Here is a 102,690-nt window from a genome sequence, read left to right as displayed (position 1 = left end):
TTTCTTACTGGGGTCTCTCTCAGGTATTCTCTTAATATCTGCAGTATTTTGCAGGCAACACTGGGTCCACAGTAGCAGTAATTAAAACAAAACCCAGAGCAGTCATTAGGCTTTATTCACTGCAGAAATACACGGGGGAATTTGAAATCGCCAAATCATGCCCATTACTGCAAGGATACATTTGGTCTGTCTGTCATCTATTAAAATGCATGGCTGTGTGTGCCTGGCAAGCTCTTCAAAGTTGTTCTTTTGATCTTTACAAAGATAAAACTAATATTTTGTAGGTATATGAGAACGTTAGTTACCAGACTAGTTGTAAACCACTTAACTTTTGAAACTGGTGCCATTTCCTATTTTTATTTCTAGAACTCAATACTCAGTCACTTGAGGACTTCTCTTACAAACTCTCTATATGAAGTACCAGCAGTGCTTTGGCCAAGACAGTTGGCCTTGCGCTTGACCAGTCTGCAGATGGTGCTGGTCATGCAGACAAAGGACTGCTCAGACAAGAGGAACAAGGACAAGGTCAGACAGAAGGCTACCAAGGAGCCTTTTTCTCATTCCTCAAGTCAGCTCTTCAGGAAGAAGAACACTGCCCTGGTTAGGCTTCAGGCTCCAGGTAAACAGCATATGAGGTTCTTGCAACTAAAACCAAACCTGCAGCTTACTGAGATTTAGTCATGGAAGTAATTCAGGGGGATGCACCAGGCTTATATTACACTAAGAAAACTAATAAATAAGAGTTAACAGATACTTCGTATCTCATTTTTCATCTCATTAATCTCAGCATCTCAAGGATTTTGAGGCATTTCTATAAGCTATTATTTGGTCCTCAACAAACTGTGTGACAAATTTTAGTCTTCTAACTGATAAATTATTAAAAACCTTTCAAGTGAACAGATAGGTTCCTGTCTTATAAAAAACTCTTGATCAACCAGTGACTGCACAGGGCATCTATAAAAGGCACAAATGTATCTCTCTTTAATGACATTGCAGGCTGAGGGGTTTCAAAAGCTGATCATTGCTGTAAGGTCATGAAGTTCAGCTATTGCAAGGCAAACCCATAACCTCGCCTGTGAACCTTGCTCAGAAGGTAGAAATACTTACAGACAAGAAAAAATTGTGTCACCATGAGTTCAGCCCCTGCAGGCTGTCTATCCCTGGCACCTCCATCAGGTCTTTGTGTCCCAGGTTTCTGCTTGCTGTCAGGAGCATCCCACCCCATAAGCCACGGATGGCTCAGGCCAGGCCACACAGAGCCACGACTTTCAAGGCTGCAACTGAAAGTGTAAGCAAACCCTGCAAGCCGGGAGAGAGGGAGACCAGCTGCACTTGCTGTGATGTAGCGGTGGGGAAAGTGATAACAAAGTGCCAGGAGAAAATTGCTCAGCAGCATCTGTACTCACCAGAGTGGTGACGTGGGAAAACTGAACAACTGAGCCTTGATTAAGCAGAAGATAGCTGTGGTCTGATCTCTCGCAGCCCTGGAAAATACATGCCAAGGACACACAGATGGCAAAAGCCGGAACTCGATACTCAAAGTCATTTGGTGAGTGCATGAGCAGAACACTGCTAATGGTGGGAGCCGAAAGGCACTCACAGTATGTGACCGACATCCTTAGCCAAGAGGAAGGTTAGAAATGCAAGCTGTGATTTAGGAGAGGCTTTCATCAACAGAAGCAGGACTGGCCTCTCCTGTGGTTAACAGCTGCTTGCTGCCCACAGAGAGACTCATCAACCTGCAAGCAGCTATGGAAAGAGCTGAAGAGCTCCAGAAACCATCTACGCCACAAACCATGGGTTGCGTGGGTGATAAGCAGAGGAGGCAACTGAGGGGGAGCAAGGCCTTCCCACGCTGCTCTGGAAACAGGGCAGCAATGAGGTTATTTTCCATTACCTCACTAGGGCCACGTGCCCCATGCTGGAGGTCCACACACTGTTAGGAGACGGACTGGAGGAAGAGCAAACTAGCGTGCGTGCAAGCGGCTGGAGGAACGCTGCTGAGATGCTGCCTTTCTCACACGAGCACTGCTGAGCTGAAAGCAGCAAGCTCCCATGACCACAGCGCCTCACAGGTCTGAGGAGACTGGTGGGAAGGTTACAGCATTTTCTACCATTTCTACAAGGTTCCCTTATCAGCTTCAACATCTGGTTTGCACTCTTCAGCATTTCTTATGCTGCCCTGCAAAACACCTTTCATCTAGCAAGGCTGCATCAAGCTAACAAAGTGAAACATTTCTCTCCCTAAATCAGAACCAGCAATTGTAGCAGGTTCTCATAGGGCATTGATGGCCAAGTGCTTTGCTCTGGCACCTCAGCCTTGTGTGAGAAGGAGGTTATTGCAAGTTTCCAGACAACCTCGTGCCACAGCACCCACTGACCCCCAGCCCAGCAAAGATGACCTGTTTACCACGTCGCTGTCTCAGAGCCAGAGCAGGTCCAGCACGCAGCCTCCCCCACATCTGTGCTAATGGAGACGTGCAAAAGCATTAGCTTCCCTTCACAAACTGTACCTTCAGTCAAAATTAAAACCAAATAAATGGCTCCCAGCAAACCAAGCGTTTTGCCAGTGCAGTTGAAGAAATGATGTCTGGCTGGGCCTGTCACCCCACCAGTTCAGCAACCATACCCTAGAGCACGGCAGGGAAGGTCAGGGTATGAACCATCACCTCTTAGAAATCACTGCACGGGAGCTGGCCTTACTGAAGAGGACGAGGGCTTTTTGGTCACTCACAGAGATGACGTGCTCCTTCCAAGAGATAGATATGTACAGACTTGGTTGCAAGCCAAGGCTGGCTGCTGGTGGCTTAGCTGACAGTGATTAAATAGCTGGTTTATGTTAGATGAGGAGCTTGTCCACACCAGCTAGAGAAGTTCATCTGGAAGCGGTATGCACACTGGGGAGGCCCCTTGTTCCAGGCCTGAGCGTTCCCTGCTTGACAGGTTGCTGGTAAACACAAAAAACTCCAGCAAGGTGTGTGGGGTCACATGGAAACACCAAACCACCATCACCTCTAAATAAGGCTGCTGGAAGTTCCCACATGCAACCAGGGGGAGAAGCCAGGAATGGCCACCCTTCAGAGTAGCCCCAGAGTTAGAAAATATTTCAGAGGTCACACTGCTGCTGCTGAAGAAGGCAGCAAGAAATGAAATACAGCAGAGGTCATGCAAAAAGCAAGTCACATAGTGTGCAACCCACAGTGACAAAAGAGGCATTTTTGTCAGGGAGGCACAGACAGATGGCTTTTGCAGGGAAACCCACTCCAGAGATGGAGATGCAGTAATATTCAGCTTTCAGCAGCAGGGGAGCACCCGTGCCCATCTATTAGTGATGAGCTACAGAGGCAGGTGTGAGCTCCCAGGACCTCAGCTGCAACACTGCCATGTAGGACTGGGACAATAAATCCTCCCCCTGCTCCGCTCTTGTCACCCACCTTGTAGAGCTGGGACAATAAATCATCCCCCCTGCTCCACTCTTGTCACTCACTCACAATGGGGTACAGCACAGGTCGCCCACTGCCTCCTACTGTTCCATGACTCCCAGCTCAGGGAGACAGTCTTCACGCAGAGCCTCCTCCAGTGCAGGACTGGGCAACTGTCCCAGCCAACACCAGGAACCTCCTTCTCCAGCTGGGTCACCTACATCTGCCAGCCTCCTACCTGTCAGACAGGCAGGTTGAGCGTTGCATTGCCACTGGGATGGAGGATGGACATGGCAGCACAGCAGTCCTGGGGATAAAGTGACCCTTAGCCCACCTGACGGTGCTGCAAAACAGATGCTAAACCCTGCCCTGAGCTAATTCCCCCCCAGAAGTGAACAGGCAGACTGAATGACAAGATGGGGCAGAGGAATCAAAGGTACAACTAAAACATGCCTGTGGTGATGGGGAGATGCCACCGTGCACCTTTTCCACAAATTGCTGAAAGCAAAGCAAGCGTGCAGAGAGGATGAAGATGATGGTGGTGACTCAATGACTAAGAAAAATAAACAATGGGTACTCACTGAAACTGGAAGAAAAGAAAGCAAACACTGAAAGTGACAACTAACCTACAATCACAAAGACTGGCCAAGAGCTCACCTGGAAGGATGGTGGTGGCAGCTTTGCAGGAACCTGTGGTGCTTCCAAGGCTACAGCTTCCCAGGTGACACAGGCACTTCCCCCAAGGCAGAGAGAAGCTGGATGCTGGAACCAGCCCCACTGCAGGTGGTGAGCACCTCCCCTGCTTCCTTCACTTCAGCAGATTAAGGTAAAGTTCTCTTTAATGAGCTCATTTGCCCTCTGGCAATGAGATCTCAGCTGCCCTAAGAGCTTTCAGATTCACTTCTTCAAGCTGGTTGTTGCCTTCAAGTGGCAGCAAGTCCTGCATGGCCAGGTCCAGCTACAGAAGCTGTATGACAGACTCACCAATTGCCACCAGGCTATCACAAAGCCACATGAACAAGCAATAACCATGCTCTCCAGGTGAGCCTGCCTTCAGGGACTTGTAGTGTGCTTTTAACCCCACACAGTATTTGCAGCTTGGTCTGGCCAGTCCGATGCTCCTAAGCAGTTCAAACTGGGCTTCCAGGGCAGATGGCAGCAGCCAGGCTGCTGGGCAGTACAAATCTCTCCTTGCAGAAGTAAGTTCAACAATGTACCAGCCCCACTTAAACAACAAAGAGGGTCCCAGCAAAGCACTGTCTTCTACTACCAAGCAGCTGCATTGGATGCTCCTCTTCTCTTAGCTCTCCAGCTTATGGTGGGGGGCTTGCTGCAGCCTGGTGAGGCTACAGCACCTGAGCACCCCTACAGTAGATCCTGGCCTTCTACAAATGCTATCTGTGCCTCATAGTACCTATAAACACTCACAAAACATGCCAGTATTCCCTGGATCCAGGATAGAAATTATGGACAACCCAGGCAGGCTTGGCCAAGATGTCCTGTGTGTTCAGCGATTACTTGATATCCCCCCTTCCTAATACACATCTAAGAAGCCACAAACCCACTGGGAGCAGTGGTCAGGTGGTGGCTGTCACTTCTTGTGGGCCTCCTTTCAAGAAAACACTGAATGTCCTGAGTTTAAGTAGTGTTTGCATTGAGATAGAAATCAACACTGAAAGGTAGAAACCACTCATGATTTCCCTCCCCCATAGCAAGCCCTACTAGTGAACTGTGCAAGATATTTTGTTTTTATTTTGGTATTTTTTGTTTTTTCTCTTTACAGTCTTAAGCATGTCCTGGGTTAACTAAGAATTCTTTTGCTGAAGTTCTCAAAATGGTACCCATTTCAGAGAGACCAGTGACACTCCATATACCGCTATAAGGAACTCCTGGCACAAGGCAAGAAATTAGGAATTATTTAGCTCTTTCAAGCAACTTCTCCAGATTCACTCCAGTAGAATTAAAGTAATTTTGGTTGAAATAAATTTGTAGTGGAATTACTTATTTCACCTTCCCCTTCACTGTAGGATGAATGATTTTTAACTGAGCTCAAATCCACTTGAATGCAGTGGATTGCTAATTAAGCTACAGATGTCTCCTGATGGTTGCAATTATTTCTGGTAACTTTAATAAGCTTACTACATTCCATAATTATTGTTTTGAAAAGTTATATGAAATACTTTGCCTAATACTACATAGCTCATAGGGGAATTAATTCTTGATCTGTTCAGGTTTGATTAAAGAGAATTATTGTTTTCTTTCTCAGCAATATTTCTCAAGTTTTTTGTAGCTTATTGCCCTGGCCTTTTGCTGGCACTTTAACAAGTCTGACCAACATTATCACAGAAGTTTTGTTTTCCAAACATTTCTAATTTTTTTTTTTTCTCTCGCTGAACCCTCCAGTGTCTTTGCTTGGTTCATTTAATGTTTTATTTCTCTCTTTTTCCGTGATCTCTGGAACATACACATTAGTTACAACTGGGACTCAGTGTCCATCAGAACTCTGGCTTTTTGTTGTTGTTACAGTTTGTTGCAGTTATAAGAAAAGCATCTCCTTTCACTGGTACTTGAGGAGAAACTTCACTTCAGTGCACAGAACATACAGATCTCCTTAAAACAATTAACAGAATTAGCAGAACGAGCTGGGTAAGCACAGCTTTGCACATTCCTGTCTTCTCTCCTGCGCCTTTACACATCCAAAATTCAATGAACATGCTATACAACAAGCAACATTATCCAGGGAATAAAGAACTAAATTGCATTTCAAACCAAATGACTGCTTTTTTCCCCCTCCGTATTTTTTATGTATGCACTCCCACTCTACTCCTGAAGTCTCCTGCCATAGGCAAGAGGTGCACAGAGAGCATGTCAGTGGTTACGACTACTTCTTATGGCTTAGTGCTGATTTCAGGAGCATCAAAGTTCATATGAACATGAGAACTTTGCTTCAGAATCACAAGCAATTAGAATTAAACTCCAGAGTCAAACAGATCCTCCCCTGGCGAGACACATCATGGAAAACAGCCAAAGACTCCGGGTGCTAGTTCCTGATCAAGCCTTTTTAACACTGTGGTTTTGAAAAAGCATTCAGTGAACATCCCATTATTCTGACACGACAGCCAAAGGAAGGCCCATGAGCACCTTCTGTGTGAGCAGTTAGAGCAGGCAAATGTAGCAGCTTGTTTCTATCCCACCCAGTTGCTACCTCTTTCTGAGCACGGGAAAGCATAGCTGGCAGGGTAACTTTCAACAAAGCTTTCTTTGCAGGACCTGTTGATTTATGAAACAAACTTTTTGCAGAAACATGCTGTTCCTAGTGGAACATTTCAAGACCTGGGATGGCATTTCTGGCTGAAGCCAGCAAGTCAGACCAGCTAGTCCAATAGCTCAGCTATGTGGTGAGACTGGCAGGGCCAGAATTTAGGTCTGGGATCTCAGGCTGCCAAGCAGCCTTGCATGCAGCCTGTCAGCTATTTTGCAGTGCCTGTCCCGCTCTGCCTTCAAATAAAAACAAACATTGTCAAACAGAGTTCTTGTCTTCCAGTCAGTCAAGTTCAAAGGGCAAGGAGAAAGAAATTAAAGTAGCAAAAAGTAAGGAACTTGGTGAAGTTCAAAGAATCTTTGAAATGGCGACTGGACACTGGTGGTCTCTAGCTTGGCTTCCCACAAAGAGCAGGACTGTTACCACCACTGCTGCAGGTCACATGTGGCTTCATGCAGCCGCATCATTAACACTTCTGAGCACAAGAGATCTGTTCACACCTTGGGACAACCCAATCTCCTGCAACCTGAACCTCCCACGTGGCAACCTGTGACCCCCGCAATTTGCCATAATGCCTGCAGCCACCACACAAGCTTTGTGCTCTCCTTCAAGCAGCTGCACAAGGCTGCTACTGGATCTCCCTTTACTATCTCCAAGCTTAACAAGTCCCCTTGTCAAGGCCATCTCTGAATCCAAGTGATGCTTTCCCCTTTTTCTGTCACCTAAGAGTGAACATGCTCAGACATACTCTATCTACCATGCCAGAACAAAGGGGTCTATGGGAATGATCAGCCACAACAGCTTGCACAATTCAGCCCCAAACTGGGTGGCAGCACCTCGCTAGCTGCCTTTCCCACTGCAAAGATTCAGTCTGATAACATGAGCTAACACAATGCTGCTCTGTTTTGGAGAGCGGTGTGAACTCCGTTCTCAAATACTTGTTCCAGTTCAAGCTTTGGCATTTTAAACAAGGGCAACTAAATGCACTGAAAATGCTCTTGCAACATGAAGGCTAAAATATAAACACAAAATGTCAGGAGTCACTTGCAAAAAAGGCTCCTGGAAGAAATGCCCACTCACCCACACTGCACAAGCATAACATCGTCACATGAAAGCTTGCATTTTGAAGCCAGATCAACAAGCCACAATTCAGCCTTTTTTATATTGCCAGAAGTTTACACCCACAAATAACTATGTGAGCAGTAGAAATGGCACCACTTGGAAAATCTGATCTACGTCAACAGGTAGGTCTCCAGTGTTACTGTTTAGTACACATGCCATTACCTACAGGCGCGTACCTTGAAATGCAAAACCACTCCTAGTTTATACCACAGAATGTAAACATCAGAAGAAACGTGCAGTACAGGTTCATGGATGCTTTTAAGAATTTAATACTGTCTTTATCCTTGAAAAAAACTGAGTTTTAAATTTGTAGCCTTCACCTGACAATAACAGTGCTCTGAATAGACTGGTTTTTTAAAATGCACTGAATGCTCAGACTTCAGTAAAAAAAATTTATTTTCAATATAAAAGTGCCAAAATATCCACCAACATTGTAATCTATTCAACAACCAGCTTACTCTAGTAATCAAAACTGCAAGCATCTTTATTCAGATTTTTAAATCCAATTTCTTTCACACGTTTCCACAGTAACCCGAGTCCCTCGAAAGTGGGAAATTTGCATTTCGATTGGCTGCTGAGGTCCATATGTCCAAGTTCATGTAGGCACGGAAGGGGTTAAACCTCGGGTAGTATTCCTGCTTACACATAACTGCCTGATTCTCCACATGAGTCGAGTGTGGGGTTGTGGCACTGACGGGGCAGCAGCTTTCATAAACATCACTCTGAGGCGCCCAGATGGAACCAAAAAGTCCAGACATCGGAGACAAGCTTCGGGTGCTTGAGAGGTAGGGCTGTAGGGCAAGATAAAAATATCATGAGGAACTGCAGGATGGACCATTTGCCAAAGAAAACATGGAAATGTAGAACTAAAAGGGAGGAAGCAGCATTTGTGCAGAAAACTTATAAAAACACACAAGTAGAAAACTGAATACAAGTTTATAGAGCAATATGGCTGCTGAAAATAGTACAGCAGCATTAGTGTGTTCGTGTGCACGCGCAAAGGCACTTGGCTAAATGAAGCCATATGAGCTTCTCCCTGCATGGGATCAATATTACTGTAACAGGAACACAATATTCCATTTGGGTCAGGCTGTTAAGAAAAATTAGGGAAAAATGGAAGACATGTGAAGAGCACCATGAATGTATTGAAAGAGAAGGACGCTTAAGAAACGACAAAACAAGGTTGGTATGTTGGTACTGAAAGACTATGCACTCTGCCGGGAGAAGAGGGGGATATTCAGCATGGAAAAGAGACTGTAATTGGGAGCTAGGGAATTTAGTTAGAAAATTTCGAAAGCTTATAAAGAACCTCCTGGAGGGTGAGATGTGTTAGTCTGTGAGGAAGTCTCTCTGAGAAGGTCATGGAAGTCTTGGGACTTTTAAAACTGAATGAAACACTGAAATGTATTGTGGGGGAAAGCTTGCCAGGGAAATGAACTGGATTATCTAATGTATTTTCCAATATCTACCTTCTGTGTTTCCTGGCATTCCTGAATAAAATATGAAATAAAGCCACATTTATTTTAGGAAACAGGCTTCTACCAGTTTTGCCACTTTTCAACACAGCAGAAATTTCACTTTTGCAGTTGGAAATAATTCTTGCTTTATTTCATTAGTTTCATTCAAAATAATTCTATTGTAAATTTAAAAAAAAATTCTAAAAGAGATTTTGAAATACGAGCAGAAAAGAAGGTGGTTACAATTAAAGACCACCTTGAACTGAAGTCAGTACACCGCACTACAGGATGACAAAACATGGCTACAAAACATGTAACAGGTCAAACTCAGCATTCAGAAATCTGCACAAATCCAGCTTAAATCACTTGGATTTCCTAGCAAAAAAACCCTGTCAAAGTCACTGAGAGCAGCTATCCATTCAGCTCTACAATTTCCACATCTCTTTGGGTTTTGCTGTTAGCACTTTTTGTGTTTTACCCTCATCTGGAAAGGTTGATTTTGATGGTAAAAAGTCTCAGTAGGCTATGCAAGTCCAAAATGTTTTTCCATACGTAAGATGATTTTAGTCAATTTTCAGGCAAAAGGCTGTGTCTTAAAATTTCACGGATGAGGTCAAGTAACAACCTTGACCAACAACTGGGAAAAAGCCATGCTACCAATCCCAGGATAAAATACATACATCAAGCTACTTACAGGATTCATTAAGAACACGGAAACAACAGGTAGAGGAAATGCCAGAATGCACTGGGAAGGCATTTTAGAGGCACATGAAAGCAGTGCCTCGCAGTGACAACACTCACTGTGGAGTTGATGTAACTAGCAGGCTCCCAGGTAGGTGGCATGTTGGGAGGTGCATTCCAGGTAGAAGGACAGCTCTGGTCAATGAAGGCTGTATTCTGCACTGCTGCAGTACCTGGGAAGCCACTGGGGTAGTTCATGTTTTCTGCAGTTCATAAGAGCAGGAAGACAATGTAAGGCTTTTGCACTATAAACGCTACTAACATTTCTGTGGAGGAACATTCAATCTTTGTGGAGGGATCCAGGCTGGAGCTGACCCAAGCCTTCAGTGACTTCAGGCACCTTCAGGGCAGCACAGCAGCAAAGTGTAACAATTTCTGTTAACAAGATTACCAACTCAATATTAGGGACTCACTAACAAATTGCTATCAGGAGGGCAGGATAAAGACTTGGCAATCTCTCTACTGGAGAACAGAGTCTTTATTAGCCACAGAACACGCATGGCAGAGCCTACCGAGGCTTCACTGCCAACATGCCTCAGCTCTGAGCACCCAAGGGATCACCGTGCTGCCTGTGATACTGTAGCCTGACCTTTAATTATTGCTTAGGTAATGCTAAAGAATTCTCAGTTACTGCCAGTGTGCTTCCCAAGCCAAGAAACTCTAGCCTGAAAAGGTAATTGGTCACAAGAGGCCTTCTGTTTCACACGCTGGAAGGCAGAAGCATGCCAGAGGGGAAACAAAGAGAACTGTGCAAAAAGATTTGTGTAATACTGTGGTCATGAGCATTTCTCTCTATTCCCTCTCAGACAGAGTCCTGTACACTGGCTTTTCAGGCTTAATAACACCATATGAAGACAAGTCTTCTCATTCACCACATGCAGACATTATTTACTGCTACAGAGCATCCAGTCAGCTGGAAACTGTAAAGTCCACTTAAGCAATGAACGCCCAGATGTTTACAGACCAGCTTAGTGTTTTCTTCTACAAAAGGTGAGAAAAAAAAACCTCACTCAGTGATAATTCATAAGCTTTATTTAATCTTACCTTCTGGGAAAGCACCATATTCATTCATCTCTAGTGGACAGTACATGCTGGAACACTGGCTGTCACAAGCTGCATTCCAGTCAATGAAGCTGTTGTAATAAAAAAAAAAAAATCTGCTGTCAGAAACAATTTGCAGAACTTCTGAAAATTATTTAGAAATACTTATTTAATGTAAAGCTGCTGGATGCAAAATGCCTGTAACTGACGATGAGGCTTTTCACATTCCACTCCCTATTTGTGCGAGTATCTACTCTGTGCCACTACCTCATAACAGTGTTTCTTTCACTGAGCTTTTTCCTCTGGTAAGATGAACAACCTGGAATGACAGCTATCCCAACTGGGTTCAAATTCTTCCTCTCTAAAAAGAAAGCAATTGTACTTCTTTCCCACAACCATGGAAATTGTAGATATAAAGTGAAATAATGTGATTTGAAATAGAAGAAAATGTAATGCATTCTCAAGCATTTGAATGGAGATTTCTACTTTCCCTACCACACGTGCTGAAGTGCTGTTTATATTTTACACTTTAATCTGTAGGGATTAAACTTGTTTTAATTAATAGAATTTCAGAATTTCAAGAAAACTTTTCAAGGGCAATCCTTTAAGGTGTGTCAGAAGTTAATCAAGTCCTGCTATGCTGAGCACTTGCAGAAGTCCAAATCTGGACCCAACCCAGACAAGGTAGGCATGTAAAAGGATCTCACATCAAATTGTGTTAATTCCGTTTTACTGTTCAGGCAAGAAGTTATCATAAGTTATCACTACTACATAAGAATATGATTACATTAATTTTTGCACATGAAGTCTAAATTGAGACGGGTACATGAAAGCAAAGTAGCATAATACAGAATTTGTTTCAAATCAGCATGTATTTCACCTGACTTAAGAGCAGGACAGACCACTGGCCATTGCTCCTAATCATTAGGGCTACAGTTTTTTGAAAAAGTTAGAATGGAGATTAGCAGGCTGGCTGGAATCACGAGGCCATCACTTGGGGATGTCTGCATTATCACTCTGTCATTTCAGATGACAGGATATGACCTGAAAAACTGGCTGTATTTCACTACTATGTGGTGGCAGAGTAGTACTTCTCACTAGTTTGTGGTGTATCTTTCATTGCTATTTGTGCTGTGGAAAGTCTGAATTACCAGAGTTACGCAAGCTCACTGCTACAGGAAGATCAACCCAAATCTACACAGAACCTCAAACAGACCAACTTTTATCCCCACACCACCTTCCAAGTGGACTATTTGCATTTATTTAACAACGTCTGTTTGTGCCATTTAACATGAGTACACACTGCATAACCCAACCCATGATATACAGAAGCTATATGTTCAGCAAGAGGAAAACAAATCTAAAAGCTAGGCCCTCTGCCTGGTCATGCAAAAGAAAAGGGAGAAATTAAAAGCTTTCTAAAAAGTATTTAATTACATTTGAAAGAAGTTCTGGAGTATCTACATACAAGCAGGAACACCAGTGATTTTTTCTTAGCAAAATTAATCATGATATACCAATGGAAGAGCATAAACAACCAGAACTAAGATTGAAGTGACAGCAAGAATTTTACTTTAACTATTACCTACCTTACAAATATTATAAGAAGTGCAGTCCTCTGCATCACAGAAACCTGAACAAAGCGTCATCCATACTGTTTACATAAAACATAACTTACCTGTTGTGGACAGAGGGCGTTTCTTGGATCATGCATGGTATATTATTCTCAAGGTTGTAGTTTAAACTATTTGTCAGGCAGACTGGCGGGGCAGGCCACAAGTCTCCTGTTGGATAAAGACCTAAAAAGGGAAAAGGGAGTGAAATGCAGAACAAGAAGGAGGCTTCACAAGCTCTGAATATTAGAATGACACTTTATTATCAGATCCACAATAAGGACTGTATGCTAGATAAAAGTCCAGAGTTACTAAACAATGCTTTTTTTTTTTTTTTTTCCCATGAATTTTCATCTTTAAACAAATCTTGATATATACAAAAAAACCTGAACTGAGAAGCTGGAATTCAACAAAAAGGGCAAGAAATTCCTATAGAGAGTAGGAAGTCCTAAAGTCATCAGCTTCTAACACCACACAGCAGGACAGATGGCAGGGATGTGATGGCCACCAGCATCTCCCTCACCCCCACCATCAGTCAGTAATCATCTCTGAATTCCAACTGCACAGGAACAGAGTTGGGTTTTTAACAGACTAGAGCCAAGCATATCCAGCCAGTATGTGAACCTGTTATGGTTCTATTTAGTCCCTAGGGCAAATAACCATTGTGCCACTCTCTATGGACTGAGTGCTCTGACTGCCCACAGATACTTGGTTCATATCAATTCTGTTAGAACAGGGAGCTGGAGAAAGGAAAAATTGTAAATTAGCTGTCTCTGTAAGACAACAGTTGCAAAGTTAGCTCTATTTCACAGGACAGATATAATGAATATTGCTACCATGGAAAAAGTTTAATCAGCATTTTCATCCTACCAGCAACAGGTTAAACCAGCAACAGAAGGGACAGTCATAAACAGGCAGTTCTGCTGCCCGAAGAACCATGTATCTAAACCAGCTTTCAAACTCCACCTCACCATGTAGACCTGTTCCTTTCATGAATCCCACTCAACAAGTTAATATTACTTCCCTTTGAGATAAAACCAATGAAAACTCAAAGAGTTTTAACAGCTTAACCCAACCTCAACTGTTACCACTTGAAAGAGATCAAGTCCCAGCTGTGGAAATGTAGAGAGAAAAATGGTTTTATTTTATTTGATGCCAAGCTTCATTTTAACACAGAAACCAATGCTCTTAAATCTCCCAACTGCATTAATTTTGGACATAGATCTATGCAAGGCAAGAGGATGAAAAAACAAAGAATATCTAAAACATGAGTTGAAAGCTAAATGCTGTCTTCACACAGAGAAGAGACAGCAAAAAATGTCAAGGCTATAAACTTTCATTTGGTAACTTGGTTCATAACTTGTTTAGAAGTCAAGTTCTAATAACAATATGTCTATCAAGTTGGTGCATACAAGTGTTATTAGCAACATCACTGAAACTGCTCGATAAAGTGTGCAAAAAACAGCTTCAGTTATTAACTGACCTTTATTTTTGTCAGGATCTGCAGCTATGTCACTGAAACTGGGACATAAGGTTTCAGGATACTGGGGGATACTGTTCATGTCTCTGCTAAATGAAAAGAAAATTTCATTTCTTAAGTCTAGGCACTACTTTGTTTCATAAACCAAAGTCTTTCAAAGGAAATACAGAAATGTAAAAAAATATTCTAATCAACATCATAGTTGCAATTGCTCTCCCACTCTGTTTCCTGATTTTTCTTATTCTCAATTACCCCTGTGCAATTTTTAACAGCATTTTTTCCCAATTAAAAGTCAGCCACTTTTCACTCATACAAATTTAATAATACATCTTTGTTACCCCACTTTTATGATCCAAGTATCAATCTACAAACTAATTCAACAGCTCTTCTTTAAAACTGGAAAACAAGCTATAGTCTGTGAAGATGACTAGGATCTCTCAATGTTTCAATGCTCCAAGCAACTCTCAGACAACTTTACACTTGTGTGCATGAAGACACAGAGGCATATGTGAACATAAATTTCATATTTGTAAAATCCCACCAGAGAAGTTAGTCAGTATGTGTGGAAAGGGAACATTTTCAAGCACCAGAATCCCAGAGGAAAAGGATTAAATTATTTCTGCTAGTAAGAACAGAGTCATGAATGAGAAGTAAAGTGAGGACTCACAGTAATAAAAATTGTAGATGCTATCTCTACTACAGTAAAGAGGTAGAAAAGAATCTGGGGGAGGAGGGGGAAATCACGTTTCATGCAATGTATCCTAGGAGAACATTATTTATTATTTCCATTAAAAGAATAACATCAACTTGAAAGTCTCACTCCCACTTTTTAAAAAAAAAAACATTATTACTTTAATATAAGTGCTAATGGAAACGTAGTAAGTTGCTAAGATCCTGAAGAAATGAGAGGGGGAAAAAACAATATCCTTTCCCCCCAGTTCTACCTTACATTTGGAAGAATTTAACATATTTCCCCAGCATAATCCATTTTGCATGTCTTTTCACCTACTGAAGAAGATTCTTCCTCTTCAGATCAGAAAGTGCACTTAGATGATCACAAAAAATGCCAAGAAAACAGGTAGGTATAATTTATCAAAATGAGAAAAGATTTCAAGTTGGTGGTGTTTCTTTAATGTCTTACAGGTGTAGATTCAAATTTTTTACCTGGTATTGCAGATGTTATGAGACAGATTTAAAGTGATAGGAGTTTCAGATGGAAAATCATTTTGTGAAATATTCTCTCCTAAAGAAAAGAATGGGTGTGAAAATCAAAGAACCTAAAAAAGAAGTATGCACAGAATACACATACACACAAATAGACACATCAATAGTGTCAACCAAGTTTTCTCTTAGACTGGAGTATCACTAACTGCATGTATTCCAAAGCTTCCTTCCTTCCTTCCAAAGCTATCTACCTCCTCACGGTATTAAATGTATTTTACGACTTCAAAGTGATTACCAGACTCTTGATGGAGAGAGGTTCCTTGTTACTACTAAGTTAATTTTGAATTCGAAACAACTTATTTTCTTCTTTTTTTCAAGAGGCATTACAATTCGAACAGAAAATTCATGTGCACAGAATCATCTATTAGATCACAGGTCCAGATACATCACATACTATATATATTTTCAGATACATCACACAGTATATATATTTTGGTAATGCGAAGTTTTATACATACACAAACACACATGTAAGTAGATGCACATTTTAAAATTATTCTGAACAGCTTTTTTCAGTTACTCAAAGCTGGTTTTACTTGTATCACTTCAGCACTTTCTTCAAAACACATCAATCTGGATAGTGATGGAGGTGACAGGGTTTAGGCTTTCAACTATTTTAATGATACTTAGGCATTCAAAAAACTGCAGCAATGAACCACAGTTCCCATTTCTCATATATTCAATAGGCTCAGGTCTCCTGGCTACTTAAGCCTTAAATACTGCCATCCAATCCCAGCATCCTCAGATCTGAACTGCCTCACACACTCCTTATTTGTGCACTCTTAAATAACTCTAACAAAAAGACTGGATTTTTATTAGAATAATGTGATGTAACATGAATTCAAAGGAAGAAGTTTGCTTTGACTAGGGACCCTCAGTTCTTTCATCTTTGTGCAGCTTCCTCAGAGCAGTCTGACACTTGGTCTGTAGCCCTGACAGCTCATCTCCATCCCCACAAAACTTCTGGGTTTTTTTCAAGACCCAATTTAAATCTCTCCTGGTGTTTCTGGGAGGTGCTCTCACCTATAAGTTACATGACCCAAGCCACGGTACCCCTTTCTATTCAGAAGGAAGGCTGAAACTCTGCCCTCTATGGTGTAGAGATTGTATTTGCAGAACTTACTGGATGGAAGAAAATGCCTGGCAGTAATCATGGGCTTTTTATCTCCATCCGAACTGCTGGTACTGCTCCAGCTACCCCAGCTCCCACGACTGGCACGAACGCTTCCCGATGAACTTCCACAATCTGAACTTGAATCAGAACAAAACTTATCCAAACACTTCTTTCTGGATCGTTGGTAAAAGTTTTCTAAAGAAGTTGAAAAAATAACACAAAGCACTTAAGGAAGTCTTTCAGCTGAATATTCAGTGAAGGTTCACCTAAAACATGAATTTACATGGATACTCCGAATTTCTTGACAACAGGAGAGAAAATAATATTTACTGGTAGCTTCAAGGTAAATGTTGCAGCCCCTACCACGAACTTAGAACCTACACAACATCCCCAGTGCAACGAATGCAAGCCAGGGTACAGTGCAGTTAAAGGCAATAGTTTGAAACAGGAAGGCCATACTGCTCTTTGAAACCTGTAGTTAATATATTAAACATATACTGGATGTAGAAACACACATGCTAAAAGCAATAGCAAATGTTGCAAGTAATGAATTAATAAACGATAGATTCTCCTTTCTATTAAACTCATCAGAGAGGCAAAGGACAATCCTATAAACATCGATACCTTCTTCAGCCCTCCTCTTCCCAAAAGTCAGGAGGAACAACTCATTAAAATCAGAAAGGCAGGAAGCAGGTACCCAAGCTAATGGTGTTTTTTAGAAATGACCTGTCTATTCCAAAGGTGGCCTTCATACTACAGCTGCTTCAATTAACAGTGGCTTTAATTGGAACACACAAGCAGACTGTCAGTCCCTCACTGTGGACTGATGTATTATGGCTTCAGACTGATTAATGTTCTCATTTGCAACACCAACCAACCCCACAGAGAAAGCATGCAGAGCTCTTCAGAAGTGTGCAGGTATTATTTCAGGCTCTGCATCCTGCCAATTCTGCCGTCTTTGCATCAGGGCTTGCAAGAGACAGAAGCACGAGTCTCTCAAGGAAGGAATACAGCTCTACAGCCACAAAAAACACTTTAAATTTCTTCCCCCACTTAAAAAAATGAAGATTGCATACCTGTTTCTCCCTGTATTGACAAGCTCCCAGATTTTTGGTCTGCTTTACAGTTTTCCCCATTACCCTGAGGACACCAGGCTCTTATTCCAATATTCGCTCTCAGATCCGACCTTTCAAATTCACTGCACAAGTGCTTCAACTCGCTCTGCTCAGGGACCCTAAGACAACCACACCCAAAGAAATGTTGCATTTTACATGTCAGCAGCATCCTTCCTTCTCAGGCATTAAACACTTCAACTCACACGGCAATCAAGGCAGGATGGGGGACAAGGAATAGGTTTAGGAGTCTTACTCCCCAACTTTACAGAAAACTAGGAAGCCTTTTCCAAAGTGCAATAGCCCACTACACAGACTACTAACTTCTCAGGGGGAGAAGCAAAACAATGTGTGTATGTCTAACTCCATTCTCTAATGCACTTGCAGAAGGCAATCAGATGTTACGGTGAGAAGCAGTCTAGCACTGTATGAAGACCTAGATACACAGAAAAATGTGCTCTACGCCTATTTCATTGGCATAATTCTAACTAGAATAAAACCATCATCTGAAGTATTATAAAGCTTTTGCTAGTAAAACTGAACTATGTGGATCCAATATCATAATCAGAGAGTATTAAGTGAAAAGGAATAAAATCCAGCTCTCAAGTTTCTACAGGAAGGAAATTGTAACATCTTAATTGAGAAAATAACTCCTGAATCCACTCAAGGAAGAAACACCAAATTTTGGAATCCAAAATTCCATTTTTTTTATCCTTCTTACCCACAAAGGTGTGCACGCTGCAAAGAAGTGCTGACTTCCTACATAACGAATAGTAATTTGTTTATAATGAGTTATAACAGCCCCTTCAGATTTACAATCTCCCTGTTAAGTCCACTGACCTCAACAGAGCCACTTGCAATAATAAGTAAGTCTGGTAAGGCTTTTTAGGATCGTGACCTTAATTCAAAGGTCTGGGGAAGGCAAAGGACGAGGATTTTCTCCTCGTGTTTCCATTCCAGCAGCAGTTTATAACTGGTATTTTTTAACACAATCCAAATAATTTAAATTTTAAAACTATGAAAAAATAACTGAGAGTGGTTTACAGCTAACTTTAGAAATGCATTTAAATGAACCTCAGGGAGAAAAAAACTCCTAACTTCCCAAGGTGTTCTCTCAGAGCCTCATGCTGCTCTGATCTTTTCAATCATTACAGCCAAAAGGCAAGCCACTGTTGCTTTTGTGCACGTTTCTCTCTCTCTCTTTCAAAACTACTAAAAGACAACATTCCTGCTACTCAATATAGCAGATAATTCTCCCAAAGGTGGCATAATTTCAACTATTTTGTTTTCCTTTTTTCACTAAAGAGAATGCACAACTGGATTTTATCCACACAATACACAATGGAAAGGAAGCCAATCATCCAGCCTTCAGAGACAGCAAACTCCAGGCTATAAAAGTGACCACTGCTCTGCAGAATGAAGTGTGTCTATATACATGCAGATTTACATATATACTTAATACTGCACATTCCTAAAAATAAAGGCTCAGGCCAGGATTAAAATGTGTTTACTTAAATAGATAAAGCAAACCTGCCTAATGTACTATGCAAAACCTGTGGAAACAGTACAGCAACTCTGGATTTCTTCATGATTTAGTGAGACAATACATACCTTGTAGATATATTAACATTCTTCTTCTTATTTTTTCTAGATGTTCTATTTCTATTCCAATTCATATTTGGTACATTTCCTTCCTTCTTCTCCTGAGGTTTCTTCTTCCTATAGGCATCTTCTTGCTAAAGGTAAAAATATGAGCTGAGACAATACATACATTATAAAATGACGTTACCTCAGTAAATGAACTCCATTGGATTTTTCTAGCTAAATTTCTCTGGACAAAACTACATGACCCAAATGCATAGTTACTTTATGATTTAGTGCTTTTCCACAGCACATCCTCTATCCAGCACCATCAATCTGACCAGCCTTTCCAAGACCCTGTCCTTCAAGACATCAACAGATGATGAGGGAGAAATTTCTGAATTCCCAGTGTTAGCATTTTCCCCCTCTCAGCATCTAGCTCTGACTTCCAGGGAAATAAAAAAATAGGGGGAGAAAAAGGAAAGCAGTCAATAAAATTCCCAATGTGCTAAAACCAAAAAACATCTGCCAGATTTATGATCAATTTGTGTGCAAGTTCAGCAGCAATAAATCCTCCCTTTCCTCAGCAGCTGGAGGGGTGGGGGAAAGCATTCATTTGAATTACAACTGAGGAAATTATGGGGTAAGTTAACCAACAAATAAAAGTAATTTTTAAAAATTCAAGTAACAAACAGAGCACCATCAGAGTCAAACAGAAAGTAGTTTGTAACAACAAAACAGTCCCCAAAACAAGACTAGACCCTGTCTCTTCTGATACATATTCCTTGAGCATGATAAGCAATTACTCCTTACACCCTTTCTCCACGGGATTCCCATCCATTAAACAGGACACAAAATCCAAATGTTTTGGTTTACCTATTACCTGATGAAGCTCCAAGTGTTTTATGCTGCCTGTAGCGAAAGGTACAGTCTGCTGTGTTTACTGTGCTCAGAAACCAGAGGTGAAGAATGACCCTTCTCAGCAGCTTCCCAATCTGTTATGGGGTTTCTGCCTGCTGTTTTCTCAAATGTAAATTTCCAATGCAAAGCCCTGTATTTGGAGATCAGGTCTGCAAATGAAGGCTGATATTCCCATGACAGCTGGCATTAGATTCCAGTAAGTATGTGTCTGCTCTGACAATAACAAAGAATTTCTCTGGCTGTGATATGGCAAACATCATGATATAAGGGGTGTTCCAATTTTTACCCAAATCTGTTCATCCATCTATAAAGCAGCATTAATATGCAATGAATTTGAGACAGCATGTCTTCATACTGCCTCATTCATCTGATTTACAATGCTGCAGATCTGTGACTGGATGTATTAGTCCCTACATATACACCTGTATGTGTATATATATAAAAATAACAAAATTTTCATGTCAAATTTGAAAAGGGGAAAGATCACAATACAAACCTCAGAAGAACTAATCTCCTCCTTTGCACAGCATGGAGTCTCTTCCTTAGGTCCTTTATTTATCTTTTTCTCCATGGAGGGTTTTAGGTTGATCTGCTTCTTTAAAGTCTCACAGTTTTCTGTTTCATTCCTGAGAGGCACTTGCTGGGTATTCCCTACAATTAAACAGTATCGTCAGTTTGCTTGGGATGAGAATGGCTCCCAATCATAACCACAATACCCTCTACCTTTCTTTAAAAATAGACTTGTGCTGCTTTCCAAAACACTGGAAGACTAACCTCTAGGCTGATAATGCTGAAAATTTCTAAATCAAAAGCTAATGCTGTATATAAAAACTCTTACAGCAGTAGCAAAAAGTAGCGCTGTATTGATTCATGCTCATGAGCACAGCACTCCTAGCACATGCATAAATCACCCAAGTCCTGGTCATCTCCATCTGAATTTGAGCTGTTGGTCTATAAGATAGAATCTGAAGACAAAGAATACTGTGTAAAAAAACAAAGAAGAAAAAACCCTACAAGCTTGGTGGGGAGACAACTTTTCAAAAATGGGTAGATCAAAAAAAGCACAGCCTTTATTTGTGGGTTTTACATCTCTGAAGTACCCTCACATTCCCTGTGAAGACAAACGGAAGTCATCCTTTCTTGAGGATGGGTTCCACATTAAAAGTTCATTTTCTTGAGAGGCTTGTGAGGAAGAAGAGGAAGAACTATTCTTCTGTAACAAAAGCCAAGAAAGGAAGAAAATGAGAGGAAGCCTGCCTCAACAACTAGCAGAGTTGCCCAGTCGAGCCACAGTCCTTCACCTGGACCCTCTGGACAGGACAGAATTAACTTCAGCTGTGATCAGTTCCAGATATCTCAGATATTTGCAATGCATCCACAGTGATCTGCTACCAAGACTCTTAGCAGCTCTTAGTGAGAAATGTTGTTGCTTATTGCATTGAACTGGTCTTCTCAAATACGAAAGGCACACCCAAACATTTTTACAGTTTCCTGCCTACCAACCAATTACAGCATGTCAGCTCTAAGCCAGCTAAACCTCTCCCCTCTGGAGCTGCCAGTCACAGTGACTGTAAAAGCAGCCCATGTGAATGAAATACCAGGGGAGACACCAAGCAAGGGACGCTGCCAGTGCTCTCCAGCATACCTGATTCAAGTACCTGAGGTCTTGAAGACTCCCTGTTTGCAGAAAAAGAGGTCTGTAACTATAATCAAGCTACAAACACTGCAACATGGTACGTTTTAGACTTCATTTATCCCACCAAACTTCTTGAAACACAGACTTCATTTATCCCACCAAACTTCTTGAAACACAGAAACACTCCCATCCTTGACAGTGCAGAAAACCACAACTGCTAATAGACAACACAACAGATTACCACTAAATGCAAGTTCCTGTCAGGACTCCTGAAACACTCTCTCAAGATGAGTATTTTGTCAATGAAAGTATGTCTTGTATCTCCCCACTAGTTTACATGTAGCCTTAATTTCCACAGCTTGTACTCAAAGTTACTTCCCAGTGCACATAAATACAGTTAAGACATAATTACTGATTTTTTTTTCTTCAAGCTGATTTTCTAATTCAAAGCAAAGAATAGATAACACTCTGCTGTTCAGGAGCACATGGAGAATTTCAAAGTACTTTGTACATATGAGTGAAATTATCCTGCCTACCCCTGAGATGGCACAGATGTACCCACCATATCTCACAGGTAGCAACAAAACAGGAAGCAACCAGCAAGACCAGAGTAACAACTACACCCACAGCAGGGCCCAAAATCCCCCAGTGATGGCTCACTCACTCAATAAACTCTGCCACAGCTACAGCAAATGCCAGTCTTCAGCATGCGATTATTTTGCTAAGTGCCTAAGTAAAGCCAAGCTTCCAGAGGCCACATTCTCCTACCCTACTCTCGGGCTGCACTTAAAATCCTGAATTGTGAAGGTACAACTTCCCAGGCAGCTTAGTACCACAGTTAAAACAAACAAACAAACAAACTCCAAGATAAAAAATATAGCTATGCAGTTAGTAAAAGAAATGTTGCTGCAGACTCCTAAAAAAAAGCTTCACAATATTTTGATGTCAGCTTTTGTTGTTTCAGGTGTTTTTTTCAAAGGAATTCTGAATATCCAGTACTGAATGTGCTTGCTTGGCGACTCTAAAAATCAGGCATCAGATTTTCAGTGGACCTGAAAATCGCAGACTGGGATGTTTCTGAATATTTGACAAGGGCAATTTGTGATTTGTAAGCAGATCTATGACATCAATTATTTTAACCATTAAAATGCTACAGCACAAGTTTGAAATCTGTAAACCAAGGCAAATTTATGATTTATGAAACAACTTCTAATGCAAGCTATTTCCTTAGGAATGTAAACAGATAAATCATGATGAACACATTAGAAATACCACAACTCCTTGTGCTACACAAAAGACAAAATCCTGATCACAGTGAACACAGAAGATTTCACCCAGTAATTTCAACTGACAGAAACTGAAAAAAAAAAAAATTACCACTACTTTTCCTAGAATTTTCTTGCAGTTCTGGCTGTTGCTGAGATGAATTTCTGGACAAGTGACTTTCAGGTAGTTTCTTGGACAACTTTACAGGACAGAACTCCTGTTCTTTGAGCTCAGTTACATTTTCTGAAGTTTTAAGGTTAGTTTCCTTAGGAAACATACATGTTTGAAGATCTTCCTTCAGATCACACTCTGAAGAAGTATTTTTAATGAGAACTGTATTCTTCAGTGCACTTTCTTCTTTACCCAGAAAGTTTTCTGGAAGAGTAAAATTCTTGTTAACATTTATGCCATTTGCATATTTTAGAGTTACCCAGTTCTCACTGACAACATCAGTGCAAATGTCCTCTTTTGGTGCTGAGATTTGGTTCTCTGCAATCTGATTTTGTTTCTCATCAGTAGTTGCAATGGAACTGCCAGCTACTGTGTTTGGCTTCTGCTTACTGTAGTAAACTGAACATTTGTGTTTCTTCTGAGAGTGGCTGTAGGTCGCAGGACTCCTCTTGGCTGCATTCTGACTTCGACTGGAAGAAGCACCTACAGCCAGGAAGCCCTTCCCTTTACCTTTATCTGAGGAACTATAAGAATCCATAAATGTCTTGCAGCTTCCTCTGGAGAAAGAAAAAAAAAAAAAGTATTTGAGATTTGTTTTTATCTATTAAGCTATCATGAATTGTTTTATGGGATATTTATGTAAGAAAGAAAGGGGGACATATTCACAAGCTGTGAAACTGCATAAAGTCTTCAATTCATCATACCAGCTAAGCACATTCTTATTTCAGTGGGAGTTGAGCAAGACTAAGTATGTGCCCAGAATTCAAAAACACTTAAAATGCTTCAGTAAGTGCCTATATGACCACCCAAGGAGGTCAGACTTGAGGACCACAGAAGTATTTTCCATTCTTTCCATGGCTGCAGCACATGGCATATCCTTTACTTCTATCCCAACCATTTTTACCCTGTGTACTACTGACAATATACATTATGAATAGACTCTTGAGTTCCTCAATTTCTATTTTGTGGAGGTGAATATATACCACAACACTGAAAGCTCTCTAAAGAGGTTGCCTGGAACACTCCTCTAAACCAGCTCACAGCAATATCAAAATACAAACAGAAAGCATCACTCGAGATAAACAGTACAAGAAAAGGCAATTCAGAAGAAAGAAGTATTTTTACTTGTAGGAATCCGAGCTGATTATGTCAACAGAGTTGCTGTTCTGCTGCGGTGAAGAACTAGGATTTGGCCTCTGTCTTGATTTCATAAACTCTCCTAGAATATACTGGGCTTGCTGGAAGGCTATCAGAATCACTCCAAGCAGGGACAAACTGCCAAAGAAAATACAAGATACTGGTGTCTACAATTTTCAGGTGTATTCAGTAAAACAGTTAAAAAACTTATAACAATATGCACTTTTCAAATATTTTGTTATTAAATTCTAAGACAATAGATGGAAAACTCAAAATACAGTTTAAAATAAATATTAATTGTAACAGTCTTTCATTTTTCTTCTTTACTTACAGGTCTTGCTAGTTTTTCTCTCAACAAAAAAAGCTTTACAAGGAAAAAAAAAGCCATTCCAATGGATTCTAAAGCTAATACTTGAAGATCAGTTAGAAGTAAGCCTCACTACGACACAATGGCAATGTATCATAGTATGATAGTTACGTCTTCTGACTACCTTCTATTCATTCATTATAGGTATGTCATTATTTTGATACTTATTTAATATTATCTCTTTCTTTTCCTAAAGAAAATGCTGGCGTAATATGGGCTACAAATGCCACCGGACTTCTGAACTAAAACTGAAGCTGCAATATATCCTCTCTTTCTCTCTGGTGTATTAATTGCACCAAATATAAAATGATCAGAACAAAAACCTTTGTAATTCTTCAAGCCACCTTCTTAACCATGCAGTAAGAATTCTGTCAGCAGGAAAAAAGAATGAGAATCTCCTGATTATTCAGATCCCTGTGGTGTTTCTGTTGCATCTAGAACTGTGTAACATGGTTATTGTTGCTTCCTTTGTGCTCTGACTATTTTCAGTGTCAAAGCGACAATGGAAGCAGAACCAGTGTGCATCAGGATCTCAGTTAGGTGTGCACCAGCACATACACGTATCACCATGACATTCACATGCACTGCTTGTTAGTACTGAATGTAGGAATTAAGGGCTCATGTGGTGGAAGCACTGGACATCATCTGTGACAAACAAAATGTTCAGTTCACACTACAAAGTATGAAAGGTTAGTAAAGGAAGACAAAAAAAGAATATGCAGAAGAGCAGAGCCCTTAATTGTTGTCTCATAAGTCATGTGTGAGCAGTGAGTCAGCTAACATAAGCCAAATTACGTCTCTGGGGTAGCCTGTTTAGCAGTGTGCCTAGCAGAAGATTAACAACAATCATGAATATTTTTTAACAAGTGAAAGAAGGAAAGAAGCAGAAGGAAAAGCAGGTCTTCACCTGGTTGTCTGAAACTTTATAAATAAAATGCATTTTAATTTTCCAAAAATAATTAATCTACCAGTTCACTCAATTCTATTTGTGACATTGTTAGATATGCGTCTCTACTGCAGGGGTAGAAAGTCTCTAGCAAGGAGTGTATCCACTGTGGGGGTACCCTAGCTCTTTCTCCTTTGCAGACTTAACATGGAAGTTCATGAGGAGTAGTAGCAAGAAATGTTTGACAACTCCATCACCAGCTACTGGATCATACTTAAGTTGTCACAGCCAGCTGCCAGGGCTCTCAGGAGACAGATGCAGTGAAAAATTTAGGTGCTATCAACACTATAAATCTACCACAAGCCAAAGGTGTTCGCTGGTCTTTCACTGGTGTGTCCCTTTCAAACTGGTGCAGGGGCCCTGAAAGCATTACCTTACAAAGAGGACAGTGAGCCTCCAGAAGGACTCCTCCCAGCTTGGTCCTGGCACCACATCTGCACACAGTGGCAAGAGATGGTGAGGAAGAGTCACATTGAGCGTGAAGTGGAACTCCAAATCAGCAGCAGTCACCAGCGTAAGCTCCCTAATTACCCATGAAGACGTAAAGTCAGGAGTGAATCTGTCAGGAAAAGCAGACAGAGCAGGTGTTATTTTTCCATTGCTGGGCTGAATTTCATTTTCTGAAGTGACACTGGTACCAAAAAAACCCAAACTAACTTCTGATTTAATAAGAAAAAAAGAAAAAGACAAATAAATAGTGACCACCATATGCGTAGACTACACAGATGGCAGTAGCACCTAACAGAGGTAAGACTTGGAGGTCATCTTCAAGCAGTAAAAGTTGTTTTTATTGTGACTCTTCACAACAGTCGTTGCTGTGACTCATTTTCTCAAGGGGGTGCACACTATCAACCCACATTAAACAAAACCACAGTTTACCAAAAGGACAGCTGTCAAGCGCACAGACAGCACTACTTCAGAAAGGGCCAGGTACTACAGTAAGTCAAGAATCATGGAATCACAGAATCCTAGGGGTTGGAAGGGACCTCGAAAGATCATCTAGTCCAACCCCCCTGCCAGAGCAGGATCACCTAGAGCACATCACACAGGAACGTGTCCAGGCGGGTTTTGAATGTCTCCAGTGAAGAAGACTTCACAACCTCTCTGGGCAGCCTGTTCCAGTGCTCTGTCACTCTCACAGTAAAGAAGGTTTTTCTGATGTTTACATGGAACCTCCTGTGCTCCAGTTTGCACCCACTGCCCCTTGTCCTATCACTGGACATCACTGAAAAAAGCCTGGCTCCATCCTCCTGACACTTGCCCTTAACATATTTGTAAACATTGATGAGGTCACCGCTCAGTCTCCTCTTCTCCAAGCTAAAGAGACCCAGCTCCCTCAGCCTTTCCTCATAAGGGAGATGTTCCACTCCATCATCTCTGTGGCTCTGTGCTGGACTCTTTCAAGCAGTTCCCTGTCCTTCCTGAACGGAGGGGCTGAGAACTGGACACAATATTCCAGATGCAGCCTCACCAAGGCAGAATAGAGGGGGAGGAGAACCTCCCTTGATCTACTAAGAAGAAGGCTGGAAAGATATGGAAAGCAGATGACACTGGATTTATCTCTTCTTCCACTTATTTCCCTGACCCATGCCATTATTCTATTTGACTGCCATGGGTACTGCTAGAAGATATGAATTAATTGCCTTTCTATTTAGTAGGGTGATACTTGTTGTATATGAAACCACAGTTACTGTAATACTAATATTAACTCTACGCTTAAATCATGACTTTCACTCAACAGGATTTTAAAAAGAATCAATTTTAGGCTCAGTGCAATGTTAGGAGAACATGACTAGATTCTGGTCAGGCTACTGGAACAAGCTAGAGAACAACAAACAAATTTTTAAAAAGCCAGTGGCAAAGCATTTTGTACTCTTGTACTGTGACAAATCTTTTTTTTTAATTTATTACTTCATAATGCTTTGGTAAAAGCATGCATGATGCTTTTTAAAAACACCAAAGTCTTATAAAGAAACATTGTTACATTCTGAATTTTTTAATATTACCCTTACTGAAAAAGGGAAATGCTTAGGCAATTTATATTCAAAGCTCACCAAATTTTGTGTGTGAGTGCACTACTGGAGTGTCTGTTACTGAAATTAATTATTTCAAATTTTCACTTAGGTTAATTTGTCAGCAAAATTGTCAGTGCTTACACAATGCTGATCTCTCGTGATGAGTTCTGAGCCAGGAAAAATTCCTGACAGTCTAACACTTCAAATCCATATCCTTGGCAACTGTAACCATTGATTTTCATTGATGAAATTGTTATAGGAAGAGGCCCAATATTCTCCACTTTGAAGTTCTTCGTAATGGACAGAATTTGCTTGCTGTCTTTCAGTTCTTAAAAGAAAAAAAAAAAAAGAATAATTATTTTACAGTGCTTAAAATATTTTCTTATGTTTATAAATAAACTGCCTTTTTTACTTTCAATGTAATAAAAAATTCAGATGTGACCAACATTTTAATACAAACTGTTTTTCAGTAGTGTATTTCTAGAATTTGTAACTATCCTCAGTCAGTGTTTTGAGAAAACAGAATCTACAGCTCTCATGACCAACCTCTTCAGCTTTTCTATTTCAACGTTCCATTTAGTTACCATTACTGTACTGCATCAGTACCACTATGGAGTAACACAGCCAGCTACAGAATCAGAGACCTGTTTCTTCTTACTCACGTTGTCTGCAGTCCATCAGTGTAGCTTCTGGCACCTTGAATCGAAGAGATCCTCCTGCACCAGGTAATCTTCCCCCTACTTTAAGCAGTTCTTTGGCTCCAAAACCTTCTACGTTGACCACATCCAGAACAGTCAAGTTGTTTCTGCCATAATATTAAAAAAAGATCAAGCAATCAGCCACTAAAACATAAATGAAGTTTGCAAATCATGGCTTTGCTATCTAGGTGCCAAACCAAGACAACAGTGTTTCAGTAACAGAATCACTGGTCACACCTGGATAGGTTTTCCCTAAATACGGACAGGATCACTCTGGAACCAGACATCAGTGAATTTCACGTAGTGAAGGAACAAGCTTCCTTCAGTGCTACTCAGTAAAAATGGTTGGTTCTTCCAAAAACTCTTTTCCTGCAGATACAACCAATGCACATCAGACCCCCTGGATACTTAAATCCTGTAATTACAGAGTTAAGTTGAAAACAGCCAAGCCACCCAATGTGTTGCTCTCTTAACTCCAAATTGCCTCAGTATACTCATATGCATTTTAGAAACCACTGATATATATATATACACACATGCATTTTATAAACAACCACATATCAAGAAAAAATGGCTCTCTTTTTTAATGACTAAGACATAAGGCACAAAGACCCTTTAAGCACTTTTTATTAAACTGGAGGTGTTCTGACTTTCAAATTCTGACCATTTGTCTTTGTTTCAAGATTGGGCAAATTCATTTTCTCACTGATTTGTTTGAGTCTCACTTACAAATGAAACTTGGCTTACCTGATCAAAATAAGGGAAGCTACTCTTTTGTAGTCAACTGGTGTAAAAATTACACCAACTTTTCTGGTTTCCAGTGGCTGTAAACTTAACCAAAGCAGCTCAGAACTGCATTTCTTGTTGTTGAGATCCTCTTGATGTGCATTCTGTTAAACAACAATTCACTTTTTATTCCCAGAAAACATGTGTGTTTAAATATCTCAATAAAGAAAGCACTACATCTTTACTTAGCACCACATAAAATATTTTTGGCAAGGTAAAATAACTGCTAACTAACTTTTTATACAAAAGTATTGCAATTTGACAACATAAAACATCAGATAAGGTTGTTTATTTGAGCAAAAGTTCATATTACTGCATTTACTATGATGAGGAATGTATTACTTCATTTTTTAAAACAGCTTTTATTTGCTCAGATGGAAAAGAAATTACATAGTGTCTTCCATATTCAAGGAATCCTGAAACACTTCACAACACAATGAGAACTGACAGTATACTGCTTGCACAGGGAAATGTGGCAAGCATTATACCCTCAGCATAAGACTTGCAACTTAAGTGAGAAAGAGACTGCTGGCATAGATGTTGATCATTTGAGTCACTGGAAACCAGCCAAACTGAATTCTCTACTATATTAACTGAAGACCAGAACTACCAGAAGTTCACAGAGTCTGGAAATAATGTAAATTTTTTGTTGTTTTTTTCAGTAATGCTGTTTTTTCTTTTTCCCATTAAAAAAAAAAAGAAAATAGCCCTAAAATTTTATATTCCAGAACTTGAGGTCTCCTCATAGAAAGGGGTGATAAGACACCTACAGCACTCAAAACAACCATACATATTGCAAAATGGGTTCTGGCTTGGTTGTTTTTCACTTCACAGCTGATACACTAATGGCTTTTCTGACCAATTCCAGTCCAAAATGTTTTTATTCTTAGTCTATTTTATGAAAAAAAGTTCATGAAAACGTTTCAGAACATGCACTTAAAAGTCAGTATTTATTAAAAATAAACCATATATGGCATTTGCAAACTTCACACTGTCATTGCCTGCAAAGATAAATACACACTCAAATGTGAGCCTCACAATTCCTTACACACGTACAGAAAAGTGACTCAGAAAACGATGGCAAATTAAAAAACGCAAATATTAACAACCAGTGATTTGGATAACAAGCCAAGTTCCGTCTCTGAAGTGCTGAATACCTATTTAACCATACATGTTCCCCCTAGCTCTGAAAAACAGGTATCACACACAGTGATGTAAAGATGTACCCCTATTTTTCCATTTGCTCAAGGGTTTGATGTATGGGACTGGGGAAACTCAGTCCCACCCATGTACCAGTGCAACTACCTTCTCTTTTTCAGCATGTGCCTACAGGCTAGGACTTATGAACTGCTGTCTCCTGTCTTTTACAACAACTCTTACAACTGTTGCCAGGAAGGAAAGGTCAGCTTTGATTAGTGTAGCAAACACAGTCTTTTCTTTTTATAAGGTACTAATCTTTCATTAAGGTCTTAAAGTATATATGCAGAAACATTAAAGATGTGGCTGCGGTATGCCCAAAAAGCAAGGAAAATGTCAATTCCAGGCTTTTGCACAAACTAGAAGCCTAAGAAGGAATTATCTGGATTCCCTGAGCAGTACTCCGGTCATCAGAATATGCCAACATCCCTGATACAGCATCTTCTCTACTTCTGTCAGCTGTGACACAACACCTCAGAGTATAACCATATGAAACAGTCAAGCATAATTACAATTTAAAAATGAGACAACAGGAACTGACAGAGTCATGATATTCCAACCTGAAACTGGGAGTTGCAATGAGACTGAGGTGAAGTGTAGAAATCCAGCCTTCTCCTCTCTTTAACTATTGGACAGTATTTTCCTTTACTAAAAGGATTATCAGCTAGGTTCTGACATCACTGACTCAAAAGTTTGACACTTCAGGGTCAACCTGGGGCAAAATGTAAGTCCCAAAACAGCATGCAAATGGTGGCCTCTTCCAACAGGTAAGGTACATGCATGAATGCACACCCGCCCTCCCCATAGCTGTTTTCAAAACAGACTCGAACTCTGAAAAAAATAACTGCAAAGATACAAGCATTACAGAGAAACAAGAAAAGACTATTAAATTGCTTTAAATAGAACTTGGGAACAACTCAGATGTGGTATAGCTAGAAAAAAAAAAATATCTTTTTCTCATGTGTCAGATCACTTCTTCTATCAAAATTAGCCATCTTACCCTCTGAGAACATTCATCCATGAGCCTGAATTCTGTGGTTGTGAAATTAATAGCTTGTGCATTTATACCAAACCTAAATAAACCAAAACAGAAAATTAAGCACTTCAAAACTAGTCTGTCAGAAGTACATTTACTTGTTTTTCACATGCTGGCATTTATTCTTAAAGAATACATTTAGAACTGCATTTTGGCAGATGTGAAATACGGTGGAAATGTGGGTCTGCATTTTAACAGAATATACTACGAACCAGTTTTATGTGGATTCCACATATTTAGAAAACAGATTAATGTCTGGGTATTTTAGATCTCTCAGCATACAATACTGCAGAAAGATCACAACCAGGAAACAAAATTTCTAAGCCACACAAACACAAATGCCCCAAAGCTTTTTCTGCTCATGTAACTGTTAAGAAATAATAATTATCCAATCTCACTAATTTACTCAAATATCCCTCTTTCTGCTCATGATTTGCTTGGGACAAATTCAATTTTTCTTTCACATACTTTGCAAATCAAACTCACTTACAGCAGTTGATTATTTGCCTGAGAGTAAATTATAGGAATTTGACATTAAGCTGTTAGAAACAGACATAAGAAAACCAATAGGTAAAATTTAGATAATAGAGAAATCAACCTCCAGCCACCAAGTTGGAAATTCATTTGTCACAACTTTTTTGTTGGAAATGCATTTGTCACAACTTTTTTGTTGGAAATTACATTCAGTATGCAATCAGGTTATTAAGGTGCATATATACATGCACATATATATGCAGATACACATATATATATGTAAAAAGAATTAGGTTAAAGAAGCAATTACACAGGGATTTGGACCCCAAATAAGCATGCTACACTTAAACACATAAATAGTTCCACTGGCTCAAATTGAGCAAATAGTCCTACCAGCTACACAGCTTTTTCAAAGCTAAGTGTGACAGTCAGGGCTTATTTTGGTGAACTTCAGCCCACCTAACCTCTGTTAATCTAATTATTATCTAGATTTCTCATTAGATCTTCTAAGTTCTGAAACGTGTCCCCGTTCAAAACAATGTAGAAACGTTTGCTTAACTGGCTCTAAACATTTACAGTGGGGATTCTTGGCTCTGGACCTGGATTTTTCTTCCTGACTCCTGTTTTGTCTTCTTCAGCCAGGGCTTTCACCTAAGAAAAAGCTAAGAAGAAAACTCTTTTCTGGTGGGAAGGTTCAGTGACCTTTCTCCTCACTGATCAGTCTACAAACTCTCTATACATCTCAACCAGTCTTGTAGGGAGATGCACATCACCAGTTCTGCAAGTTCCTCTGCTCACCTGGGCAGCTTACAAAAGGCTGCACTAAGCCTCGGATCTTAAAAGAAGACTGATTATAGTTGATGGCTGGCAGACCTAAACTTGCTGAAAACATACTCAGTTTTGTTTTATCCATGATCAGGCACATCATGGCACGCATACGTCATACAGCTGCTCAGAATATTATTCTATCTTTCAAAATTTGTTAGAACATCGTCCCCACCTAAGCTCCACCTTGAAAAATTAAACCAAACAATAAGAAACAATCATAAGGCATGGCAAACAGATAATTTAAAAGGGAAAACAGTATCCTGAGATAGTTAAACTCATTACCATTTCTTGAGTAGACTCAGTGAAGCTTGGGGATCAGGATAATAAGAAAGAGGCAGAAGCTGCAATGTAACTGGGAAGGATGAAGGGTTTCTTAGTATGAAATATTTTACCTAAATAGTTTGCAGGGGAAAAGAACAAGTTAAAAATTACATACATAAGAAATGGAAGGTAAAATAATTCAGCATTGGTAATATGATCTGCATTTTCAAGGGACTTGAAACCCGGCTTCTGCCCAAATGCAATATAATCCTATGTGCACAAACTGCAGGGAACATGCCACCACAATGTCATCTGCAAAAACAGCTACGAGTTCACATAGAACCACATGTTCAAAGATACAGACTTCCCTCATCCTCAAACTCCCCTTTCATTTGGATTTTTATTTATGCTGGCAGACATGAACATAGCTCTTCCACAGAAGATGGTGAAATTAGTGTGGTACCACCCTTTCTTACAGAAGTCTGACCGCAAGCAGGTCATATGCTTTACTACGACAACTGACAATAAAATAGCACAAAAGGAGTATTATGATAATTCATAATATGTGCACAGGAAAACTATCTCCATATGACTGGCCCAGTCTAGGTTGGTAGTGACCTAAATCTGACAACAAAGAAATAAACAACCATCAGTGTGACTGGAAGACACACTGCTCTGCTGATCTCTCCAGTGTTGTGTCTTGCTCATGTTTTACACACTTCTGTTACACCAGGCAGTGGCATGAGGAAGGCCTTCTCGTAACCACATGCATCAGTAATGACAGTACATTCTACCCCTAGTCCCTCATTCAATTATTTTACCAGAAGCATGTAGCTTTTACAATGATGCAAGGTAAGCTTTACCAACCACGAATAATTGTTACTTAAGATCTACACTGATTTACTCCTCTTCTTGTATTAAAACATTAAAACTGGGTAGCTAGAGAACTTAAAGATCCAAAGGGATACAAATCTGGTGTCTTAAATTAGACTTCAGAACACTTGATCTACAAGCAGTAGGAAAATGCCAAGCATCACCAAATATTAACTGCAGACTTTTTTAAACAAGCTAAACATAGGTGAACTCAGAAAAGTGTAACAACAGCTATCCTCACCATACTACTTTTAACTGCTGTGGCACTGAAGTTGAGCGTAAGGGCAGGCTCTGTAGTCAACCGTGGCAAGTAAAAGGCAAAGGACTTCTCTTCTGGCTTCTTTTGGCGAATAAAGTGAGCCGATCCTAAAATACTTCTCCTGCTTTATTGACAAAATAAGAAAGCTTTGTTAATTTTACTCTCTTTGTTCTTTCAAAGAAAGAACAAAAAAAATGTGATTCTTTGTCAGGACCTATAATCACATCAGCTAACCTTTCCTTGAAAATGTGCTTCACAAAATAAAGCCCACAAAGCTGTAACCTAGTAGTAGAGTCAGTGTAACTTATATGTATCCCTTGGGTCTCCACTTTTCCCCCTGCAACACAACTGTGGTTTTCACAGCTATACTTCCTTATTCTGGAAAGGAGCTGATGTCATTGATGCATCATCTCTACAAGAATTGCTCAGTCACAGTGACCTCTTCCTTCCCAATGTCCCCAGTATGCAGTATCCATGAGGCCCAGGACTAAAAATCTTAAAAGCTGTTCAAAAACTCTGATACTGAAAATACTGCTACCAGTTGACAAAGGACTCCTGCAAGTCCATAAATGATCTGGTAAAACATTCTTTGACTGCTTTCACACCAGGTAGCTGTGGCAGGGTTGTTACAGTCAGAATATTATTTACTTTTTAAAGTTTGGGCATCTAAATGTTTACTTATGGCTGGTAGTGTCTTGAAATGGAATCTGGGGGTGTCTGGAGTGCTCTGAAACTCCAGGTGCTTCAAGATAACTGAAGTGCAGTAAGATCAAAAATGTTTGTTCTAATTAAGAATACTTCAGAACGGAAATATTATTTCTTACAACACTGTACTGGCTTGAATTAAGAACCTCAACAGATTCCATACAGACCTGCAGGCTTCCCCACGTCTTATTTTTTGCCATCTTTCATAAAGTTCACTTGCAAGCTCAGAATCCACATCCCAGGCAGAACGGTCCAGAGAGAGACTCTTCTGCCAAAGCAGATTTGCTAAAAAGGTAACAGATTTTTCATATTTTACATTTGCTCCGTCTGTCAATCTACTTCTGAACACAAGTAATCAGTATCTGCAAACGGTCTTCTGGACACAAAAATACAAAAGGTAACCCACTTTTCAAAGAAAGCATCTGTGAGGCCATACATATTATTGTTAATATCTGATTTGCTTAAAGAAATACATCTGTAAAAACATGGTAATTCCATGCACCAACAAGTGTACGTATATTACACAGGCTTTGTATGCTCTTGTAAGTTCTCTTTACTGTTGCTATTTCTAATGGATGCCATTGAAAAGTCATTTGTTTATCAATAGTCTTTACACAGAACTCTACACTGATGCCAATAAAATATCAAGATCATATACTATTCTCTGTACAGTGGTACAAAATTATAGTATCACAGCAGGAAGTAAAAAAAAATCCACAGTTTGGCAGAACTGGTGCTTTCATTTTAGCTTCTCTTTTCAAGGTGCTGATAATTTTCTCAAATTCTTCTTAAGGTAAAATTGCAAGGCTTTACATCAGTGTAAAGATTAATGCCTTTTAAAAACTTAAGACTCATACTGGTTCAAGCATTTTCACACAGCAGAAAGGAGCTAGAAAAGCAAGGATTTTTCTTTTGAAAGAAAACAAAAATGGATAATTTTCAAAGTACATATACTTAAGTTTACAATCCTTAGTGTTTAAAGTAACCAACTGATCTAGTGGGAGGTGTCACTGCCCATGCAGGGGGGTTGGAACTAGATTATCTTTAAGGCACCTTCCAACTCAAACCATTCTATGATTTTCTACGAAATTGTGATTGATAATGACTGGAATAATCAGGGTACATGTTCTTTAGGTCAGTATTATCAGGTTTGTGCATCAAACTTTTCTATTTAACATATACATATATTAGAAAGCAGAATACCTGTATGTAAAGATCTGATTATGTGTATTATTAGAACGGAAAGCAACTAAGCAATAAGGACTCGCTTGTATCCACAATATTCCTTTATATAGTTTTTTTAAAACCTAACAAAACAAAATAAAAAACCAGACACTTCTGAGATGTACCTAAGTGTGCATGTGTATCACTAATTCTTCTAGCCATGTGTTTCCACATGTTACCTCAATTCTCCTTTTTACATTTTATGGACTACTGTTGCCTTCTTTGTAGCCTCACCTGAGAATACATTTTAAGCAAACTTCATCACATTCAGGAGAGCAGTCATTTAAACATTTAAAGCTTATGGTACACAGCTGCCTACTGAAATTCCTTACTAAGACGACATAAAAAATATATATACTGAGCCAACTTTCATCAGGTTTATCATTCTTCAGGCAGTATCATGTGCACACAATACTTAACACTGTATTTTGGTAAGTGCCAGCCAGGTTCTTAAAACTGCTCCCAGTATTGCAGTATCTGGAAATAGATTTCTCAGTTCCAGAGAGAATGAGACTGCTTCCTTCTTATTTACAATACAGTGTTAAGGATGCTGTTTTATAAGCCTCATAAAAGGTCTTTTGCAGAAATCTATGAAATCATTGTTGTGAGAAACAGATAGAAGAGAAGGCCTTCAAATTTAAGTCTGGCTAAAGGCAGGATTTTGGTCAACATTTGTTTTTTTTGTTTGTTTTTTCATCAGAGTTCCCAGGATTTGGACCCAGATTATGCACTTTTAATCATTCTGAGCTAGTTGACAGCTTTATCATTCTACCTCATCTTCCCTGAAGAATGTGCGTATGAAGAAATCAAGGAGCAGTACACCACCTATGAGAACGTATCAGAGAGTCATAAAAGTTAAGTCTAAAAAATGTTTCAAGGCATAGCAAGAGTTTAGCATGTCCTATGGAATTAAGAGGTCTCAAATACTGCACTGTGAACTCAGTACAGGTTACTCAAAGCCATTTGTATACTCCCAGAAAAGTGGCTGTTTTTAAAAAACATAAACCTAAGTACTTGTATGAAAAATCTCAATATTCTCATTACAACTCCTGCTGCATAAAACAAATTTTTTACAATAAAACTATCATTAAATGCCAAAAAAAACCAAACAAACAAAAAAACAAACAAACAAGACAAGCCCACCTGAATCAGACTTTCCCAAGTAACACTGAAGATCACAGTGAGCACTTGCTTCAAAATTAAGATCTCCCTCCTGAAAAAAAAAAGCTACAGTTGACTATATGACAAAACAACAGGACAAATTTCAGTTTCTCAGTGCATAATTTGGACAAATCTAAGAAGAGAATTCAGGCTGCCTAGAGAACTGTAATTCCATCTCCATTCAGCTCTGGGGGCTTAACTTCTCAAGCTACAGAATGGTTTCACAAAGTGGTCTGGTATTGAGTTTTTATTTCAAGACTAAAGGACTGCTCAGTTTGATTTGTAGTGTAAAACAGTAATTCAACACAACTGTGTTGAGTTGTACCTTGGACACAGCAGAATATATCTGCAGAGGTATTTCAAACATTACTCCCACATTTGTGGCCAAACAAATACTAGAAAGCACATTTGTTACAGTGTCTTCCACACTGAGCTTCAAAGAAAATACATTCCAGCAGCCTGGAGGTAGAGTCAAAGGTTCGGCAAAGTTCAGAATCTAGAAAAAATCAAACAACAGCTGGATTAAAATTGGTACAGTATTTTTGGTGCAAGCAGTACTTTGAAGAATGTAAACTTTCTCTTTCCTTGTGATTTTGGTGTTATTACACACACATATGTGCCCATACAGTGCACTTATGTAAATCTCCTATGTAAATATACAAAGAGACAACTAGATGCCCACATCAGATTTGTCTGGTTTGAATCAAGCAATTGCATGAGTAAATTACTGGCTTCGCTTTCTAGACTTCAAAGCTCATCTATGTACTAAAGACTTCCATTATCATGTATGAAGAAATGCTGAAACCTACAGAGCACAAACACACATGCAACAATTCTGAACAATCATCTATAATTTGATGCATCTGTAACTGCAACTCAAATGAAAGAACAATTGCTAATGAAACAACCAAAAACTACCCAGACAGCGCATCATGCCTATTGAGAGAGCCTATTGAGGCTCTTCAGGGCCTAGTAGTTACAGGCATACATATACCTATGTTTTAAACTGATTTCAACCAGCTTTGAGAACACCAAGTTCTTCAAAAGAATCCATTTTGTATGTCAAAGGACCATATCCTTAAATCAAAGACAAAATGCCGTAAGAAGCAGAAATAAAGCTTACCTTTAAAATGTTCTTTATTTCTCTGGCTATGAAGACTTCATTCAGTTCAATGCTGAAGTCAAAATTGTTTGTAAACCATATGGACCAAAATCCCGAAGTATTACTATGTGGTTCTATATGAAACAATGCTGCAGAAGGATCTACATCATAATACCTGTAAGTAAACACAAGACAAAAATAAATACATCTGCAATTGTCTTTGAGCACACATAAATGGTCCACACAAGAAAAGATAACTAGTATTCTTGCATAATGAGGCTCTTTTAAGATTTTAAGGAGAAAGAACAAAATTATTTCCTCTGCAATACTTATATAAAGATCAGAGTAAAAATTGGCAAGAATAATGTAAAAGACATAGGCAGGTAATCAGGCTATCCTTTTGCTATACTGCAGTGCAGCATTGCCTGCTTCATTGTGATATGTGTGTGTAATTTGGAAGAAATTGGCAAAAGACAACTGAAGAAAAGACTTCACATTTTTTCTATAATTATCCTGCTTCTGCACTGGATTAACAAGGATAGAAATTTTATCACAGTCTCTAAGCAACATTTATACAATATCAGCTGCTAAGGTGTATCTTTTACTGGCTCCTGAAATTCTTCCTGGATAAAACAGAGAACCGTTGCTTGAAATGTCACATCTGTTTTCACAAATGTCACAGCAACAATAGGAAGAAGCTTCTTCACCACTGTCCTCATAATTTTTCAGCGATAAAGCAAGCTAACTTCATCTCTTAAAGTAGGGCACAAAATTCTTCTTAGAATACGAGTGAATGCTAACAAATAAATGAAAATCCACTGTCAACCTACCCTTCCATCACAGGACAGGAATGACAGGCTCTTAGTGTTGTAGTGCTCTCCAACAAATTCTTCTTCTTCTTAGCATAAGGACTTGCACTGTCACAGGATGCAGCTGGGCAAAGAACAGACATACAGAAGAACACATCAGGCAGAATGAAAGCACATCCACAAAGATTTTCATGTGATGATCTGCAAGAACACTACAAAGGGGGACATTTGCTAGTCCGGTTCTCACACAGGTGAACAAAGCATCTAATGGCTTGTATTCAAATTTTCAGAGGTTCCAAACCTTCCTTTAAGACGAATATATGAATGCCACACACTTAAAAAAAACACATGCACAAGGCTGCAAAGAGCAACCTGACCATTTTAACCACTTGTCACTGGCACAGCATTCTTGCTTATTATCAGTGCACATTGCCTCCTTTTAATAAATTAAACAACTGTTCTGAAAAAAACACTTAACATCAAGTCCCTTCTTTCTTCTTATTTGCCCCTTTTTTTCATAGGAAAAACAAGTCCCAGTGTCATTATGAAAGCAGCCTGCTTCAAAAACGTTTGAGGTCTATACACTGCAGTCTAGTGGTCAGAATAGCAAACAGGCTGGAGTCATGAACGGTTAAATCTTTGCTCCTCCACAAACATGCCTGGTCTCAGGCAGCTTCTTCAGTGATCCTGCCAAGAAATATCATAGAAAATGACCACCCAAGCACAAGAGGCTTTTCAAAAACATACTGGAAACAGAAAAATAACCACAAATTATAAAAGAATGCTGAAAGAGTATATTGAATAATTATGCTTACTGTAAAATCAGCTAACTCTTTAGCAAATGTTTTCTTCCCCTTTTTGAAATATGTGTAGCTTAGAGCTTTCAACTGGCATTCAGAGGAAGCATATATACACCAAAATGGTGGAAACAATTTAGCAGAAAGAATTCATCCTCTGTCTCAAAGAAATCCAGACAAGTTGATTTTGACATCTTTCAGGGTCTCTATCTGCTGGAAAAAAGCTACCTGTTTATAATCAAATCCTTTTAAATCATGTTATCTATAAGTATACATATCCTGTACCTTTACAAGAAATAGAAGCAACTTTTGTAAAGTTAGTAGGTGATGAAGATAGAAGTACTGGCTCAAACTCCACAGGTGGTTTGTCATTTTGTGACAACTGCCGTATTTCCTGCATGAAGACAAGACACAATGATCCTTGTAGCAGTACTACCATTATCATTGTAGCTCCTATATTAGCGTACCTTCCTTTCCAGTTTGCAAGCCAAATCTGCCATTTTCTCACATCTTTTAGATCAACCCATGGATTTTTTTTCAACTTAACAGCTCTTTTGTCTTAAAAAAACCCCATCAGTGAACTGCAACTTACAATCTACAAGATCTATTACATGTTTGGGCACTTTTTACAAATACAGAAGCATGACATTTGCCACCAGCAAAACCTATTAGAGAGTCAGTGGATTGGTTAATTCCCCAATCAAATTCAACATCCTAAAATACAACTTCCTGAAGCCCATGATTACCTGTATATGCACAAGGCCATTTCCAGAATGCATGATGTACACATCTATCGAGGAATCACCTGTCCAACAGAATGAACACTGAGGTAAGCTCCCCAAGGATGAAAGCACTCTTGTTTTGTCAGATACTTACATGAGAAGCAATCCCAATTTCAACATTAAAATCTCTGTGTGACAGCTACTCTTGTAAAAAGTAAGAACTGTTCACAACTTCAGATGGCAATCATTTCATAAAGGAGAAATCTGCTTAACAAGATATTTGGCCACAAACATGAAGGCTTGTATCAACAGTGAATCTTCTGTTATTATCTCCTAAATCCAGGACAGAGCACAACTGCCCCCTTTCCTACAGGCAGAGAGACAGGAGGCACAGCTGAAGGAATGAGGGATGGCTGATGTTCCTGTAACTTTCTACGTCTAAGGGCCAACCTATCAATAGTACAAGAGAGTCCAATAAGAACTGTTCTGTATATGCACATAGCTATGCAAGATCCTGGCTCACCTGATTTGAACAACAAGCATTCTCAAGGGTCAATGAGAAGCTGGTTTTAGTGCTTAACACCTTTTGAGTTTAAAACAGGAATGGTCTTATCACCTGGTAAGGTAGTAACCTATTGAACAGATCAAAAGGAGATGGGCGTAACTCAGCTGTCACCTGTCAGTAAGCCACATTAGGCAACCACCCTTTGTCACTGGCAAAGCTATGTTCCCTTCCACAGGGCACTACAAAATTGCAGAAGACTAAAAGAAGAGCAGCAGGAGAGAACATGACTATTACACCAGGGTGGCCATCACACTTCCATGAAGGAAGATTACCTGAGTTCTTGTCCTTGCTTATACCTGAATTACACCAGCAGATGCCAGCTGACATGTAAGGACATTCTCCCAATTCACCAAGCACAATTTCTGATAGAGTGTGCTTTCCTCAGCTGCTTGAATCACAGAATGGTAGGGGTTAGAATGGACCTCTGGAGATTGTCTAGTCCAAACCCCCAGTCAGAGCAGGTTCACCCAGAGCAGGCTGCGCAGGATGGCATCCAGGTGGGTTTTGAATGTCTCCAGAGACAGAGCCTCTGCAATTCCTCTGCACAGCCTGTTCCAGTGCTCTGTTACCCTCTCAGTAAATAAGGTTTCCCTTATGTTTAGGTTAAACCTCTTGTCTTTCAGCTTGTGCCCACTGCCCCTTGTCCTGCTTACTGTTGCTCTCTCTCCAGTTTTTATTGCTTCTGGAGTCATGTAGTAACTCAGCTCCTCCACATATCAAACCAGCAGGCAGGAGAGTATTCCCTCTTCTCATCAGCAAGATTACAGGTGCCAGCTTCCAAAAGAGGGTTCAAGATGTTGATTCTGAATCAGCAGATGCTCCACTTACCCACGGATGTTTAAAGCACACACTCCTCTTCAGTCTTTCCAGCTGACTAGCTCCCCCATGCAGACCTTGCCTACCTTCTGCCCCACTCTAGGTGTTAACAAAAGCTCTAACACAGCATCATATTCCCTTTTGTTAGATCTTTCCTTCAAGACCATGTGTCTCATTTAATTATAAAAATAAAGGCAAAGAAGCACCGCAGTTTGATATGGTAAAGCCACCACTGGTACTGATGAAGCAAGACATGGAACTTGCCACCGACTGGAAGTCCAAAAGGCTTATATGACCAATGCCTAATACAGTGAGGACTTTTAATTACATTGTATTGAGTAGTAAACAGCCTTAAAAGCATACTTCTAATACTTCAGCCATCAACAGTGTTAAAAGCAAAGCACCCTTCACACAAGGGATGTGAACAGTTCTCGACCAGCATCAAAATAAATGTATGAATACAACCCAGCATAAAGCACTGGCATCTCACCAGGAGGGAATCTAGCTTTACAGTAGGTATATTTCAGTTTCATCTCTGTGTAAATATATCACAGAACGGGCATGAGTGGAACAGTATATATTGTTTTGTGACTAGATCTTTAATGGAACTTCTCAAAAGACAAAAATATCTTTCTTTTTTTTATTAAAATGTACAAAAATTATTATTTTTATCTGGATTCTTAAGCAGTTCCTTCTTCTCAATCAGAAAGTAACACTGGCAAAAATTTCTAAAAAAAGCTATTCAAACAGACTCAAAGCTCTGTAAGTAATTAAAAACCTCCTCGATTTAGAGGATTTGTTCACCTGATAAATGTAGCATAAAGAAACTGCAAAAGTTAATTGTTTTGCCTGTGGAATTCTATCTGTATTACCTCACTACCCTACTTCCCACAACACCCACTATCCCCAGTAGTGTAGAAACTATTCTGCCTTCATAGTCCTATTTAATTAATCACAAACCAAAAAAGTAGTTTTAGAAATTGAAGGACCATGTCATCTATCCATACTATTCAAACAGATGCATAAGGATGGGTGAAGAATGAAACATGTACTTTACAATTGTTACCTTTATAAAGACGACTGTACTTACAGTAAGTCTGCCCCAAAAGAAGTGACTGACAAGCTGTGTTTAACTAAACTGATTTCTCTTCCCTTACTTGCAAAATTTAGCCGTTACTGAATTTTATTAAATTTAGCACATCAATTTACAACTTATGTATAAAACCAGGTTCTATGACAATTTAGGACTTACCTGAGGTCTTCGTTTTTTCCATTGCTACATAAACTACAAGAAGATTCTCCAGTAAGTATTGCCTGTGCTCCACAACATCTTGTTGGGCATTTTCCATTCTTACCATTAAGCTCATTTCTAGCAGCACTGGGTCATCAGACATAAAACAGCAACTCTGGAGCAAGACAAGGGAATACGGTGTGGGTGGTGGTCAAGGGAATGGAAAGAAATCATTACAGCAAGTTATCGAGAAGTTAATAAAAGGTATTATCTAGCAGGCAAGGTTTCCAGCACCAGAGTGCTGGCAAAACAGGAGTAAGTAGGGCTTCTGCTAAAATCTCTGCAGAAACCAAAGATAGTGCACATAAGACAGCACAGCAGAAACAAAGACAAAAAACAACTAAAAAGGACACTGAATCTTGAAAGAATGCAAATTTATAAGCTCTCTTTGTCAGTCTCACCTCAGGGACTGCAAAACAGTATCCTTTGTTAAAACCTCTGCCTTCAATAAAATGTGCCATAAACAGACTGATGCATGTGTCTTAACGGTGTCTTAGGAAGACAGTTCATGTTCACTGGTGTTTTTATAGTTAATTTTTCCAAATTCTGTGTTTTTTGTCTCCATTTCTCACTTAATTTATTTTAAAAAAAACAAACATACGTGTACAATTCTTAATAGAAAACACTGTTGTCTGGCTAGAATACTTCAGATAAATACAAAGAGGATCTTGTTTCCTTCTTTAAGTAGTGGCTGCTGTTAAGACAGCTGAGTCTTAGCAAATACAAAGACATAATTTAGCAAAAAACTGAAGCCAATAAAGCAAAACAAAACTAGACAATCAACAGTGAGTAACATAAATGTGTTCTGCATCACACCATGAAGGTGGCTAAGCTCATGCTCCAATGCCCTACCAAGAGGACTAATTTGTTCAAGAGGAGAAGAAAACTTCCACCCCTGGCACACAAAGTGCTCCCATGAAGCAGCCACAAAATACCTTCAGTAATTTGAATTGTCACAAGGAGGAGGAACAGCAGGAGTGGGGAAGCATCCCTGGGAATAGGATACCGGTCCACCACTTGCACAGCATCAAAGAAACCCTCAGCACATGGAATGGCTGCCAGGAGCAGGAGAGGAGGCTGTTGTAGAGACTGGAGCAGGAAGGTGGTGTGCCCTTGGGAAGCTCACAGCAGGCAGCTGAACTACAAGCCACCGCAAACACTGAGGTGCACCTCAAGCCTAACCTTCTTCACCAATGCTATGCAAGAATCCAACGTGGGAATAAAAGAGCACAAGATCACTGTGACACCTAACGTACAGAAAAACAGCTATGGAGTCTGGGCCTTGAGACACTCCATGGAAGAAGGGTTCTGCAGACCAGAGGGTGGACCTATGTATCTGACACAACAAAATATCCCATCAAGTAATGTCACCGTTGTGAACCAACACCCGCTGACTGCATAAGGATGTTTGAGGAGAAAGGGAAAGATGAGATTCAGATGGTGCTGCTGAGGAGAAGACCTACTGTCCTGAGCATTCAGAGCTTTTGGAGGAGGCTGTTTGACTAACAAGCTTGCCCCACCTCAGCTCTGCCCAGTGTCAAGGCCACCATCAAAGCCTCCTGAAAACACAGCCCAGACAGCCTGGTCTTCAGCCTCTCAGCTCAGTGACCTTTTGTCAGTGTGAACAAGAAACCTGTAAAACCTTTCTGGAAAAAGGAAATTTACAGGAATCTAACTACTTTTGTGCCCCACATAAGCAATACAACATTTACACATTAAAAGACTTAACCTGCTGAATTGGTTTTGGGGGGGTTTGGTGTCTTTTTCCATCTCCCCCTCTCTTAAAGGTTATAATGTGCTCTGTGTGACAATTTATACCACAGGATACAGTTGAATAAAAGCATAGGTAAAAGCACAGTTCCCTTTTAAACTGAAACATTAGAAATTGTATTGTTGCTAAAACTTCTAGAGCTCTGGAAAATGCCCCTCTAAATTTGGGTTAAAATTAAAAAGCTTAAATAGAAATAAAATCTTAATAAAACATACCTTAACTTGCTGATATGCATCGTTAGATAAACTGCATTCAAGGTGAACGTGTAAGAGACTGGCATTCATAGTTTCTGCCTGTAAGAAAGAAAAGTGAAGAAAACATAAAGCATATTGCTTCAAAAGATTTCATCACGTAAATTCAACTCACACACCACTATTTATAAAGGCAACAGGACTGTTGCTGCATATGCATGACACAGCAATGTAAGGAAATTTCTAAAAATAAATGCAATTACTTTAAACAGTAGGCCAGAAACCAATCTCCAACTCTCAGGAACTCCATCAATATCTATTTACTTATCAAACTATTATTGTACAGGATTATTAAATATTTATACAGCATCAACATGAAAAACCCCTATAAGTTTTAATATGTCAATAAACTGTATGCAACAGAGCCCTTTTGTATAATATAAAAGCTTATTTCCTTGTTTTCTGTATATTTTCTTTGCTGATTGGGTATTGCAATACAGTTGCTGGGCCAAGAACATAATGCTTCTTGTACCAGATCTGGCATGTAGGCTTCATTTCAAAATGGACAGACAGAAAATACTTGTTTCACCTTTGTATTGATTGAAAAGGAGAAAAAAAAGACACATTGATTCTGCCAGCTTATAAAGCACTCATCAATCTAACGGGGCAACAGTGCTGACAAAGCCAACATAGCTCATAAAAGCTATCTGGAAATCTGGACTGCTAAATTACGTGCACAAACTCATAAGCCAGTATATCTTGAATCTAAATTAAAAAAAATAAAAATTCAGAATGACAGACCTGTCACTCTATCAGTGCCTTAGTTATAGCAAAACTACCTGGTGATCTTGAGATTGATGTGGAACCCCTTCCAATTGCTTTTGAGATACTGAATTAAGTATCTGAGTGGGGTATCTGCAGGTGTTGATGCAACTGACTTTTAAGAATTCCAGCAATTTGATACTGAAAAGTGAAACTGTGAAGAAATATTTCAGAAGTATCCAAATCATAGTGCATGTCTCCCTGGGTCATGCAAAAGGAGCAGAGTGCATCTGAGCAGAGAGTAGATTTACCACATACGTGGCATTTCATGAGGTCAAATTTTACAAAAGCACAGCCAGAAGGAAGTCCATGCACAATGTGCATTCCTGATTCAACAGGATTTCATACCAGAATGACCGGGGCTTCACACAAGAGGGCGATGTAACCTCTTCTAAGGTGGCTAGCAGCACCCAAACCCTGCTTCCAATGCAGCTCTGTAAGGGACACAAAAACCTGCCACCTCCTTTCTTTTTTACAAATGCTTTTGTCCTCATCAAATTTTGAGAAAGAAAATTAGCAACATTTAATTACAAAACATGCACCATTTAGTAATCTCTCACGGCCATGACTGATGGTGGACTTCTAATGAGGCAGTAAGATCATAACAAGAGAAACTTTGAGGGTAATTTTTCTGGTTTATCTTGATGCTTAGACTTCCCTTCTAAGCGGTTCTTGAGAGAAAATTACCACGTTCATGGGACTAAATAAGGAGTTGTTAGCCTTTATTCAATGTCATTGTAGTTTAAAATACTTTTAAGACATTATGCCTCTATTAAAAAAAAAAATAATAAAAATCAGCCAAATCATATTTTTCCTTTTTTTTTTTTTTTTTTTTAATTCTTGACCTGGCATAGGTCTACATTGGAAACTCCTGTCACCTTCAAATGGAAGCTGCTAATGTAACATGCAGAGAGAGGGAAAACTGTTTACTTCATATTAATCTGTTTTTTATGGGAATTTATTTTTTTTCTCTTTGTGAAGCTATCGTCAGAAAAGGAAGAGGGTTTTCATTTATCTAAGGCAGACAACAGATGCATAACTGCCACACCCACTAACTTACAACACGGGTAGGGCGGCTGTGTTAACCATACACAGAAGATAAAGCATCTGAGAAGGAAACACTGGCAGAAGTAGTCTCCACAAAGACAAACCCAGGACCACATTTTCCAGCACTTCCTTTACACTGTAAATTCACTGCCTATGAATCAGAGCAGGGAGTTGAGCTATGCAGTGTACGTTTGCACCAGAGGCAAACTGAAAAGGAGAGGTGCACGGCACAAGGGAAAAGGTTAGAAAGAGCGCTGGAAAGCAGTACAACTCCACTGCCACTTCATCACCTGGTGCCTCTATCTTGTATTAGATATGTTTGGATATATATCTGCACATACACACACACACTCAGCACCCACAAATCCTACATGAACTGAACAGAGAAGTCTGATAGAAGGATGCAAATTAAATTCTTACCAGTTTTGGTAAGCTCTTTCCTTTAAATTTTAAAGAAACAGAGCTTCTTTCAAAAAAAAAAATTTAAAAACCTGAGCCATCTGATCTGCAAAGAGCCTCACTCTTCTGGTGAAGATCTAGGATTCTTGCTGGGAGATAGTATAGTAGGCAATCATTAGGAAATAATTCATCCATCAGAAGCGACAGAGTATCAAGAACAGCCCAACAGCCACCAGGCAACTACAGAGGCCCAGGTCACTTTTAGTGGAATAACTCCCTGTTCTGCCTTAGATGCCCTGTCAATCAGACACAGCTCTATACAAGATTTTCAAAGACATATTCTTGCATCATTATCAGGACTGTAGAGTTCAAACTACTTCCTGGAGTTTGGCTACAACATAATTTTAATAAGAACAAACATCGAACAAGTCCTCTCTTCTCCCTGCAGGTTGATACTCCAAAGTTTCTGTTCTGGACCGGCCCTGGCCCTAAAGAGCTGTGAAGAGCTAATTCCACTCTGAATGGTGTTAATAAGCTGTCCCTGTAATAATGATTCAGCAAAGTTTCATCATTTTTTTGCAGGCAGTTATCAGCATGGCACACCAAGAAAACTCTGCTGTCCTCCTCCCTTCCTTCTCCACACTCAAGCACCAGACTTGGATACATTTGCTTCTCTGATCCTCTGTCCATTGTCACAAAGCACAGCTTAAGGAACCTTGGGTTCCTGCCAGTACTTGCAGTTATTTCCCATGTCATTGGTTCATAAACTGCAAACCCCTCTAGGTCAGCAAAGTGATGCCTGTCTCTCCTACGATAAAACATCACACCCTGAAGGTATCTCCTAACATTTCCACTGCATTTGTACAGTGTTTTTAACACGAATCAGTGATGTAACTGCCCTCTTAGTGCCATCCAAATATTAAACAATGCCAAAAAACAAGCAACTGGAGCAAAGGCTACATCCAGAAGGTGGATAAACAAAGATGACCTATACGGGCCCCACCATCAGTTACAGCTTAGTGGTAACTAGCCACTGCTGAATGACCACATGGACACACTATGAATTCAGAGTGTCGGACACAGCTCTCCTCTCCTGACGAGTGAGCCACGAACCCAGAAGTCCTAGGATCCTGGACCACAGTCAGAGCATGCTGATCCTGAACCCTTCAAAAGCTGAAACTTAGAAAAGAGTAACAGAAAGAGGGTAAAATTCAACAGTAGAAAAAGCAACTTTGTATTTTTATTTTCTTATTAATTACTAGAGTTTCTGCTAAAAAAAAAAAAATCAACTCGGAGAATGACGGAGAAAAAAGAAAGACCTGAGTACCTTTGTCTATTAAAGGATTAAAAAAAAAAACATGGCAAAACAAATGGAAGTTCAATTTTCCACAAAATAAAAATGCAAACAGAAATACTACTAAATACTATGGTAGAGGCAAAATTTCATCCATATCCCTATGTACAATTCTGGCTATTCACCTTCAAAATACATTTCTACAAACTGTAGAAGCTGCAGAAGAGGACTGTCAATATGATTAAGAAATGGACAGCCCATCACTGAAGAAGATACTACAGAGCATGGACTGCTTAGCTTGGCAAAGCAAAAGCTGAGAGATGTGATGCCACCTACAAGAGATTCTGGCTGTAAGCATCAGAAACAGGAGGAGTTATATAAACTAAATGCATATCTTAACAAAAAAATATAAACTGGCCACAAAATATTTGAAAGTCAGGTGTAGGTTTTGAACCATCCAAGGAGCAAGAACAAGTATCTGGGGTTATGGTAACAATGCCTGCCAGCAATTCTGAGACATCGTTTCACCAAGCACATGATGGGAGTAAATGGCATTACCTTTCTGGCCCTGGTGATCCAGGATGTTAGTATTACTTAACAGCTTAAAACCAACCACCTTTTAAACAGGAGGTAACAGGCAAGAAATAGAAACATACCTTGCAGCACTTGGAAAGCTTTCTCTCAGGTTTCCAAGCAGTATCAGTAGACTTAAAAGTAAGGATACCTTTAGCATATTGCACTAGACACTGTAGCTCAAGGTTACAATTCATTCATCCCAAGATAACTAGGGATGCATAAATGAGGCTTACGCTAATCTTCACATACGCTAGTATTTTACTTCAGTTAAAAATAAACTGAGGAAAGTAAATGTGCACAATTCAGTATTACTGGTTTGTTTTAAATGTTTTTTTCACTACAAAACTCTATTGCAAGTTTAATAGTTATGCATACTTAAATTTGCACATGTGTAGTCACTCAATCAAACCTTATAGACCTCTCTTCCTTCCACAGCTTCTAAGCCTAAAATCAAAACTGGACAAGACAGTATCATACCAATTTTTATGGGATCTGGATCAGAGTATTAGTAAGGTGAATTCAAGGAGGCACTTGGGGAGACAGCTATTGGTAGAGCAATATTATTCTAAAAGGAACCCAAACTCAAGCCATAAGCTCCTCTTCAGTATTTAGATCTTGTCTTCCACCTTTAACAGCTGAGGAGCCCATTCCACTGCTGCAGCATTTCTGTCTAAACTGGTGACATTCAGTGAACGGAAGAACAATTAATCAATGATAGGCTGGCACAGGAAAATGACACCCAATACTAGGAGAACTGAGTCAACACTCTCTCACAACTCATGTCCTGCAATAAGACTTGTGCCAGGTGGCACCATGCCGCACTGCCAAATATGACGTCAAGATCGTATTCTAGAGAAATGAAGCACAGGAAAATGTTCCTCACTCTACAGTAAGGAAAATTTCAAATGCTCCCCAAAACTTCTCTACTCAGGAATTCAGACAGAACTGCCAAGCACTAGAGTGTGCATCCAAGCTTCAGACAGTACCTGACAGCAACTAGCTAGATGTGAAGATGCAGAGAGACATGTCATGAACAGCATCCAAAAAGCCCTTCTCAGTTCTACCCCAAGCACCCAAATTACAAAACCTGAAGATTTTTGATTGCTTCACAAGAGTCTGTGTACATCCACAAGCAAGCATACATGTGTGATTACAGGAAAGTGACTGGTTCAGAGAAATGAAACGAAAAGAAGAAATTGTGCATTATCTCTGGGTAGAGGTAGGACTGACCTAACATGCACGCAGCACAGTGAAAAATATTATCTGATTTGAGAATGTTTCTCAGGTCAAACAGAAGACATCACAAAGGCAATTAATGCAGCCTACATCTACATAAAAGATTAAATTATGTTATGTGTGAAGATACACTAATATGTTTTTGAATAAATCTCTGTAGAATACAGGAGGAAATTTCAAAGATCAATGTTTCCCATTAGTTATTTACTTGAAAGGTTCTACATGGCCTGAAGACCATGAAAATATCTGCAACTGCAACCGAACGACACATTGTTAAAGCTTCTTTCAACAGAAATTGTTATGCCTTGTAAATCCACCTCGCTGTATTCTCTGTAACTCCCTGCTTTAGTCAAGCTGAGCTAAGCAAAGCTGGTATGTTCAGCAGTGATGTAGGCAGGAGGGGATACTCCAACCTGACTCCAAGCTCTCATTCTCACCCACACAGCACACCATGCCTTTTAACTCTGGCAAACAGCTGGTGCAGCCTGGCTGTGGGGAAGGAGTCTGAAGTAAAATGCAGAACAAACCAAAGCTGCCCTCCTCCCAACTTTATAATACAAAGTTTCTATTTTTTAGGACAGATCAATTCTCCAGTTTAGTTCAGAGCAAGGCCTCACAAGTAAGTTTTCTTAGCAGAACTGAGCAGACAGCACACCACAGGACCATGAACCAGAACAAGCAGGAATAGTTTAAATGTCAAAGACTGTCAGAAAACCAGAACACCAGCTCATCACAGTAGCCCTGTATTTTGCAACCTCTCTCCTGCAGTCACTGGTACTTTTTGTTAACGCTCCCTGCATCCCAACAACCTGGGAACAAAAACCTCTTATGTGTAAGAAGATTTATATTTCATCTCCATTTAAAATGTATCCTGTACCAGTGTGTGTGATGCCTGGATGTTTCGAATGTGTGGAAGCAGTAAGTAGGCATTTGCTAGCTGCACTTTAGGTTCTTCTGGAGAAGATGTCAGAGTTCCTGTTCCAAAAACCTGGTGTTAAAAAAAAAAAAAGGTCATTACATCAACATGTAATATTTCAGTTGTCACAGTAACATAAAAAACCTATTTTGCTAATAATAACAATCTTCGCAAAAAACAGAATGGTTTTTCAAATTAAATTTATTTTTAAAAGAAAATATACAGATATAAAGTTCCAATGTAGAGAGTAACTATACACATAAATAGCACTTTAGCATCTTCGCTCATTCAGGCACTATTACAAAAACAAAACACAAAGCACTCATCAGCAAAGCATCAGGCTATCTCAGTAAGAAAGTAGCTAAACTCTCTTACTGTTTTTCAGGCAATTACAGTACACATATCACCATTTGGCAGTGCAGAAATTTCTGGAAAAACTTTTGTTACTAGCTCAATTGCATATTTAATTAAATGGCTTTGCCTTAAGAATTGAGTAAAATAATTTTTGTTCATTTCATTTTTAAAGTCTGCAGTTTTCACAGCACTAGATGATTTGCAAGTTGAATGTTTTACTGCATTCATACTCTGTTCCACCAAGATTAGTTTATGACAATGAGATGCAGGATAATGGGGGGGTGGGGGTGTGGGTGGAAATCATTAGAGGTTAAGAAAAATGCCTTCGGGTTTTTTTATAGAAAAAACCTCTTTTTTAATAAAGAGGATAAAACAATGCATTCTATGTTCACTGAAAATCTCTGACTATCATTAGAAAACATCAGTTCAAAGCAAATATGCTTTTTTATTTTTAAATGGAGGCATTTGAACATGAGCCAGCAGTGTGCCCAGGTGGCCAAGAAGGACAACAGCATCCTGGCCTGTACCAGGAATAGCGTGGCAAGCAGAAGTAGGGAAGTGATCATGCCCCTGTAGTCAGGACTGGTGAGGCTGCACGTCGAGTACTGTGTGCAGTTCTGGGCTCCTCACTGTAAGAAGGACATTGAGGTGCTGGAGCATGTCCAGAGGAGAGCTACCAAACTGGTGAAGGGTCTAGATAACAAGTCATATGAGGAGCAGCTGAGATAACTGGGGATGTTTAGTTTGGAGCAGAGGAGGCTGAGGGGAGACCTCACTGCCCTCTACAACTACCTGAAAGGTTGTTGGCCTCTTCTCCCAAGTAAGTAATGAGAGGACCAGAGGAAATGGCCTGAAGTTGCAGCAGGGGAGGTTTAGATTAGATATTAGGAAGAATTTCTATACTGAAGGACTAAGTGGTCAGACACTGGAATAGCCTGCCCAGGGAGGTGGCTGAGTCACCATCCTTGGAGGTATTCAAAAAACATGTAGATGTGGCACTTCAGGGCATGCTCTAGTGGCCAAGGTTAGGGGCTTTGTGGGGTTCTTTTTGTAGAGTGTGTATGGTTGTTTGTTAGTTTTTTTGTTTGGGTTTTTTGTGTGCTGATGGTTGGACTTGGTGATCACAGACATCCTTTCCAGCCACAGAAATTCTGTGATTTACAAAATACATTTCACTATTATGGCACCTCTCCTCCATTTCGGTGGAATATTCTGCACATACTCTTGCATAAATGCATTAGAAACATCAAAAATATGTCAAGGCTTTTTGGGATCTCAAAAGCACTATAGCTGTGCAACAAACACTCAAGTTATGCCCAATTTTGAAACTCTTAAACTTAATGCAAGCTGAAATCATGGGCAACTACTCCCTCTTTCTCAGGTGGCTGGCAAAACTGTCCATGAAAACCAGTCCGTAACTGATTTTAGCAGCAGTCCAACAGGATACTTGACTGATTTTTTTATGATACTAACAACTGCTTCCCTGAAACTTGTTAATAAAGGGCCCTGGCTGAGCAATAAATCAAGGGTTCAGAAGTGACCCCACAAAGAGAGATGCCAGAAGGAAAAGGTCAGCTACCCTACAATGGACTCTTCCTTCATCCTTGATGAAATGTTCCTGCCAAATGTGGCATTATCTCTAGTAAGTATTAGATAAATGCAACATTTGTATTAAAAACCATGTATTTCAATTGAACTTACTTATTCTTCCATTTAAGGAGCTTTGTTTTCCAGCATAGTATCAAAGTATGGGAATGGACAGTTGGATAGCTGATTAAAGCTGGCATTGTTTTCAAAGCACTAAATTCTGAGTTAGATTTTTTAAAAAATAATAAAAGGCATTAACTTGGAGTGTATAATGCCCCTTATAAAAACAAAAGGCTTGAGACTTGTCTGAATTCGCTAGCTAATCAGACAACAGACAGCATTGATGCATGACCATTACTTCACTTCCATGTTTTACAGGCCTCAAACTATCACCCTGCACTACATCCCCAATGTGTTTACATAAAATGCTGCAGAGTAGCTGAAAACCACCAAAGTATCTCCTATATTGGTTTTTCGTGACACATGTGTTCCAGCACAGTGCAGTCTCGACTGCAGTATTATATGAAACTGGCCAGGAGTGACAGGACCAAGTACACACATAAAAATGCAGTCGTAATTTTAACCATATACCTGTATGAGGGATCATGAGACTCACAAGATCTGGTAAAAGGGGTGAATTGTAAACATTTCTCCAACTGATTTGTATCAGGAATGTAATGAGCTTTTAAAGTGTCCAAGTTCAAAATGAATGAAACTCACTTTTTAAAACACAAGTAAATGCAAGCTAAAAATAAGAATATTTACCTGATATGAAAGTACTCCATGAGATGAGGTATTTATAAATAATGAGCTTTCAATACTGCCTTCTTCTGTTGGCAGGAAGAGTACTCTGAAAGAAATTTTTCCCATCGCTGGAATCACCTGCAGACACCACAAAGAAGCTTGCTTGCTCTGTGCCAGTGATCATGACACCCACCATTCAGTCACAGCCCAAGAGACATTTGCACATGCACATCCCTATCTGTACATCCCACTCAGCAGAACCTCAGCCCTGAGAAGTTTCATCTGTCCACATCTCTTGACTCTTACAACAGAGAAGAACCGAGACCACACAGCAACTTGCTATATGGTGGCTGGAGTTTCTCAGCTAGATCAGGCCTGATCAGGCAAGACTCTTTTTTGCACAAGAAGTTAATCATGCAGCCTCTGCGTGCACAAAAATGCTTCCCTGCATATAGATCCCTACTGCAAAGCAAATTAATGCCCACTGTGATAGATAGTCAAGTGAGCCAAAGCTGAACTTGTGCAACACAATTACTAACCAAATAGGTCCAACTGAAGGAACAACGACATTTATGTCTGCACAGTAGTACCCATTCAGCCATAATAAAAACACTGATCAGATGAAAGCATAAAATAACCACTTTGCACATCAGCAGAGGATGAAATCTGGGCTTCATCAAACATGAGACCACAGCAATTCATTCTTAACATGCGTTATATTGTTATGCATAATTTTTTTTTAATTGGATTTAAAATAACGGTCTTAGATCATAAGGCAATTATGCTCTTAATTGCAGTACAAAATGCATAAAACATTTAACTGCAAGGGATTTTTAGAGGAATATGCAAGACCACTCAAAAGACTGAAAATTCAAGGCTGTAAAATACCCACATGCCTGTGGATTACTGTATAACGCTGCACAGAGTAGAATGAGATTTAAACAGCCTCTTTAACACTGAAAAATTCTTCTCTGTTACTGTAAAACACATTTCCTACTGCAGATTTGGATGTCTCTGTCTTCTCCCTTACCAATCTAAGTAGAGGTGAGCATAAAAAAAAAAAGCTAGTAAAACAGAAAAAAAGTTAGCAGTCCGAAAAAAAAGCACAGAGAAAAAACAGAATGAAAAGCTTAGGCCAAAGGCAGCACGAAGGCTTGGCACTTGGCCATTACATAGTTTCCAAAAGTACATCAACACTCACCCGGCTATGAGCAGGAGACGCATGAAACTGTCTAGTAGCTGTAAACACTGAATTCACTACAACTTCTCTATCTCTACTAGGGTTGTAGGCATGCAGCATTTTAGCTCTGGGTAGCCCCAGTAATCTAAAGGCGGGGGGGGAAAGAGAAAGAAAATATTCACTTTATAAACACAGGCACTGCACAAAAAGCAACAAACACAAATCACTCTAAAACACAATGATATGCAACAATTTCCCCATTGTAACTATTCTTTGGAAACATGCCAAACAAATTTTGCCTTTTATTATTCAAAGACAAGTAAGTAACACTGCAATGTGAGAGGTGAAAAATTAATTTGAGTCACAGGAAGAAAAGAAACAAACAAAAAAACAACCTTACCAGGCACAAAATTTTTAATAAAAAAGTTTAAACAACCAAAGCCTTATTTTGTCAGAGAAAGCAACAATTATTTTAAGGCTTTTGCTTTTGCTTTAGCTAACACATCCTATGCCCCAGCATTTTACATATTCATTCTGTGCATCCTCTGAAACACTCCTTTAAATCACAAGGACCATGTTTCTTTTCAGCTACTGATAGACCAAAGGCTGCTTGTAATTTAGGGACAATTTTTAGTTTTCTTGAATGAGATATTTAAAAAAAAATAATAAAACAAATGCAAAAAAACAACTACCACCACCAAGATCAGTATTCTACCACTGCCTTTTGCCTAGGACCTTCTGGGTTTTATTTTCAGAAGTTGAAGGAAGCAACAGACTCGCACTCCACTAGGAAGGCAATTTTTCAAGAAATTAACAACCACTAAGAAGAAATTATTTGACATCTATGTTAAATCAACTGAAATGTACCCCAAATGTGTTACAGTTCCCTTTTCCTACTTCCCAGAACTATATTGATTTTCATTTACAAAGCTTTGCAAGGCAAGAAACAATTTAAACTCTGTGGCAATAACTTAATGTCTTTTTTTTTCAGAGGATGGCATGATCTCAGCTAATGCTCTTTACTCAAATGTAGCCCAAAAGAGTTGTTCCTCCCAGGTTCATTATCAATCAAAGTAACAATAATGTAAAATACTCACTGCATTCCAAAATGCAGAACTGATGGGTGAAAATGTAAGGCCTTCCCATTTGGAGGCATCTTTGCTGAGAAGCTGAAAAAAAGGGAAAAGAAGCCACAATTAATATTTAGCGGGCATCATGTGACACACTGCAGGGAATGAAGGTATGTTCCAGGCTCTGACTCCTTTTATTTTAAACACACACTATTTCCAAATCTCCTCACACATTCTTGCTGCTGTAAGACTGACCTTTTAAAAACGTTTCCATATAACAGTACATGCTGGCAAGTTCATGCCAATAACAGTGCAGTTTGAGAAGTATCCTATTTTAGATGCAATTCTGGCTTCGACAACCTCTCCTCCTTGCACATGTCCCCACAGTCATGCTGGTACACCTGCTTACGGGGCTGTGCAGCGAACTACAGAGGGAAAGCAACTTAAAGAGTCCTGGGGAATGAAAACTACGTCAGCAAGGAGCAGATCCCCAGTCTCATCGATTCAACATTCACACAAGCACTGGTACGAGCACACCTGAGAGATGCAGAGGAGTAAACAACAGCTTGGGCAGAAGCTGATATCAAAAGAAGTGCTTGCCTAGCTGTGGCTTTACTGAGAAAGCCAACTCCTTTCTTATATGCAAAAAAGAGTAAGAAATAATGTGAAATACATTATGAAAAAGGTTTCCTTTGCCCTAGGAAAATTCACAACGAAGTTCTCATCAGCTCTAGTACATTTTTAGCTTATTTCAACATGAGTCAATACCCTACAACACAGACAGAAATCCCATGATAGCTTCATCAGTTTCTCATTTAAAACTTGCCTTCCACAAGTCCCAGCAACCACAGTGGTAAAGAACAAGCCCAGCACTTGTTCATGAAATCTACATACCCAGCTATGCTGTTTAAACCTTCCCCAGAAGCAGTCTGCATTTTTCATAGCCAGAACCAGTTTCATCTTTACTGGATGATGCTATTAAGAATCCTAGCAAAGTTGAGTCCGAGAAGGGAGGGACAGACTGTGATCTCATTAAGTTATCCAGCTGCTTTGCATAATATGTGGTAGTATAGTTAATTGATCCCCAATTTAAAAATGTAGCTCTGTAACATTACAGTTTTAATATATTAAAGTACCTACATAATTATGTTGTTATATTCCAAACCAATAGAGACATCATAATTTATTACCAGTCAGGTAAAATCAGGTTTATCATTATGAAAATCCACAACTTTCATGAAAACGTTTCTCACACGAGGGAGCAAACTCCCTTGCTGCTACAGCAGGAGGACTGCAATATATTCACTTGCATTTCTGGGAAGTTGCTAGAAAATAACAAAAGAACAGATGATGCAGAACTACAAAGTCTGGGTGAATGACAGCCTCCTTCCAACTACCTTGTCTCTCTCTGCCCCAGCTAACTCTTACTCCATTCCTAGAACCACTGCAGCAACCAGTACTTTCTTTGCCTTCCAACCTCAAAGACAAAATGCCGTTGTAAATACACACAAATTAAAATTACTACGACAATAAAAGCCTCGGACATTTGGGAAAAGGTACACTTCTTAAGGGTCCTCAGATCCTTTTTCTTACATGCACGCACAGAGCAAAATAAAAGTTAAGCCAGGAGCTTACACACTATAGCATCACCCTGAAGCCTTAGGTTTCTCTCATTTTGCAGGTACTGCTGAAATATCTTTTCTCACTTAGAAAAAACTTTTGCTGAGAAGTGCAAAGACGCTGAGTGGATGTAGGAGACTGTATTTCATTTGGTTTGGGTGAACAAGGCCAAGCTAAAGCAACAGTTCTTAAAAATGCTTTGTATCACTGTTCAGAGAACAACCACAGCCAAGCCCCTACTAGTCAGAAAACTGTTCTGTCGTTAGAACAGCAGCAGCAGCAGCAGGGATCCCAGGGCTGCCATCCCACTCCTTCTGGAGAAGGCAGCCTGGACCTGCAATGGCTGAAGCTCAGCCTGCAGGCTGATCTGACTCCTGAGCACACAAGTGACTTCAGAGCATCCCTGCACACTGCTCCTCAGCAGTCCCAGAACAAGACATCCAGCTTCTGCTCTCCACCCCACAAAAGCTGCTGAATTGCTCCAAGCCCCAGCCTGGCCCCAAAAGCAGAACAGCCACATTCCTACAGCGTTGCACTCATAACTGTGCTTGGTAGCAAGCTCCAGGGCATCTGCACCACTTTATCAGCAGCCCCCAAAGCAGGGCCAAAAAATTACTCGAGAGCTGACTTTATTCAACAGCAGGACCAATGGAAAGAGAAATCCATCACTGTTTTGCGTTTCTTTTCCCCCAAGGGAGAAGACCACAGGCTGAAATACCAGGAATGGGCAGGGGATCATTCTGCCCGCCCACTGCACCTGAAGATGCATTTTAAAGCCTGTCACTATAGAGAAAGAGGGACAGGCCCATCTACATTAGAGGTGTACTCCTCCAGTGTGTTACCACGAGTCTTTTAGGGCCAGCTGGAAGTTGGCAGAACACCCTTCTGCATCCCTGCACTCCAGACACAATTCAGCACGTTCAGATCTCTGCAGGGGATCTGACACGGCAATTTATTAAGACAGTTAAGAGTTCAAGTCACTTACTAGAACAAAACATTTACTTTCTGCATTTATTTATTTAGGAACCTCAGCTCACTAATAGATTCACCTCAAATTATGCAAAAAAACCTATCTTTTGGCTGCAGACGACATGCTCAAAAAGTACACAGGTCATTTCATGAGCATGTTACAGGCCTGAGAAAGACACACAAATAACAGCCTAGGAATGGAAGTCTTGAAACAACAAACGTGGAGAAACAGCCCTTTTCTTAACAGGAAAAGCCCAATTTTCAGCTACTCTTTAATTGCTTTTAAAATCAGCTAACATCACATGAAGTGTGCTACCTAACAAAGCTGGACTCCACACTCAAAGGCATCTCCCCATTTTTTCAGGCAGACCAGCCAAACACTCTGACTTCTGAATGACAAATTTTAATTCACCAGGTCAGTTACAGCATTTCAGGGGACGCTTTTAAGTACAAGCCAACAGAACCAGAGAGAAACAGGAGAAAGAAATAGAAAAAGGGTAGGGAATTCCTGGCAGATATTTTGAACACTTAGTAGTAATTGCCTTTGTATCAAAATAACAGTTTAAGCAGCCCCAGTATCACTTGCCAGCCCAACAATTCAATGCTCTTCTTCGTCTTCATACTCACAAAATATTCAAAGTGCTGACCCTGTGAACCATCCATGACCAGAAAGAAAAAGTAAGAACAGCTGAAACACTCTGGAGGTGTAGGGAAGGCTCCACACAGTCACCTAGAGGAGGGGGGAGATGTGGGGCAGGAGCTGGGGGGAAGAAGAGGGTGAGCCCAAGAGACCCGCAGCCTCAGCACGCTCCAGCTCATCACCCTGATTCACAGAAAACACCCAGCAGAGAGGGACAAAGCCTGAGCGTGCACACAATTCCCAACACTAGGGATGCCTGCTGAGGAGAAAGGTGGATGGAGAGCAGACAAAAAGGGGCTGGAGGAGAAAGTGAGGAAGAAGCATGACACCATGGGGAGGAGCAGGATGGAGGAATGCAAGAACCCCCAATCACCTGTGCAAGCAGAGAAATGTGTCACTCTAAGACAGTAGTAGGGTTTGGGTTTTTTTTGTTGTTTTAAAAGGAGCAAGATCTGTATGATCTTAAGCCACCATATGCCCTCCACTGAAAAGCCACGGAGGTGCTTATCTGTAGGGAAAAGGGCATCACAGGAACATTGAGATGTTCCAGCCTTTTACAATATTTCCGGCTGCAGAAAAGAATATTTTGGTGTCTTGCTGATGGGGGACTAACAAAGTGAGACGCTAATACAGGGATGCTCACTAAACACATGCCGAGTGCGCTATTAAATACACAGCTGAAATTGTTTTGCCCTTTTTCAGTTCTGGTACACTTTGATGTAATTAGTAACAACAAGTAAACAACCAGATCAGTATGATTTTTATGTATTTATTTACAGCCCCAAAGCCAAGTATTTATATACAGCATTCATTATACACAAATATTTGTTCCAAATAAGCAAAGACTCCCAAAAAGTCTCCCCCAAAGTGCAACAGAATGGAATCTTTCTTCGTAACAGTATTATTCATACTTCATAAGCCAAAATCACATGAAAGCTATTTCTCCTAAAAATCCAATCAGAAGGCTAAATAAATCTACTCCGAATACATTGTGTTGGTGGTTTTTGGTTTTGTTGTCCTTTTTTTTTAAGATAAAACTTAAAAACTGAGTTAATTAATCTAATTTTATATATAAAACACTCAGCAATCTGCAGAATAAACTGTATCTAAGCAGAAGTGAAATTTCCTGCGAGGAAGTTCACCCTAGTGTCCCTTTTTCTTCTGTTAGCTCCTCCAAGTCTTCCTTGTATCCACATTTCTCTAATTGATTACTCTATCTTAGGATGCACGTTATCTGATGATTCAGACAGTAATGTTTGTAGTTGAGAATAAATGTAATTGTTACTTCATGCCCTTCATCCTTTTTGTGCCCTTTGTTCACAGCAGATGAAGAAAAAGCAAGTCAGGGGAAGGTATTTTATTGTTGGGTCTTTTTCTTTATGGTTGCCGGGTTTTCTTGGAAGCAGCAGGCAAAAAGGAATGGATTCTTAACATGCAAGAGGCCCTTTTCCAGTGGATCTGCTTAGGCAGTACTGTTTTATTTTTCAGTATATTGATAAAAGTAAGATTTTACTTAAGTCTGGCACTTTGGCACTTCATATGTTCAGTGCAGGAATATAAATTAAACCACAGGATGAGGTTTAGAGATACAAAAGCATGTATTTATTGTATAGGAAAGCATAATTTATATGTAAACTGAAAGAGAGAAATGAAACTCTAAAACTCTCATTTACTGACTAATTTTAGATTAATTACTCTAGACTACACTTCATAAACAAGAAGTAGACTAAGAGGATGAGATTCATACTTGTGGAAACAACCAAACACAAATACTTTTAATAGCTCCGATTACAGCTGATGCAAATAAATTATTTTGACAAACGAAAACAGTTAATTAAGAGGAAATTGACATAGAAACAGCAGCTGAAACAAAGTCTTCCACAGAGCTGATAGAAACCTCTGTTTTGTCACCTCCCCTAGTTTCTCTCTTCTCTTAACCTCCCATTTACCAAAGGCAGCAAAAGCACCAAGCTGTAGAGATAGAAAGGTTGGACTACAGCTCCTGAGAGACACACAGCAGCTTTGAGAGAGATGATAAAATTGTTTGGAAATACAAAACTAAAACAGGAGTATTTTTAAGGTTTTTGGGGGTTTTTTTGTAACCAAATTTAACTTCTTTCCTAGTGGCAGCAAGAGTCCTCAGAAATCAGGAAGTTCACCATGCAACAACCTTACACAGCTCACAGGCAAGCAATACATGCTGTGTAGGACTGTGGCATCCTGACAGGCACGGCTCCTGCGCAGCAGCTCCCTGTGGACTCAGCCCTGCCACTCTTGCCACCTCAGCTCTGGAGACTTTCAGAACTTCTCCTGAAGCCCAATACCAACCTAAGGCTCAGGTCATAAACACACGAACCACTCAGGCTATAGATTTTATTTTATTTTTTTAAAGAAGAAAATGTCTAGTAAGTAAAAGAACAAAAACATTAATTTTAAACACTGGAAATCTAGAAGGCAAAAAACTCCAGTATTTTTAGCACTGCATTGTTCAGGGAAGAGGAGGAGGTCTGACTCACTGCTCCTGAATGCTTAGGATTGGCAACCCATTGCTAAGAATTCACTTACATGCTTTAGCAGGGAGCTATGCTGCTTCTGGAAGAATGGTGGTCAGCTTTTTATCCTCTGAACTGTGTACATCAGGGACCAAATCCCAGACTGGGGAAATCAGGAAGGGCCAAAACTGTGTCACCCACCAAATGACATGTGTGTGCTTGCCTGTTATTTTGCATGCTTTGGCTACAAGAAAATAGGAGAGGGGAGCTAAACCAAAATAAACCAGTGAAATGGAAAAATCCGCAATAATGTTTATACCAACCTTTCAAATAATAGTCACCTAAGCCAACAGTGCTTCAGTTCCATTTATTACAAAACTACAACAAAATCGCAATGATCAAACTCACAGTATCTCACAGTTGTAACACTTTAAAAGTTGCATTTCTCAACGGGATGTAACTGGAAGGACACAGATAAAAAACATGGCTTTTCTCCCTACCCTCACACCCAAACAGTCTCCTTGAAAAATGTCCAAAGAAGTTAAATGCAGACCACGATAAAATTTAGAATAAGTCTCATGAAGAAGAATAAGACTCAAGAAGAAATACAGCAGAGAAGATAAGCAGTAAGGCACGAAGCACTACAAAGAGCAGCCTGGTGAAAAGACAAGGCTTTCTTCTCTAGATGTGCCTGTGGTTTGTATTCTAGCAGCAGCAGCACAATAAAGTGTGTTTAACAACAGGACAGAACTATTCCCTCCCATAAATCAGTCCTCAACTTCTGAAATAACTGAAGTCTGCACTAAATTAAGAAATTAATTCAGAATGACTTGAGTTAATTTGAAATTGTTTCCTGAAACCTCTTCTTTTGAAATCCTATAGCCACCGAGATTTCAAGCAACAACCAGCGCTCTCTAGAGATGGTCCAGAGGGACCCTGTATTTTTTTAGGCATCTTGGGACAGTCTGCTTGAGCGGGGGTGGAGGGAAGCAGAAATTTTAAATACCAAATGGTATAGAAACCCCTAGAAAACTCCAAGCACAGACCTGGCAGAAAAATAAATGGGTTATCAGTGAATTGGGTGTGCAAATCAGGCACCAATGTGCCTACGCTGACACTTGCAAACACAAAAAGAGAGTCTTGTTTCAGCTAGGCTGAGAAATATCCAAGTTGTTTTAGATGAGTGTATGAGGCCTGTTAGTTCAAAATGCACATAAAATATTTTCCTCTGAAGCATCTCTACCACTGCCAGCAAATCCCAAATACCCTGGCAAGCAGAATATCCACCTTCATTTTCCTTATTGCATTGTATAATTTAACAACTGCAATATTTCAAAAGATGATCTCTAAAACCTTAATAACTATTCTGAAATAAAACCTTTAGTTTGCCTTTTTCTTAAGCTTCTTTGCAATTTAACATTTTTAAAGAAGTCAACAATCTTCTGTTAAACTGTTAAAATTACAGAAACTATAAAGTTTAGTCTTTTTTTTAGTTCTTCCCAAAATAAACTTGCCTAATACAAACACACACTTTGGGCTCCACCAGGAGTCTTGGCATGCTTGCTGTTTCATCTTAAATAACCAGGGTCCTGGGCTTCTGGGGTTATGAGAAAATACTGCATTTCATGTCTTTTTAAAGAATTCTTCTAGCCCACGAGTATGTGAAATAAAAACACAAATCCCAAAGGCAGACAAAGCAGCTCATTTTCCTTTTTAAATCTTAACTTTTTAGCCAAATTCACTTTTTTTTTTTGAGTAATTTGCTTACCCTGTAGTTGCCAGATCCTACTAAAAACAAACAGCAACAAAAAAACCCAAAACAAACCAAAACACCAATCACCTTTATTTAAACTGCCTGAATAACCCAGGCCTGGTCTTCAAAAACTGATGCTAAGATCACAAATAATTTCTGAGATGTGAACTTTTGCCTATCTTAAACAAAAAGTATTATGAAAGGCAGTCAAATCTGAAAGCACTGTGGCTTCCATTTATTATACGTGGCTGATTTTTTGAAGAATGCTGCTAAACTCTCACAATTCAAAATCACTTTAAGAAGAGCGATTAAACTCCCCACCTCTGAAAAATCACTCTGTTTCTCCAAGCTCCTGCCCTGAGTCTCTAAACTGAAAATGAAACATTTTCAAGCGGAGATGTACTGCTCATAGCCTTACTCACACACTTTGAAAACATGAACCCTAAAGAAAGATTGCATGGAGAAGTACCTAGAGGAACAGCTTCCACGGTGTCAGCATGCTGCATTCCCCAGCTAAAAGCAAAGCACGCAGTGAAAGCCTTTATGCTGAAACACCATGAAATTTAAATGACTGTTCCCTACCCATAGTTTTCAAAGCATTTTACTGAAAGCAGTCACATTTCACAGCATGGCCCTGTGAAAGAGGTAGGATAAAACAATGTTAAGAAAGGCAGAAGACAGACCACAAATCCACCTGCCTTTTATCTAAGGAAAACACACATTTTTTACTTACTAGGTATTATTCTGTCCTTGCAATAGCAAAACCATGTCAGAAGATTTTAGTGGCAAGAACTATTTTTAAGCATAGACCTGTACTATCAGAACTAGGAATCTAACAAAGGAAGAGACAGGTATTCCAGAAGAAACAAATACCTATTATATCACACCTGCCTTAACCAAATTAATTCCCTTGAAAATAACAATTAACTTGTTTTCTGTTACTGCACTGTGTCTATGGGAAAATGAGCAACAGAGAAGGAAGAGATCCCAGTGAACACAGACTTCGCTCACCTTTTTAATGTATCAATTACAATTCTGTATTTACTGCTTAAAATAAATCATTTCATCAAGCACACAGTTTTACTCAAACAATCTCCACAAGCTGAAGCGCAAAGGGTATATTTCTGTCTATTCAGCAGCAACTCTCCTTCAAGTGTTTCACTTTCACATGCCAGGGAAATGTATTTTATTAGTTCTCTAGCTGGGGGGATATGGCTCCTGCCCTGAGAGCAGGGGGCCCACGGACAGGAAGCACAGTATGGCTGCAAAGCTCACGGCAATAGGAAGTTACATTCTTGTCAAGTATCATTGCACCCAACCATTTCCTTTTTTTATTTACAGCCGCAGCCAAAAATTTCCGTCTTGACAGAAACCATTTCAAGTCAGAACAGTTCAGCAAAATGCATGAGAGAGCTCTATAGTTGCTGATAAACTTGACCTGTTTAATAATTAAGAGTGATAATCTTCCTACAGCAATTAAGTGTGATAATCTTCCTACAGAAGCTGTCTTTTGCTGCTTCTGCATTAATCCAAGCCTTTTAGCTTCTTTTTATAATGAAAGAGTACAGGCTTGTTGTAGGACAGCTAAGGGACACATTTGTCTGATCTTGGACCTACAGGAAACCTTTACACTGAAGTTGTTACGTACTAAACATTCCCTCCTCTTTATCCCCTGAAAAAAATAATAACTTAAAAAAAACCTAAGCAAATACAAGAAAACTCAGACATAGGACCTTAAAAGGTACCACCTGCTCTGAAAAAAAAATTAAAAAGTCAACAAATTCACATCTTCTGAAGCTGTAAAATCCAAGTTTGACAACAGTGGAAAACATCAGCCTGAACTTTGCACTTCTGTTTTGTGAATTTCAGCCCAAACCATTACAAACAAACTATAATCTTTGAGCATCAACCTTTAAGCACAGCATTTTCCTGCTATCATCCAATACTATGCCTTGTTTAAACCAACATATGAAGACAGACAACCAAAATGGGTTCAACATGGAAAATCATACAAGTTACCTACACAGTATTTTATCAAATAGCTTCAAATGCTACTACTGTAGAAAACCAAACACTACATACAGTATTTAGAAGCATTAGGCAGTAAATTAGTTTACAAACTGGCAAGACATCAGGGAAGTAACAGAGCACTGGAACAGGCTGCCCAGAGAGGTTGTGGAGTCCCGTTCTCTGGAGACTTTCAATACCCATCTGGACATGTCCCTGCTCTGGCAGGGGGGTTAGACTAGATGATCTTCAGAGGTCTCATCCAACCCTGACCACTCTGTTAAATTCCTCTCAAAAACTTAGATACATGCACTTTTTTTCAAAATCCTTTTATCAAACATTTGCTTGAGTAACATATCAAGACCAGCTTTCTCAGTGCTATGTTTCAGTTTTATACGGAGACGAACTATTGCTGCTATTGATTGCCAACCTTATTAAAAACTTAATTCTCTTCTGTAACAGATGAAACTTCATACAAGATTTCTGAAACATGTGCAAGCAATGCAGAATTTAAACTACAGATGCTAGCTTTCTAAGAATACCTAATTTTTCCTGTTATTGAATAGCATTTTCACAAGCCGTATTTATATGACTGAGAAAATACGATGCAAAGAGAAATATAAAGACAAGGATCAGGGCTACACTTTTCTTAAAGGTACTTCGAGCATGGTGCCACAGGGTGCATTTTTATCTTCATCTATACACTTCAACAGTCCAATCATATATACCTACTCTGAAAGTCAAGTTTTTCTTCTCCAACTCCCCATACAAAATTCCAGTTATACTTTCAAGTACAAGCCCTCCCGCAAGCAAAATAAGATCAGGGGAATCATCCACAGCAACAGAGCACTCCCACTTTCTCATCTAAAGCCAGTAAACCCTTTAGATGGCAGGGCAACATGCAGACAGCCTGCTGAATTCCCCTGGCTGCTCCTTTTGAAAATAGCAGCTTGCTGCACTCGCCTGTCTTGTGTCACTTGGCACTCCAAGTTGTGGTATGCAAAAGGAAAAGACAGCCCCATGATTTAGTGCTATTAATAAAAGGAAGCACTATCCCAGTGTATTTGTGACCTACTACTTAGTACTACCATGTATTTATACTTTCTTAGATTATCTCGTTAAAGAAAGCATAGATATGAAAAAATTTATACCAAAAAAAAAATCACTGGCAAAAATTCAAACATTCTGGCATTAACAGGATTAGTAGTTACAATGCTTATTGCAGAAATTACCAGGTCCTTACAAAACATCTGGGATCTGTTGAAGCCAATGCACAGCACATGCTCTGAGCCAATTCTTCTGACGTACAAAATGCTGCAACCTGCTATTAAACAAAGCAGAACCATATGAAACACACCATGTTTCACAGGTTTATTAACAAAATGTGTACCACCAAAAAAACCTCAGGTATGTTACGGTTGGCACATTAACCTCTGGAGCTCTGATTTCCAGCAAGGGGCATCTTGAGCCAACAAGTTCACATTCTTTTCCTTCAGGAGGATAGCTGGTAGAAGGAGGAAGAGGAGAAAAATGAGCTGAAAATAACAGAAGTCATCTTTTGTTTGTTTTGTATGGCTTAAAAAAAGTACTTGCAATCAAGCACTATATTAAGACTCCACCTCCTCTAGATTCTTGCATTTCCTCCTTTATTTCAAAGCTATGATGTTAAGTGGAGTTGACTGAGTTGAAATTTTCACCTGTGAAACTAAAGGCAAGGAATCAGTAACTCTCTTTGTTTTTTTAACAAGCCTCAAAGCAGAGACATGCTTCCACTGCAAGAAAATAAGTGCTCTGCTTCTGCATGCTCCATTCATTAATCTATTTGACACTATGTTTCTCCAGCTGCCCATGATAGGAGAAGATCCTTCTATGGGCCAAAGACGTCTCTGCAGCACAAAGACATGTTTAACCAAGCTCGGCCATACATATGTCTCTTGCCGCTCCCTCCTCTGCAAGATAGCAACCAAATAAACAGGTCCTGCAGGACAGGTGTGGAGCACTTTGCCCCTTCTTACAGGTGCATTCAAAAGTATGGACATGTGGCATCTAAGTGCATTCAACCTCTGAACAGACTTTGTCGTGTCACTCAACAGCAGTCCTTTACACTACAAAAAGCAGCAACAAGACGTGGCTTTTAGCAGTATGGCAAAAAAATTAGAGGTAATAAGGAAGCGAGGGGTGCTGTCCCAAACCAAGGTGAGCAGTAGGTAACACATGGATTTCCAGCTACCACAAGATCACATTTTGTTACCTCATCTTACCCTTCCACAGCCTGTAAAATTTCAGCAGACAGGAAAAATAACCAGAGGTGCATATCTTCAAACCAAGAGCCATTGTCCCAAGTGCAGTGCACCCCAGCAGGACCTAACCACTTCCAAGCCAGACCTCACAACAAAGCTATGACACGACATGAGGGAGCTTGCAGTTCTCCAAATCCCAAACGAGCTTCTTCAGTTTGGGAACAGAAGCAAAGGTCTTAATCTTATAATCCAGAATTGAATGCTCTTTATGGCTGTGCACTGCCCTCCCCTCCCTGCACAGCAAACATTTCAGTAATTATTCCAAGAACAAACCATCCACAAAAATGCAGCCCACCACTTCAGTGCCTAAAAAGCATTAACAATTGTATTTATTTACAAGGAGAAAAAAAATTCCAAGCAAGACTAAAAGCGTGGGGACTGGGGCAGGGGTGTGTGTTTGTTTTAAAGTGACTACTCACATCTGCGGGATAAACCACGTTATCCCAGCAACAGTGGGAACACTAACAAAGGCCAGAAATGCCCCCTTTTTAAAAGGCCAGTTTAAACGCTGCAGAAACTGGGTCAGGAACAGGCCATAGAAATACCTAAGCAGGCATCAGACACCTCCTGGGTTGTAGGCAGCAGGCTTGTGGAAAAGGCCTCGAATAAAAGACAGAACACAACACGCCAAGACAGAAATCAGACAATAGCTATTGAGAAAGGCAGTTAATAGCAACAAAGCGTGTAAAGCACGGGTCAAGGAGTCGGTCAAGTACAGGCCCTTCAACTCCCTACCCTCCTCCAGTTGCCAGCAATCCAGATTTAGACACAAACCAGTGATGCACATGGCACACACAGCACTAGCGGGCAGACACAAAAACTAAGCAGGAACATCAAATTCATAAAACGATAAGGAACTACAAAACTTTATTCTACAATATTACATGGCTGCTGACTTCCTGAGGGCAGTGCTGTGCTCCACGTTGTTCCAGTCTTGATTTAAAAAACAGTAATTACACAATTTATGCTTACATATGGTTAGCATATACACAATCTCTGTGTTTGGGTCTCTACTGTTTATATGCTTATTTACGTATTTGCTGTGGAGACCTTAATTTTAAAATGCCAACCTGCAACTTCAGTCAACAGGACAACGTAATTCAGCATAACAAAAAAAATTAATATGGGCAAACTGTAAGTGGTGACCTTCAACATCACTAGTGAGGTCTGGCTTGCTGACAGCTTTGTACCCTGTGTAATAGCTGACATTAAATGAGTGTGTGGCAGGACAGTTGCAGGCTTCTGCCAGCTGGAGTGGGGAGACTTGATTCTGTTTTACCCAGACTCTTAAGACCATTTTACATCAGCAGAGGTGGTGGTTATACAAGTTTCAAGAAGTTATGAATCAGTCACTCCCTCCTTTCATTTCACTTCCCCTTTGCTATTGTGTACCTTTCCTTTCATCATTAGATTGCAATCTGCTGTTGTCCCTTATCAGTGTTGTCTATCACTAGAAAGAAGCCCTACCTCCCTTCCTACCAGTATCTTTGTTTACTTTGCACTTTTTTTAGAGGCTTTTTTTTTTCCCCCTCCACAATCTTTAGTAAGTTTTTTCCTCTTGTTACCACCTCTCTGGCAATTACACCCCATATTTCCCCTCCTACCCAAGTCTAGCCCAGACAGGTTCAGCATCGCATCTGAGCAGTTTCCGGCACCATGTTAGACAAGATGTCTCACCAGAATCGTATGTGACTCGCTGGCTGCCCAGCCGCTCTCTCCCCAGCCAGGCAACCGTGGATGGCAGTGTCCTGTTTTTGGTGGGGTTTTGCATTAATCAACATGCTGCTCTGAGCTTCAGTAAGAGCTGGCAGGCTGAAGATGAGTGCCCTAGGCACTGAAGCAGAGAGGGGGCATACGAAGCAGCTCTCCTAGGGATGCAACCACTCACAAAGAAAGGTCTGGGTGGCTGCACCAGTGTCCTTTGCTGAAGCAGCAGAAAGTCCTGTGGTACCCAAGGTGCACACTGCCAGCCACGGCTTCTGCCCCACAATGACACAGATCAAGGCCAGGCATCTGAAGTCTCTGAACACGTACAAAAACTTGAGCAGAGACCGCAGGCCCGGCTCACTGTGCAAGTCAGAAATGCTGGAGGGTTGAAAAAATTACTGCTGCTTCACCTGCTGCCTTGCCCTCTGCCACAAGGGAAAGCTGCAAGCAACAGGGGAAACCACAGAGGTAAGAGAGCTTGGGGTGGGGAACATGAGCTACTCCTTCACCCTGAGCTCCAAAATTAGGAAACCCGTCATTCCCTCTCCATCTGCTGCTCCGGAGCGTGATTCAAAGCAGCTAAATTATATTCCTTGACTGTCCCCTGGTGAAACCTCTTTCTCTTGCTGCAGTAGAAGCTGGAGGTGATCAGTCTTCCAACATCTAAAGATCTGTCCTGAAATTGCTCCTCCACCACCACCCACGTGCCCAGGGAGGAAGCTTCCCCACAGATGAGACCACATACGGGTGGCTGGAGATGGATGCTGCCTTCCACTGAGGGCCAGCTCCAAGTCCTGAGGCGGGTAAATCTTGCCTGGCTGCTGTCCTTACAGCTCTCCCGTTGCTCTGAAATATTTTTTTTAGCCTGATCGGTGCAATCTGACCACTGCCATTGTCAGGCAAGATGTCTCTAGTTAGTGTCTATGTTGACCTCCTTTTAAGCAACAGATGGGCAACACACCAATGCTATGATGTTGCTGTAAGCACATGGGATACTGCACAATTCTCTAACTGCAGGGCAATAATACTGCAAAATAGTCTTACACTACTCATTTCCCCACTTAGTCACTACTTTGCTGCCACCTCCTTCTTCTTAGATGCATGGCCCCTCAGGCTCTGGCTCCCCACTAAAAAGCAGTACTGGGCTGCTGCTGCATCCACTGGGCTTGAAGCATCCTCTCCAGAGAGAGCTGTGCTGAGACAAGGGTCTGATGAGCCCAGAGGGAATGAAAATGGGAAAAAACAGCACTCAGTGCAACCTTGTGGTGTAGTTTGCTGCGAGACAAACACCACTTGGTACCCAGCCAGACAGTGGGCACATAATGAGGGGCAAGAAAATCTCCCGTCCTCTTCCCACATCCCACTGCCTCTCCACCCAGAGGTTTAATATCAAGACACTGGTGTAACCATTATGCTGGGCAGTAGTTGTTAATAGTGATAATATCACCGCTCCAAAAGGCTCAGGATTTGTGGCTAGTGCACAGCACAGGAGCCAACCTGCTACTGCATTATTTCAGCCAGGCACTGGTGCCTGATGCCCAGAGAGTACCAAAACCACAGGTATTGAGCCCTGTGGGTAATGACAGCCACTTGCCAATAACTTTGGTAGAGTCCTAAGGTAAAAACACAAACCTTTTATATTTTAGACACTTCTGATAATCTGTGTTAGACTGTTCTAGTTTTCAAGTAGAGAGAACACAACTTCACAAAGTAATTTCTGCATTAACTCCCAAAATTTCAACCTGATCTTTCAGGATGAAATCTAGTATCTACAACTCTGAAATTTCATTCGATGTACATCTTCATACTCTGAGCAGTGCCTTAGTAGCAGCAATCACAAAAGGGTAATTACTTTAAATTTAAAATTTACAGCCTTTATTTTCTACCAAACATAACCAACTTCTTTTTTTTAATGACTGACTGCAATTTAGCAAAGAAAATAAAACTAACGTATTGTCAAATAATTCAGTAAAATTCAACTGGTTTTGCTTTTTTATCCTACAACTCTCTCAGGATTCAGCTCTGTCATGCAACAACTGTGAACACTACAATATACGTGAAGATGTGTACCCACGGACCCCATCTGGTTGTAAAACACCCAGCCTGCAACAGACGAGTAATTAACAGCTTTTACATATTCCCACCAAGAAAAGCCTTGAGAACATGGTGCACTTTGCTCTGGCGCTCTGACACATAGCATCGAGGAGGTCAGAGCGCCTTAAAAAACAGCACATGCGCATTTCCAATTGCTTGTGGAAATGGGACCTCTCATGCAAGTGCATTACGGTGATGGAGTTAAAAGGCAGCACAATATTCAGGAACCTCAAGACCTTGGAAACCATACAAAGGATCCTCCTCGCAAGTAATACGAAAACAAGCATGCATCTGTTTTTTCTCTCTCCAGTGCTAAACACATCACACTGAGAATGCTGGCTCAGAGTCAAAGAAGTCTCCAAAGTCCGTCTTCGTTCCAAATGTATTCCCAATGGCAGCAAAACAGACTGCTCTGACAAATGTGGACTCATGTCCTACATGCCAGGAGATGCCATTCAAGCACATACACATGTATTCATACGGCCCGATTTCAGTTTGATACATGACTGCTGAAACCATTTCTGTCCTCACTGATAAGAAAAAAATACCTACAGCTGAAGGGCTGCAAAGAGTTGCCTGATGCCACCTGATGCCCATGGAGGAACTCTTTAGACGTGCTCACAGGAGAACGAGCACCAGCAGGAAACTAGGTGGCCTTTTTTGTTTGGCTTAATTTTTTTTAACCAGAAATCACAGAAATAAATGAAGAAGCTCCACAGGAAAGGTCAAGACCTCATTATGCCGACAAACTTAAGAAACATTAAGTATTAACGTTTGGATCCACTGCTTGCCAAACACTGTTAGGTCTGTAAGTGTGCAGAAACTGATGGCAGCACTTGCAGTGGCTCAAAGTCCATCTCTAGAACTTCTGTGAGTCTGTAACAATCTGATTTTGGTTCCTCTCTCCAAGATCTGCAAAAGCTTTTCAAGCATGTAACCATCACACAAGTAACTAGGAGAAACCCTCCAGTAAATCAGCAGGTGAGACAGGGCTCTAAGAACATGACAGCACTCAGGGGGCACAGAGAAGAACCAAGAATGGTAAAATGAGAGATTACTAACTTCCCACTAAATCAGGTATCAGCATTCACACATGACTTAAAAAAGCTGGGAAATTCCCACTCAGAACATAAATATATATGTGCTACCAACAAGGCAGACAGTAGCAGAAACTAAGATAAGCAGATTACAAACCGGTCATTTATCTCTTTATCTACTTTGTAAATCTGAGACTGCCTATTTAATTCAAAGATAACTTTTTTTTTCTTGAGACAGAGATGCAGAGTTACATGACAATGGAATTATGCTTTAGTCCCTCAAAGAAGACAACCAGGTCACAGAGAGAAAGATTAAAACGATTAACACTAATTTTAAAAAGTGGAAAGCAATATATAATGGTTTATATATGCAAAAGGTATATCAGAACAATTTTGACTTAAGGTCTCTTTATCTCACTCATATATATTACTCAGGTTTCTGGAAGTCCCAGGCATTTGGAAGTGTGTCAAATTATCATCATATTGATACACAAGCATCTCCAAAGGCCAGACCAGTTTCAAATATTCAGACTGCAAAGGAACTGAGGTCTTCTATAATGCAAGCTCAGCTATGTTACTGCATCACCATCTCATCATCCAAAAGAACAGTTTACAGGCTTAAGGAAAACTGAGTTTTCTGCACTTCTTACGTTTCCTTAAGGGGCATGTTCTTGTGAACAAACATTTTAACAAAACTTTTTCTTGCTCAGAAAACCCAGCTTCTAAATGAAACGCAACAAAACCATGAACCAGAAAAAACACAGCCCACACTTTAACAGCACTGAACATGATACTCTATCTTAACTTTCTCCTTTTTACTCCCAAGTTCTTATGGCTTCTTCACATGCCTTCACAAAGTTTTGAAGTAAAAGTTGGCTTTTATCAAGCAGTAACACAAAGCATTACTTTGCACTTCAAGTTTCCTAATCTTGACATCTGTGGAGTTCTGGTATCCAGGTGGGTAAGATGGTAAAAATCACTGACTACAGCTCACTAGGTCCTGCAACAGAATCTTGAAGCAGAGAAGAGGCTATGATGAGAAGTTCACCAAAAGCAGGAACAGAGGGATACTTCTCACTCTCCCCTTGGAAAATATTTTTCCCCCTCTCTTTCCTTTTCCTCATAATTTCTCATAATTCCTCATAATCCTTTTTTACAGTGATTGTTTTTGATTGAAGAATTCCTGTGTTTAAAATTTACATAAAGTCCAGTTGTTTGTTCTACAGAAAGCAAAGTCTGTTTTGTACACATAAAAAACACCAAGTTGTTCTTGTCTAATTATCTTTCCACTGCACTTTCTATAAGTTACCAAGACACACGTAATAATGCAGCTTTATTTGCACACCACTTTGGGGGCAGGAGGTGGAAAGGATGATAAGGTGACAATTAACACAGCCAGCTTTGCCCTCTATCTTCCTTATCTCGAGTGGCAGTCTGAATGTAACAGAATGGTGGACCCCTGAGAGGACAAGCAGACACCTAAATTATTCATACTGGCCACGTGTTTCTCCTAGGTGATTAGCTTATTTGATTAAAGCAAACTCTTCTACAAATACAGCAAATATTTGCAGTGAGTATTCAGAACTCTGCAAAAGAGTTAATATAGACTGTCATCACATTCAAGTACCATATTTGATACACTTTCCCTCTCCCTGAAGTGGACAGGATTATTTTGCCCTGATGAAAAAGGGAGTTGGTCATTCTGCAATAACCACCACAAAGAGAAAGTCTTCCCAAAGCAGCTACTGATTTATATGGATTAAAAAAATCACATTTAAGGCAATGTAACTAAGATACAGTTTTAAAACTTAGGCTTGAATGTATAACCAAGACTGAACTGAAAATGGTACAGATGAGCTATTTGCTTTGTTTTCCTGCTCATGTTTTTACTTATGTTAATATGGCAAATGCCAAAAATACTGAAAAGGCGTGTTCACCTCCTTGCCTTCAAGTCATGCACCCAGGGCCACTGCCAGGAGTGCACCTCTCTCAAAAGACATTTGCTAGTCAAAAAAACATGAGGCATTACAGGCAAGGTTTGGATCACCTTTGAGTCTCTACAAAGATGAGAGGCAGGCAAAAGCAGTACCTAGAATGCTTTATTGCATGGCATCAGATAGATTTCAGCTAACTATACTCGGCTTACACAAATCAAGCCAGCATGCTGGGATTGATGATTCTGAAGTGGACTGTCTGCAAATTCCTGAAAGTGAGCGAGCTGTTGGTTTGGTGGGGTTTTTTTCTATTTTTCACAATTTGCCAATCTGCAATAGCAGTAAAACTATGAAGCTAGATGCTTATATGGTACCAATTTTCAGATTGCTGACAGTGGTCTACTGTTCCAGATTTCTATAATTCAACTGTGTAAAATTAAAATTACTGCAAATTAAGCAATCTTAAGGTCAACTAAGAAGCAGCTATTAGGGAAGTGAAAATAATTTATTAATAATAAATTTTTAGATATAAAGCTAAATCTTTTGTGGCCCACTGCCCATTACCCAGAAGGATTAGCCTGAGATTAACACACATCTGAAATTCATTATTAGTGTATTAAAATGGAAAATGTAAGAAGAGAGCTCCTATTCTGAACTACTTGTATTAAAGCAGCAGCATGTATGGGCTAAGGGTACACTAAATTTGCAATGACTAGGACAAGGACAAACACACCACAGCTGTTTGCTTTTGCTTTTCCTTTTATTTTTTTTCCTCTTCTCTCAACATACAAAATGTGTCCTAACATCCCCTTTTTCAAAACAAGGCAGGTGAAGTTTAACAAGCAAAATGCAATGTTCCAGAGCAGACTTGCAGAGTGCTTGCAGCATGCAGCTGCTTGGGATTGAGATCTGACCCCATGTATTTGCCGAATGACTATTCAACAGTTTATGCAACTACGAGATCCATCCCTGCTCCTGCAGTTTTGCAGCCAGTACTGAAACAAACACAGACTGGGAAATAAGGCACCGTGCATGCCCTGATCCCACCTGCTCAGATCAGGATCATCCTAATGCTGAAGATAATGCATGATGGGTGGACTCTGTCCCAAAGTACATACAGTGCAAGGTTTCACCACAAGCCTGAAAAAAAATTAAAACCATGCACAGCAAGTGATATGTGTGTGTGTGTGCACACTTGCCTTCAATTTTTCACAGTGGTAGGCTGCGTGATTCACCATGCCATCCACCCAAAACCCACCAGCTGCCTCCAAGGCTACCATCACACCAACACAAACATTTCACCCTTCTCCTACCCAACGGCCACTGTTTTGATAAGGCATTACTCTCAACATAAAATAAGATGCTTTCCCTCTCAGCCCCAGACTTTTTGGGACTAACCTGCTCATCTATCTAACAGCGAGCAGAGCAGTAGATTTGGATGAGCTCCTCGCCAGCTCCTCCTGCACTGCAGTAGATAAGGGAGGAGAGTCAGCCTTGGCATGAGTACCACCACACACCCCAACAGCAGGCAGAAGAAGAGAGGGGACAGAAGGACCAAGGAAACAGCAGGAAGATGCCACGAAGTCCAGACCAATGCCACACCAAGATATGGGCAGGTCTCCCTGGGAGGAAGCAACAGGGATGCTGCCATGCAGGTGAGTTGGCTGCCACACACTGCTCCGGTGTTGCGTCTGGCATCCATCCAGCACAGCTGGAGGAAGAGGCCAAGGGAGCGCTTTCCTGAACACTTTCAGCTGATGCCACCACAGAAAGAAACAGGGAAACCAAACAGAGAATGATCACAGGTAAATATTAACCTTGCAAAAATAAAACAAAGATGCTTTTAATCCACAGGAGTTTTCTAATGTAACTTGTAGGGCTGCACATGGCAGGGCACAGCACCAGAGCAAGAGAGAGGGCAGGACAGCCTCTTTTGCAGCATAGAAACTACAATTGTTTCAGGCACAGCCTGGAAGGAAACTAAAAAGAAAGAAGACATGCCATAAAAAGGTACTCAAGATACCTGCAGAAGGGACAAAAAGCCCAAAAGGTGGGAAAAGAAAATGAAGAAATTAACAGAAGAGAGCCAGAGGATACCCAAACAAAAAGCACAGTCTATTTATCTGTTTAAAACAGGTCATTACATGTGAGAAAGTTTACTCCAGTAGCACATATCCAGAAATACAGCCTCTTCACATACTGCCTGTGCAAACAATCACCTCACAGCCCCAGCTGGGAGGAGACCGTCACTCCCTGCTATTTTTACCAACACTTTACTGGGGTAAAGACAGCCTGTGTGGCTTTTCAGCACAGCATGAGCCACATGGAAGAACAAGTGCCAATTCTCAGTTACAAAACCAAGACTGTCTTCACTTCTCAAACTGTCACCCATGGATGACAAAGTCCATTTTAGGTTAGCGTACAAGCAGACACTCATATCATAGTCACTGATCTGACCATGGGCACCTTCCAGCCCAAGACAGCTCACAACAGCAAGGGAAATATATACTGTGGAGAATGGCCCATCTACATATACATACCAGCAGGGCTTTTTCAGTGCAAGCAGACAAGATTTTGATGATAAGTGGCACTGCAACAGCACATCAAGGAGTAATTAAATCTGGCCATGTATCACTTTTTAAATATTTTAATAATTTTAATATCACTTTTTAAATATTTTGGTTACAGTCAATTAGGACTTACACTGAGGACTGAAGTTTGACAGCTCCTTCCAAAAGGCAGCAGAACTGCCTGATTTGCTGTTAACTCTAGGTCCTAGAAAGCGACAGTGTTAGCTCTGTAGTCTGGTATGAAACTCAGTAGAGCTGGCCTAGGCCACTGCTCTCATTTCAGAAATGTCTGAAAGCAACTAAGAAACAAATAAATAAATGGAGACTTGATTTGTGCTGTCACACAGCACTGGCATGCAACATCTCAGGAAGAAAATAAAACAAGTTTTTAACTTCCTGGATCAATATTTTGGAAGAAGCAAACCACGTTGAGGTACAGGTGTCTGTTACAGCATTTCATACAAAGTTCAGAGAGGCAAAGTTCATCAGTGAATGAATCACAACACATAAAGCAGATAAAAGATTAAAGCAGCAAGAGTTCAGCCTGCCACCCTGGCTGTGCCTGGCAGAAGTGTAAGGAAGAAGAGAAAGAGCAATGCTGGTAGTTCCTTCCCTCTATTTCTTCATCTCTAAGAGATCCCAAAACTCTGCTGACCTTCTAGCAGTTTTCTCAGTAAGCTTTTTTATATTCTAGCTTCACATTATCCTCTGTGTTCCCTGCATACTTTTCCTTTGGGATTTTCACCCAAGCATAAGAGGTAGGTGTGTGCATCTCATTTCCCCTCCTTTACTTCTAAGGATTAAAAAACATAAATCTCATTTCTTTAGGCACCTAGTAAAACTTAAAATTAGTAGTCCCTCAGTGATTGGTGAAATTGTAAGCAGGATACAACAGCAGTGACTTATCAATTAAAAACAAAAGTTAACCAACATCAAAGCACTTTTTGATGCAACCCAGTAAAAATACCCATTCTGTGCTCACTGTAGAAATGTGTTACTTTATTCGAGTGCACTAAGGGTGACTAAAAAGATTTTCTTAAAAAAAATGCAGCTTTTTTATTTTTTAATACACAGAGACATTTCTGCTTCTTTTGTAAAAAAAGCAAAACTATTAAAAACTTAATGAAAGCAACTTTTGCTATTACAAGTTAGGACCAAGCATAAACCCCAGGAAAGTTTTCATTATATTTTTCAAATACTTTTTTGAGGTTAAATTAAATGACAATCTAAACTATTAGTGGTACTTGATGCAACTTTGGTTGAAAATACTGTTTCAGGGTAGTTCGCCTTTGAAACAGTTCAAGCACTCACTGACAGTCTTAAAACTCTTTGTCAGCTTTTCATTTTGAAACACTTTCTCAACGAATACTCAGTTTCAATAAAGATGTTTAAAAAATAAACACAACATAAAACAATGTGGTTTTTTAATATTCAAACATTTATTCTGGCACAAAACCAATTTTTATTCTTTTCAGTATGAAAAAGCAGAAGGGAAAAAAAAAAAATCAACCCTGCTGATCCTAACCTATTTTCCTGGCCTAACCACCATCCAAGCTGATTATCTGGTACACAAGGGTACCACCAGTTCCACGCCATTGCTTTCCAAGAACTGGACTGTCAGAAATTATGTAACTAAGACCACAGGCTTCTTTGAAGGATGAGTCATCTCTGAAGCATCCTAACAGTCCATCCACAAAGCCAGACGGAACCTGTGCCTCTTGACTGGAGATGAGATGAAGTTGTGGCCAGTGAGAAATTGCCACATACAACCTTGTAACACAAAGCAGGCTCATTCTCTCCAGCCACTCTGGAGTCTTCCTGAAACAGATGTTATAACTACACCTCTTAAGTACACACTAAACCCCCAAGTAATTTTGCAGTCTGTACACTTTAACTGCTTTGTTGTCTCTCAGACAACTACTAAGCTGCTCCCTTGCTACCTTTACCTTTCAATTTCTCTTCTACATCTGGAGCACTCTCAGAGACACAGCAAAAATCACAGGATTAGAAGTAAATCCCACTTGGCAATCAGGAGAGGTCAAAGTGCCAGGCACCAGCTGTCATTCCCAGAGCTGCACTATCACTCTAGCAGGGACCCACTGGGAGCTGATACCATCTACTGCCCCAAGCAGCTCCAGTCCACAGGGTCAAATGCTCTCCTAGTGATCAAAGGCAAAGGTTCAGTGGAAATGCTTGAGTGAGCTAACTGCATCACACATAAATTATGCTAACAGCTGATACCTATCTACTCAGAGCAAAATATGCCCTAACTCTCACAGGTAAAGGCTGGAAAATGTCTTCTTACTTGTTAATTACATACAATACTCTTGGTATCATATGGCCTTCCTTTCTTATGGATTACTAATGTACGCAACATAATACAAGCACACGCTCCACATCTTGAGTACAGCAGTTTACTCTGGTCCATATGTTCTTTAACGTGTCAGCTGAGAAAATGGATCCTCTAAGGCCTTCTCCAGAAGTCCTCAAAACCAAGGATTAAGAATGTCATACATACAATTATTTTTTTTTTGTTCTTTTGGTAGTTCTTGAAGTGGAAAGCGAAAAAAAATGTATAGCACCACTTATGCACATCCTACCAGCACTGTCCCCTTTATCTGTGCTCGACTTCAACATTTGACTCAATTCTGCTGCTTTAGCGAAAGAGTAATGAAAAAGCAAGCACCTAAATCTTAAAAATTTGCTACATCCCACCATCCTTGTGCATTTGACACAAAACCATCAAACCAAGAAGCTCACCCCAATGGAAGATCCTGTGATGCACGTGCACAGGAAGTCACTTCACAGACTGTTAATACCTTTTTTTTTTTTTAAAGTAGGTTAGCAAGATCCCAAAAGAGCCCATTAACCTAGAATTAAAAACTGAATAAAACAATGTTTTGGGAAGACACCGTATCCTTTATGCCTCAAAATGATGAACTCTCTCTACTTCCTTCAGCTCTGGGGAAAATTTTGAATTCTCTATAAAACTCCTGTTCATACCACTGCTTTAAGGTGCTTTGCTTCTAGGGGCTTCATATCAAGTTTCAGTAGCTTTAGTTTAAGGGCACACTGGCACACAATGAGATTGAGACATTGCAAGCTCTCAGGTTTTGCTGCTACAGGAAAAGGAAATCCCCATGATTTCACCATATAGTAAAATAAGCCAAGGCAATGAAAGTTAGTATGGAAAGAAACTAACAAATTCTAGTCTCTCTCACACACCTTTGTTAGATCCTCTTCATAAAGTCTACATTATAACATTCCTTCAGAATACAGAGCACACAGATCGGTGTTTACATATGGTAGTAAACCAAAACAGTTTAAAAGATGCACACAAAGCAGCATCTGTTTAGGCAAGTTTCCTGAAGCATTTCAGTATGACAATAGAAGGATGTTTCCATCCATGCAAGTGAAGCTTATAAACTATACTTTCAGAAAACAAGCTCATTTTTGGAAATGAGTAATTACCAGAAAAATCTTCAATGACTTGAATGAAGAAAAAAAAAAAAAAGCCAAAACACTTTTTCCTATTTCCTATCCAAGTCTAAAGAACTACAATTTTTTCAATAATACTATTATTTCCATAGTAGCCAGCTACACCATACACCTCCAGAGAAAAATAAGCAGGTGAAGATTTTATTTCTCTAAACAGTATCTCTCTGCCTACTAACAAATATCTCAGAAACCACCTTGAGACTGCTGTTTTCTGACAACTTCTCAATAAAGACAGCATGCTTAGGCATGCAGTGAAAAATTTGCATCAAAATCATAGTAGTCCCCAGCTGAAAAATCAGACTTCTGTATTTGTGCAGGGAAATTGCTGGCTTTCAATAGCTTACCCCTCTTTTCACAAGGTAAGGAAGAAAAAAAATCCCCTACACAGGTAGGAGTTGGGGAACACAGGTAAGCACAAACCAGTAGCATCAGCTATCAGAGGCAGCAGTAACTCTCCAATCCAGTTTCTAGACCATCTTTGTCATTTCCAAGGAGATGAGGCACAGGAGCCCTAACATGATGCTGGGATCAGACAAGAAGGCTCCCAATAGGGCAGGAAGATGGGGAAAAGCTGTGTGAAGAAGCACTGCAGTGCAGGACTGACCCATCATAACCATCCCCTTTGTCACCCTCAGGCCCTTCTGCCAGCTCACAGCAGGGCTTGTGTTTCATCAGATCCATTTGCTCTCAAACCCAAGCTAAGGGCAAAGACAGAAGATAAATGAGAAAAGCGTTTCTGGCTAACTGCAGCCATCAGAGCACAGTGGCATTACACGCGTTTAAGTCTTGTGATCTTTCTGGCTGGCATGGCACTGAAAGCTGTGCCCACATTAACACATACCAAAGGAAGGAAGTGTTTCACTGGTAGATGTCCAAGCATTTTACTCTGGACGCTCAGAGGAAACAAAATGTGTATTTTAAAAATAATCTGTAATACTATTTACCCAACCCTTCTAAATAGAGGAGGCCTAATATTAACAGAAACAGCGGGGTTGAGGCTACAATCTTAAAAGCTTTATTATTTATCTGATTTCAAGAAGTAAGGCAGGATATTTATTGTGCCGCAGCAAGACATGAATAAACCTTTGGCTTTAAATCTTCTCTACCTCCCTCCCCGCCTTGGTGCACATTAACACTCCAAAAAAAACTTACATTTGCAAATTTCGGAATGGAAAACTGTCCTCTTGCTTAAAAAAATAAATTTAAAAATACACAATAAAGCAGAATTACTAAACACAACTTTTTGTGTAAAAGCAATTAAAAGCAAACACAGCTTACAGATAGAATACAGAGAAAGAGATGCAACAGGGCATTTCAGTCTTGCACTGTTTTCTAGTTTTACTAATAAATTAACATTGAGAAAATTGTAAGCCACAAGTAATGAAAATGTATTTAACATACAGCAGAAAAAAGTAATTTTTAGTAGCCTGCCCAATTACATTTCAGTGTTTCCTAAAGCAAAAAACCAGCATGAGCTTCAATACTCCTGTTTTCATTTGGGTTTTGCTTACCTTTGCTCCTGTGGATGCTCTTCCACATCCTCCTCTGAATCAGCCTGACAAACAGAGAAAATACTACGTAAGAATCTCAGAATTTTAGCAGAGTGCACTGGACGTGTGTACCATTTTTAACCCCTCCAAAGATGAAAGCTCAGTTGGATTGCTTGCAAAAAACCTCAAATCTAAAATTCCCACAGCTTTTTTTTCCCATAGTCCTTTATAATTCAAGTAAGGTGGATTCTGGCCATCCCATTTGAGGTTTCAGCGCATTTTGCCAAGATAAATGGTGGCTTAACACGGCCACTCCATTATTGTTTTCAAAATGTTGACTGACCCACAGTCAGACTCACAACCCCCTTTTTACAAATATATCCATACAAAATTCTGCTCACACATACAATTTCAACCTAAAACCATCAACTGTCCTCAAACTATAGGAAGACTATTTCCTCCACCTTCAGATTATCTGTCCCATCAGAAAATTTCATAGCTAGTACCTAAGGAAATAGGATGCAGAATGCCTTGAAATTCAGATCATGTGGTAACGCCAAAGGCAAGGTACCACATTCCAAAAGGGATGGCAAGATCCCAAACCCAGACCATTATAAGTGACCAGCAGCACGTATAAAAATCGGAGAGCAAAGAAGCTTTAAACACAACAGCTTAGCTCAGTTGCTGGGCTAAGGTAATTTTCGAGACATGCAGTTAACTGAACTCTGCCAGCTTGCAGTTCACAACTAACCACTTTGAGCTGTCTACAGAAATGAACTCAAGCACTGGTTCAATGAGCTCCCTGCAGGAAATCCATTTAAAACAAGCAGGTAGCTGCTCTGAACCAGCCAAGATCTCCAGGAGAGTTTTACGTACAACTCAAAATAGAGCATTGTGCAGCCACACAACCCACACTGATGAAACCAGGGACAATTTTAGGGAGATTAACATTTTTCAGGAAGAGGTCACAGCTATCCTTGCCAGGAACAGCTGGTAAGTTTTCCTAGCTACTGCTTCGGCAGGTGATGGTTCCACAAGGCATGAGTTACAGACCTTAGCAATGAAAAGGTAGAAAGAAAAAAAAAAAAACAAACCACACACAAAAAATACCTTTAATAATTAAAAGAGCGCACCTTCCACTACCCCTCCTACACATTTCCCATGTGAGTGCATCATGGAACAGGCCCCAAGTTGCCAGCTTTCACTCTAGCTCCTACTTTCATTATTTACTGGAAATAAAAAATAAATTATAAAAAAAATCACCTGCACCAACACTGAATCTCTTTCTACAGGCTTCAGATGCTTAAGCAGACCAGGCAGCCCTACTCATCTACTGAATGGTACAGACAGCACGCTTTCTGAAGACCTCAGCCTCACGAAGGGGGAAAAAATTACAACCACACTAAGGCAGCAAATATGGCTAATATCAACAATTAACATTATTATAGATAAAATAATGATGTTATGGCTAATATTATTACAGGTCTTGCCAAAATGTATCTAAATGTAGATGTATCTAAAATTCAGTATTTTGCTACTAGCAGCTCATCCAACAGAAGCAGCACAGCCTTCACCACAGCATAACCAAATCTGTAACAGGACTGACAGGGAAATACAAATTAATTTGAGGACCTGACAATCTTCCTGTATGCCTGCCCTTGAAGGGAGGTTGAAGACACAATGATAATTGACCAGGTTCAGCAGCATATCACATGGTTCTTCAACACATACGTACCTACTGAGAGGTCTTAGCACCTGGCCCTCATGAAGACCTGGCATCTCCTCTACTGACTGAGCTAAGCCTTACTGTTGCACTTTACCAGTAGGGCACAATACAAACCCATCATCTGTTTTCCAGCTTCTCCAAGATCTTTTTGTACTGCCAGAACCTCAGTATGATACCAAGCAGATTTACAGGACTCCTCATCCACCTCCTTCACAAACAGCTTCTTTGCCACAACAGGCTGGCAAGCTATCCTCATTTTAAATGGCTTAATTCCTCCTTTAAATGGCTTAACGTTTGCCAGGCATCTGAAACCTGGGACTGTGTCACTGTACAGTGCTCACTGTTAACACTAGCTATCTTACCACTTCATAAAAATAAAACCTCACTCATGCAAGAAAAAATAAAATTAAAAATCGCACTTGATTCTGAGCATGCACACAGAGCTCCATGTCCAGCTTTCTATCTACTCTCCTCTGTATGCCACAGGCTACATGTATCCTAAACTGAGGATCTAAAAAAAAAAAAAAAAAAAAAAAAAAAAAAAAAGCTTTCTAGCTTTCTTAAAATACTATATTGCCAGTCAAGTACTATGGGGAATGGGAGGAAGGGAATTATTCCTGAAGCCAAAATGCAGGTCCCAGCCCAGCAGGAAAAAAAATCCCCTGATTCATCCTGAACACAGGCAGGTGCTTATCTTGTGCTAGAAAGCCCCTGAAAGCACCCCTCATGTCACACAAGTCCCAAGAGCCTGGGCTGACAGTTTCTGCATAATCTGCATGGCCAACCAGCCCCAAATCCTATCACTGTCATCCAGAAGCTCAGCTGGGAGGTTGGAGGAGTCTTTTAACAGCTCAAGGAGGAACACAATTCCCACCCCAAATCTGTCTTCGGCTTTCACACAAATTGTGTGCCTTCAGACAAACCCTGCTTTGAAGTAGATGACTCCATACATTCAACTTGTGCATGGCTGATGGGATGCACCTCTGCTAATGACACACTGCAGTGCCACGTATATTGGATACATAAGATCAAGGTCTTCATCAGCTTTCGAAACCAGCAGAACAATTAACCTTACTAACCCCTGAGCTGCACCAAAGAACAGGAACTGAAGATGAGTCACTACTACATAGGGGAAAAAAATAATTTAAAAAATATTTGTGAATCTTTAGAGCAGAAATCCGGGCAGCAGCTCTGTATTTGCCCAATGTCTGTAACAGACTAGTATACATTAAATAATATTACTTTTCTTTTTTTCCAAAATTCAAGCACCTGAAGCATTACCACAGTAATGTGAAATAAGCAGTCACTGTAATCTCCCAAGTATCTGCAACTAAATTGAAATGTGCATAAGGTGTTCCCCTAATGAAACATCTCACTCATCTCCTACATGCAACACACAGGAACAGTAGAAAATCCATCACATCAGATGTGGCACTGACACCAAAAAAAAGCATGGTATACATAGCCTTTGATGACTTACTGTCATTTTCAATTGTGATAACAAGACCTACAGCTTAGCCTTCATAATTTCTAAGTAGTTCCTCCCTCTAAACTGAAGGGGCTGAAAGGAAAGAGCTGAATGCCCTGCTCTGCAGGTACCCAACCCACCTGCCCTGCCTTCACAGTTCACCAAAGCCATTCCTGACAGACAGAAACACTCAACTATGATTCCCCAATACTTCTTATAAGTGGTGTCCACCAGGAACAACAAATGGCATTTGTGCTTCTCCTTTCATACACTCACAGTAATGGAGACAGCAGGCCTGAGAGCCTTCCTGTGTTTTTCCTTGGGCTCTTCCCTCTTCAGCAAAAAAAAAAAAAAAAAAATATTTTTATATATATATATAATAAATAACCACTTTCCAGCTTTGCACTGCATGCTTCACCATGGCTGTCTGTATCTGGAGCTTTTTCAGCCTTTAATGGTGAAGGGCTTGGTTGTCAGGTTCTACACAAAGAAGCCTTTCTCCCAAGCATTTCAGTTGAGGAAGTATTGACAAGTTACAAACAAACAAACAAACCCACAAAATCATAAAGTCTGAATAAAAACCACAACTGCTCTAATCAAGCCTCTCACACTTGAAATTTTCCATGTCAAACCCCACTGGTTCTCCAAGCATCTCCCAACCATCTGGGCAGGCAAGATTTTATATTTTTCGACATTGAAGACAAAATGATGGGAAGAAAACCAAAAATCCAGCTACCAACCCCAGGGACATCTGCTATGAAAAGGAGATCAAAGCGAGAAGGGGAGCAAGGTGGGAGCTCTGTGGCTACCCTGCACTTCACACCATCTTCAACAAGAAAGAGGAACTGGGCACAAGGGAATATAGATACCTCATCCGACCGGGAAACCCAGCTTGTCTCAAAGCAAAAAGGGAACCCAGGAAGAGACATTAAAGTGCCAGAGGAAGCTGCAGACCAGTAGAAGACTGTCAGCACGCTAGATACAGCTAGGTCTTCCTCAGCTCTGGTGCACAAGCCTACACACAGCCTCACTGACTGCAATGCTCCAGCACCCGTCAGGCTCAGCTGCAGAGCAGAGCAGCGGGTGAGCTCCAGAGGCTTCAGGGGAAGCAGAAATCAAAAGATCACAAGCACTGGGGGAGAACCAAGGGGAAAAAAAAAAAAAAAAAGCACAAATACCTTTAAGAGGGAAGCTGGGAGGGGGCATATGTTCACAAACAATGAAAGGGAAGCAAGAGGAAACAGAAGGTAGAACCGGGGTGGAGGCATGGGGGGCCCTGGGTGGCTGCACTCCAGCACACAAATTCATGCAGTTCACACAGAAAAAGCTATGCTTTGACAGGCCTAAAAAGCAACTACAAATATTAAAATGCTCTGTGGTCCCATTCTCCCTGCCCCGCCTGCCCCCACCCCCCTTAATGTCTTTATTTGGTATGTGCTCTTTGAACAAAAGCACACGTGGGCAACCTGACAGCTGAATGGGCTACCAGTCCAGCCAACTTTCACCCTCAAATTCTGCAGGCAGCAAGAAATTCTCAAAACTGCTCTGTCAGAGGCAGCTGATGATGCATGGAAAATAAGATAATAGTCCAAATCCACGACAGAAAGGAAAAAGCATCCATCAGATGGCATCGGTAATCCGCCAGAAACAGGTGAAAAGGCTGGGCAGACAGGGCAACCTAATCCATACCCCCGCTCAGAGCCTGTGACACACAGACAGGAGGGAGGTGCTTCAGGTGAGGAGCATACACAGTTCTTTCCTGGATTTTTCACCTCTGCATACAAAGTCCTTGCTCTCCTGTGCTGCACTCCCACCCACCCTCCTCCAAAATGGAACAGAAAGAACCAGATTGAGGAACCAGGGACACTTCCCATTCACAAAGTCTTCCCCGAGACTTATTTTTAAACATGTGAACAAAGCAAACCTTGGATATTCCCTATCAAACAACATTTATTATCCACCCAAAAGCAAGGAAGTTCTTCCTCTTACTAGACCCTCACTATCACATCACCACTGCTGCGGTACAGGAACATGGGGCAATAACCCTCTGTGAGGCTTTCAGTGAGAAAGCGTGTTCTTGCAAGGAAGACAACCTCCTCATAGCTTTAAGTCAAACAATTTTTTTACTGGAGCACGGAGATCAAGAAGCAATCAACCTCTTGCAAGTTTAAGCATTCATCAAACAAAGAAGGGCAGTCAAGATGTCAACAAATAGGGTGGTTTTCCAAATCTCCAGAGCTGATGCCGGTGTCTCCACTGACGTCCCTCACCAACTCAGAGTGGTCTCCCAGGAAGACTATGCCAGTATGCCTTCAGGACCTTGCAGATGCCACAGGGTATCACAGCAGGGTGGGTAACCCTTGGCTCCTTGGGTGCTCAGAGAAGAGCCACGACCAGCCACCACAGAGCAGTACTACTGCTACGCAGAAGTGGTGTTAGAAGGGTCGCTCGCCATACCCCTAAGGACAGAGGGAAGTCCCCTTTCCTCCTCCCACCAACAACTGGAAAAGGCAGTTTCAAATTCAGCCACAGGCCCCAAGCCTGAGAGGTGCTGCATAAAGCCCAAGCGCACAAGGGAACAAGGGCATTGGGGTTTGGCCTGGAACCAAGCTTTGCTCTTAAAACCTGTTTGAGGAACCCAGGCCCTTCAATTTCAGCTTGAGCAGTCACCAACATGTCAGACGCTGCTACGGTCCCCAAGCTCAGAAGGGAAAGCCATGCAAAACAGCCGCTGCACCACTAGGGCCCAAAGAGTGGTTCATCTGGCTTCCAACGTTTGCCTTTTATTTCAGCAAGCCTATCACGATTTTCACTTCTCACTCTGTCACAACTGAAATTAAAAGAGCTGTATTCTTTCATGCATACCTAATGCAGCAGCTGCAGAAGTGACAGAGGAGCAGCAGCCTCAGCTTTGCCTTTCACTGCTGCAAAGACTCAGCAGGACCATATGCTCCACCACACCAAGTTCAAGGGCCACTCATGCCGGGTTTTGCTTCAGCCATGTCGAGTTTTTTATGAGGATGCTCAAGAAAAAAGTGTTTTCCAAGAGGATTTAATCTCCACAGGAAGTAAACATCACGTCATCATCACTCAGTTGCAGCTTTGCAATGAGAAAAAACTATAAACATGTTACACAGTTCTACATCTAATGCATCTTAATGTCTTCAAGGTGAAGACTGCACAAGCAAAAGGCTGAGTTCCTTAAGCATCCCTGGGCACAGAGGCTCTGCACCCTCCCTTAGCTACTACTATCATGTCTGCAGCAAGCAAAATCTGAATAGCATAATATACAGAAATATGTTTAAGTGTTTGTATATACAATCGATAATACTTTTATAAGACCGCAACACAAAATGCTGGGCCCCGGTAAACAGCCTCAATTGTTAGCTACCTGAGGAGAGACATAACACTTTTCCCTGCATTAATAAGTATCAGCAGCTGAACACTAAACAGAGAATGATAAAACGGCTTCAGAGAAATAAATCTTTTTTTCCCCTCTCACATAAGATGATGTCCCTACGGACTTTTTCTTCCCATTTACGAGTCTGGTGCCTCGAAGTCTAGGAAGGCCCAGCTCAACATATGGCAGAGTCCATCAGGGCAAGTTAAATGACCGCCTCGAATGCCACAAACTCCAGGCCACCGCTTCGCACCCCCCTCCTCGCTCACCAGCCCCGGCCATCTATTTTACTGGCTGCTCTTCCCACACAGAATGTAACAAATCATGTTACCACTCAACAACGGCGGCTAAACAAAACAAAAAAAAAAGTGCTATGACGAGAGGAACGACATCATAAACGATGTGTCATTGGAGGGGGAAAAAATGGCTTCACCTGAGCAGGTCTAAGATATAAACAGATGCATATTCATTAGATGCACATCCAATATTTACCGTGCACAAATACACTGACTTTTAAGTGGGGGGGAGGGGTAAGGAAGAAAGAGAAAACGGGGAAAAAAAACACAAACAACAACAACGAAAAAATAAAAGTGGAAAATGACACTGTCGGTGGCAGCTTCGGTAGCGGCGAAGCGCGGGGAGGGGGAAGCGGCGGGGCCGGGGCTGCGGCGTGACAGCCGCCCAGGCCGCCCCCATCCCCAGCGCGGCGGCCCCGCACCGCCCCCCGGGCCCCACAGGCCGCCCCCCGGGCCCCACAGGCCGCCCCCCGGGCCCCACAGGCCGCCCCCCGGGCCCTCAGGGCTCCCGGTGGCCCCAGCCCCACCTCACCAACCCCCGGCCGCCACCCCCGGCCCCCCGGCGCCCCCTCACCTGGGCGGGCAGCAGAAGCTCCCCCTCCTCGGCCTGCCACAGCTCCACCACGCCGGGGATGGGCTCAATGGCTGCGGGGCAGAGAGAGAGAAACTGCGGATGGGACGAGCGCGCCCGCCAGGCGCGGGGAGCCCGCAGGCGGCGGCCCGGGGCGCCCCGCACCGGGACGGGCCCGCAGCGCCGCGCGGCCCGGCTGACACGGGGACGCGGCGGGTACCGCGGGGCACAGGGCCGGGAGGAAGGGGGAGGGATGCAAGCCGCGTCCCGGCTCCCTTTGTGTCCCCGGGCTGCCACCGCGGCAGCCGCCCCAGGGACGGCAACGGAGGAGGCGGCCCCCGCTCGCACGCCCGGCGCGGGCAGCGGCGGCACCCCCGCCCGCTCCCTCACCCTCCGCCAGCGCCCTCACCTTGCCCCTGCGCCTCCCCGGGCCGAAAGCAGGGCAGGAGGACGTGGAAGACGCCCAGCAGGAGGTTCATGGCCGCGGCCGCGCGGCAGTAGCCGCCGTGCTGCGGGTAGCGCAGCCCCGCCATGCCGAGCCGCGCCGTGCTGCGGCGGGGCGGGGGGCGGGGCCTCGCCAGCCCCGGGCCCCGCCCACCGCCACGCGGCCGCGCCCCGCCCCGCCGGCCGCGCCGCGCCGCGCACATGGCGCGGGGCCAGGCGGGAGGGCGCGGAGCCCCCGTCCCCGCGGGGAGCGGGGCTGCCCGGCCCGCACGGCGCCCCCCGCCCCCCCCCCGCCCCCAGCAGGACGGGGGGGGACGCGTTGGGGGAGAACGATGCAAGGCGGGTTTGTGCCCGCGTCTGTACAGCTGGCGCGTGGAGCGGGAGCTCTCTCCCTCCGCTTACCCCGGCGCTCCCCTGCTATTTTTAGAGGGGGGGGGGGAAAGCATTAAAAAAGCGAGCGGAGGAAGAAAACCAGGATGTAGCGCGAAGGGGGAGGGGAGAGCACAGAGAGGAAGAGTGAGGGGAGGGGAAGAGGGAAAAAAAAAAAAAACCAAAACACAAAAAATAGCCGCGATCCGATGACCTTAGTGCAGATGTTCTCGGGGAAGACGCTGCCAAAGCGAACGGGGGAGGGGGAGGGGGGTGTGTAAGGTTCGGAAAACAAATGGGCAGTGGGGTTTATTAGTAAATAAACCTTAGTATTCCTTGGCTGCTTAGCAGGGCTGCTTGTTGGGAGCTGGGGCGGGGGGGGAGTCACTGGTTGCTGATGTGATCCTTTGTGGCTCTAAGTTGCTGTTGTGGTGCCTGAAGCTTTCTGATGGGTCTCTCCGGTAATTATGGCATTAATAAAACAGACGCGTAGAGCCGAGACCAGCAATAGGTTTTCTGGTCAGGCGGCTTTAACATGCATCTCACACACCCTTCTAATCATATTTTAAAGCACTTGTCCCTTTTGCTCAAAAAAATAACCTCTCAAATACTTAGATTACAGGAGAAAAACAGTTGTTAATCTAGTTCTGCAAACCTTGAGGAAAAAAAGAAAGCAAATACCCTACTAACGAGGTTTGCACAACCCCAAAAAAGCATCTGGTTCCCTCCTTACCGGTCACACATACTAGCTCACATAAACAATGGAAACACGGTGCTTACTCACCAAAGGCTCATAAACAAAGCCAAACAAATGACAAAACCCATTTTTCAGCCCTGGACTGAGACAACACATGAGGCTGTTTGAGACCTCAGTCCCCACCGGCAGCAGTGCAGCTACACGATTGCCCTCTCTGCTCAGTGCTTGTAAAAGCTTTTCCCACCCATAGCCTGTCCAGGTTTGACTGAGCAATCAGGGTGGGTGCAGGTCTGTGTGCACGGAGCACAACTCTGCTCTTGGCAAAAGCAGTGCTGACCCCCTCCCTAAAGAAGAAGACTTTGGTGTTCAGCCATATTGGCCAATGTCTGGTGGTGCAGTCTTGTATCCTGCCCACATCCTCCTCTGACTTCCTTCTCTTTCCCCCTTTTTCCTGCTCTCTGCCTGTTAGATGGGTCTTTTGTTTTCCACCCTGTCCCTCCGTGTCTTTAATCGCATTCCCCGTGCTTCTCCACACGCAGGTAGAGGAGTGACTGCCCCAGAGGTGTGGGTGCACCCTCTGGCACCCCTCTGTCCGTGAGCACCCCAGGGCTTGCAGAGAAACAGCACCTTTTATAATGGGAATGGCTGGATGTTTCTCTGGTGGCAAATGTGCAGTCGTGCTTGGATGGGTGCTTGAATAGATGCTTTAGAGAGGAGAGATGGCGTCAACTCTGTGTAACGACCCCACCCAGGGGCTGGGTGGCACGATGAATATAGTGCACGTTCAGCAGGGAACTTTTCCCATCACTTTTGCTACTGGTCCCAGTTAGAATACCAGTTAGAGCCATAGTCTGATGTTATTTTAAATTCTTATCTTTTTCTTGCCAAATTTTTAAAAAACAATGTCAGCATGAGCTGATGGAATTGCCTGTCTGAGTCTGAGAGTCGACTCTGGTTTTAGTGTCTGCAGAAAAGGGTCTGGCTGGCAGTGGGTCAGTATGTAGAGGAAAACTCTATCCTAGACAGTCTTGGGTCTGGTTTAAACAGCTTTTAAACTGTTAGGTCAGAGAGGTGGCCTGAGCTGCAGTCTGGGCTGGGATTAGCTCCCCTGGGAGATGCTTCTACCTTGAAAAGCAAGCAGTGTGTTTGCAGCCTTAAAAAGGGGAGGCCGTGAGGCTTTCTGCAGGTGTGGTGGAGCCACCCCAATTTGACAGCAGGGCTGAACACCTTGCTTTCTGGAGGCTTTATCAGATGTGATGGGCAGGACCGGGAGGAAATCAGGGCCAGATGTTGCGATTGGATGGGAAGATACACGTTGCATAACAGACATCATATGGGAGCAGGCAACCTAGTTATGTTCCCACTCTTCCACTCTTGTGCCTCTGTGCATCCCTCTCCCAGCAAAATGTGCCTGGGACTGTTCTTCATGTGAGAGATTAAATAAAAGGTACTTGCTTCTAAATACACTGAGATGCTTCTGGGCCAGCCCCTGGACAGCCTGAACAGCTGTCACCCACCATAAAGTGCACAGGGGAAGACAGAAGGAATTATGCTGGGTGGGTGGAGCACAGAGGTGAAGCTTTTCCTCCCACGTAAAGCTCGAAGTTACTTCTGCAGTCATACAAAAATTGATCTTTTGGTTCCTCCAAGTTGAGGTATCTACCTTTATTGCCCTCGGTTACATAGGAAGAGACCTGATGCCCCTGTGTCCTGCAGCACCCATTGCCCCACCAGTTTCAGCCACCTCATCTTCTCTCAGCTGCGCTCAGGTGTTGGCCCACATTCCCCCAGGGTGAATTTGCCTCCCCCTGCAGCGTGTGTGGGCTGTGCTGTTCCTCCTCTCCTGCAGCACTGCCTGCACCAAGCCCCTGTGTGACATGCAACCCTGCTCTCTGCTCACATCATCTTTAAGGCATCACTAACACTGCGTCCCTCACCGCCTGTTCTGCACACATCGGCACTGCCGCCGCCAGCGTTCCAACTGCATCTGACCTACATTTGCTGCCTTCTCGCTGCTGCAGCTTGACTTCACGTAGAGCAGCCTTGCTCCTCTACCCGTGCTGCAGAGCCATCTGTGAGGAGCTCAGTGCACAGGATGCAGAAGGGGGTAAGCAAGGCTGCTGGCATGTCCTTGCTGGTCCTCTTCAGTGGGCCACAAGAGTACACTTCTGTTCTCCAGAAATCAATGACTAATCTGGAGCCAATAGATTCACCCCACTCAAGCTGGAAATGCAAACAACTGCTAAAACGTTTGGATGAGGAACTCGTTGGGCAACAAACCAGGAGGGGATGGTTCAGCCGGCATGGACTGGCCCGTGCAGCTCCTCCACCTACCTGCAAATGTATCAGTGCTCTTCCAAAACATGCAGACCTACTGACAATGCTGTTTTCCAGCTAGGGGAGATTTTTTTTGAGGCTATCAATGTACTTACTATTCATGTGAAACAAATCCTTGAACTAGCATACTTTCAGATCTTTGACTTGTTTTTCACTAGTAGGATGTGCTGCTGAAATATTTTTACTGTTTCCCTTGCCCTTGAACTACAAAGGAAAGAAGGTGAGTTTTACCTACAGCAGCCTGGAGATACTGCTGTGTTTTTCTGCAAGTCATAAAGCACACAGCAATTAATCCAGCCCTAAATGCCACTACAAATCCACATTACTTTCAGCATGGGAACAGCTACTTGGCTTTCAGGAAAGACGTAACACTTGATGGAAATATTAGGCAAAATTAATTTCTGGGGGAGTTGAACCCAGAGCCTCTTGTGCTCCCTGGCTGCCTCCCTCCCTGGCTGGGCTCCACTTTATCATCCCACAGCTGTACCTCCCCACACCCACCTTGCAGTCTGGGGGCCAACCCTATCAGCAAGTGCAGCTATAGCCAGTTCCTCCTGATAAGGCTACAAATCCCAAAGAGAGATTGAGGACGGATAATGCCTTCACTTGAATCATCTCATGATTAGCTCATTCTTCATTAAAAGGGCAGCATTTCCCCAAACATCTATCACTGACAAATCACCAAGGGCTCAGTCCCATCCAAGGAACGTCCCACCAACCTCTGCTGGAGGGCTAGATGCTCTCCAAAGGCCAGCTGACAGGGGAGTCCATGAGGAGGAAAATTAAAAAAAAAAAAAAAAACACACCAGGAAAAAAGGACCTGGCAGGGCACAACGATACATTTCTGTGCTCCATTCCCCATGTGACAACTGAAGATAAGCAACCCTCCCTTTTCTTCCCCGTGTTTGCCCAGCTAGCTGGCTTAGCCAGCAAGCTCTCTGGGAGCAGAGGCTCTCCTGCCATCTCAGTGTTTGTGTAACTCCCGGTGTGGAGCGGGCTGTGATCTCCATCAGGGTGCCTCCGCATCATTAGAATAATAAAACAATATGGGAACAAGAGATTCTCTTTTCCTCCTGGTGAGGATTACCATCGTGCACCTTACCCCCACCCCTCCCTCCTCGCCCCCTCACATGTCCAGCAAAGATGTTTAGTGAAGCTGGTGAGCACAGCTCTTGCTGGGCTGGGCCCAATTCTTTTAAAGACTAAGTCAGCCTGATAAGAGTGCCTGGGACAAAGCCTGCCCTGGCAGCGTCAGTAAAGAAGTACAAATTGTTTCTAAAACATCAAGCTGGCAGAATTTTTATAATTAATGACTGGTTGTCACTGTCAGGGCTTGTCAGGAAGGGATGCCTCTCGTCTTACATGCCTGATCTGGGTCAGCAGCCCATTGCCTGCCTGAGGATGGGAAAGTGAATGGGCAGCACAGCACTGCCCCAATAAGCTATTAATGACACCGTACTCATTATCACGGATGACAAACATTGTGCTTTTGTTTCTAAGCATAATTTTTACCAGCTTTCTTTGACTTTCTAGGTTGTGATTAAACATAGCCAGAAAAACAGGGTCCTTACCTGGCATACTTTTTTCATTTCTCCGCTTCCTCATGCATTTTTCATCTGAAAAATCAGCATGGTAAAACAAACATATGTATCATCACACAGAAGACTTGGTGTAAGACAATCTTGAGTTATTTTAACAATTCAGCTTATGAAAAAAACCCCCACTTTTTCTTGTTGGGAGATCTATTAAAAAAGAACCACTGGCTCTAGAACCTACAATGAGCTAACAGTACATATATCTACCTATATCTGTCCCAAACTTCTCTGTGTATGAAAGAAAAAGAGGAAAGGATTGTAAATTATGTTTATTTTAGGAAGCAATGCTACTGTTGTGGTATCAATCAAACGCTAGGTAATTAAAAAAATATGCTGACACACTCTGTCCTTTCCTTGCCCTGCTCTGCCTACATTTTTTAGCACATACAGTGCATCCACTTGAAAGCATGGTGGATCCTTGCACACAGCAGGATTTTGCAGTCTCCTGCGGGACCTACCATATTACAATAGCATTCAAAGCTTTATAAGCTTCATTTAGTTTTAGCAAGCCTGTTGGAGCATTGTCTGTGCTTAAAGAGGCATTTAAAACTAAAGCGAAGCTTTGAAAGCTTCAGAGACAATGATGCTGGACTCCCTAAACCCATGAGTTCACTGCATGGTTTGAAGTGATGGCATCATGTAGAAAGCATGACACACCACTCTGAGAGCCGTGCAGTACCTCAGCATGAAAAAGGGGGTGAGCAGGAAATCTGGGGCACACTTTGAATTTTCTGTTGCCAAGGGTCACATCCGTACTGAGGGGAAGAAAAGCATCCTTAATTTTTTCCTGCCCTTGAGATTTGTACCCATGCATATTTATTCGCTCCTTCTGGAATGATTTCTAAGCCATTGCTATGTGCATTTCTAAGCTGTTATGAATAAAAGACAACGACCCCCAGAGCGCACACAACAAAAACAAGCGGCGACGCAGCAGCCGTGCCACGAGGCGATGCCCGGCCTCTGTGATTCCTCCGTCCTGCTGGGGTAAGCAGTTTGCACAGCCCTGGACTGAGCAAAAGGCAGCATTTAATGCAGAACTGCACTGTCTACCAGCTGAGGGAAAAAGCCACAAAAGAGGCATCAGTAAAGCTGTGCTTTCCCGAAAGGCACTAATTTTTCAACGTACAATCCCGCCTGTCACCATTTCTAGGCAGGGGCACATCATTTGCATAATCACAGTGATAACCTGCACCAATAACATCTCAAGACAAGAGGAAAACATCCCCTAAAATAAGTGTCCACCCTACCCATGTCACCTCGCTCAGGCTGTAAAGGTCACCCCCATCCTTGTACTGCAGTGGCACAAAGTCCCCGCTGCCACCTCAGAGGCCTTCCCCAGCGAAACCCCCAGTGCTTTGCCACGGGCAGCACCCTCTCAGCCACCAGCAAGAAGGATAAGGAGAGGGAGGCCTGTACGAAAATAAGAATGATCCATATAAACTAGCACCTTATAGACCAAGTCAGCTATGTGATGACATTAAGCAGATTGAAAGGACCATCTGTGGAAAATGGGCATAATAAATACCAGCCTTATGAAAAAGCTAGTGGGTTTAGAAATAAAACAGTAAAATAGGATGCCACAGGATGACAAATACTGTGAATAGAAGCTGGGCACATCCCAGTACCAAGGCGACCCTTGGAGAGCTACGTTGTGTCTCACAGGCTGCGTCTCGTTTGTAAGACCACAGCATTTGTTCAGGGCGCAGCTGCAGGCAGAGCTTGATGGAGCAGAAAAGAAGATAGTGTGAGCCACAGCAGAGTTACCATATGGTTTAGTTTTCAGCTTCAATAGCTGTAGAAGGTTTGAATAAAGGTAAAATGTAGTTTTACTTACCCTCACTTCAGCAGAGCTATTTTTCACTGGAACTAAAAATAAGGTAAATAAACCAGTTGGAAGCAGATAATGTGCATGGGAATATTAGCCTGAAGGGTTAAAGCCTGGAAAAGGTGTAAATTCAGAATCAGTTTGGTACCACAGTATGCCAGAGAAAAAGCTTAGCTGTCAAGGGTGCTACAGTTCCATATGTAAGCAGATACATTTGAGGGAAGAAGATGAACTGATGATGTTGAAAAAACACAGCACAAAAATAAGAAAGATATAAAAACTACATCCAAATTGAAAACGCTGCCATTGAAAGCTTAGTTTAACACAGTAAAATATTGTTGTAGTTCTTTTCTGAAGTCCTGAAGTGCTACTCTAACAAAAATAAACATGCTGATAAAATATTAGAGCACAGCAGTACCAAACTCCCATTGAAGTGAATGACCACTTTGCCCGAGCTGTGCTTCAGGCCTGCTTCCAAAGCTCTCTTTGCAGCCCAGGATCCAGAATTAATAGGTCACAGATGTTCTCTGGTAAGAAAAAGGAGTTGAATGTGTTTATTTCTTTCATGGTACAGGCCGGAGGGCAGTTAGGGGAGCAACTGGAAACCTGCAAGTTGCAGTTACTTAATGGAATAACCCATTCGAGAAAAAGATGTGTCTGTGCAAAATTCCCCCCACACACACCTCCCTCAGTTTTGACAGCAAGTAAGAGTTTCACTTCCATCTGAAACTGAGGGGGGAATTTAGGTAACCTAGAAAAACAATGTAATGTGCATGGTTTGTGAAGTACAAGGAATTTTTCATGCCACAGCCTTAAGGCCACCTCTTTTAAAGAAATTCTTTAGTGTGAGGGTGGTGAGACACTGGCACAGGCTGCCCAGAAGCTGTGGATGCCCCCTCCCTGGAAGTGTTCAAGGGCAGGTTGGATGGGACTTTGAGCAACCTGGTCTAGTGGGAGGTGTCCCTGCTCACGCAGGGAGGGTTGGAACTAGATTATCTTTAATGTTTCTTCCAAATCAAACCATTCTGTCATGCAATGATTTTTTATTGGTTTTTTTATCCCCTCAGAGAGGCTGGGGGCTGCTGCCTGCCTTGGTGTGAGGGCACACATAGCGCTGCCAGCACTGCTTGGGATCTCCAGGTGGGGCAGGGCTCACTCCTGCTGTGCCAGAGCTGCAATGGGCGGCACTGCCTTTGGGCACCACCAGGCTGTTTGGCTCACCAATGCCCAGAGCACTAGTGCAGCCACAGCCACCAGTTTCTCACTGAGTTGTCCTTGTCCAGCACCTCGCTCTTCAGTGAGGGGCTAATCCTTTAGGAAAAAGAAAAGCCAGTGTATTACCAGGGAGAAAATAAATCTTCCCATGGGGACAAGGACTGCTATTACAGAGCAGTAAAATCCTAGGCAAGAGCTAAGGGACAGCCCTGCCGATACAGGGTACTGAAGTCCTCTCCAGGGCCCCAATTCCACCATCAACATCAAGTGTGACACAATATGGGACACTTCTTCCAAGGGTGGCAACTGTAGGTGCCCAACTATAAACAACCATTCATCAAAGGACACAAAATATATGAGAACCCTCCATTGATGACGTACAACTGAGTAGGACCACACAGACTGCTCAGCCAAGGAAAGGTGGGGAGGTAACACCTTGCCCCAGTCCGAAGTCTCATCAGCCCCCTCAGCAGGAACAGTTTGATTTCTGGAGGACTCCCTGCAGAAACCCTTGCCATGTGGCAGACCCCAGCGCACAAAGCCAGAAGAGCTACTTTTTGCATTTGTGCCTATAGCCAGGGATCGGTTTAGATACCTACAACTTTCTAATCTTCTTTCAAAAGCCAGCCTGAAAAGCATTGCAGAAATATCAGATGATTTGCAGATTTAAAAGATTTTTATTTCCCAGAAAGACATTTTAGACTTGTTCATTTCTTTTCACAGACCATCCGCAATTCCCTGCGAGTGCAAGTGCTGTCATTGTCTCCTGAAAAGGACACTGGCACTTGTACAGCTGCCTTCCAAATGATTGTAGGTACTTTCAGTTCCTCAGGGGAGAGCATTTTTGATGTGCAGGGCTTCCCCTCACAGCACATCGGCCCTTTCCCCAGAGATGTACCTGGCTTCATCTACTGTACTGACATCTCAGGGGCCCTTCACTCAGGAGCTATTCCCAGCAGCACGACACTCACAGCTGCATGGGAAGCAGTACAGCTCCAGCACAGTCTGGATAAGGAACCGTGCAGATCAATCAGCTGTGGGAGCCAGGCACCTAATTCTTTGACTGTCATGCCAAGAATGTCCTTTCCTGGGTGCCTAAAGGCCACAGGGGGCTGCTTTTCCAGACCTATCACAGATGCCAGGTGATGCTCAAATGAAACGTAACTGCAGTGTTGCTCTAAGGGACTCGATGAATTGTTAAACAAGCAAACTCTGAAAGCAACACTTCTGTCCTAGGAAATACATTTTAGTTATTGTAATGAATTACATGTTTATGCCCAAAATCTCTTTCATTTCCAGCAACAAATCAGAAGATGGAGTATTTCCTTAGAACCTGCCAGAACAGCCATCTGGTGGCTGGGTAAATGCAGAAGGATCAGGACTTTCTTAAGGATATTGAAGACTCTTGCACAAATAGGTCTCAAATAATAGGTTGTGTTTCTATGTAAAACTGTTAGCCTTTCAACACTCAACAATCCAGCTTTGCTCTTGGCTTTCTGAAGCATTATTCCTTATGCTGCTGCCTACATACACACTTGCTCTTACATGTTTTCTTATTTTTTGGCTCAATGGAGCAAGCCGTCTCCTTTTCCCTCATTCCTGAGGGATATCAGGTTACAACGAATGCTGTTCTGCTCTTACATGCTTACCCAGTGGCATATTAAAAAATGCATATTTTCCATTTGATTTTTCTCCTTGCCAGTGTTGAGTTTAATGCCACTTTTCTTCTCCCACTTGCTAGGTACTGTTAACAAGCTAGTAGCTTATTCCCAAAAGTAGAAAGGCAGGCAACACCACATATGCTGTTTAACCCCAGCTGGGGATATAGTCCCTGCAAGGTCACAAAAGCACCAGTTCATTTTTAACTATGGAAATTTATATTGCATCCCTGCAGCTAAATTATTTTTTAGTGTATTAGTTCCTTGAGGAGGCAGGTGAAAGATGGGCATGGGGAGGCTGCCTGGTGAAGTGACAGCCTCCTGCAGCTGCCCGGTGAAGTGACAGCCTCCTGCAGCTGCCCACACTCCTGCCCCACTGATGCATGGCACATGTTCCCCTTGCAAGCCTCAGTGGGACCCAAGTCCCTGATAGTGAGTAACCATTCCTGCCCCCCTGCCCTGCCCTCAGCCTGGCATGGCCATGGATGAGCACTCACTGTCGAGCTGTGGGAGATGTTCGGAACCCCCTCACTCTTGGTTTTGTTCCAACTTTGATATCCATTCAGTTATTAACATTGAGCAGCAAGTTCAAAGAAAAAACAGGCAGAAATATTGTGTGGGCTTGTTAGAGCTGATGCCGAGGTCTGAGTGGCTGCGAGATTGACCTGCCTTTTTCTTGCCCTCTGCTGCCATGGCTCAGTTTAGCCATTTCATCCAAGCCCTGGAAGGAAAAAAACAGGATAAAATCCTGTGGGGGAGGTTTGACTTGCACTTGCACTATCTAGTCTTGCTCCAGCAGCCTGCACCACTGCTTCAACTGCTCAAAGCCCAATACCTGACCTGAGAAGAAGCCTACATGTCGCGAGGCCAACATCTGCCCAGATCCCCCCTTCCTGCTCTCCATGTATGGATAGGGAGTTCATCAACCCCATGCTTTCATATCAAGGCACTGCAAACATGTCCCCATGGACACAGGGCAGCCCATGTGAGGACCTTGTTCTCGGCCTCCAAACTCTTCAAGTCCAGGCGCAGGCTTATTGTCTTGCACATGTGTGCATTTATCACTACCATAAAAGAACCCAAACCTTACTGACTTTTTTCTTGTTTACAATTAGGTTTAACACTTTGAAGCATGAAGTAGAACTGATGCTATTATTTTACAGATGTGCTAGAAACTGTTAGTATAGGAAGCTCAAGAGATCATTTAATCACTATTACAGTTCCCCAAAACACCAAGAGGAGGGATGTAACTACTTCTATAGCAAAAAAGGGTGAAAGTTTCAGCCTGAAAATACATTTGTGATTTGGTAAATGACATCTGTGAAGAACACTAAGTAGTAGACTAGACAGAGAGGGACAGTAAATCATATGGATGTAACACTCAAGCAAGGAATAATTTTTAAAGGAATTATATTGTCTGTTGGCATGAAATTTTATTTTCTCTTAACTGAGGATATGAAGAAGTAGATCACCCCTCGATGCAGACTTCTGAAGTGGTGCCTCACTACTTCAGTATCTGTGGCCATAAAATTATGAAAGATCAAAACCAACAAAATGCATCTTACCAACAGAAAATTAGCAGAAGTGAAAAGTCAGTAAAGTCATAGAAGAAAATGTTTAAGAAGAAAAAATAATTTTTATATTTATATTCTAATATGACATACAGTAGCAACGAGGACAGATTGATATTTCTAGAAGGTCTATTTTTTGTGCAGGTAACCAACAACGAAAATACTGGATTCACGTATTCCACATGATTAACAGTTCTAGAAGCCCAAGGGAAGAGTTTGCACAGACATACTGTAGCTCCTAGCTACAAAGGGACTCATCTAGATTTTGTGCTACCTCATGTATCTTCAGCAAGAGAGCTGGGTTACCTTTCTTTGCCTTATACAAATCTTAGCTTTTCAATTCCATCCATTTGCTATAAACTCAAAAGATTTTTCATTCTATCTAGCATGACCAGGGTGTGAGAGAAACAGAGAATGCTTGGTGCAGCTCTCTCAAGGAAAAAAAAATCAGAAACTCACCTCTAACTCTCCTGGGAAACCCTCCCATTGCAAACAAGAAAACAAGCAGAAAAAGCGTTAACAGACTTGGTTTGTTTCAATTTCTGTTGCAAGTAGTTGAAGCTAGTGCATCCATCCTTAAAAAGCTTTGAAAGCCATTGAGAATGATTCTCAATCTGAAAAAGGACATGAGATGTCTGTCCATTCCAAGCACAGTTATTCAGGAAAAAAAAAAAATCTCCTTCACTGCTGGTGTCTGTTGAAACCCCAGATCCTATCCAAAGTATTTGGGCTCTGAAAACAGCAGTAAGCAAAATGGCTTTGTGACAATTGCATATTCCTGCTGTATTTAGAACCAGGTTCAGTTGTTCCTGCAATAAAGGGTGATTTACAGTCTTGCTGTCTTTATACAACAGAAAGCTTAGGTGAAAAAAAACCTCACAAAATCTCCCTTATTTACTTGAATTCATCTATCTATGCTAAGGAAGAGACCTGAGACTAACTTAGATTTTTAGGATCCCAGTGATTTCAGTAGAATTTGGTCTCCTGA

The 102,690-nt window shown here is 41.4% G+C and overlaps 1 protein-coding gene across 5 annotated transcripts; it reads right to left on the bottom strand.

The window, feature by feature from the left end:
• Window positions 1–8,184: 8,184 nt before the first annotated feature.
• TMEM131L (transmembrane 131 like) lies at window positions 8,185–90,532 on the bottom strand. Of its 5 annotated transcripts, none has more exons than XM_051620063.1 (35): window positions 90,401–90,532; window positions 89,995–90,065; window positions 82,552–82,595; window positions 56,447–56,518; window positions 55,371–55,494; window positions 54,191–54,307; window positions 51,446–51,556; window positions 45,219–45,296; window positions 43,194–43,347; window positions 40,585–40,643; window positions 40,124–40,232; window positions 39,063–39,165; window positions 38,254–38,407; window positions 37,456–37,626; window positions 37,113–37,182; window positions 34,913–35,030; window positions 34,023–34,164; window positions 32,930–33,039; window positions 31,310–31,382; window positions 29,074–29,216; window positions 28,291–28,433; window positions 27,770–27,956; window positions 25,987–26,172; window positions 24,289–24,438; window positions 23,104–23,720; window positions 20,587–20,741; window positions 19,200–19,324; window positions 17,553–17,710; window positions 16,486–16,671; window positions 15,303–15,381; window positions 14,142–14,227; window positions 12,724–12,844; window positions 11,049–11,137; window positions 10,065–10,207; window positions 8,185–8,597 (listed from the first exon to the last, which is right to left on the bottom strand). In XM_051620063.1, the coding sequence occupies exons 1-35, from the start codon at window positions 90,522–90,524 to the stop codon at window positions 8,319–8,321; spliced, it is 4,851 nt and encodes a 1,616-aa protein (XP_051476023.1). In that variant the 5' UTR covers window positions 90,525–90,532; the 3' UTR covers window positions 8,185–8,318. The 5 variants fall into 5 exon arrangements, 4 of the variants coding, with proteins under 4 accessions (XP_051476023.1, XP_051476024.1, XP_051476025.1 ...); XM_051620064.1 differs by having other exon boundaries at window positions 34,023–34,161; XM_051620065.1 differs by lacking the exons at window positions 14,142–14,227; window positions 15,303–15,381.
• Between the last annotated feature and the right edge of the window lie 12,158 nt (window positions 90,533–102,690).

This window comes from Apus apus, chromosome 4 (genome assembly GCF_020740795.1).
Source record: "Apus apus isolate bApuApu2 chromosome 4, bApuApu2.pri.cur, whole genome shotgun sequence".
Classification (NCBI taxonomy): domain Eukaryota; kingdom Metazoa; phylum Chordata; class Aves; order Apodiformes; family Apodidae; genus Apus; species Apus apus.
This window is presented reverse-complemented; position numbering and strand designations above follow the sequence as displayed.

Bases quoted from the DNA above. Each gene is read 5' to 3' on its own strand.
- TMEM131L (XM_051620063.1), bottom strand. From the start codon at position 90,524: ATGGCGGGGCTGCGCTACCCGCAGCACGGCGGCTACTGCCGCGCGGCC. The intron at 90,066-90,400 runs GTGAGGGCGCTG...TCTGCCCCGCAG, and splicing joins CGGGGAGGCGCAGGGGCAAG to CCATTGAGCCCATCCCCGGC. The intron at 55,495-56,446 runs GTGAGTATTTTA...CCCCGCCTTTAG, and splicing joins GTTCTGCATTTTGGAATGCA to ATTACTGGGGCTACCCAGAG.